General features: G+C 43.5%; 11 protein-coding genes, 1 long non-coding RNA gene and 1 pseudogene across 21 annotated transcripts; 5 read left to right on the top strand and 8 right to left on the bottom strand.

Annotated features, from left to right (window-relative positions):
* Positions 1 to 5268: 5268 nt before the first annotated feature.
* LOC108898235 (myosin-6) lies at positions 5269 to 16322 on the bottom strand. The gene is made up of 38 exons (XM_018698149.2): positions 16234 to 16322; positions 15736 to 15947; positions 15497 to 15640; positions 15252 to 15408; positions 15099 to 15126; positions 14908 to 15013; positions 14727 to 14819; positions 14584 to 14647; positions 14406 to 14504; positions 14221 to 14324; positions 13998 to 14136; positions 13813 to 13931; positions 13569 to 13718; positions 13295 to 13465; positions 12858 to 13167; positions 12682 to 12761; positions 12398 to 12603; positions 11479 to 11602; positions 11264 to 11400; positions 10929 to 11184; positions 10596 to 10838; positions 9858 to 10034; positions 9610 to 9755; positions 9145 to 9235; positions 8663 to 9052; positions 8422 to 8548; positions 8224 to 8342; positions 7935 to 8131; positions 7665 to 7848; positions 7411 to 7576; positions 7188 to 7312; positions 6782 to 7090; positions 6482 to 6685; positions 6106 to 6402; positions 5891 to 5995; positions 5706 to 5801; positions 5478 to 5612; positions 5269 to 5392 (listed from the first exon to the last, which is right to left on the bottom strand). Exons 2-38 carry the CDS (start codon positions 15937 to 15939, stop codon positions 5372 to 5374), a joined length of 5823 nt encoding a protein of 1940 aa, XP_018553665.1. The 5' UTR covers positions 15940 to 15947; positions 16234 to 16322; the 3' UTR covers positions 5269 to 5371.
* Positions 16323 to 23458: 7136 nt separating this feature from the next.
* LOC108898219 (myosin-7-like) lies at positions 23459 to 28188 on the bottom strand (annotated as a pseudogene).
* Positions 28189 to 30594: 2406 nt separating this feature from the next.
* Positions 30595 to 45127, bottom strand: slc22a17 (solute carrier family 22 member 17). Of its 2 annotated transcripts, XM_018698173.2 has the most exons (11): positions 43969 to 45126; positions 42512 to 43844; positions 41216 to 41740; positions 38597 to 38700; positions 37457 to 37611; positions 37098 to 37263; positions 36354 to 36478; positions 34551 to 34656; positions 34238 to 34461; positions 32534 to 32645; positions 30595 to 32244 (listed from the first exon to the last, which is right to left on the bottom strand). In XM_018698173.2, exons 3-11 carry the CDS (start codon positions 41690 to 41692, stop codon positions 31968 to 31970), a joined length of 1746 nt encoding a protein of 581 aa, XP_018553689.1. In that variant the 5' UTR covers positions 41693 to 41740; positions 42512 to 43844; positions 43969 to 45126; the 3' UTR covers positions 30595 to 31967. The 2 variants fall into 2 exon arrangements, with proteins under 2 accessions (XP_018553689.1, XP_050922968.1); XM_051067011.1 differs by having other exon boundaries at positions 42348 to 45127.
* A 316-nt stretch (positions 45128 to 45443) lies between these two features.
* cebp1 (CCAAT/enhancer binding protein (C/EBP) 1) lies at positions 45444 to 47456 on the bottom strand. Of its 2 annotated transcripts, none has more exons than XM_018698172.2 (3): positions 47343 to 47456; positions 46457 to 46741; positions 45444 to 46380 (listed from the first exon to the last, which is right to left on the bottom strand). In XM_018698172.2, the coding sequence occupies exons 1-3, from the start codon at positions 47343 to 47345 to the stop codon at positions 46075 to 46077; spliced, it is 594 nt and encodes a 197-aa protein (XP_018553688.1). In that variant the 5' UTR covers positions 47346 to 47456; the 3' UTR covers positions 45444 to 46074. The 2 variants fall into 2 exon arrangements, with proteins under 2 accessions (XP_018553688.1, XP_050922969.1); XM_051067012.1 differs by having other exon boundaries at positions 45444 to 46347.
* A 118-nt stretch (positions 47457 to 47574) lies between these two features.
* On the top strand, positions 47575 to 51087 carry ngdn (neuroguidin, EIF4E binding protein). Its single transcript, XM_018698168.2, has 11 exons — positions 47575 to 47786; positions 48038 to 48097; positions 48462 to 48533; positions 49008 to 49145; positions 49225 to 49309; positions 49637 to 49689; positions 49874 to 49988; positions 50087 to 50261; positions 50428 to 50581; positions 50706 to 50769; positions 50933 to 51087. The coding sequence occupies exons 1-11, from the start codon at positions 47766 to 47768 to the stop codon at positions 50950 to 50952; spliced, it is 957 nt and encodes a 318-aa protein (XP_018553684.1). The 5' UTR covers positions 47575 to 47765; the 3' UTR covers positions 50953 to 51087.
* A 736-nt stretch (positions 51088 to 51823) lies between these two features.
* Positions 51824 to 60729, bottom strand: pabpn1 (poly(A) binding protein, nuclear 1). 3 transcript variants are annotated; one of them, XM_018698164.2, is made up of 7 exons: positions 60249 to 60729; positions 58337 to 58445; positions 57243 to 57310; positions 56107 to 56213; positions 55849 to 55936; positions 55583 to 55734; positions 51824 to 52507 (listed from the first exon to the last, which is right to left on the bottom strand). In XM_018698164.2, exons 1-7 carry the CDS (start codon positions 60381 to 60383, stop codon positions 52312 to 52314), a joined length of 855 nt encoding a protein of 284 aa, XP_018553680.1. In that variant the 5' UTR covers positions 60384 to 60729; the 3' UTR covers positions 51824 to 52311. The 3 variants fall into 3 exon arrangements, with proteins under 3 accessions (XP_018553680.1, XP_018553683.1, XP_018553681.1); XM_018698167.2 differs by lacking the exon at positions 60249 to 60729 and adding an exon at positions 59824 to 60014; XM_018698165.2 differs by lacking the exon at positions 51824 to 52507 and adding an exon at positions 53306 to 53417 and having other exon boundaries at positions 60249 to 60728.
* Positions 60730 to 61659: 930 nt separating this feature from the next.
* Positions 61660 to 72571, bottom strand: zfhx2 (zinc finger homeobox 2). 3 transcript variants are annotated; one of them, XM_051066758.1, is made up of 5 exons: positions 72474 to 72571; positions 70410 to 70568; positions 69259 to 69319; positions 64850 to 69054; positions 61660 to 64417 (listed from the first exon to the last, which is right to left on the bottom strand). In XM_051066758.1, the coding sequence occupies exons 1-5, from the start codon at positions 72489 to 72491 to the stop codon at positions 63995 to 63997; spliced, it is 4866 nt and encodes a 1621-aa protein (XP_050922715.1). In that variant the 5' UTR covers positions 72492 to 72571; the 3' UTR covers positions 61660 to 63994. The 3 variants fall into 3 exon arrangements, with proteins under 3 accessions (XP_050922715.1, XP_050922716.1, XP_050922714.1); XM_051066759.1 differs by lacking the exon at positions 72474 to 72571 and adding an exon at positions 72270 to 72425; XM_051066757.1 differs by lacking the exon at positions 72474 to 72571 and adding an exon at positions 71936 to 72244.
* A 245-nt stretch (positions 72572 to 72816) lies between these two features.
* Positions 72817 to 74962, top strand: thtpa (thiamine triphosphatase). Of its 4 annotated transcripts, none has more exons than XM_018698141.2 (4): positions 72817 to 72951; positions 73404 to 73473; positions 73608 to 74087; positions 74177 to 74962. In XM_018698141.2, the coding sequence occupies exons 2-4, from the start codon at positions 73404 to 73406 to the stop codon at positions 74275 to 74277; spliced, it is 651 nt and encodes a 216-aa protein (XP_018553657.1). In that variant the 5' UTR covers positions 72817 to 72951; the 3' UTR covers positions 74278 to 74962. The 4 variants fall into 4 exon arrangements, with proteins under 4 accessions (XP_018553657.1, XP_018553654.1, XP_018553659.1 ...); XM_018698138.2 differs by having other exon boundaries at positions 73404 to 73508; XM_018698143.2 differs by having other exon boundaries at positions 72856 to 72951; positions 73367 to 73473.
* On the bottom strand, positions 74670 to 79636 carry LOC108898230 (uncharacterized). Its single transcript, XR_007809359.1, has 4 exons — positions 78264 to 79636; positions 75775 to 75912; positions 75540 to 75686; positions 74670 to 75449 (listed from the first exon to the last, which is right to left on the bottom strand). It is a non-coding gene; the product is annotated as an uncharacterized LOC108898230 (long non-coding RNA).
* dcaf11 (ddb1 and cul4 associated factor 11) lies at positions 77667 to 85572 on the top strand. Its single transcript, XM_018698135.2, has 15 exons — positions 77667 to 77893; positions 78064 to 78274; positions 79643 to 79770; positions 79900 to 80018; positions 80150 to 80214; positions 80359 to 80459; positions 80584 to 80730; positions 81478 to 81532; positions 81821 to 81889; positions 81969 to 82026; positions 82474 to 82659; positions 82762 to 82915; positions 83496 to 83648; positions 83727 to 83833; positions 84643 to 85572. The coding sequence occupies exons 2-15, from the start codon at positions 78078 to 78080 to the stop codon at positions 84718 to 84720; spliced, it is 1617 nt and encodes a 538-aa protein (XP_018553651.1). The 5' UTR covers positions 77667 to 77893; positions 78064 to 78077; the 3' UTR covers positions 84721 to 85572.
* A 109-nt stretch (positions 85573 to 85681) lies between these two features.
* On the top strand, positions 85682 to 88771 carry LOC108898227 (fat storage-inducing transmembrane protein 1). The gene is made up of 2 exons (XM_018698136.2): positions 85682 to 86910; positions 87973 to 88771. The coding sequence occupies exons 1-2, from the start codon at positions 86621 to 86623 to the stop codon at positions 88643 to 88645; spliced, it is 963 nt and encodes a 320-aa protein (XP_018553652.1). The 5' UTR covers positions 85682 to 86620; the 3' UTR covers positions 88646 to 88771.
* Position 88772: 1 nt separating this feature from the next.
* On the bottom strand, positions 88773 to 92065 carry psme1 (proteasome activator subunit 1). The gene is made up of 11 exons (XM_018698137.2): positions 91861 to 92065; positions 91571 to 91603; positions 91420 to 91482; positions 91192 to 91293; positions 90599 to 90656; positions 90405 to 90502; positions 90150 to 90218; positions 89997 to 90064; positions 89538 to 89592; positions 89355 to 89441; positions 88773 to 89006 (listed from the first exon to the last, which is right to left on the bottom strand). Exons 1-11 carry the CDS (start codon positions 91897 to 91899, stop codon positions 88926 to 88928), a joined length of 753 nt encoding a protein of 250 aa, XP_018553653.1. The 5' UTR covers positions 91900 to 92065; the 3' UTR covers positions 88773 to 88925.
* Positions 92066 to 99851: 7786 nt separating this feature from the next.
* On the top strand, positions 99852 to 108943 carry pck2 (phosphoenolpyruvate carboxykinase 2 (mitochondrial)). The gene is made up of 11 exons (XM_018698146.2): positions 99852 to 100206; positions 103278 to 103490; positions 103583 to 103767; positions 104263 to 104333; positions 104469 to 104604; positions 104695 to 104882; positions 105874 to 106036; positions 106131 to 106346; positions 106716 to 106853; positions 107196 to 107291; positions 107545 to 108943. The coding sequence occupies exons 1-11, from the start codon at positions 100175 to 100177 to the stop codon at positions 108018 to 108020; spliced, it is 1914 nt and encodes a 637-aa protein (XP_018553662.1). The 5' UTR covers positions 99852 to 100174; the 3' UTR covers positions 108021 to 108943.
* Positions 108944 to 111039: the final 2096 nt, after the last annotated feature.

Here is a 111039-nt window from a genome sequence, read left to right as displayed (position 1 = left end):
AGCACTACCTACTTCTCTGGGGATTTCTGGCTCTCCTCCCCCTCTTGTCCTTATTAACACTAGTATTTTACATGCAGTCACACATTTTTAAGTTTTACTGCTCTTGTGGGGTTATATCTTAAGTCTCCAGTCCCATCCCCAGCTGGGGTTTTGATAATACAACCAAATTTACCTGTTTCTCACTATGGGGATGATGGTAACATCCAGCCGCGGATCTACTGCCCTTCTATTTCTCCCTGTTATAGTTAATCCATCGGGGATTCCCAAAAATGGACGCAAAGGGATTGCGGCTGTTTTTGTTAGATGATTGCACAGGTGTTCCAACACTAATGTTAAAGTACGGGGGATCCACAATCTACATATCACTTTTTCCCACGGTATCAAAAGAAATTCTTCTTTTGTTTGGGCTAAGTTTATAATTTTAGTAATCTGCCGCAATTTTTGACAGATTTCTTGTTCAGTTTGCCAATGTTCTATGCCTTCTTTGTCATAGTATGTCCGTTCTAGCCAAAAATGTGTTCTGATGCCTTGAGTCTCTCTGTCTCCTTCCTTACTGCTCTCTTTTCCTTGTTCTTCCATTCACTCCTTGTCTTTTTATTTTATTTTATTTTGTGTATTTACAGTATTTATCCTTATTTATATATTTATCTATTTGTTTATTTCTTGCTTATTTAACTATCCCTATTCCATAGTCAAATCCTCAATTATTCTCCATAGAACTCCACCAAGGAACAAAAAAATCCTAGTAAGGTTAAGATGCCTAGGATTATATCTGTTGTCTTTTGGTTTGCTAATTGCTGTAACTTCTCAATTTTTGATCTCTTATCTGATCTTTTTACTGATTATACAGCCTCTTGATTATTGTAACCTTGTTCCTTGTTTTATTACCCTGCTCTATCTGATGGGTTGCATCAGATTATTATAGATCCTATATGAGGCTCACTTAGTTATCACTGCAAGGTTTCCATGAGCCAGAGTAGAACAGCCAGTCAGTTTGTATGGAATACACCGGAGCAACTGTCCCTTATGGCGTGCATGAGGCTTTTACCTGGCTCACCAGAGACACTGTTCGACTTGTGTGTATGTGAGACTTGGAACTCTCCACTTTTTTTCTTTTTCGGGCCAGTAATTCCTTTTTTCTCTAACGCATTTATCAACTCTTACCACCTCCTGAGCGATATTGTGCACTATTCCTTTATTCTCCTGGTGGCAGCTGTCTTTTCCTTAGGCAGAGTGCACTTTGTTTGGTTATCTACCCGTTCAGACCTCCTTGCACGGAGCAGTATCCATAGACGCCGACCTTCTTAACACAAAACATACATTAAAGACATCATGCCTTGTTTAACTTGGTACAGTATCATTACACAATGCTCCCTATTCCACACAATCCTTATTCTCATTGGTTAAGCTTTTCTTAAAATACACTTCCTCAACATTAAAGATTTTGCTCAACTTTTATCAGGGATTTTTTCTTTGTTGTTCTATTAGTTTTCCCTGTTTACTGCAAGCCAAAGCACAGACATAGACAGTTTAGACAAAACACATACAATCTGCCTTTTCACTCTTGACTCTCTCCCGTGATTTATGCTTTTTAATTTAGTGTGGGTTAGGCTCAGAAGAGGCGAGTCTCAAAATAGGAAGTCTTACCCCACTTACCCGGGTGGACACACCCAGCATTCAGACACCGTCAGAATTTGCAGAAAATAATGGCTCTGCTTACCTTTCAATTTTGGGGCCCACGGGTCTGACAAACAGGGTGTGACCGTCTCCAGGTCCTGGGCTCCTCCTGACTCTACACTCTCCTGGCATGGATCGCCAAAATGTTGTGACCTGAAACCAAGGTCCCAGATTGCAGGGGCCAAGATTTAGGTCTTTAGCTTTGTTCGGATGCTCAAAAAACTACTTGTAGGTCTTGAAAAATCATCAAGAGAAATCAGAGTTCAAGGCAGCAGAGTTTTTATTGCCGGCAAAGAGGACCCGAGAGCAGTTCACAGTGTGTTCATGCTACACCAGAAGTACTCTGAAGAACAGTAGTTTGTGTCCCTCTTATATACCTCTCAGGGCTATGGTTATGCCTATTTGATCATTTCATTGGCTTGCAACATCACACCATTAGAACATTGTTTAAGCTTATAGGCCATCATTGGTCATCTTATCAAATTACACCATCAGCTCTTCCCCAAAATGTTACTGTTGCTGGAAAGCCCCTAAAATCCCATCTGAACCAGCTTCAACTCCTCAGGGCAGGACTGGGCATGCCCTTCTTTTCTTAATAGTTTCACTCTATTTTACACCATTATTTTCCAAATCTTCCTGGAAGTATTTTTTAAAACTGAATTACATCTTACTTTTACACCATTATTTCTTAACTCTTCCTTGTAGTATTTTTTTAAAAATTATATGCTTTCCTTCACACATACTTATTCCATACATGATAAACGTTGCATGCAGTGCACACTAACTATTTCATACTATTGTCCTTCACACAGCATATTCTTAATTCTATTCATCTGCAACATTGCTCAGTTGTCAGAGGTTAATTCAATATATCTCCTCATCATTCTCTCTGTTCATCACACATCTGTTGAAAAATTATACTACAAGCCCTCAATGATGTGTTCCTCAAACCATAGAAAGCTTTAGAACTTCAGAACAACTTTGGGAAACCCTTTATAATGTTTTAGTCAGATAGTTACCAGCACTAACACCTTAACACAGCTACCTCAACAAGCAATTTTTTATTACTGAACTCAGGTAAAACTGAAATCATTGTACTTGGTCCTGAACACATCAGAAATGAATTTTCTAATGATGTAGTTCCATTAGATGGCATTGCCCTGGCTCCCAGCTCCACTGTAAAGAATCTGGGAATCATCTTTGATCAGGATATGTCCTTTAACTCACATATAAAACAAACTTCTAGGACTGTCTTCTTTCACCTGTGTAATATTGCTAAAATTAGACATTTTCTGTTTCAAAAGGATTCAGAAAAACTGGTCCATCCATTTGTTACTTCTAGGCTGGACTACTGTTATTCATTATTATCAGGCTGCCCCAACAAGTCTTTAAAGACTCTGCAGCTGATTCAAAATGCTGCAGCACGATTACTGACAGGAACTAGGAAAAGAGATCATATTTCTCCTGTGTTAGCTTCTCTACATTGGCTCCCTCCCAGAATCCTCAACAATGCATTGATCAACGCTCAAGACTTCTTCAGTAAAAACATGTAGCACAGAACATTGTGACTTTCAACACAGCAATTTCTAATTCATGGGTTGCCACACCAGAAGGAGCATTCAACTCTCAGATTTTAGTTTCAGTCTTTGACCTTTGGTTTAAGCTGTAGTATTGACCTATCTAATTTTAATTTATTTTGTTTTATTATTGTGGCTCATAGGCTCTGCTTAGAGTGACCTTCTCCTTTCTCCCTCTCCTTGTCTTTTTTTTCCCCTCACACACAGTCACACACACACACACACACACACACACACACTCAGTTGGCTTCCTTTCACTCCTGCTTCAGTCACACACACACATATTGGTGTTTGTGTATTTATTTTCCCTTCTGATTTTCCTTTTTTCACTAATAAGAGCTATACATTATCCAGAATTTGGTTAGCACAAGTTTTTATGACTCGGTTATTGGTTGTTTACACTATGTTATTTGTCTGTTTTATGTCGGTCTTATTATGAGATATTCTATTGGCATATTTTGTGATTTGTGCACAAATGTCCCTTACAAGTCTGATTTGACTCACACACAAGGGAGAATTCAACCTGACCCTTCAAGGCTCATTCTTAATTATCAGGGAAACTATGAGGAAAGCGGGTGTCAGCTCCAGCCCTAAGTAGGGAGATTTGGATAGACTTTTCTATCATAGTCCTTTCTTTCCCCTTATTGTATTATCTCCTTTATTGACTTCTAAGTTTTATAGTGGCTATAGTGTGTCAGTTTTGTAGCTTTTGTATGTAACAGCTGTAATATCTCTTTATTGACTGTTTAATGAGTATGTCTTAGCTATTGCTATTTCACTCCAATTAGCATAGACAGTTATGACTTAATATTATAATAATTAATCAGACCCACTCATAGAGGCTGCAATTATTTTCAGAGTTACACACCAATATTATGTAGCGAATTTGTTCGTTTTGTGTTCTACTTAGTGTGCTTCTCTTTGTCTAGTGAGTCACCTCACATATATCAACTATTAGATAAGTCCTTTATTCTTGCCCGTTCAGTCCTTCTGAGCTCTTAGAAGGGGTATCTGCAAGTTACTAGACTTACTATGAGCGAACAAGTTGCATTTACAAACCCAACACAATATGCAGCCTCGGTTTAGGCACAGAATGGTGTCTTATCCTTAACCCTCACCCTACCCTTGGGTTATGGGTTACTGCAGTACTTCTCTTGTCACTTGTACTCTCTGTGCACCAGACTTCTCTCAAATCTGCTTCAATGTAATACCTATTATGCTGTGGTAGGGGCTCTTCCCCTGCTTCAGACACTTTAGACACTATTGTATGCGGACATACAGACATACAGTACATGACAGACATACATCATTTGAATTCACATTCTTCTTGTATTTCTACTTAGTTCAAAATTTGATTCATTTTTGAAGAAAATTATACGTCACTCACTGCACTTAGGCCTGGGTGGAACTGAATAAATAATGGAAAAAAGCCTCTTACCTTATTTGTGCACAGTCAGTGTTGCCCAGAGCCCAGGTGCAGCCAGCAGATGCTTCTCTTTCTTTCCAGTCCTGTCGACAATGCCACTTTGTCATAGCAGACAACAATGGAGACTCAACTGGACTTATGGATTCGAGGGTTTATTTGCAAAGGAACCTCCTGACACACAGAACATTTCAGTACTTATACCATTGTGGATAACAGTGGATATCTGTCTCTGTACTGCATTCTTTGCTGCGTCATTAGTAATATGCCTGTCTGATAGTAATCTCTATCTACTTCTGCTTACATACCCAAGTACACATAGATCTTTCACATTGCTGTACAAGTACATATTGGCCTGCACACTTAACTGTACCCCATAATTCATTTCACCATACTAAAAGCACTCAAGAATGGCTGGAAAACATGAATAAAAATTCAGTTTTCATCTTGTGGTATGGAAACTGTTGTCAGGAGGCACTGCATGAGTTATTTTTTCTCTTTTTATTGAAGTGATTCAACTCCTAGACACTTCCTTAAGTCTTTTTGATCTCTCCTCCAGATTTTAATGTGAGAAACACAGAACAACAGTCGTGCATTCACAGCTCTTTTATTCTTTATTCCTCTCATGTTGCATGAAGAAGAAAGAAGCTAAAGCACTACAATCAAACTATTCTCGAAGATTCAGTCAGGGGCTTCACTCTTCATCATGTGATTTCTGCACAAGGAAAACTACAAGTTTACAAAAGATTTGGTAACATGGTTTTTAATTAAATGTAGTGTCTCTCTGCATCATCTCTGACCTTAGCACCAGAGTCACGGCTTTTTGCTCTCAGCTTGTTGACTTGAGACTCTGCGATGTCAGCCCTCTCCTCTGCTTCCTCCAGCTCATGCTGCAACTTGCGCAGCTTGCCCAGATTTGTATTGGACTGTTCTTCCTAAAAAGTCAAGATTAGCATGTGACATGTTGTTAAACTGAAGAGGCAACTGAACTAAATTAAATCAAACAGAGGTGTGGTGTTTTAGCTCACAGCCTCCTCTGCAGCACGCTTGTATGACTTGACTTTCAGTTGAAGTTTATCCACCAGGTTCTGCAGGCGATTCAGATTCTTTTTGTCTTCCTCTGTCTGTATAATTAATTCAGAAGACATATTTGATCATAATCTTGATCTTCTTTCTGAATTGTTATGACATAACTTGTGCATGTAGAGGATACCTGGTAAGTGAGCTCTTTGATGCGTCTTTCATATTTGCGAATACCTTTCACTGATTCACTGCTTTTCCTTTGCTCCATATCCACCTCATTTTCCAACTCTCTCACCTAGAAAATAACAGAAATTGATGTAGCTTTCATAATTTCATTTAATGTAGGAAATCCTGTATGGTACAGTAATATTGTAAGGCAGTATGATGGTAATGAGAGGTAGTCACCCTAGCCTCCAGTTTCTGGACCTGCTTCTTTCCACCTTTCATGGCTATCTGCTCAGCTTCATCCAAACGGTGCTGTAGGTCTTTGATGGTTTGCTCCATGTTCTTCTTCATACGCTCCAGGTGAGCACTGGTGTCCTGCTCCTTCTTCAGCTCCTCTGCCATCATGGCAGCATCAGTAATGGCCTTCTTTGCCTTCTCCTCAGCATTTCTGCACTCCTGCACAGCCTCCTCCACCTCATTCTGAAGCTGGATGGTGTCTCCCTCCAACTTCTTCTTCTGGTTCAGCAGGCTGGTATTCTGCGGGGACATTAGTATGCAATATTATAACCTAACACTGACAAACTATAATACAGTGATTATTAAACAGTTGACATACCTGGGAGTGCAGCAGCTGAACTCTCTCACTGACATCCAGTAGTTCCTGCTCAGTCAGTTTACGACCTCTCTCAGTCTGCTCCACCAGAGACCTCAGCTCATCCAGTTCAGCCTGCAGCAGGTTGTTGCGTCTCTCCACAATGGTAATGTTCTCCTTCAAATCATCATTAACACGGAGAGCATCATCCAACTGCAGCTGGGAGTCCTGTCAAGAGAGATAATCCAATTCTTTCTGTGATTAAAATGACAAAGAAAACAATCTGTGAACACATCCCATCACTGGTAGGACATGCAGACTTACCTTCAGATGAGCATGGACTCCCTTGAGCTGCTTCTGAGCCTCTGCTGCCTGCCTGTTGGCCTGGCTCAGCTGTATCTCCATCTCATTGAGATCTCCCTCCATCTTCTTCTTAATCCTGAGAGCCTCGTTTCTGCTGCGAGTCTCAGCCTCCAGGGAGGTCTGCAGAGTGTCCACCACTCTCTGATGGTTACGCTTGGCCTGTTCCATCTCCTCATCCTTCTCAGCCAGTTTACGCTCAATGTCAGCCTTCACCTGGTTGAACTCCAGCTGAGCTCGAAGGATCTTACCCTCCTCATGCTCCAGAGATCCCTGAAAGAACAGACTCTTCTGTTAATATGCATGTACTCTTCTGTTAATATGCATTAACAGTAAGAGGAGTGTTGCAATTAAAGGTATATTTGTGGACCTCCGCTTCTTCCAGAGCAGATTGTATCTCAGCCTTCTCCTGCTCCAGCTGTTTACGGATTTTCTCCAGCTCATGGATGCTCTTTCCTCCCTCACTAAGTTGTTCAGTCAGGTCAGAAATTTCCTCTGTTTTGGACATATTCATTTATTTATTTATTACTCTCTCGACCCCCCTCCTTTATTCTGCATATAAAACAAGTCATGTTTTCATTGTGTCTTCCTACCTTGGAGATTCTTGTTTTCTCTTTTCATGGTCTCCAGATGATCCAGAGATTCTTCATAAGAGTTCTTCAGTTTGAAGAGTTCAGTGCTGAGAGAACGAGCCTCTTTCTGGGCACTTTCCAGCTCAGTCTGGGACTCCTCGTACTTCTGCTTCCACTCAGCAAGGACCTGGTTAATCATATTCACTTTTAGATTACTCTGTATTGATTCATCCATTCATGATTACCTCAAATACCATTTTTCTTTCTCACATTACCTTGTCAAAGTTTCTTTGTTTCTTGTCCAGAGCTGCAGCAGCAGCATTTGATCTCTCCACATCCACCATGAGATCCTCAATTTCACCCTGGAGCCTGTGTTTGGTCTTTTCCAGGGAGGAACATTTAGCATTAACAGCCTCCACAGCCTCTTCTGCATCTTGCAGACGCTGGGCCAGTTTCTTCCTATTTGAGACAAGACATGTCTCAATCATTGTCAGACCTTCTCAAAATCATGTCTGTGCTGTCAAAGAGGACACAACTGTTCTTACTTTGCCTCTTCTAGCTCCTCTGTCTTCTGGATGGCATCAGTCTCATACTTGGTCCTCCACTGAGCCACCTCAGAGTTGGCCTTGGACATGCTGCGTTGCAGCTCGGCTTTGGCCTCCTGCTCCTCCTCAAACTGCTCCCTCAACAAATCACAGTCATGTCGAGCAGACTGCACTGCATGGGCAAGTGCATTCTTGGCCTGTAAGGTTATCGTTATAGCTGTGATAAACACAGTGTCAGATTCATGTTTCATGACTGTGTGGAAATTGTATTTAAGGTCATTTGAGATACCTTGACTTCCTCCTCTAAGTGTCTCTTGAGGTCTTCAATCTGTTGAGTGTAAGACTGTTTCCCCCTAGTCAGCTGAGAGACCAAGGAGTCCTTCTCCTCCAGCTGTCTGGCAAGCTCACCTGGTGTTAAGGAAGAAAATGATCCTCTTTTCTTGAATACTACGCATGCAGTTTCAAAGATTCAAAGCAACTGTCTTACCATTCTCAGTTTGAAGCTTTGCTTTCTGCATGGTGAAATCATTTATGATACGCTGGCCTTCATCACTTTTAGTCCTCAGTTCACTCATTTGATCTTCAAGAGTGCGACACATTTTCTCCAAGTTTGTCTGAAAATAAAACAAATTTTGTTTATGTAAGGAATTCTTTCAGTCAGACGTCTTTAACTATGGGATAAAACCATGGGCACCATGATTCTGGAGTCATTTATTGGTCATACTCACTTTGGACTTGACAATCTGCTCCATGTTGGAGACCACATCATCCAGCTCCAGTCTGAGCTCACTCTTCTCTTTCTCCAGCTTCTGTTTGACTCTTTGCAGGTTGTCAATCTGCTCTCCGAGGTCGGACACGCTGTCTGCATTCTTCTTCCTCAGTGCAGCAGCAGTGGCTTCATGCTGCAGAGTGGCCTCTTCAAGATCTCTGCGCATCTTCTGAAACTCGGCCTCTCTCTTCTTGTTCATCTCAATCTGGGCAGCAGTGGCTCCTCCAGCCTCCTCCAGCCTCTCACTGATTTCCTCCAGCTCTCTGGCCAAGTCGGCCCTCTGTTTCTCCACCTTGGCTCGGGCAGCTCGCTCTGCCTCCAGCTCTTCCTCCAACTCTTCAATGCGAGCCTAAGATGTACAGCCTCCATTAGGAATGCAGAGTAACTATATCTTTGGTCATTTAAATGAGCCAAATGAAGGCTGTGTTGATGTCAGCTGACCTGCAGCTCCTTCAGTTTCTTCTGAAGTTGGGCTGCTAGTGCTTGTTCATCTTCAATCTTGCCGAGAAGTTGGCTTATCTCAAAGTCCTTTCTGTTGAGAGAAAATATATATTCAGCGAGACACTTGTTCCTAAATGAGATCTTTGATTGGGCAACCCTACTGCCATACTAGAATGTCAGTATTGGATGAATCTAGAAAGCCCCAGATTAGCCACCCCCAGATATCCGATGACATTTTTTTTTTTTAATTCTTGCTTTCTATATCTGCCCATGGCAGCTATTGCATGATTAAGGTGATGGAAAGATTGTGGTTATGAGGAATAAACCATGGTCAAGGCAACAAAAAACATTGGTGAAAGAAACCTCCACCACCCCGGTCTTACCACTTCATCATCATACCACTTCCTGCACTGGTTCTGAATGTTGCCATTGGATGTAAATTGTGAGGTGGAAGAGGAAACCTACTTCTTCAGCTTCTCTTCAAGTTGCTGCTTGTCGTTCTCCAGGTCCATTATGCTCTCCTGGCTCAACTTCAGATCTCCTTCCAACTTCCTCTTTGCTCTCTCAAGGTCCATTCTGACCTTCTTCTCTTGTTCAAGAGAGCCTTCAAGCTATCTCAAAGCATAGAAAAACAGATTTACTATATAATAGTAAAAGAGCCATTAGAGTTATTGAATCTAGACTCTGATGAATTTATGTAAAGTTACACTTACATCATCCACTTGCTGCTCCAGCTTGGTTTTGGCCTTGGTCAGAGTGTTGACTTTGTCCTCCTCACTCTGCAGGTCATCCAGCGTTTGCTGATGAGCCTCCTGAAGAGCTTTCTTCTCTTTGGTCAGCTTGGCTATGATTTCATCCAAAGCTGCCATCTCTTCAGTCAGGTTTTTAACCTTGAAAAACAAATTACAAACTTGATCTTACATCTGAACTTTCTTCATAAATACTTGTTAGAGGTCTTCAGACCCACAATGACCACATGGGGGCAGCTGTAAACTTGTGTTTACTGATATGGTGAACTTGTTAGCAATCAGTTGCATATTTACACATCCAGGAGACAAAGAGTAACATTGGTATTCATTTCATGAGTCGTATCTCTGGCCACCTGATGAATGTAAACCCAATAATCAGTCACTCTGTTTTGGTCTTTACCAATTTCTGAGAAAAATGTCTGTCTGATTAGCTGCTGAACACTCCATTGTGTTCACTAGATAGTGTTTAAATGTCTCTGTCTGCTGTTTGGTGCAGGAAACCATACTATAAGAGCACTACGAGTGAATCAAAACAGCTAAGTTATGGACAGTAAAACCAAAACAATGAGCTGAAAGTTGTTAAAATCTCCTGTAGACCTGAGAGAAACTGCAGTGTTGGGTGATAATTCTGTGTGTCTCTATTCACATTAGACATAAACTGTTGTTCTCATAACAACATTATTTTGTTGCCACATTCATTACCTTGTTTTCAGTGGCATGCTTTTCCTTTTCCACTTTAGCCAAAGTCAGCTCCAGATCATCGATGTCCTTCTTGAGTTCTGAACACTCATCCTCCAGCTTCCTCTTCTTGGCAGTCAGCTCTGCATTTATCTCTTCCTCATCCTCCAGTCTCTCTGTCAGCTCTTTGGCTTTGGCCTCAAGCTGGATCTTGCTCTTTATCAGACCCTCACAGCGCTCCTCAGCATCTGCAAGATTGTCTTGTTCCTGCAGAAAATAGATTCATATTCAGATTATTCAGCAAATTCTTTTAGTAAATCTTTATAAGTTTTAGGTAAACTGAGTGACTGATCTTACAGATTGGACTTGGAGCTGCAGGTCGTTCTTCTCTTGGAGAAGGGTGACCATTTTTTCCTCGAGCTCCTTTTTGCGGGCTTCAGATTTAGCATAAGCTTCTTTGAGTTTCATGAACTCCTCCTTCATATTTGCCATCTCTTTCTCAGTCTCAGCTGATTTTAACAGTGGTTTGATCTTGAAGTACATCTTCATCCAGGGCCAATTCTTGACTCCCATGAAGGCACGTACGTTCCACTGGATCACCAGCAAAGCATCCCTGTTAGGGTTAGGATTAGGATGAATCCATTTCTGTGGTGCCTTTCTTTGTTTGTGAATCTGGGATGTTAAAAACCAACCTGCGCTCAACAATTTTCTGGAACTCAATCCTGGCAAGTATTCCTCTGGCTCTTGCTTGAATTCCAGTGATGATGAGAGCGAGACGGTCATCTCTCATCTCCTCAAGAACACCCAGCAGACCGGCTTTGAAGAACACCTGATATGAACAGATTACTGTTACTGTTCCCAACATTCAACTCTGCTCTTTTTAGTTAAGGTAGAGACAGACACCAACCTTTGTGTGTCCCAGTTTATACTGCGCATGGTCAATATCCAAAGAACCTAAAAGTTTTTCAGCTGCCTTCTTGTTGTCAATGAACTGTCCCTCAGGGATAGCATTAGGGTTAAGGATACGATATCTGAAATGATACAGCCATATCATAACAATTACTGAATGAATTGGAAATAAACTCTGTGCAAATCACTGCCCGAACCACGCCGGATCAAGTTCTTGATCTAGCTGGTTTATGATGTCCTCCCAGAGCCCAGCCTTGTCTGCTGTGGTCTGGCAGGAACAAACTTCACCATTTATACAGAGTTGCTATTTGAAGAATCTGAGGGAAGAGCACTAGCAGTTGCATACTGAGGGATTATAAACAGCACACAACTGCATCCAACAATTAAAACTGGTGTACCTGCTCCTTGCCATTGCTTCAGATCTCCAAAACACCAATGTAAGCAGTCCTGCTGGAACAGTCTCTATGCAGACCTAGCATTATATGCAAGTGATGCAGCTAAAGGTGTGGGTGCCCATCAAGGTTATTACTGTACCTGCCAAGGCCTCCATTTCTGGCCAAGGAACTTAATGACCCTGCATAGCAACTGTCCAATGAAACCTCTGCAGGTTCCTTAATGGTTGCACTTTGCTCACACTATCCTGAGCTCTAGCACATAGGACTGCACAGAGCCATTACTGATGCTGCAGAAAAAGCATCAAGATGTCGGTGGATCAAGAACAACCTGTGGACCATGCACATCACTTGGACAGAAGCTGGATCCTGATCAACCTTGGCTTGGTCACCCCGGAGAGGGTGTCTGATGTTAAAAGATCCAAAGCAACTGATAACCACTGGTTATATCACCTGTCCATCTATCTACCCATAAGCCTGGTCTGACTTCATCATCATGTTCTATTAAAGAAAACATTTTCTTGCCTTTGTTTGAAGTCACCATACTGGATCCTGTTGGGGAATCCCTTTCTGCAGATCCGGATGCCTTCCAGCACACCGTTACAGCGCAGCTGATGCATAACCAGAGGATTCTCCATCACCCCAGGAGTCTTGGTCTCGTTGGGGATGAGACAGCGTACAAAGTGAGGATGAGTTGACTTGAGGTTGGTCATCAGTTTGTTCAGGTTCTCCTGTAAATGTACACAGTAAATATCACTGGTGTACCAAACCAAGGTCATACAAGATACCAAACCTTGGACATAGTTTACCCTGTGTAGTGCAGACACAGTCTGGAAGGAAGAACCTTTCTTCTTTCCTCCCTTTCCTCCTTTGCCTCCTGCATCCTGGGCTGTGTGGAAGGAAGATATACAAGCCATCTCTTACTCACTGATATTCTGGAAATTTCATGGACAATAATAATCAGTATGGTAAAAAGTTCCCTTACCTGAGTCTGCTCCAGCATACCCAACAAACAGCATGGACAGTAGCTTCAGGGTAGACTTCTGATACAGTCCCACCACAGTCTCATTCAGTGGGTCCTTGTTCTTCTCCAGCCAGTTAGTGATGTTGTAATCAACAGTACCAGCATAATGCACCAGGGAGAAATGAGCCTCTGCTTTTCCCTTAACAACTCTGGGTTTCTGGAAGTTGGGACTTTTACCCAAATGGTTGTCATACAGTTTGGCTTTAAATGTTGCATCACTGGCTTTGGGGAACATGCACTCCTCTTCAAGGATGGACATGATGCCCATGGGCTGAAGGAGGGAATTGATCATAATTCACTATTTTGTGACACGTTGAGATAACTATGACCTGGATGAATGAGAATATTCACAGGCATTTTGTGACACGATTTTCTCTGATATCCAATTTAACACTGACCTTCTCAATGAGTTCAATGCAGGCTGCCAAGTCCATACCAAAGTCAATGAACTCCCACACGATCCCTTCTTTCTTGTACTCCTCTTGCTCCAACACAAACATGTGGTGGTTGAAGAACTGCTGCAGCTTCTCGTTAGTGTAGTTGATGCACAGCTGCTCGAAGGTGTTGAACTGTACGTTTAACAGAATATTTCAGAGACATGATAATAGTTTTCCTGTTTTGGTGGTCATTCTTTAAGAGAAACAGCATGGTCATGTAATCTCTGAAACTCACATCAAAGATCTCAAATCCAGCGATGTCCAGCACACCAATGAAGTACTGGCGAGGTTGTTTGGTATCCAGAGACTGGTTGATTCTCACAACCATCCACAAGAACATTTTCTCATACACTGACTTGGCCAATGCACCAATAGAGTAGTACACCTTGATAATTGCATACAAGTAATTAGATTAGCATTTGCATTCACTTAACCATCTAAATTTCCAAGAGAACTGAGTGTCTGCTTTTTCAGCTTACCTGCTGCACATTCTGACCTTTGGTGACCCACTCGTTGCCTACTTTCACTCTTGGATGACACAGGCCTTTGATGAGATCAGCAGAGTTCAGGCCCATGAGATATGCAGCTTTGTCAACATCTGAAAATAGAAAACTTGTTCAGAGAATGCATTTACTAAAAGACCAAAAGTGTCCTGGTCCTTTACCCTCAGTGCCATCAGGCTCTGCCTGCTCCTCCCTCTGCTTCTGTTTAAACTTCATGTTTCCATAATGCATGATGGCTCCAGTCAGCTTGTAGATGCCATTCTTTTCTTCTTGGGTGAAGCCCAGGACATCAAAAGCTTCCTTAAACAACAAAATCACATTTAAGTTAGTAGGAAAACATATGTGTGGAGTTTTTAACAAATGCTAAGTTTCACATATACACACATCAGTAGCCATCAGCTCTTCTGCATCATTGATGGAGGCCACGGTTGTCTCTCCTTGGGAGATGTAGGCATAGTCGTAGGGGTTGTTGGTGATCAACAGCATTTCTGTGATGCAAGAGTTTTCAGTCTGTGAGTATGTGATATTTTTGAGAGTCAAAAATATATTATGTTTCATTCAGCACTGACCCAGCAGTTCTGGTTTCTTCTGGGACAGAATCTGGTAGAATATGTGGTAATCTCTCTCAGCCTTCAGTTGATAAGTGACACGAGATTTCTCCAGAAGATCTGACAACATATAACATACTAGTATTGAGCTAAGGAACTCTTTACCTAACTTTCGATTAATTATGTTCCATGTACTCACAAGTTTCAATATCAGCTGAAGACAGTTTGCCACTGACTCCAAAATGAATTCGAATGAATTTACCCTGTAATCAGAAAATGTTGTTTAGATGTTGTGAACATAACACAGTCTGACAGATAAACTCCTTGAAAAGATCAAATTACAAATCTGGAGGAGTTGTCATTTCTGATGGTTTTGGCGTTTCCAAAAGCCTCCAGAGCAGGGTTGGCCTGGATGATTTGGTCCTCCAGGGTGCCCTGTGTATTCAGTCGATATAAAAATTTAGGCTCCAAAGTTCAAAACTTCATCCTTTATACTGATCATTATAAAAACAATGAAACCAACCTTCTTCTCCTGACCAGGGTCCTTCTTTCCAGAAACAGCTGCGATGCTGGCAAAGTACTGAATGACTCTCTTGGTGTTCACAGTCTTTCCTGCACCAGATTCTCCACTGAGGATAAAAAACACTCAATATGAAAACTGGACATTTTGTAAAAGCATAAACTCTACTCATGTAATGTCAAAGAGTGACTTACGTGATAAGGATAGACTGGTTCTCTCTGTCTGTAAGATTTAAAACAATGTTCAGTGTTAGGACAGTTTGAATGTTTAGTGGTATCAGAGAGGACTTTAGAGTTTCCTAAATCAGAGGGCTGCAGTAGAGCTGTTGTACAAAAAGCACAACAGACCTGACAGCATGTACTGGTAAGCATTGTCAGAGATGGAGTAGATGTGAGGAGGAGCTTCACTCCTCTTTTTTCCTCTGTAAGCAGTCACCACCGCCTGGTCGTACACTGGCAGCCACTTGTATGGGTTGACGGTTACACAGAACAGCCCTGAGTAGGTCTGTAGACCAAGATACACACAAGTCTTTTTGATTGGACTGAAGGTTTTGTACAGTGGAGAGACCTGCAGATTTGTGGACATTACTCACGTAGATCATCCAGGCTGCGTAACGCTCTTTGAGGTTAAACAGCACAGCAGGTTCATGGAGGAAGGTGAACATCGCCATGTCCTCAATTTTATCAAACTTTGGCGGGTTCTGAGGGTGGATATCTGCCTCCTTATGGGTTACAGTCTGAAAGGACAGATCCCAGTTTAAACTGTTGTAAAAGTTATCAAAGGTATAAGTTAATCATTGTATTTTTTGTGTCAGGCCTCTTTCTGACTTACTTTTCCAAACTCAGTTTCAGCAGTGACTTTGTCACCGTCTCTGCCAGTGATTGTAGCTTTAACATACTCCACTTCAGGGTCAGGCACAAAACACTCCCTCTTCATGTCAAAGGGTCGAGTCTGGGCCTCCAGACGCTCCTTCTCTGACTTTCTCAGGAAGGGAGCAGCTGACCCAAACTCTGCCATAATGGTGTCACTCGACATGGTGGTACCTGTGAACCAAGGACTTGTAGAACATATAAGGTCCTTTGTGGCAGGTTTATGATTTAATGCATTTCTACATAGAGGAACGAGCAACAGAACATTACAGACGGTGTTGTCGTTAAGTAATTTAAATAAGAAGAAAAGGTTTTGTAATAGCAGTTATCTATAAACCTAATGTACTTACACTTTACGCTACTGATGAAAGGCATTTACATATAATTCACAAAGGGATCAGAAGAGACTAGCAAGTAATAAAGTTAAGTTATTAATTGCATGCAGCATGGAGCCACCTACCTGTTTCCTCTTCCTCTCTTGTTTGTTATAGAATAGCCTGCTGGGTTTCTATGAAGAAATAACAAATTACATTTTATCTTCAGTATGTGATGTGATAGTTAAATAGTCAAAAAAAATGTGTGCACTTACCTGCCTGTGCTGTGTTGCTGTCCTTCCTCCCCTACCTGACCCCTCTTTATACACATCCAGGAGGCAGTGCTTCCACGCTCATCTACCCTAAAAGGAAGGAGGGAGAAAACAAAGGACGCTAATCAAAAAAGGAACATCTATATTTGGAAATAAAGGTATGGACAACTAACAGTGTCATCTAATGATTGGCCATTGAAGGTGAGGCTTGTGAGTTGGTCTTAGATCAGTATCTATTTTAGTGTTCTCCTTCTGAAAAGCCAGCAAAATCATAAAAATATATTCACTTTATTTTCATATAAGATGTCGAAATTATTCTGGCTATATGAAATATTTGGAATCAATTTCCAACATATGATGTAGTCAGAAATGTGTATGTAATAATAATAATAATATTTTATATGCATTTGAAAGTTTTGTTTCATGAAACATTTTCTAGTCATATTTTTTAATTTGGGATCCCTGCACCTGTTGGCCTGGTACTACAACAATAAGCTCTGTCTGAGTGTCTGCAGACTATAGCATTGTCTGTCTTCTGTTATCCTGGAGGACAAAGATAAACTTGTGAATTTTTTGACTTGGATTCCTTCTCCTGGTCCTTGTTTGCCTCCCAGTGGGCCTCAGCTGACCCTCTTCCATCTATAATAAAAGATGGGGTGTGACAGCTGCCTGCTTTCAAAGTTTCAGCACCCATACATAAATACCTTCAGGTCATACAGAGCACTTGCCTGCCTATACATATCATTAGTGACGACAGGTCTATGCCTGTAATAACTGACACGTTAACAAAGCAGATCCTTAAATCATGTGTCTATTGAGTGGATCACCTGAAGACCTCCTCAAGAAGCACACATGCCCTTTTGACTTTAACAACTTCACACTCCGGGCTTCAACATGACCTTGTAAGTCTCAACAGTTGGTTGTCTGCACCCAGCATACACACATCAAGAGCAGTGCTGAGGCTGTCATTCCCAGCTGTCTTGTGTCCTTCTGCAGTCAACACCTCTGCTGGTGCTTGATGAGCCTTCCTATATGCAGCAGGGGCCCTGGTCTAGTGTTATAGACATGTTACAGATATGGAAAGTGGTTAACGGCCATATTTCAGGTAACAGTTGTATTGTTTTGTGGATTACTCATTTTGCAGAGTTTAAAAGGATATATTAGAGCTGTGAAGTGTGAGGAGTTATTCCAGACTCTCCTGGTTCCTGTTAATTTCTCCCACAGAAAACAGCTTGCCTGGCTCTGTCCAAAGGCTCACTGATTGCAATGTTGTATCTCAAGTGTTTTATCCATTTCCAGTCTTTATGCTAAGCTAACTGGCTGCTGGGTGTAGCTTCATATTTACCATACAGACTGTGGTATCAGTCTTCTGGCTGTCTAATGGCTGTTGCTTTGAGGTAAAGTCAGGATCACACACAGGTCTCTCACAGATCCTCCAAGCCTTATGGAAGTTCAGTAGTAAATCTTTGAACATCCTTTGATAAAATGTACACAAAGCAAACTGATACTGCTAAGTAGTAAAGCTATACTTTATACACAGCAGCAGCCTTCTATTGTCTCTAATTCAATTACAGTCTGTGGTCATAACTTTTTGTAAGTTTACAAACCATTCGAAGTGTAATCTATTGATTTTTTGAGGACACAACTCTCAAACTGAAGCACTATGTCTACTAATGGATGCAGAGCTATAAGAAAGTGGGATTGGGTAGATGAAGAGCACAACTGTCACATGAGTGACCAGGTTCACATCCAGAGTCCCATCTGTGGTTCAGACAACTAAAGCTTTCTGGTCAAAAGTTAATAAAAGATGGTGGTTTTGGTTAAATTCAAATTACAACTACAAGTCCATATTTCACTGTCAAAAAATTGACAATTCCCGTCCAAGTAGGTTCAGTGAATCAGTATATGAAATATCACGACTATCTGACGAACTGTGGAGCTTAAAGTAATGTCCATGTTCAGGAAATCATACATTTTGTAAATAATGCACAACCTGCTGTGAGACTAGGTTGAAATTTAGATCAAATGCAGTTAAAATCAATGCTTTAATGTTTATATTTAATTTGTTAATGGTCATTTCCTTGTCAGGTTATTGTCAACATAAAACTGTATATTTAAAATTAACATTAGGCATTTGAAGTAAATACATCTGCTAATAACATGTTGAGGAAACTGCATTACTTTAACAGTTTAAATCAAATACATATTAACACTGTTTTCCTGCATCAATTTTTCTTCTATTTATGAAGTCTGAATGAAAGTCAGCCAAAAGATTCCCAAGCACAATGTCTTGAAAAGAGAGCACAGTGGGTTGAGAGGTGTTTATAGCACATTGTTTCCTTGCTCCTGTCCTTGAGTTCAGGGATAATCACATGACATTCATAAAGCCACTACAAATGTCTTTGGCACACAGAGGCAGATTGCACAGGCACAGTGACAAACTTCCCATCTCTGTCTCACAGTGAATATGAAACCACACCTTCACTGGATCTCTTACTCAGTAGAGCATCAGTTTCAGGCTGTGACTGTTGGAAAGGTCTGACCACTATGATGCACCGGAAAAGGGAGACAGAATCATTATTCTGCTAAAATGACCAAAAGACAGTGACCTTCCTTGTATGCTCAGACAACTGAACCATTTATTTATGAAAAATCTGAACCCCTGGAGATCATCTTTTTGTTTTGTTCTACTGGTTGAAACAGGGTAATGAGACTGGTCCCATGTGGTGTTTGTGAGTAAAAAAAACATTTACCCAGGACAGGGAGAATGGAGGACAATCCTTCATTAGATGAGTGAATCATGTTTATTTTTTTTAAGTTTTTTATCCTCCTCCTGTGCTGTTGAGAGGATATAATAATGAAAGTTGAGTGTGGACATCATCACAATTGCAGCTGTTGTTCAGTAAGGCCTTTAGCCTATATACTGGCACTAAGTGCTGCTGTAACTCCACACTCCACCTTGTTGGCCTGACATTGTTTCCTTCTATTTACCCTTGAGAACAAAGATAAACCTGTGAAATAGTTTCAGGATTCCTTCTGCTGAGCTTAACTGAAAGACAGCTATCCACACCATCACCTGTCTCTCTCAGCTCAGACCTGAGAATGTGTTTGTTATTAAATCCATCAAAAAAGTGCCACAGGGAAAGTGTTCAGACATCTCTGAGGTGATAATATGGGAGGGGGATTGTTTGGAAAGTGTGAACTCCTCCAAGACCTTTGTCCTGGTCAACAGAAGCATTTCAAGCCTGAGAATCCTCCAGTCTTCATTTAACCTCAGAGATGGAACAGCCTGTGTCACACCCCTGTTAGCAGCTCTGGGGTCAGCTTTTCCTGAGTTATTGCTGCTGTAAATTTGTGTTTTGTTCTTAAATTGAGACAGTTGGCTAAACTTCATGTGCTGCTGTCTTTTGACAATATAATCTAACATTATCATAATCATGTGCTTTCAGAGGACATGACTCATTATCCATTCTGTAAGTTAATCAATTCACAGAGCAGAGAGCACTGTGTGTAAGGTTAGCGTTTGACAGTGGTTGAGACAAATATACAAATATCATTTGACTGAATACTATTTCATCTTTGATTTGATTTTATTATTATTATTATTATTATTATTATTATTATTATTATTATTATTATTATTATTATTATTTATTTATTTATTTTTGTAAGTGAGGAAATTGTTTGAAAGTATTTGGACTTGACACAAGATTGCAGCTGTTTCTGCAGAGTGTAAGGTTGTCTGTGATAACTGGTCTCAGACACAGGCAGAGAAACAATCTCCTCCTCCAAGACCTCTGCATTGTTTAACTACAATCCTTCAACACTTCAGGTCCTGACCCAGTCTGGCAGTAGGTGTCCCTGTCTGTAGGTGTCCTGTCTGTAGTCAGCTGCTGTGTGGAGAGCAGGTTTTTGATTTGATTGGTCTGTCAGCTACATGTCAGCATCCTGTGACAGTTTTCAGACGTCCTCCTCTGATTGATTATAAATCTGAAGATCATACGTATCAACTAACTGAGACTGGACTGGACTGAGGTTGGACACATGCTGGAGCCTTTACCCCTCCTCTGTGTCCCCATGGCTTGCTAAAAAACATGGGAACAGAGCGGTGGGTGAGGAAGCAGTTGAGTCAGTGGAGAATGATGCTTTGACCTGCGGGTGGAGTTAGAGGAAAGGTCAGAGGATCACTGAAGTTATTAGTGCTTCTCTTCTGTGCATCATGGATAATTATGTATCCACATTTCACAGTAGTTTTCCAGTATTATTTGGTAAGTAATATTATAGACATTGACATCACACCATATTTCAGGACCTGTTGTGATGTAAATTCCACGGTGCTGAGCTCAGCAGTTCTTGGATTTATGAGTTAAAGGTAAGGATAACTGTTACAGTAATGTCTTTCAGGGAAAGTGTGCAGTCTCTCCACCAGGCGATAACATGCTCCTACAAGACTGGAGAAAGTATGACGACCTGTGTGCCACCTGACTCCTCATAACTCCGCTTTCACACCTTGTGTTCAGAGTGCCGCTCTACAACCTTGAGGCCATTGTTTTGTTACCAGGGTGGAACACACTAATCTGTGTTGAGGTTCTCAGTCAGCTGTCTTATATTTGTCACAATGTCTCAGACAATGACAGACTGGACCAGGTGATGTATAAAACTGAGTCTGACAGGTGCTTAGATGTGCAGGAGTACAAATCCTCCTCAGATATCACTTGGTGTGAAGCTGAGTTTCTATCACACTCTGTTTCTCACTCACATTCTATTGCTGTAATTATCCAGTTAAATTATAGTCTAAAATATCACCAAATTCCTGATCTACCTCAGACCTCATCATCTCTATGACTTTTTCTGACATGTTTTCTGTGATTCAGACATCACTTCATTAACCTTTCACCCCAGGACCTGGGATCAGGGCAGTGGACTGTTCTTTCAGGATGACCTCTGACCCTCCCTTGCTTTAGGAACCTTTGGACAATGACCATTTCTGTGCTGTACAGCTTGTTTTAATGAAGCCTGGTTTTGTCACTCAGGCAGTCATAGATTAGAAAGAAGAGAAAATGTCATATCACACCTGACTGTTGTTTCAGCTGTTACCGATGGTTTCTGTGGATCATCAGGTCAATGTCAGGGCTGTTTCTGGACATTTTGGTGCCCTAATGCCTACAAATGAATCATGGGAAAACAGCAGGTTATGGAGCATCCGCCCCCAGCAGAGTGTCCTTCTACAGTCTCTGTAGTCTCTTAGTATCAGCTAGTTAGTGCAGTGTGAGTCTGTGTTTTTAATAATTTAGAGGCTCACTGGACCTCAGTGACAGACTTTTAAAAGTTAATCAGGAGCCTCCTCTCCTCCTCATTGGTCCCTCTCCAACTGGTGGCATCCTCCAGCCAGGACCAGTCATCACTGTGTTAGTGTTCTCAGAATTTATAGTTCATGTTAAATTATCATCAGCTGCAGAGTTCAGTGATAATTCTGTTCCCATTGTGATGTTATGAATAATGCCTCATAAATACACCTGTTATTCATGTTACTGTGAGAGAGAACGGAAGCTCACAGGTGGTGCTCTGGTGTTGTGTCTCCATCTTGTGGCTTTAACAGGTACAGGTACATGTCTTGTTGATGTGACATCAGTACTGCTGTAAAACAGTGTATAACAACAATAATCATCATCATCATCATCATCATCATTGTCATGAAGGCCCCTCAGACTGTGAGAAACAAGATTCTCTGGTCTGATGAAACCAAGACTGAACTGGCCTCAGTTCTAATCATCAGGGTTAGAGGAAACCAACGACAAGATGTTTGGAACTGGTTGTCGCCCTGGAAGTTTCTCCATCTCAACACAGGAACTCTGGAGCTCAGCCAGAGTGACCATCAGGTTCTTGGTCGCCTCTGTTATCAAGGCCTTCTCCTCTGATTGCTCAGTTAGCCGGGCAGCCAGCTCTAGGAACAGTCCCGGTTGTTCCAAACTCACTGTGCACATGGGAACCTTCAGTGCAGCAGCAGTTTTTTGTAGCCTTCCCCAGATCTTTACCTTGACAATCCTGTCTCTGAACTCTGTAGCCAGTTCCTTTTTCCTCATGTCTTGGTTGTTGCTCTGATATGCATTGTCAGCTGTGAGACCTTATATAGACAGGTGTGTGCCTTTCCTAATCATGTCCAGTCAGCTGAATTTACCACAGGAGATGCACCGCACTGTGCAGTATTTTAAGAACATCTTATCTATTTATCTATATCACTTTTAAATGGCAACAGCTGAGGCTGATGGGAAGTATCAGGTCCTGAAACAAAGCAGTGAATAAATTGCTGCTAACATGACTGAGAACAGATGACTGCTTTCACTGAGTTTCACCTATACAGAAGAAGAACATGGAGACTCTACAGACAGTCCCTTTAAGAAATCAGTGTGAAGCTGAACATGAAAAGACTGAATACAAAGCAGAGATTTGGATTTTTGTAATGTTTCATTCTTTATTTAGTTTTAAGGCACTTTAATGCATAGTCTTTGAGGGTTCCAGCTGAGAGCTTCACTCTTCATTATGTCCCTTCTGTGCAAAAGAGAGTGAATGAAAATTATGTGTGCAATAATTTCATTAACATTATTCTTAGTGTAATTGACTATAAATTAAAGAATCTCTGTCTGGCAGAACTCAGCTGGGCACTATAGGTGTTGTGTTGTGCATTGAACATGCATGGACCACACAGATTTCTACGTTGCGACTTGACCAACACAGACCAAGCAATCAGCCCCTTTGAACAGGCACTGCACTAGTGTAGAAAACGCAATAGAAAGAATACTAATGTGGTACATGGTGTCCCCTATGTTGATCAATAGTAACACAGGAAGAAATATGTGTGAAACTGTGAGTCCTGTCAAGAGTCCTGTCAAGAGAGATAATCCAATTCTTTCTGTGATTAAAATTGCAAAGAAAACAATCTGTGAGCAATCTGTTGTCAGTTCCCTCAACAAATCACACCTCCATTAGGAATGCAGAGTAACAAGCAGAACAATGTCTTTGGTCATTTAAATGAGCAAAATGAAGGCTGTGTTGATGTCAGCTGACCTGCAGCTCCTTCAGTTTCTTCTGAAGTTCATCTTCAATCTTGTTGACTTCTCTCAAAGTCCTTTCTGTTGAGAGAAAATATATATTCAACAAGACACTTGTTCCTAAGTGAGATCTTTATTACCTTTGATTGGGCAACCCTACTGCCATACTAGAATGTCAGTATTGGATGGATCTGGACATGTTTTTTAAATTATGGCTTTCTATATCTGCCCATGGCAGCTATTGTATGATTAAGGTGATGGGAAAATTGTGGTTAGGAATAAACCACTGTCAAGGTAAGGCAACAAAAAACCTTGGTGAAAGAAACCTCCACCACCCCAATCTTGAGGGTCATACCACTTCCTGCACTGGTTCTGAATGTTGGCATTGGATATAAATTGTGAGGTAGAAGAGGAAACCTACTTCTTCAGCTTCTCCTTAAGTTGCTGCTTGTCATTCTCCAGGTCCATTATGCTCTCCTGGCTCAATTTCAGATCTCCTTCCAACTTCCTCTTAACTCTCTCAAGGTCCATTCTGACCTTCTCTTGTTCAAGAGAACCTTCAAGCTATCTCAAAGCACAGAAAAACAGATTTACTATATAATAGTAAAAGAGTCATTAGAGTTATTGAAAGTTATAGACTGATGAATTTATGTAAAGTTACACTTACATCCACTTGCTGCTCCAGCTTGGTTTGACCTTGGTCAGAGTGTTGACTTTGTCCTCCTCACTCTGCGGGTCATCCAGCATTTGCTGATGAGCCTCCTGAAGAGCTTTCTTCTCTTTGGTCAGCTTGGCTATGATTTCATCCAAAGCTGCCATCTCTTCAGTCAGGTTTTTAACCTTGAAAAACAAATTACAAAGTTGGTCTTACATCTGAAACTTTCTTCATAAATACTTTAGAGGTCTTCAGACCCGCAATGACTGATTTTCAGACCACATGGGGCAGCTGTAAACACAACACTGATATGGTGAACTTGTTAGCAATCAGTTGCAAATTTACACATCCAGGAGACAAAGAATAACATTGGTATTCATTTAGAGTTGTATCTCTGGCCACCTGATGAATGTAAACCCAATAATCAGTCACTCTGTGGTCTTTGGTCTTTTACCAATTTCTGAGAAGAATATCTGTCTGATTAGCTGCTGAACACTCCATTGTGTTCACTAGATAGTGTCAAAATATCTCTGTCTGCTGTTTGGTGCAGGAAACCATACTATGAGAGCACTACGAGTGAATCAAAACAGCTAAGTTATGGATAGTAAAACCAAAACAATGAGCTGAAAGTTGCTGTAGAGCTAAGAGGAATTGATAATTCTCTGTGGGTTAGTCTCTCTGAGAGACTAATTTCACATTAGACACAAACTGATTTTCTCATAACAGCATTGTTTATAGCCGCTTTAATTACCTTGTTTTCATTGGCATGCTTTTCTTTTTCCTTAGCCATAGTTAGCTAGATCATTGATGTCCTTCTTGAGTTCCAAACACTCATCCTCCAGCTTCCTCTTCTTGGCAGTCAGCACTGCATTCATCTCCTCCTCATCCTCTAGTCTCTTGGTCAACTCTTTGGCTTTGGCCTCAAGCTGGATCTTGTTCTTGATCGGACCCTCACAGTGCTCCTCAGCATCTGCAAGATTGTCTTGTTCCTGCAAACAACAGATTTGTAATTTATTCATCAAATTCTTTTCGTAAATCTTTGCAAGGTAAACTGAGTGACTGATCTTACAGATTGGACTTGGAGCTGCAGGTTGTTCTTCTCTTGGAGAAGGATGACCATTTTTTCCTCAAGCTCCTTTTTGCTGGCTTCAAGTTTAGCATAAGCTTCTTTGAGTTTCATGATCTCCTCCTTCATGTTTGCCATCTCTGTTGAATCTCATCTTCATCCAGGGCCAGTTCTTGACTCCCATGAAGGCATGTACATTCCACTGGGTTACCAGCAACAAAACCCTGTAGTTTACATCAGTAAGCATGAATCCGTTTTTTGTGGCACCTTTCCTTTTTTTACAGTAAATCTGGGAGGTTAAGAACCAACCTGTGCTCAACAATTTTCTGGAACTCAATTCTGGCGAGTAGTCCTCTGGCTCTTGCTTGAATTCCAGTGATGATGAGAGCAAGACTATCATCTCTCATCTCCTCAAGAACACCCAGCAGACCGGCTTAACCTAACACCTAACACCTAGTAAGGATCCAAGAAACATTAATCTAATTCCGTTTAAATAAGCCAGTTTTATTCTTTTAAAACTTAAATTAGTGTTTCACCTTTGTGTGTCCCAGTTTATACTGCTAATATACAAAAACCATAAGAACATTTTTGCAATGATTGAATCATTGACATAGAAAGTTGTTTTTTTTTTACTTTTGCATTTACAGTACCTTTGTTTGAAGTCTCCATACTGGATCCTGTCGGGGAATCCCTTTCTGCAGATCCGGATGCCTTCCAGCACACCATTACAGCAGCTGATGCGTAGCAGCAGCAGCGTACAAAGTGGGGATGAGTTGACTTGAGGTTGGTCATCAGTTTGTTCAGGTTCTCCTGTAAATGTACGCAGTAAATATCATTGGTGTACCAAACTGAGGTCAAACTGAGATACCAAACCTTGGACATAGTTTACCCTATGCAGTGCAGACACAGTCTGGAAGGAGAAATCTTTTTTCTTTCCTCCCTTTCCTCCTTTGCCTCCTGCTTCCTGGGCTGTAGAAAATGTTCAAAAGTGATCATTAATATTTACATATCCATACACATCAAGAGGTTTTACCGCATTTTAAATGTTTTAACATTACAAAAATGTTACTGTAGAAATTTACCTCTGCTCCAGCATAGCTGATTAAAAGATTTGACAACACCTTGAGGGTAGATTTCTGGAAGCGTCCCACCACAGTCTCATTCAATGGGTCCTTGCTCTTCTCCAGCCAGTTAGTGACGTTGTAATCAACAGTACCAGCATAATGAACCTGGGAGAGATGAGCCTCTGGTTTCCCCTTAACAATCCTGGGCTTCTGGAAGTTGGGACTTGTACCCAGATGTTGTAAAAAAGCTGGACTTGAAGGATGAATCAGTGGCTTTGGGGAACATGCACTCCAATTGATCACAATTTACTGAGTGTAAGTGTTTTATTTTGTGACATGACTTTCACCCCCTCTAATATCCAATTTAACACTGACCTTCTCAATGAGTTCAGTGCAGGCTGCCAAGTCCATACCAAAGTCAATGAACTCCCACATGATCCCTTCTTTCTTGTACTCCTCTTGCTCCAACACAAGATGGTGGTGGTTGAAGAACTGCTGCAGTTTCTCCTTAGTGTAGTTGATGCACAGCTGCTCTAAGGTGTTGAACTGTATGTTTAACAGAATATTTCAGAGACATGATAATAGTTTTCCTGTTTAATGATAGTTTTCCTAATTCCTGTTTAGTAATCGGTGGTCATTCTTTAAGAGAAACAGCTGGTCTTGATGAGTGCAATATGGTGGCACGCACAGACACAGCGGTTGAGAGATCTCGTGTGAGATATTGTTTGTTTATTGTTGTTCTGATTGTACTTCGGGACTTTCGCCCAGGTAGATCAAAAGTAATACAGTACAGTCGTGAATCACAGTAACAAATCGGGATCCCGCAACAAGAACTATATGTTACCATATGGGTCTCCACAAACATCTGAGCCTGTGGATTAAGGACTTTTTTTTACCAACTTCCCACAAACAGTGAGACTTGGTCCCCACACTTCCCCAGTCTTGACAGTGGCCTGCTCTATACTCCCTCTACACCTGTGACTGCACATCTACTCACCCCACAAACACAATCGTCCAGTTGGCAGACAATACAACCGTCGTAGGTCTCATCTCAAATGGCGATGAGACTGCCTACAGAGATGAAGTCTGCAGACTGACAGGATGGTGTGAGCTTAGAGGGCCCAGCAAAGACCACATTTCCTCAGGACACTAAGGAAAAACCACATCTCCGCTAGTTTGCTGAAGACTTCTTATCACTGCTCAATAAAGAGCGCACTGACCAACTCCATCCTGGCATGGTTTGGTAACTGCTCAGGGGCAGACAGGGCAGCTCTCCAGAGGGTGGTTGACACGGCACAAAAAATCATTGGACTGCCTCCACCTCCACCATCTTAATAGCCTTTGGACTTGTGTATGCAACGACTGGAATGCACATTTAATATCTTTATGCACTTTAATTATAGTTTTTATATAATTTTTAAAATTATTTTACTCTTTTATTTGTGTATGTGTGAGATGTGCGTGTGAGTGAGTCTAGCAGAGCTGTTTTAAATTTTGTTTTCAATGTAATGACAATAAAGACATTCTATTCTATTTCATACAGCATAGTCATCTAATATCTGACACTCACATCAAAGATCTCAAATCCAGCGATGTCCAGCACCCCAATGAAGTACTGGTGAGGCTGTTTAGTATCCAGAGACTGGTTGATTCTCACAACCATCCACAAGAACATTTTCTCATAGACTGACTTGAACAGTGCACCAATAGAGTAGTACATCTATTTTTATCAATTAAAACGGTGTGACCATCACACAGAACATCAAAGGTATAAGTTAATCATCTTATCGTCTTAATCATGTCTTTCTGACTTACTTTTCCAAACTCCGTTTCGCAGTGACTCGCCATCTCTGCTGGTGATTGTAGCTTTATCATACTCCACCTCAGGTTCAGGCACAAACATTCCCTCTTCATGTCAAAGGGTCGAGTCTGGGCATCCAGACGCTCCTTCTCTGACTTCCATAGAAGGGGAGCTGTGGACCTAAACTCTGCCATAATGGAGTTACTTGACATGGTGGTACCTGTGAACTAAGGAAGTGGTTTGAAACCATTTTGATTTCATGATCCACGGAGCAGCACTTGTAGAACATACAAGGTCCTCAATATGGTGTTTCCTGTGCAGTAAAACTGTATAATTACATGTGTACAACACCAGATTTATCTGTTAAACTAGTCAATTATTTGTCTTAATGAGGACAATTCACAGTTCCATCCATCCAATTTTGATGATAATATAGATTTAGATGAGATTCATTGTCACCATCACTTTACCTGTGTTTTCAGTCCTTAGGCAGGATGATTTTTTATATCTGTTGTAAATTATACAGAAAAAATACAATTTTGAAACTTCCAAACACATTGTCAGTATCTACAGTTAAACCAAGAAACTGTAATAAAAACTATAATCCTGTATTAGAAATCTCCTCCACAGCACTCAGCCTCAGGCTGTCTGGTAAGATGCAGTGTCCCCGGCCTCCAGCTGTCTTCATAAAGGATGAAGTCCAACCCTGTGAGGCAGAGAAATGAACTATTCAGACCATTTAGCTGATGATGTAGACTCTCTGACATGTAACCATTTGTTCTCACTTTCCCAATAAGGAGAACCTGCTGATGTGATGACATCAGGTCAGCAAATTTATTTCAGCCTTCTATTTTAGCCCATCTCATTATTTCTTATGGCATGAAAGGAACATCAATTAAACCTCTGGATTGTCCATGTGGATCTGTTTGTATCAAAACCTGAGAGACAGTGTAAAACATCCTTGATACTGACTGCATTCATGAAATAAAAACCTGACCTGGGTGTTTGGGGTAGGTAAACTTTAGTCTAGTCTCCTGACTTCTGTCTGGACTAACATTTGAAAAAAACATTGAACTGTTGAAATGTGACTTGAACTGATGTTATAACTTACTAAATTTTAAATTATAAAGTTTTCATGTTGCAGTTCCAGTGTAGAGTCAGATGAAAAGGCTGACATCACTGTCCTCTCTGTCTTTTAAATATGAAGACATGAAGCTACAGAGCCTACTGTTTCCCTGTGTTTCATGTATTTGTGCTGAGCTAAGCTAAATCATTGCTGGCTTCAGCTACAATGCTGAGGTATTCCTCTAAAGATGAGGATATAACTTAAATTAAAAAGATCACCTCTGTCAGACTAATACAGAAATATCTCTTGTAATGATTATGACTGGAATTACTTGTCAAATATTATATTGTATTTGAGGTATAGCTAGAGAAAGATAGTATTAGCTTATTTGTTTCATTGACTAACAGTAATGAAAATGAAACATTTGCTAAACAATTGTGGGATAATGGTAAATGTAAAATATAGAATAAGAATAGCTCAGGAGGAGATATTTGTAGTCAGAAAACAGTTTTCTGACATTATGTAACATTAGTTACTGGTCAAACCCCTGAATTTATCAAGTGAGTTTCCACTTTTTCATTTTCTCAATAAGAAGAATAAAGGGTAACCCCAGCCCTGACCTGTCTCTTCTTTCAAGTGTCTCTTGCAATGCACAGTATATACCTTTACAGTTATTTTCATGGTTATTCATGGTTATTTTCATGAGTATAACCATATAACCAGTAAACAACTCAGCTCTACCAGGGCTGGATTACCAACTGACCAAACAGATAACTGACCACAGAGCCTCAGGGGGCAAATAGTTTGGTTATTTGACTAAGACTTTAATTTCATTCTTATCTTTGTTATATCAATAAATATGGCGCTAATTATAGAGCCTACAGTGTGGGTTATTCCAGCCGTCAGCCCCGTCACAGATTTTTGCAGACTGAGATGCTTGAGGATACCTGTCTCCTGTGGGCCAGACTTCAGGTCATCAGGAGCCCCCTTAAGAGTCTGTCACTCTAAGACTTTCATCTCTGTTGTGTTTTTTATTTGTCAGGCTGGTTTAGAAACCACCTCTAATAGAAAGAGTAAATGTAGATGACTAGGTTGAACATACAACTCAATGTCTAGCTTTCTATTCTAGTGTTGTCTGAAGAACAATAAATGTGTACCTGTCCAAATACTTATGGCCGGACTATACATACAACAATGGAGTCAACCAGCAGGGTCAAAGATCAAAGGTGATATCATAGTGATAGTCTTTTCCAGCAGGTGGAATATCCAGAGTGATCACAGCAGCAGTTACTCAGACCTCTCTCAGCTGACCAGTGAATTTCAGATCCTGTCCAGACATGTCAAGAGCTGGTTAAAAAAACAGCATTCATCTCTGATATCCAGCCAGGAAACTCTCAAAATATCAAGAATTAGAAATAGAGTTTGGTCTGTTTGTTACAGCCACAGCACTTTATGCTCCAGAAGGAGAAGAGGATCAGGGGTAATATACACCATTAGGCTGTGTTTCATAGTCTTTAAAAATCTCCACATCTCATGAATTGAACCAGTTTTATTTGACATGAAATCAGGCTATAGAGTTAACAGCATCATACTCATTAGTGTCAGACATTATATGACTCGAGCCAAGTTAATCATAGTGATAGTAATAATCAGTGTATAAGTGTTAGGATTTGTTGAGGGCAACATACAGAGGAAATAAAAACTATCAAAGGCTGATAGAGGACGTGTCAGCAAAGAGTCCTTCATCAGTCCTGCAAGAACTCCACTTCATCAGATTCCACATCAAAACCCCAAGTCCTCCACACCCTCAAACACCATCCCATGCTTAGAGTGAGGAGGAAGACAGGGATCCTCTGGGACCAGGAGGAGTCGGGGGTCTGTCTGAAGCTCCAGTGCCCTCTTCATGGAGCATCGTCATCAGGCCCTTTCTCCAACATCAACAAAACATCCTGACAAAAATATATGAGCCTGGTTACACAGCTTGAGGTACCCGTCTGTTCAGTTAGAGCTGAGACTGGTCATCTAGAGAGGTATTAATAATTAGAAGCTTCTAAGGAAAGAGAGAGAACAAGCCCTTCAACACCTCTAGACATGCAGAGAGGGTTTACTCCATGCCATCTCATCTCAACCCAATTTAACTATATTCAGCTTAATACTTCAAAATGCCTCTGGATTTTTTACTGATTATGTTTCTTGACAACATAAATAAGATATAAATATAGCTGGCTCCAGGCCAGATTCAACAGCTTCCTGATTAAAGGCCTGTTTGTTCTGGTTTTACACTGATCCTGATCCTGATAACAGCTAATTAACTGTTGGTCAAATTAACCTTTGTCTCTAAAAATAATGTTTCAAAATGCTCCCCCACTGCATAGCATACTGTGTTTCAGCTTCAGGGTCTGCTTCTTTAACAAAATTCTGACACCCCCAGAAGTTAAAGAAAGTCTAGAGTATTTACACCCACGCTAAGTGTTATGACATATGTCAGAGAGCTGCACCCCTGGTTGGAGAGTCAGATAGTGAAGTTGTACATCACAGAAAAGTTTGCAAAATCCACCGTCATGTACTTCTGAGCAGGTTTTTGTGTTGTACACAGCAAACACAACAACAATAGACGCTAAGAAGACTTAAAGACGAATGTCCAAGCCTCGTCAGCAGGAAGCAGCTAACACCTCTACGACAGATACATGGGAGGACGGCGTACAGCAGAGTGTGCTGGTGCTGTCTGTCATGAAGAGATAAAGGTGTGTTCAGTCATGTCTGGATGGCAGGAAACAGATGAAGAAAGATGGCAGTTCAGGCCTGTGTGAGGAGTGATGATATATTAGGAAGCAGCAGCTGCTCTGTCCTCCTCTGCGGTGACACACTCTGACTGATCTCAGTCCAGCCCCCGTCTCTCTGGGTCTTTTAGGTCTCTGGGTTGGGCGTGGCGAGCAGCGGCACATTGTCCCTCCTCCTCCTGCCCAGTGGGGGGCGTCTGTACTGCTCGCCGTCGGCCAGTGTCTGCGGCAGGGGCTTCCTCTTGCTCTCGGGCAGCAGCAGAATGGACAGCACGGCCAGCAGGGCCAGGGATGAGTAGACCACATGGTGCAGGAAGTAGCCATAGTGGTTCCTGAGGTCCATGAGTGGCGAGCTGAGGCGGCCTACACAGCCCAGGGCGAGGACGGCACCCACACCACTGCCCCTGCACAGACACATCACATCTGAGTGTTAGCTTAGCATAAAGACTGGAAACACGGGGAAACAGTTAGTTAATTTTAGATTGTTTCATCTGTACAAAAACCAGAGTGTAGAAGTGAAATTTATCCCTTCATAATCCACGCTGTAATTTCAGACTGATACCAGTTACTGATGGAAACTCCCTCTCTGCTCTGTCCTGAGTCATTCCTGCAGCTCTGAATGCATGACAACACCTTCAACATGTGGACAGATGTTCCCTCCAGAGCAATGAGAGAAGACAGAGTCAGTCATACCTGATGATGGTGGGCATGATCTCTGCAGTGAAGAGGATGCAGAGGGAGGCAGTGGCCTGAGAGGAGAACAGACCCAGCACAGAGAAAACTGTGATGGCCGTTTCACTGAGATCTGCAGGGAAAAAAAGAGTGTGTGGGGGGATTATTATGCATCACCCTGATCAAGTGCAGTGTTTTTATTCTCCAGCCTCAGATATTGATACCTGCTGATTTGAAATGAATCAACCTGCTCAGGCCTCCTTCACTAACAACGGACACAGAAGAGGAGCTCCCAAACACCTCCTCCACCCCCCCAGTCTGTGATGCATGATTAAAGTAGAGCCTGACACAGCTTTGACTTTGCTGCCTCTGCAGTGTCCTACATTAAGTCAGTGTCAGGCTCAGTTCCAGCCACATGGAGGCAACAGTGTACCTACATCAGACTTTTCCATGAGCTGAACCCATCTGGTTGTAATCTATTACACAACAAGGTCAGCGTGAGCCTCAGGGTGAATGATCTGATCTGACCCAGGCCTAACTAACTACCAGGGCCTGGTTTTTCAAAAGTAATCCGCTCTGATTTTGGATAACGGATTGGATCAAATCTTGAAAATGGGCTTTTCAAAAGAAAAAACGGATTATGTAATCGGATTAGATCACGTAATCCAATCTTGGTTTTGATCCGGATCAAACCTTTAGTTTGGGTTTTTTAGAACTTTTTAGTAGGATTGGGATCACCACTTTGATCCAAAAACTCTGGATTAATTTGATCCCATCAGAAGGGTGGATTCAGCGTGGATTTCAGGCCCAAAATATAATGAAACTTTAGAATTGTATCAAATAATACTATATTTGGATCATGCAGTATAACCTACAAGATATCCTGTTTATTCATAAGGTTTTAATTTGATTTGTTCATCCATCAGGCTACAATGATTAGGTAAGCTATAAGGTATTCAGCCTTTCAGTATAGGTCTACAGCAAAGTAGAAAGAGTTTGGCCTCATAAAATAATCTCCCAAACAACTGTCAATATTGACCACAAATAATATATTAATTTCTGTCATTAATTAATGTGTATTCATCACAATCAAAGATATTTTTGTTTTGTTTTTAGATTATTTTTAGTGATGCATGTGATGATAAAACAGAATAACAAAGCAATGGCATCACTGGTTTTTGAAATCCAAAACAAATCCAAATCAGAAATAAGTGTCTAACTATTGTGTCCCTTGTTGCTCATTCTGGCAGAATGCAGGAGGTTGGTCAGGGTCTCCAAGGGGCTCAGGTGCATTATTGTCAGCACACAGAGGGACATTGCGCTTGGTAGCGATGTTGTGCAGGACAATACAGGCAAGGGTTATGTTGCAGGCTTTCTGAGGTTCCTACATTGTGATTTCCTATCCTATTTGAGTGCTGGTTATCCAGATTTGGTGATCCTGAAAAGTTTCTATCTGGATCAGATTGATCCAATCCGACGTTGCTTTGAAAAACCGGCTCAAAAGTCAAATGGATTACGTGATCATGGATAGCAAAAAAAAGGATTACCAAATCCGGATTAAACCTTTTGAAAAACTGAGCCCAGGACTTTGCTGCTGATACAGGCGTCACATACCAGTTCTCTGACAGCAGGGGGTGAGTTCTGAGGGAGGGGGGAAGGGGGAATATTTAATATCTCTCCTTATTTAACTTTACACGTCCTCAGAAAAAACAACATCATCCTTACACTCCATGAGTCCCAGGAGGATCAGAGAGGCAAGCCCCGTCATCGTCATGGAGAGGAGCAGGATGCCACGGCGACCGCACCTGTCCACAGTCACCCAGAGCAGCAGCCAGGCCCCACCCCCTGCACACACAGACAGCAGGTACATCCAATAGAAGCTGGGGGCAGTGCCTCTGACGTCACCTCTGAAGGAGCTGTAGCAGTGACTGATACCGTGAGAGATGAATCTGAGGATGGACAAAGAGAGAGAGAGGTTTAAATAGAGAGGTGGAGGAAACACTCTGCAGTAGCAGCAAGATGATGAGGGATGACTTACGAAGTGAAGCCCAGCACACACATGTTCTTCCAGATGTTCCTGCTGTGGAAGAGCTCGGGGAAGGACAGGTGGGGGTGTGAGAATAGGGCCGACTCTGAGTCCAGCTCTGCAGAAAACAACCAGGACAAAAACAGGATTCCTCTGATTAATTAACAGCAGAGAGAAGAAAGACCAAAGCTGCTGCCTCATGTTCAGACACTGGTCCACACTGGAACCTGGTTTATCACAGATAGGTACTACAGGAGCTCTGCAGCAGAGAAACTACAACTATTTAATATGTTTATTTCATTCATGTATTAATAAACACTTTTTGTCTCTCTGTGGCAAGTTAGAAAAATCCATCCACTGATGAAGGCAGCAAAATACAGCTGAAAGCTCTGCAGCAATTAATAATAAATAACCATCATGTGTCATTAACTGTGGCTGCAGCCATGTTACACTGTGACATCAATCAGTCTTTAGCTGTTAATACAACAGTCATAGAACTTAATATCTGCTCACAAAGTTGCAGTAAAATGTTTCTGATCCTTCATTATTATTATTATTAAGTCAGCAAGCTGTAGGGCCTTTTCCTATCAGGCCTCCTTCCTCTGAAACAACCTCCCTATTGACATTAGACAGGCTGAATCTGATGAGAACTTACAACTCATCTTTCCGTCTTAACTTTCAGTTAGCACCTTATTCTGTTTCTTATTTCTGGTTTCTACCTGTTGCCACTGTACCATCACTGGGTTGGGTCAGTCTCAATGCATCAATTAAACTCAGTATTCAGTATAATCCATGTTAGATTACTGTAAACTGTCTTAAAATCACTGCATCACTCAAACTGTTTGTTTTCTCCCTCAGGCGGTTTGTTTCTTTCTCTGTCCTCTCTCTTCATCCCTAACTTCTGCTTTTTCGTCTCTCTCTCCTCTTCTGTCTCTTTCTGCAGGTATTTCTGCCTCTGGAGCTGTAGAGTCTGATCTGTGATGACAAGCCTCCTGCTGCTCCTATAATCCCAATCAACACCTGCTGTTATATTTAGAAATTATTATAATTATTGCGGGCGGCATAGTGGTGCAGAGGTTAGCACTGTTGCCTCACAGCAAGAAGGTTCCAGGTTTGAGCCCGGGGCTTTTCTGTGTGGAGTTTGCATGTTCTTCCTGTGCCCGCGTGGGCTCTCCCCAGGTACTCTGGCTTCCTCCCACAGTCCAAAGACATGCACGTTAGGTTAATTGGTGACTTTAAATTGCCCGTAGGTGCGAATGTGAGTGTGAATGGTTGTTTGTCTCGATGTGTTGGCCCTGCGATGGACTGGCGATCCATACAGGGTGTACCCTGCCTCTTGCCCAATGTCAGCTGGGATAGGCTCCAGCCTCCCCGCGACCCTTAACGGATAATTGGTATAAATGATGGATGGATGGATGGATAGTCTTATTGCTATTACTGTTATTACTATTATAACTGTCATTATTATCATTACAAATATTATTCACATTTCTATATGAAATCTGTATTATGCTATACCCGCCAACATTCATCGTGATGTTGGACTGATGACAAGTTTGTTGGCTTTTCTGTCAGATCCAAACATATCATTGTGAGTCTGTTACAACAGGAGCGACCTCCTCAGATATGAACATGTGAACATCCAGCTCAGATCATCATCTTTTACGCAGGAACTTCAAGTCTTTAATAAATAATGAGTCCTAATTGAGCCTCATTACCTCCTCCTGGTGCATGATAGGTGCTCATGTAGTGAGATGCAGAACAATAAGGAACATATTTATAATTAAGAACTCAGCTCTCAGGAACGTGAGGCACCTGTGAAGCTCTCGTCATCCCTCACGTCTCTGTTGGAGTTTCTTCTCTCGCTGAATGAGTTCATGTCTGCAGATCGCTCTGACAGAAGGAGCCAGCGAGGGGACTCTGGAAACACCCCGGGAATCCTGCAGGAGAGACAAACACAAACTGCACTCACTCTCTGATCTGACCTTTACCAACACATGAAGGATCAGTGCTGTGATCCAGATTAACTGCCTCCATGTGGAAAATAACCAAGTTATTTCTTAATCCACTCATATTAAAACCTGAAATTCATTGGCAGTAATCTGTCTATAATCTGTGTTTGATTTATTTGATTTGATTTAGAAACTTCAGTGAAAGGCTTATCTCGTAACAGAAAGTGGTCTAATGTGGTCTGACGTGACCTGAAAGGCTCAGGGTGACAGGGAGTCTAGGAATCAATACAGTCCAACAAAGCTTTCAGCAAGTCAGTCGACATCAAGACACTTTATCTGAAGACCATCAGGTTCCTTCGCTTCGAAAAACAAATCTCAAAGAAAGTTTTAATCGAATCATCCAAGTTGGACCAGTCCCAGCCTGGTCATCTGCGAACACGAACTGATGAAGCCTCTTGGATGAGAGGTGAAATGTCTTCTAGACTACAACTAAGTCCAGTTGCTTATGATTAAACTTTCCTTGGGATAACTATGACCTGGATGAATGAGAATATTCACAGGCTTGTTCGAAAAAATGCTTCTGATTCACATCAATAGGAACTCATACCCGTAGCTGAGGAACAGGGTCAGCGGGGCAGCCCCGGCTCCAAGCAGGCCCCTCCAGGACTGACAGCCCAGAGCCACGGCCAGCAGCAGCAGCTCTCCAGCCACGGTCATCAGGCCAGCCAACATGGTGACCAGGAGCCTCAGAGAGGGTTCACACAGCTCCAGACCTGACGCACAAAGACAGCAGATCCCAAGCAGATGTCCAGACTCAGACAGACTGTCAGCTCACACATGTTTCTGAGATTTCACACACAGTAAAGTTACTGCAGCAGGAGGAAAAACATCAGATCATCTCCATCTATCTCACTCAAACCAACACAGTGTATGTAAAGGTCAAAGGTCAAAGGTTAGATTACTCACGGGTGATGTACAGGGTGAGGTAGACTCCAGCACTGGCTGCAGCCAGACAGAAACGCATGACAATGAAGATGGAGGGGTACGGAGAGACGCACACCAGCACCCCAAACACCACCGTCAGGGTCAGGGAGGTCAGCAGAGCCTTAGACCTGCCCAGCCTGCACGCACGCGCACACACACACACACACACACACACACTTACTTAATCATTTTACACTTAATGGAAAACGTCAACTACTGCACTTCAAGTGGATTTAATTAAATCACAGGGATGTTAATTAATCTTTAACATCATAAAAACACATGAACAAACTGATTAAAATGAAAACCCAGGAAAATACAACCACAGAAACAAGAAAGAACAAGTGACAGGAACAGAAATAAAAGCTGTATGTAGTATAAGTGATACGTTTCATGCAGGTGCAGCATTTTGTTTCCTGTGTGTTCCCAGGAGACGGCATTAATTCACTAGTCTTAACAAACAGATGCTATGCTCAGTCTGTTAGCAAATTAATGAAGGCTGTTAGCTGATTAAACCGGCATCATCTCCCTCACAATGCTCCCACAACTGCAGTTTCCCCTGTGTGATTTTCACTCCGACAACTCAGCCGACACACACTGGATACATTAGGTCAATTATCTGAGGGTGTATCTGCTGAAATCAAACTGAATACAGCTGATGTTCTTCAGCTATCATCTGTGTTTCAGTCACTGTTCTGTTAACTGGTCTATCTAATGTTCTTCAGAGAGGAGACACTACATCTGTTGACCACCAGCTAACTAACTGACAGAGGAAACACACAGAGTGAATCTATAACTCAATGATCTGAACATTAACTCAGATACTAACTCTAACATGTCTCTGTCACTCTGAGGGTTGAAACTCTTGAGTCAGGAACAAATAGCTGCAGACAGATGGACATGTTCACATCTTGCATCACAGAAAGTATTCAGACCCCTTCACTCTGTAGTGTTGGAGGATTAACTGTCAGTCTGTTATCTCAGTAACCCATGATGATAACTGAAAACATGAAAAACAAAAACAGAATTATTCAAAATAAAAACCTGAAATCTCTCAGTCACTGTGTGTGTGTGTGTGTGTGTGTGTGTGTTTTTTTTTTTTTTTTTTTGTTTTTTTTTAACCTGTCTGCAGCATAGCCCAGACCCAGACAGCCAGTCAGGACACCCAGGATGAAACACACCTCCTCCACTGGGACCAGCCAATACTGACCACACACCAGATCCCACTGGACACACAAGGGAGGGGGAAACACAAAAAAACAACAGGTAAACATCAGAGAAACAGCAGGTAAAGAACAGGCAGAATCAGTAAATACATTCATTCATTTGTTTCACTCATGGTAATGAGGAGAAACTGATTAATAATCGATATAAACTCTAATGACATTTAAAGCAGCAGAGAGAAGAAAAATCAAATTTCATATAATTTCAAATCAAGTTTCAATAAAAATGTTTTAATGAATCTACTATTTATTCTCCTGTTTTACCTGTGAACTGGTTATTATCATTAAACTCATGAAGGAAAGTAGAAACCCACAAAGCTTGCACACACTTTACAGCTGGCCGTGAACAATAATAATAATAATCATTATTATTATTATTAGTAGTAGTAGTAGTAATAGTAGTGGTGGTGGTGGTAGAAGTAGTAGTAGTGGTAGTAGTAGTATTTCAGGTGTTATGTGTCCAGATTTGAAGACAACAAAAATATACTGTTTCTTTCTAATCTTCTGTTTGAAGATTAATACCATTAAGATAAGATAAAATAAGATAATCCTTTATTAGCCCCACAATGGGGAAATTTACATTACTGAGACAAATTAAAACTGATCTATTTACTTACTTTGACTCAAGTTTATTTACATTACATTATATCTTAAAACCACTGTTGGTCCAAACTGCAGAAAAAAGTTTATCAAATAAAAACTGACTTTTTATTTCAGAAAATTACTTCTCAGAGAAAATCTGTTCCTGGTCAGTTGTGGATGTGGTTTAACTGTTGTAGTGGTTTTTCCATGAGGATCACTTCTGCTCAATAATTCTGGCTCAGATCTGAGAACTGTATGACTGAATGTGTACTCCTGACAGTCAGCTGTAACAGTGGTATTACTGTCTGGTCAGATGTTATAAAGCAGTGCAGCCTCATAGAAACAAAGAGAAACTGAGATATCTGCTCTCAGATCTGAGGTTTAATCACATTAAGTCGAGCCAGTGATTTACAGTAACAGCTAAGCTACTGTCACTGACTGCTGCTGCTGATAGCAAAACCATTTCACCATCTACAGGGAGAGGGGGCTGATATATATAGGCCTAGATAATCTGAGCCTGACACATTATATCAGCTGTAACCAGGTAAAGGGTTCATACAGGTGGAGTCATACAGGTAGAATGGTCTGATGACACAAAGAGGGAAAATGCACACAGACGAGTTTATCAGCTCCTCAGACCAGTTTGGTGACTGTGGCTCGAGCACAGGTCGGTGCCTACAGATATATTTAAACAGGAACTCTGCCTCTCTGGATGAACTGAGACTTCACAGGGACACCACAGGTTAAAGGACGGTGACAGAGAAAACTTTAATACCTGACTTCATTATATTGATGCAAAGATCCTATAAGAACAGGTAAATCAGCTGCTTATTGATTGGTCATATTTCCCTCCAGGGCCTGATACATCCATATATAAATAAGAGAGCTCTTCTGACAGGAGGAAGATGTATGATGTTTGTATCAGAGACAATCAGTGTACTGGTCCTAAAGTGACAAAGTGTTCATTGACTGAGGTGAAGCTGATGAGAAAACTTCCTGCTCCCTGCCTCCTGAGAAGCAGCTCTGGAGAAACTGACAGAGTCAAACACATCTGTGTCTGAGGGATGAAGAAGACTGTGAGCTTCCTCTTCCTCTACACAAATCAAATGTTTCCTGGCAGTGTGTCCTCAGCTGCAGTGGTATGAATGGATTACCAGAGAGCTACCCTGATACCACAGACCCAAGGACTGGGCGTGGTTTCTATGTCAGAGGGCAGAGGAATGAAAACACACAGAGACACCAGCTGCCCAGATCAGAGGTCTTATACTGAGATCCAGGTCTGAACTACAACTGATCTGAGGACCAGCAGTCTAACAGCTCCTGGGTACTTCACCCTCTAACAGTAGTGACTGTGGTTAAACCTCCCTGACTCTGTTGATACAGGTTCAGGTACAGGCTGATGTTTTCAGGAGACACAGCTCTGTTAAATATTAGTAAATATTAGCTTGAGTTTACCATCACACTACTGTCACAGAAAATCACTACATTACCCACAATTCAACTGGACCTCTGACAGTCAGGTGCTACACTGGGGTGTGTTTTCTTAGAAGATGCTAATGCATCAACAAGGAGGAGTTGTCACAACAATCCCCATCGCCACACAAGCACAACAAAACTATGGGACTTAAGGAAATTAGAAACTATGATGGATCACAGAGGATCCATGTCCCTGGATCGGTACAGCAGCAGTTTACAGTCAGTGGACTGAGATATAAAGACTGTGGTCTGGTCCTTCAAAGCCTCAGAGCCTCAGACATGTGCAGCTGTATCAGACACTGCAGACTGCACACTCAGCAACGCGATAAAAACAGAAACAGACTTCAGACCACAACAGAAAGCCAAAGAAAAGAAACAGTGAACCAGGACCAGACCCAGAGAGAACAGGAGGACCTGGGCCAAAAACAGACAGCTCAGGAGGACCCGGGTCGAACCATACCTCAGTGACGATGTTGTTCCTCAGCCCCTCAGTAACGTTGTAGTCCCAGCCAGACTCACAGTCCACCACAGCCGTCTGGCTCCCGTTCACGTATTGCTTACACTGGGACGGGCCCCCGCCCTCCCCCAGCCTCTCCCTCTTCTCCCAGGGGAGGGAGGTGTTCAATGCCTCTAGGGACAGCAGGGGCCCTGGCAGGTGGCAATGGTGGGGCGGGGACAGGGTGATGAGGGGGTCTGAGGAGAGCAGGAAGGCCAGGAACAGGTTGGGCAGGATGGAGAGAGCGATCAGCACCCGCTGCTTCTTCCTGCCCAGAGCCAGCACCATCACCTCCCCTGTGGGAGGCAGTGAGGGAGGGGCGGGGAGGGAGGAGGAGGACGGGGCCGGGGAGGAGGGCACAGGGGAGGAGGGGAGGGATGGAGGGGGAGCAGGGCATGGGGAGGGGGACACCACTGGGGGTGAGTCTGGGGATGTCATCATCGGGGGGTTGGAGGTGGAGGTGAGTGAGGGGGGAGATGGGGGAGGGCTCTGTGGGAGGAAAAAGAGGAACAGAATTATTCTACAGTTTAAAATGTTCAGACAGGACTGACATGGTTCAGGTCTGATGTGGTTCAGGTCTGTCCCAGGATACATTAACAGGACCTGGACTAAATTGTGTCTGTTTTCTCTTTGACTCTGATAACAGAGTGGAGTCAAAGGCCTAATCCAGTCTAACTAGGACTAATCCAGTCTAACTCTGTCCTTGCCCTGTTCTAGCCCTATCTAGCCTGGTCTATCCCAGTCTAAACCAGCCTGGTCCTGTCCTAGCCCTGTTCTAACCCTGTCCTGGCCTGGTCTAGTCCTGTTCTAACCTGTGCTAACCCTGTCCTAACCCTAATTAGTCCTGTCCTAACCTGTGCTAACCCTATCAAGTCCCATTCTAACCTGGTCAAGCCAAGTGTACCTGGTCCTGTTCTAACCCTGTTCTTGTGGACCTGGTCCTGTTCTAACCCTTTCCTGGTGGACCTAGTCCAATCCTGGTGGACCTGGTCCAGCAGCTAGTGTTCCTGTGTTTCCTGACACATGAAGTCTTAAAGAGGAATCCCAGAGAGTTATATAAGAGTTTTAACAGAGGGGTGTGGGGTGTAACACCCACCGGGGGCCGGCTGGCCTCAGTGGAGGAACCGAACAACAGAGGTGGTGTGAATGGAACAACGCGGTAATATACCGGGAGGAACTAACGCAGCTGGGCCAGCCGATCACACTTGCTCCGCCAGACCGCTCAGACACGGCTGTCGTTACAAGTACTCCGTTACTTACTCCGTTCAAACGTGATTAAATGTGTAACGTCGCCTTGTGCACACGTCCAAACATTGCGGGCTGAGGGGGGAGGCTCAGCGGACACTCTTCTCCGCAGTCACCGCGTCTCCTCCGCGCCTCCGTCCGTTACCGACATGTCCGTTCCGGAGAAGTGTCGTAGTCTTTGACAAACACAACAAATGGACACCGGACCGTCGTTAGTCTCGAGCACGGTGAACCCTCCGCTGCCTGGAGATGTGAGGATGTCCGCCGGTGGATGCGACGCCGCTGTCCTACCCTCTGCTACCGTCTCCGCCCGCCGACATTACCCTCGGTCATCACACCGTGTCCGACTTTACCTCAAAGGAAAACGCGCCGTGGCTCCGCCGGCGGAGGACAAAGAGCGGCTGGAAAACTGCACCAGGAGAAGGCTGTTTAAAGGGGCGAGAGGCTCCGGAACACCTCGACAAAACCCGGCTAAATCCGTCAGAGCGACGTCCCCTCGGCTCACTGCGGACAAAGATCGTTTATAAAGACGATTCATCACTCTGTACTCACTACACAGGCTGGAGTTACAGGGGCCGATCACTTGATTACACCGATCAAACACCTCCACACAATTCATGGCCGTCCAGACTACATACCATTGGATATGATGGTTTTTAAAGATAAGCGATGAAACCATTTGTTTTTATTTGTTTTGTCTGACTGTGAAATGTTGGTTTGGCAGAAACGACTATTAGAAACTTTAACAGTTTTTATTATTGTTTGACATTCAGATCAGAGAATTAATTACTTTTAAAAAATAGACAGTGTGTATTAATTTATAATAAGAATAATAATTAGTTTGAGGCCTATCAGCGATCAGTCTAATTGATTATTCAGTCTCTCACTGTGATCAGATTTGTTCATGCTATTTGAACAGATAACTTTGATAATGCCTCTCTGATCTGTTGATGCTTCATATTTAAGTTTTACACATTTTTGTCATTTATATAATTTATTTTTGCTACAGTTAAATAAAGTCTGCATAAAAGAAGCAGTGTGAACACTGTGACTTTTAAACCTCTTTGCTTTGAGCCTGTTTCAGACTGAACAGAAGACAGAACCAGTGTTTCTGAAAAATACAATGTACAGTAAATGTTTGGTTTTATTACAGTAATGAGTTTTCACACTTAGAGAAAGGGTAAAACATCAACAACAAACAACAACCTGGTGGTTGACAGGATCCGTGTCAGAGTGAGACCTCTGTCCTTAGTGTGCCGTCTGCTACAGGAGGACTACATCTGCCGTATGGTGGAGCCATAAATCAGACCAGGGACAGGTCCAGGTCTCTGCAACTCCACGGTACAGGCTGGTTTTCATCATCAGTATCAACGAGATAAGAAAGGAGATAAATGTTTCACACAGTTTATATTAGATATTTTTATTAATCTGCTGCAACTGAGTCTAACAGATTCACTGAGAAGCAAATTCACCTTCACTGCAGATCAACATGAGCCAGTTTATCCTCTCTGGTCCTGAAGAGGGAAACTAAAACTGGTTTGCTTCAGTGAAATAATAATAAATCAAGTTGAGTTGAATGAGCAGGAAAAAGAAACAGATTCTGGCTATTTAAGGTTTCCAGTCTTGTTACAGGACAATGTGCTTGTCACAGAGGAAACTGTAGCAGCTGCTTCACCTGCTATCATGATCTCCACTGGTTTCAGCTGAGCTACACAGTCTGTCCTCATGGAGGCAGCAGTTTGGTCATGGTTTGACACTGAGTCACAGAGGACGACTGAGACTGAGACTTGTTTTATTTTAACTGTCCAATGATGGCTGCCACGTCCATCTACACCCTGACCTGACAGATGACCTGTCTCCTGACACAGAGCATCTGTCACTGCAGGGCTCTGACTTATTGATTATGATTTAAACTGTGTGGTGGGAACTTGAAGCTCTGATCTCAGAGCTGTGAACATGTCTGAGAGTGGAAGTGATGAAACAGAGGAATAAAGTGAATGTTTCTGCTGTTTGGTTCTATTCTGTTTGGATCTGTGAGTGCCGCAGCTGTGAGAGCCTCAGTCCAGCAGGCTGTGGGGCTGTGGGGGGATTCAGTCGGAAGGGCTGTGGGGCTGTGGGGGAGTTCAAATTGGTGTGTTGAGTAACGTGGAAGAGATTAGGTGAAACACAGTCTTTCTTCACTCTGTGGAGATGTTGCAGTCCTGGGACCACAGATTGCCCCACACGACGCTGCAGGACATTTCAACAGACTCGGTCACAAACAAGTCATGATGAAGCTCAGAGGAGACGACGGTCTGTGACAGCCTTCATCTGTTAAAGTCTGATCGGAGCACTGTGCACACTGTCCTGTGTCCTAATCTGTAATCTAAAGAGAGATGTGTTGCCAGTGTTTTATTGTTTCTGAATAAAGACAACTTGTCGACCTGTGTCCATTCTGCTTCATCTGGTTTTTGTTCCTAATAAAACAGATCAGAGAACAGAGATTAGGTGGAGAAAAAAAAATCTGAATCTGAGTGAAAAAGGAAAAAGAAACTGAAGTGTTTCAGCCTGAACAGTTGTTCTGACACAAATGTTTAAATTATATGACTTTAGTTTTGGGTGAAAATAAATTAAAACTATGTCTTTCTTGTTGCCCCCCCTCCTGCCCATCCTGCCCCCCTCCTATCTCTGTGTCCCTTCAGTACCATCACAGCCACAGGAAGGCCCTGACAGCCCCAAACACTGATACTATCTCTGCTCCTCGTCTCCGTCCTCCACTGTGTCGAAATCTCGCCTATCCCACAAAGGGAAACCGCTGGTGAACAACGGTCCAGAGCCCGGCGTCCGTTTCTGTGGTCGACTGACTGCTCAGGCTAAATAACGTGGCAGGTGCACGACAAAGTACGATGATGGAGGATCACTGAGAAAACTCTGATAGATTCATAGTCAGGATCAGACCACAGCTTCATCAAGGTACACACTTTTATTGATTTATTTAAGAAAATATTTCACCATAAATTTATAAAACACATTCAACAACATTAGAGGTGAAATCTTTACAATCTGAGTCACAATCATTTCAAGTAATCTCACAGAGTTAGAGTCTTTGACAGAGAGAGACTTAGATTTCAGTGAATCCTCCACAAACCACAGGTTGTTGTGAAACTCTGTTGGGCAACAACACTTACAATCATCTCTGCCCCTGACAAGAAGTACCAGGTAGACGATCAGGAAATGTTTTTCAAATCAAATCAGAGAGTGGATTACACATGTAGGAGGACAATGCCTTCAGGAGCTCAGAAATATGAGTTACTCTGTGCTCCCTGAGTTTATTTGGAGCTCAGACCCACCAACAGTATATAACACAACACAAGCTCTAGGGTCATAGGTCAAATCTGACCCAGAGACATTTGATGTTTTAATATCTGAAAATGTGATTTCCCAATAGTAAAAGTTGTTTCTGTTCACTCTGATCTGTGATGAGTTGGAGGGCGGTGTCTTTAAGCTTCACTGAACCAAAGCATGACAGCAAAGTGTGGACAAACAGTTAAAGCTGAACATGTTTGACAATAAAAACTACAAACCACCAGGTTCTGGTCTCAGATACTGGACTCCCCAGCTGCTCCGTCCTCGGCTCCCTGCAGGTGTCGCTGTGACAGGATGTGTTTCAGAGTGTCCAGCTCCTGGGTCAGCTGTCCAATCCTCAGCTGCAGCTTCTGGTTCTCCTCCTGCAGCTGCAGGGCCCTCTGCTGGGTCAGCAGGATCCTCCTCCGGGCCTTGTCCCGGCTCTTCCTCACAGCGATGTTGTTCCTTTCCCGCCTCAGCCTGTACTCAGCGCTGTCCTTGCTGATGCTCCTCTTGGTGACAGGGGCCTTCAGGGTGGGCAGGAGAAAGGGGGAGAAGTCCTGGAGGTCAGAGACACCAGTTCAGGACCAGATCAAACAGTTTTCATCAGGCTCAGCTCAGACACCTAGGCCTCACCTGCTGAGAGCCACCGTGGCTCTGGTGGTGGGTGGAGCTCACTGAGTTGGAGGCATTCCCCAGACAGGAAGCGGAGTACGGCAGGTAGGACAGGCCCATCATCTGCTCGGCCAACCGGTCCTCGCCACCCCCCCTCATCATCCCCTGAGACTGGCTGTACGGGATCACATCCATCTGGGCCAGCTGAGCCGAGGACTGACCCGGGCCCACAGGGGTCAAGTGGGCCTGACCCGGGTACGAGCTCACCCACTCCTGGATGACAGAGGATGGCCTGGAATCAGACATCTGGACCGGATCAGGACCAGACGCATCAGAGTTTATATGAAGAGAAAATACTGTCATCAGCAAGATAAACGTTTTTTGACAGTAAATTAACAGTAAATAAAATCTGAAATTACTGGTAAATTAATCTTTTAGTCATGTACTTTTTGATAATTAATAATTGTATGTTTATGAGCAAAATAAAATTAGTGGTTCCAGCTCCACATGGCTAAATATTTCCTGGAAATGTCAACTATTGGAAACTGAGTTCCAGAAAACTTTTATAGACAGAAATAATGAATCAGTAAATTGATGAACTGATCAACAGATTAATGACAATAATAAAATAATTGTCAGATGCAGCTTCAACACAAAAGATACAACACAGAGAAAAATAATAAATCTAAATGTACATGATTGTTTCAGTTTCTTCCTCATCAGACAGAAATGCTCAGATCAACTCTGATTATTATCATTAATTATGTTATGTTCTGTTAACACAGAATTAAACAGTTTATTTTAAGCTGATTGATCTTTTTAAATTTATCATCCTGATTAACTTTATCAAGAGTTTAACAGTGTGTTAGTTTAAACAACAGTAGGACAAAGTAGTGATGAGACTCACCATGACTTCAGACTTCAGGATCCTGGACTCGGTCTGAGACTCAGAGTCAGAGGAGGCAGGTAGACTCTGATGGTGATGATGATGGTCGCTCCATCACTTCCTCTCTCTCTCTCTCTCTCTCTCTCTCTCTCTCTCTCACACACACACACACACACACACACACTGTAAATACAGGAAACAGAAAAAACAAAGACCGCTATATACAGGTTATTAATCAGATAATTGATAACATTATTTCTAATGCGAGTATTATTGATGATGTCACGGCAGCTGTATATTGTTTGTGAAATATAATTGAGCAGTAGGTTATTTACTGTCATGTAATTCGGACGAGACATTTTATTTTATACCCGGAACGATACGAGCTCTTACACTAGCTCCCTTCGACCTTCCGCGGCTTCCGTAGATCGGCGTGAACTTAAAATGGCTGCCCCTATTGACAACGTGAGTAAAGCTCGGTCCGCTGCTGATAACTAAAGAGTTTTATTAAGTCATTTAGTTTAAATTAAACACCGCAGTAAACTCTGATAGTTTACATTTCTGTTTGAAACCAGCTGTGTCCGGTTGGCTATCGTAGTTTAGATATTAAAGACGACGCTAACAAGTTCGCCACATGCTAACTGAGTTATCATTCATTTTTACAGTTTCTCAGTTTGTCTGTGTGTATCTTACTCTGTCTTTTATCTTTCTGACAGGATCTGGTTGACAATGATTTACCTAAAGCTGTTCAGCTGCTCAATAATCTCACAGAACAGGTATAACAACAACAATAATACCTTCAGGTTTATTAAGGTTGTTACAAAGGCATAAAATACGTACACATAATAACCTGGTTTTATGGTCTGTGCGAGAATGATACTGCATCGGCTCTTGACTCACGGGTCCTGGTCTGGCCCAGGCCATCATAGTACTACGCAGTTAACAGAATTACTTAAACTGTCCTGTTTACTGCTTTATCTTGGTTTGAGTCCATCATGATAACACACAGACTGTAGTTACGAGTCTTTGTATCTGTAGTTATGAGTCTTAGTATCTGAAGATATGAGGCTTTGCAGGCCTTTGTAGACATGAATCTTTGAGTTGTCACCACAGCTGAGTCTCTGTGTATTTTCTGTTCAGGTGACCGTAGTTACGAGTCATGTCCACGTGCTGCTGACAAAAGTCAAAGATGGGACATTTAAGACATCTCAGGTGAGCAGAGACTTCATCACACCTGTTAATACAGATCCTGATCAGAGACTCCAGGTATACCTCAGGTTTGCACAGTATCGGCTGAGGACTCCTCTGGTCCTGGATCAGGACCCCCAGAACGGAAAAGAAAAATTTGTAAAAATTAAAAAGATCATTTACATTTGCATTTCTCTCCCTGCTTCCTGTTCTCGTGCGTCTCCACATATGCATCCACACAATGTTAAGAATAAGAAAATCTCTGACAAGTGTTGTAAGTTTTTGTAAATCATAGATGGATAGACTCCGACCCTGAACATCTGAAAGTCAGACCAAATTATCAGCCTTTTATTACATGCGCTATCTGCCCACAGTAGCTTTGCTGGCAGGAAGGCTAGCCCTAGTCCTCTTCTCTGGTATCCCTATATAACTATGTAACTAACTAGATGTGTGACTGCTGAGTTTCTGCTGTCTTCTCTGTCTGTCTTTTCTCTACAGGGTTTGTCTTTCCTGGACCTTCGCTATCACCTGCTGCTCTTCTACCTGCAGGACCTCACTCACCTGATCAGCATTAAGACTGAAGGAGGGAGAATCAGAGACAGTGAAGCTTTGAACAGACTGGTCACTGTCAGGACGGTGAGGTGTTATAAAGATGAAGCTGTTCACTCTCAGATTACTCAGAGTTTCATCACTTCTTTACCTCTGTTTCTGTCAGGTCCTGGAGAAGATGCGACCTCTGGACCACAAACTGAAGTACCAGATTGATAAACTGGTGCGTACGGCGGTGACAGGCAGTTTAGGTAAGACTGCTAAGTTCAGACAGCAGAGATTTTATTTTTAATCTCATTTCTGTGAAGGATTTGATTTCACAAGTGTCTTTATGTAACAGCTGTGATGGAGTCTGAGATAAAGAAAATCACTTTGTTGTCTCTGTGGTTAAAAAACACAGGTTTCCTCTTTTCTCTGTACTTCACACTGTTCAGGTTCACACTGAGTGTGTATGTGGTTTGGAGACAGTGAACAGCACAAATACTTTTAGAATTAACTTAACAACAACACATGTTCAGTTAGTTTGACTGGAAACTGTAAAACTCAGATGTTAATAGCTGTGTCTTCTGTTAATGTAGCTGAAAACGATCCTCTGCAGCTTCGTCCTAATCCTGAAAACCTCATCAGCAAAGTAAGTCCTCAACACTCCACTCGTTCTGATTATCAATAATCATCTGTGTAGAGCCAATATACTGAAGAGAACAACTGTCAAAGTCATGTTTCCTGTGTGTGATTAAAGATATTTAAACTATAACTGATCTGATTAATTTTTTTTATCTCTGTTGCATGAATCAACTGATTGTTTGATCGATCAGCTCAATGAATCTGAGAAGTCTGAAGATGAAGCTGAGATGAAGGCGGCCTCAGAGAGAGCAGCTCAGTCTAATGTCAAGAAATATGTACCACCAAAGATCGCCCCAGTGCATTATGGTAACGTCTTTTTAACCAGCTTCATTTTGTTAAAGTTCATGTTTCTGAGAAAGTTAATCAGACTGACTGAAAGATTTATATTTGTGTTTTTCCTGCAGATGGAGACATGGCAGAGGCTGACAGGAAAAAGGCTCAGGTGGAGCGTCAGCGGCGAGCGGTTCTGAGGAGCTCTGTGATCCAAGAGCTGAGGCAGCAGTACAGCGACGCTCCCGAGGAGATCAGAGACCGACGAGACTTCCAGAGTGAACGGGAGAGTCGAGAGGAGACACACAGGTCGGTGGTTTTCCTTCATCTGTCTGAGAGGAGAGCAGATCAGAGATTCAGTCATTCATATCTGATGAGTTGAAGACATGGTCTGTGTGTGTCAAGTTTTCTTTGTTCACTGCCTCGTGTTTTCTAAATGTTTCTGAACAGTTCTTCTCTTTCTTCTTCTTTACAGGAGAAATTATGAAGAGTCGATGATGGTGCGTCTGAACATGCCGAAGAGTCAGAAGAACAGCAGGAAGAGAGGCATGATGTCCATGTCGGGTCAGCTGAGTGGCATCACACACTTCAGTGACATCACAGCACTGACGTGTGGCGAGGCCAGACAGGTGAGCTCTGTCACACTGACCATTAGGACACAGGTTAATGTGGGTCACAGTGAATGGGACATTTGTGTCTTGTCTTTATTTAGCCGATGTTCCTCATGAGGCTGTTTTGTTTCTATTGGTTCAGGATGGAGAGAACAGTCGTCCCAAGAAAAAGAAGAAACTCATGAAGAAGAAAACCAAGAGAAGAGGTGAGACAGAAACCAGGGTCTGACTCTGTGATTTTACCACTTTACCAATATTCTTATGATGAAAGTTCATTAGTTTTCACGTTTCAGATGAAAAACAGAAAAGAACAGGGTTTTATTTTGATTTAAATTGTGTTTCATGATGATAATTCTGATTTCTCTGCAGCTTTCAGGAAACACAGATAGACATGAATTGAGGCATCCAGTGAAGTTTGACTCTCTGATGGCGTGAAGACAAACAGTCATTAGACTATACTGTTCACTGTATCCTCACTGAGTCTGTTAAATACATTTATACAGTGAAATAAACCTTTACCATCAGCTGTGAGTCATGTTTTATTTTCCTCCATTAGAGGGCAGTCACATCCACCTTCACTTGGTTCTACACAGATGTTGATGTGAGGCCTCAGCTACAGAAACACTTCACCTGTGGCAGCATTAGTAAGACAGATGTCTGGATTTTTATTCAGGTTCTGGGTCTCTTTCTCAACCCAACTGGTTGAGGCAGATGGCCACCCACCCTGAATCTGGTTCTGCTCAAGGTTTCTGCTTCTTAAAAGGAAGTTTAGTGCTGTTCAATGGTGGAACTGTTGGATTTCTTTATTTATTGTAAATAAATCCATAAATCCTTTTTACTTAATGAGTGTTTGTGCTCTTTAGTGTGATGGTGATTCATTGTGAGTTAGTGTGAATATGTGATGCAGATAAACAGTGACAGTAATGTCAGACTGTTTCTGTTGCCAAAGCAGAGAGGAGAGTTAATGTGTGAGCTCCATCTGACTGAAATGTTCATTTATAAGCATGGGAAATATTCAAATGTGTGGATGAGAGCATCTTTGTTCTATCAGAATGAAGATCTGTCAGTATGTCATCTTTTAACTCATCCTAAAGACCAGTTAACCAGACTGTGGTTGTTAGGTTTAGTGAAGCCAGATAATCAAAAGATATCCTGGGTCTGTTGAACTTGCTTTGTAGTACAGGCCTCAGGATCATCACCGCCCATCCTCACCAACAACAAGGAGCAGACTTCTCTTCAGGACAAACTCACACAGACTCATTTCTCATTTTTACACAATGTCTTTATTTTTTTTTCCTAATTACAGACTCATGGGTTAAAAATAAAAATTAAAAAAAAGCAAAACATTTGTTGAAACCCACTCCCCCTTTTTCAAAAAGAAAAAACAAAAGAAAAAGTCTCCACCCCCCACCCCCCTACCCCCACCCCTAAAACAACAGCTCCGGCCCACTCCATTTATTAAATTAATAATCAATGCCATTAGCTCGTCAGCCTTCCTCAGACAAGCCGTGACTGCACTGCGCCAAGTCAGAAAGGGGGCGCTGTAAGGTCTGTACACCCTAAAAAAACACCCTGGTCTCTGGTCCTGCCCTCCTCACTCTCTCTGCCTCTGCTGCTGATCAGCTCAGATAGAAATCATGTAGGGTTGGCTGTTACAGGCCGTACTGCACTGTGTGTGTCTGTCTCTGTGTAGGTGTGTGTTGTCTATGTGTGTATCTGTGTTAGTGTGAAAAGGACTAAAAGCATCATCAGCGTTTGCTGTTGTAATAAATGCCCCCCGCCGCGGGCCTGTGGTCGCCCTGCCCCCCTCCCCCACCCCCCCACACGGACAAGATGGGGTGAGTGTGCATAGTGGGAGCAGAGAGAGAGAGAGACGCTGCAGAGACAGTGGGGGGGGCCGGCGCCACCTGGGGAGGGGTCGTCAGCCTCCACTGGTCCTGAAACCTGAAACGACAAGAAGTGGTCTAATATACAGAGAGAGGAGGGGGAGGGAGGGGGGAGGAGGAGGGAGGAGGAAGGGAGGTGCACAAAATAAAAACAGTGATGCCTTCAAAATAAAATGAGCTGTGGCCATGCCTGAGCTGGAGGAGGAGGGGGGAGCTCCATCAATGTCCAGAGGAAACACATGGTGTGATGAGTGAGGGGGGGCAGGTGTTGTAAAATGTAGAGAGAGAGGGGGTGGGTTGGGGGGGGGGGCAGAGAATGATGGGTACGGGGGAATGATCCAAACCACAAACTGAAAACACAACACTGTCTTGTGTCACACATGTACAGTAAAACTAAATGAACACCCCAACCCACCCCACCCGCCCCGCCGGCAGTCTGGTGGAGGTGGAGGGTGAGTGGGTGGGGCCGTGTCAGTGATGGTGTGATGGTCACAGCCAGACCAAAGGAAACACATCTGCAGCCTGAGATACCATCATCCTCTCTGTTTACCCCCCTCCCCCAGAACCAACAGAAACCAACACAGAGATCTGATTCCCCCCACCCCCACACATCCCCCACAGTGGCCACCTGATACCTTACCAGGGCCGAACACCAACCTGGGCACACGCACGCTCACACACACCCTCACACTGCGGCAGTCAGTCTCTGTCCACCACAGGTTTGATTCTCTCCTGGGGGGCTCTTCTTTTATTGTTGGGTGGGTGGGCTTAGTCATTGTGTGTGTGTTTTTAAATGGGAACAGAGAGGGGGAAGGGGTTGATAGTAAGGGAGTGTGTGTGTGTGTGTGTGTGTGTGGTGTGTGTGTGTGTGTGTGTGTGTGTGTGTGTGTGTGTGTGTGTGTGTGTGTGTGTGTGTCGAGGGGGGGGTTTAGTAAGGGGAATACCACGATGTTGTTCGCCCTCGGCCCCTGGAAAAGAGAGAGAGAAAAAGAGGGTGAGTTCGTTTCTGGTCCGATTAAAGAAGACGACACCGTCTGCTGGTGTAGAGTAATAGAGTAATGTAAAAGTAATGTAACGTTATATAATGTGTGAGAGAGTGTGGGTGGGTTTGGGGCTGTGTTGTGATCTGAGGGGGAGACACCATCTTAAAGGTGCTGTGTCTTTGCTACTGATCAATACACTACAGCTGATTATTACTGATCAATAATCTATAGCTGAATGATTTAAGGAGACATGATTAGTGTGTGTGTGTGTGTGTGTGTGTGTGTGTGTGAGGAGAACATGATTAGTGTTGGGGAGTGAGGATATGGCAAAGGCCCTCTCTCTCCCTCTTTCTCTCTCTCTGAGTCTCTCTGGGCGAGAGAAGCCTCTGGGGGGGAGGGGGGGAGTCGCTGTGGGGACAAACAGCAACACACATTAACCCAGCAAGACAGACAGGCGGACAGCGAACACACACACACACACACACACACACACACACACACACACACACACACACTGGACAACAGGACTCACACCTGAACCATTTCTACACTAACGCCTGACACACAGCCTGTGGCAGCACACTCCACACACACCGTCACAAACTCACACACACACACGCGCACACACACAGCAGAGTGGTAAACACACTGAATCAGTGTGTGTAGTTGAGGCTGAGGTCAGGCTGCAGTAATGAACCCTCGATTCTGGGAGTGAACAGTCAATCTGACCACAAAGAGTGTGTGCGTGTGTGTGAGAAAGTGAGAGAGTGAGTGAGAGTGAGTGAGTGAGTGAGTGAGTGAGAGAGAGAGAGAGAGAGTGAGAGAGAGTGAGTGAGTGTGTTTGGGTTAGTGTACATGCAGAGACACACTCCACACAATCACAGGGAAACACACACAAAGATTCTTCACAGTAAAATCTCACTGGGAAGATCAACCAGGACCTGTTCCTAACCAGGACCTGAGATGTTGGACCAATGAATCTGGATTAGACTTATAAACTATACTTCAGCCTGCTTACTAAAGACTGGTTCATCTTCTAAAATAAATTCTTGGACCAAACCCAGAATCAAAGTCCAGAACTGAAAACCTCCCAAGATCAAAACAGGCTGACCCAGAGATTTTTGACAGTTCACTGAGGACAAGTCCCCACCACAGGACCAGGTAACAGACAGGCCAGTTGTCAGGGTCAGATCAGGATCTGGTGTTAACACAGCTGATGATGAACACATGAACAAGTCTCAATCAGAAGTCAGAGAATGGTCTTCATTAGGACCCCCATCATACTAACTACCCAGATCAATCAGGACCCTGGAACAAGACCACAACACATACAGAACTTATTCAGAACCTTTAACTGGTCTTTGCAACCTTGAGGTAAGACTGGACCCAGGATGCAGGCTCTGTCCTCTTTGTTGAACATGAGGTTTTAAACAGGAGCCTGAGGGATCCAGATCAGGATCAGACCAGAACCTCTCAGGGTCACAGCTCAGACCCCACAGAGACAACAACATGGCTCTACACACAGAGCTCCACTGTGGGGCTCATATGGAGGGAGGGGCATACCCCCCACCCCACCCCACCCTCTCATCCCCCCTCACACCCTGTGACACCCCTTGACATCATCCGGTATTCAGGTCTGTGGTGACAAATCCCAGGTGACCCCACAACAGAGCTCTAGACTGAAGAAACCCCAACATGAGGAAACCCAGGATGAAGACTGCCTCCAGAATTACAGTACACAGCAGTCTGATCAGCACTGGACCAGGTCTGTGGTTGAGTCTGATCAGAACTGGACCAGGTGCACCAACAGTTTCTGTTACAGACCTGGTGAGGACAGACTGATGTGCACAGAGTCTGTTTGCCAGACAGAGTCTGTGAGATGGTTTAATGTGATGTGGCATGCAGTGACCCCCTCAGTCTCCTACAGTCCACTTCAGTCTCCTGCCTCAGTCGGTCGTACAGGTAAAACATCTACACCTGTCAGCTTCTTGTAAAACACAAGGACAGTTTTACCTCTGGTCTTTATCGTCTGGTCCTGTAAAAACCTGACAGTCAGAGTGTAAATTCTGATCTGTCCTGTCCCTGTCAGTACATGCAGGTGGTGGTGTGATCCCAGGTGTGACAGGTGAGACATCTCGGTGTCGGCTCACCTGAAGGCCCGTCCTCTGCCTCTGGGTGGCGTGTAGCCGCTATAGTAGCGTGCACGTGATGAGAAGCTCCCTCCCCGTGATCTGAAGCGAGCCCGTGGAAATCCGCGGTCTGTGGTGCTGATACCTGGTCTGTTTGTTCTCTTAGCGCCCACCTAAAGGGAAGAGGGTATGGGGGTGGGGTGGGGGTGTTACAGTGAATTTGGGAAAAAAAAAAAAAAAAAAGCTCTGAGCTGCAGGAGTCCAGAACACAGAGGAACAGGTCTCACCTTTATCTGCCTTCCTCTGAACAGAGACTCATCCAGAGCCATGGCCGTCCTCACAGACTCTTTGTCTGCAAACTCAATGTAGGCGAACCTGCAGAGATCCACAACAGAATCAAACACAGATGCACAACAGCTTCTTTAACCTGAACCCACAACATTTAACCCACAACACCTAACACCCCACAAAAAAAAAACAGATGATGATGACCTGTCCTCCACACCTTCACCTGCCACAGTCAGAGGTACAATGGAGGTGTTTACCCTTTGGGATGGCCTGTGTATTTGTCACATAGGATGGTGACTCTGTTGACTGAACCACAGCCATGAAAGTGAGCCTCCAGTTCCTCTGCTGTGGCTCCGTAGTCGACCTGTAGACAGGTCAAAGGTCACACATCAGCAACACTTCAGCACATGAGGAAAAACTAACTCTACAGAAACTGTGAAGAGGATTTAACAACATGTGAACAACAGTACATGTTGTGAAGATCAGGGTTTTCCACAAGTGCATACAATGTCCAGCTTTTACCGGGAGCAGATTTATTTTTGGGGGGTTTCAACTGCTTCAAAACAAATGGACCTAACAATTAAAACAGGAAAAAACACTGAATAAAATAGTGTCATGTTAAAAATCAGTGTTTATCTGGTGCCATTCAGTGGACACAGGACGTTAGTAAGGGGCTGACAGCTGTTAGCTTGTTTCTACATGTTCAGGTTGTTTTTATTGTGGGATTCCTTCAGTGTTCATCATTCAGATGGTTTGTACTGGGAGCGGAATTATCCATACAGGTCTCATCTTCAAAACAAACGGAACAAGAGATTAAAATCTGTTACAAAACACTGAATAATGCAGTTCATTGTCATAATCAGCGTTTCTCTGAGATGCTGTTGGGTGGACAGGATGTAGAAAGGGGCTGTGAGAGTGTTTTTGCTCACCTTGTTTCACTGATTACATAAGAACCAGACATCCAATGACAAAAACCTTCATCCCGTTCAAGATTATAGTCTAAATGTTATTTTAAAAAGTGACTGGTGATGGGATTTGTAACAGTAAGTAGTAGACTGAAAATGTTTTAATGGCTGATTTGTAATCATCATCACAGGTGTGTCTGGTGTTTTCAAAATCTGATTGTAATCAAGTTAAAAAACATCAAAACTCAGTCTGGAGACATAAGAAGTACACAGCTTCATGGCAGAGCAGACACACGGGAACCTAAACTTTGAAGTAACTTTAAAGAATACTTTAAAGTCCTGGATCAAGGACTGGGATCAGTTCTTAGACGTGAATGTCTAAGTTTATTCACTAAGCTGAGAGAAACTTCCTGCCATCATAAAGACAAATGAGACCTGAACAGCTTTAGTCTGAGACAACAGACAGACAGGCATACAGTTATACTCACGTTTCCGACATAAATAGATCTGCCATCTGCCTCCATCTTCTCCTCGATGGACATGATAACAGGGCCGACTGCACAGGAGAGAGGACACAAACTAATTGCTACCTGAGCAACAACACACAACATTCGCACATGCTGCTTCTTTCACTGTGTGTTCTTTAACCTCATCAGTCTACAGGACAGATGAAGAAGGAGCCTGGCTTCTTCTTTCTCTCAGTCTATTTTTGTCTTATTAACGTTTATGATAACAGAATTGTAAATTTAGCTCAATATCCACACCTGAATTTAGTCTAAAACATCCTGTAATATAAAACCTGATGTGCAGCTTCAATGTTAACTGACAGATGTTTTATTACTTCAGTGGGACAGTCCGGAACCAGTCATCTAACAGCACATCACAGTCTCTGGAAAGTTGTTTCTCTACTGTTAATGAATAAAATCATACTGTACAGACACTGTTTTTCTACTAACTCCAAACACTAAACTCATATATTTTATTTAACCTTTATTAGACCAGATAAAATCCTGCTGATGTCAGAACGGAAGACAACACAACATATAAACTGCAGCCAAACACTCATCTGTACTGTCAGTTTATTAGGAACACCCAGTTAAAACTAAGCCAGTCCAACATGTAATAAATTCTCCTTGATGAGGGTGATAACATTTTTACTGAGACTGTTTCAGAGACATGTTAACTCACCTGTGTGATCATTGTGGAGGCTGGTGAGCTTTACTGTGTTATACTGATAGTGTCTTTCTTACTTTAACCATTTATATCAATAAGTGTGGGCTAAATAACAATAATAATAATTATTGCTTTCTGTTGTATCAGTCAGCTTCAGGTAACACTGGCCATTTCTAACAAACTGACCACTGACTGCATAATTCAAAATCAGACCTGTTACTTTGGGATTACTGATTGGTTGATTGTTTTCTTAGTTTTACTCTGTAAATCAGATCCTTTTTTACTGTGATTTGATATCAAATAAATAACATTTTCTTTTACTGTGTGAGATCAGACTGAGGCAGTATGAGGTCAGAGACAGGCCATGTGGACAGGTGTGTAAAGGAGGAGGAGGTGGTGGTGTACAGACCTGGTGGGGGGCTGAGATTCATCTGCTTTTCCACCTCATTCTGCAGCTCCTTCAGCTTCTCTGCCTCTTCCTCCATCTCTCTGACCCGAGCTTTGATCGCCTCCAGCTCCTGCAGCACAAACACACACCATCAGTAACTGTCATTAACATTTAACAAGTGTTTCACTGCACTAACTGCTGACCAGCTCCAGTCTAAATCTATAGGTCTCCTAGAGCTGGAGTCAATCCTGAGGCCGTGAGATAAACCCTCTGGTCCAACCAAACAACCTCCATCACCAATCAAAACACAGTCGACAGTAATAACATGGATCAATTGTCACCTCTCAGTGATGATAAAGATCCAACACAGAATAAATTAACAACAAAACATCAGTAAAAGACACAAAATGCATTGCTCAGTGTTTTGGTTATTTAACCTGTGAAATTGAACAACAGAAATCCAAACGTGTTTATCGTTATAAACACAGTATATCTGACTGCTGGTTAGGTCATAAGTCATTTGAAGATCTGACCACAGGCGTGTAATGATGTTTTATGTTGAACAGATCTATAAATAATCCGTAAAAGCACTGATTTACTGATACAGCGCTGATACAGTTTAAATTAATTCCGTGTAGTAAACAGAGCTGTAGGTGTATTTGGGGCAGTGCAGAGCCTCACAACAATGAGAGCCAACAGATTATTGGTGTGGTGAACAGAGCCGGAGCCTCCTGTCTGACAGTGGTGCACTGCAGCACAGTGGGAGTCACTCCAGCTCCATCAGAGCCGCTGTCTCAGCTGAGGGTGGAGGGGGACAGACCACAGACTACACCTGCACAATGACAGGCTGCATGTGACGGAGCCATCCTGCGCCTGATAACCTGACGCATCAGATGTCAACAAGACGAGCAGAGATTGATTCACATTCACAGCAGGACCCGACACCGACCCGCTCTGGCTCCTGTTTTTTGTCGCATATTCAGTGCCAGTGCCAGCCCCCCACCCCCTCTAATCAAACAGTGCAGGATGCAGACCCAGCCCCTCAAATACCGCAGCCCGCTGCCTCTGCGTCGTCTGCCCGACACACAGCTCCGCCCTCCGTCCCACCTGGACCCACCGAGCCGCGGGTCCAAATCACACACAGGGCGACCGGCCCTGCCCGCGACACGGCGGAACTCAGGTCCGTCTGGTGCCCGACACCAGCCGTCGTCCAACATGACGACGGAGGTGGCCAGGTACATGCGAGCCGTCCCAGAGTCCCCGTACCTCCCGGTAAATGCGGTAGTTAGCAGGCTGACGGGCAGTTCAAGGTGCTTAAGCCTCATTTTGACTGTCGGCTGGAGATAATGGCCGACACGTCTCTAGTCATTTCAGCCGTAGCACTCGGTGCCTCGGTGGGCTAACGTTAGCCAGCTGTAGGGGTCATTTACACGAGCACACACCGCCGCTTCAGCCGCAGCTGCGGGCTGCACAATGGTGACGATTAACGAAATAAAACATTACATTACCGTGAGCAGGTCGCCCTCTCAAGCAGATGGACTCGCGCGGAGGCGGCTAACGGTGGCAGCCTGTCCTACCCTCGCCCCTGACGGTCTCCTGCTTCTCCGTCTCGCATTTTTTGCGACGAAGATCGCCCCCCCCCCCCAGCGACTCGAGCTGCTCCCTGGCGCAGAGAAACTGGCACCGCTGCTGCGCCAAAATGGCTGCCGACACCACGCATGTCACCACCCATTTCTACTGCACTGCGTGAACCACAATGGCGGTCAAAGTCGACCAGGCGGCAGCAGTAACGCACACGGCATGTGACCCCAGATTAGTGAGGGGGGGGGGCAAAACCAAATCCTGCCTGTTTTCACCGACCGATCCGATCTGACCACAGCGGGTCCCGGTCTCTATGTGGGCTCCCATGGTTCAGACAATGCCCTTCGCTTACCGGGTCTTCGATCGCGGCCTCTCCCTCTTCTAACCCTGGTTCTTCGTCACCGACTCCCGGGTCTTCCAGTTCGGGATGTCCGGGGTCTGAATCTAGTAGGGATTCCTCCGCCAGTCCGTTACCGAACTCCGCCATCGCCCTGATCCAGTTGTACAAACGCTCCTCGTGGCCAAGTCAACGCTGCAGGCCCGACTCTCACGCGGGAGGGGGGGGTTATAATGTTAGAGTGAGCGGGGCGGCGGAAGAGAAAAAACGGCGGAAAACGCCGCTCAGTAAAGTTAAAACGGGGAATAAACTGCGAGCTACAGTTCCAGGCAGTACTCAAACAGCACAGCACGATGATCAGGGGCTGCCGTCTGATCCGCTGCCTTCAGATACGGTTCCCGTTTCCCGGTTTATTTACTAAAATGTGTACACAGAAAAGCGAGGACGCGGATCCGTCCCTCCACTCCAGACATGGATGCCGGGGGCGGAGCCACGCGGCACTGCAGGCCGTTAAACTCTCGATCCTATACGTCAGCGCATGATTCGTCACCAACCTCGCCGACGTCTGCCGCGTTCCTATTGGACTATCCAGCAGGCCGTTCCGAGTCCCATATCGCACGCGCGCGTCTAATTGGATTAGGTTTCTGCCAATCAAACCCTGTCGGCCATAAGTCAACTGGCAAAGCCAATCATCGTTCATATCGATATCAAGCATGGATTTCACTCTGCCACAGACACCGCGCGACTACACCTGCGTTTAAACCACATACACTTTAGGCCAGTACTACGAAGCAAGAGTACTGGCTCATCGGGGTAATTTCAGGACTAACTTAATGACGTCGGGTCTAACCTCCCGATTAGCAGGAAGATGAGATGTAAGAACACGTAAAATATGTGATAATTTTTCGGATACTTGGATTACAGACGACACGCGGGTCACATGTCTGAAAATGACCTGTTACTCACTGTTAATGATGTTCTGCCTGGAACACTCAGGCTGTATATATATGAATGTAATGCCGTTATGTTCAGTATGAACTTCATGTTAACAGTATTTCAGCTGCAGCCTCAGTGGAAATCTGAACCTGGATCAAATAGAAACATTCTATAAAGTGCTACACATTTCATATTTCCCATCATTAATACTGCATGTTTTGGTATGTAGTCTACAATTACAACAGCCTGTCGCATTATATTGTCTTTCAGAACAATAACGCCCCCCACCCCCATTTAAAGGATTATTCAAATCGATAATATGCAACACTAGCAGACCTCGGGTAAAACCTAGCCACCTTTCGTAGTACATATTAATCAGGAAATTACACCCGACGTCACTAAGTTACTCCTGAAGTTACCCTGATAAGCCAGTAACCTCGCGTAGTACAGGCCTCAGAGCTGTCTCTGTAATCACAGATATCTCCTTCGATGTTGTTCAACTGATTTTATTTGTTTTTCTGTATATCAAAGAAAGCATAATGGAGACCAAACACAAAAAGGCAGGTACAAGTGAGAAGGAAAAATAAGCTTAATCAAAAATCTAACAATTCATAACAACACTGCCACTATTATTGTTCAATATTCAAAGGAATACCATACTCTTTCTGAGCAGAGAGGTGGCATTAAAACCATTATGGATCAATAATAATCAAAAACAGTGATGAGTAGTAATGATAAATCGTATAAGTAGTAGTACAGTTATAACAATAGTGATAATCAAAGTGACAAAACATAAGAGAATAAAAAGCAGATCTCCATAAAAACCTATCTAGTTTGGACAGTGCAACACCGTGAGTGTGTGTGTGTGTGTGTGTTTGTGTGAAATCCCAGTCTTGAGGTCCAATCACTGCCGTCCTTGGTTTACACACAAGATACACTTTTTCCACCAGTAGTCCAGGTTATTACTCATGACAGGACGTCTCAGAAACCACACCTCTGACTCTGAATGTCGATGGCTGTGTTCGCTTCAAATGTCTGTAGCTTGTGCAAAAAATAGTGGACTAGTGCAAGTGTCAAGCCATGGGATGTCCTTTACAGTTTGCATTGACGACTCCTCTCCTGCTCTCTGTCGACCTCAAGATTGCTTTTTGGTTTTTGAATGACAGAAAGCAAAGGGAGGGTTACTTTGGAATACCAGTTATTTTTAATATATTTCTTTACAAAAGTTCATGTTTTAGTTTTGCATTTTGTTAAAACTATCAATAGTAACATTAATATACAACTTAAATTGAAGGAAAACATCTTTAGTATGTTATGTGTCCTTCAACACAGCACCATCTTATTAGCTCTCAGTCAACACATTTAAAGTTTCCCAATTTGCCTCATAGTCTGAAGTATCCATTCATCCCTTTAGGATACTAAGTTCTCCCTGTCATGGTTTCCAGACGTCAGATCTCATTTCACAGCACGTTCATCACCAGATTTACTAATTCTGAAAATACAGGAAACAGCCCCTTCTCTAAGTATTTATAGAGGTTTGGTTTTGACCTAAATAAAAAATCTGTTACATCAGTTTTTATTTGCTTCTATAGTTGTTTGTATCAATATGGAAGTGAGACGTTAACGTTCCTGTCTGACGCACAGTATTCATGGCAAACTAAACTGTAAAGATGATGGAGTCTGAGCCTCAGCCCTAGGTGTGAATCAAACCTGGGGCTGAACCTGATTCACACCCCTAACACACTTATGTTTAGATTAAACAGGTGTGAAGAGCTGCGTCCCAACATGAGATACACACGTCTGGGTTAGGGTTAGACTTGTAGTAAAATCAGGAGAGTTAATTCTAGTCCTTGGCCACGAGGATGATGATGAAGAGAGCATTACAGATCAGAGATTTTCTCCCAGACGTGAATATAAAAACATTTTGGAACCGAGCTCTTCTCTGTTTGTTCCCACGTCTGCCTCCTCCACACCTACAGCATCTTCTATTAGCAAAAATCTATTTATTTCACGCGTTTCATATTAAGGCATCCAACATGCAGTACTGTATCTTTCCATAAAGACACTCGCAGCAGAATGCTTCAAAACATCTCAAACAAAGTAAAATGTGTCAAAGTGCGGTATGCCAGGATCGACCTCCTCAGCCTCTGTTTGGATTGTCGTGAAAACTGTGAACATGTAAATGGGAACAATTCAACAGCCCTGTTCTCTCTGAAGTACCTCTGTTTATATCCCAGGTGAGTAGACACAACACTCATCAGATCACACTCCCTTAGCAAATTAAAAGGTGGCAGTCAACACTCCCTCTCCCAAAGCTTCAGTTCAATCATGTCTTTGCTCTATAAGTGAAAAGAGGCATAAGAAAACATGTCCACAGGAGAAAACTGGGAGTTATTACTCTGAGCATCTTGTTATCCCAAACAGTGTTTCTGGGCCCCCCTCAGAGGATCACTTCAAAACTGGAAACACCTTAGCATCAGTCTCTGGGGAAGGACATTTCAAGCATGGCGAGCTGAGTAAGGTTTAATATAACCACAGGGTTGGGACCAAAACGTCTGTGAGGGTGGACATGTGATCGTCAGCTGATCGGATGAAGCAGCGTGGAGTCAGTCTGCTGTGGTGGTGGATCCAGGTGAACTCTACAGATTAACTGAGGTGGGGTTGGTAAAGTTTGAGTGAAGAATAGCGGGAGGAGGGGGAGCAGACTTCAAAAACTAAACCATGTTAGCTTTTGAGGATTAGTGCTCAAATCTGTTTATTAAAATCTGAGGAGCCAAAACGGGTCTGAGAGGAGTCAGTGTGCAGACCAATCCTGATCTGAGTCTTTAACTGTTGCTGGTGGCCATCGGTGGAGGCGACTCCATCACCATCTCCCCTCCAGGACAGGAAGTGGTCACCGGGGTGGACAGAGAGGCCTGTGAGCCCGGCACGGGTGTGCTGGTACCAGTGCCATTCTTGTTGACGAGCGTCGTTGGCTGGCCGAAGTTAGTGGTTCTCAGGGTCGCCAGGTGACGCGGGGAGAAGACGTGGGCCCTCGCCGCCGCTCGGGATTCAAAGGAGACATTACAGGCGTCACAGCGGCCCGTCAGGGTCTCCTTCGGCACTGGCTGGCCCGCCACTGGGGATGCTGAAGGTTCAGTGACCGTCAGCTGCACGGGTTTGGGCAGGATGGGACGATTGGCTTTGAGAGCGTTGTACTGCAGGTAGCTTCCTGAGCTCATATCCACCTTCCCACCTGACAGGGGAGACTGAGAGGGGGGAGAGAGTTTAATGTTGAATCTGTTCAAATTCAAGTCTGTTACAGGTTTGACTCAGACTCAATTTACAAATCCTCTTCTCTGATCTAGTATGTCTCCACTCTGTTTTTAATGTATTTGTTTAGTTCTCTGAATAAGAGAACTAAGCAAAACACAGACTTGAATAAAGTACAGCTGAAGATTGAATCAATTTCACATAAAACAGTCAAATTAATGTAAATAACTTTGTTATAGATTTTAATGAAAATGTGCTGAGAATTGCATGAAATCACAATAACTTTATCACAATTTGATTTAACTGAAAGTCAATATCTGATGTGAAATTAGAAAAAAGTCATGAACAGCCTGTGAATAATTCAGTTTCCTGGACTCAGTGACATTTCATTTAAATGATTTTAAACTAAAGACTTAAATTTCACCCACCATTTTCTCCTGCTGGAGCCTCCAGCGCTTTTCCTTGGCCCTGGTGTTCTGGAACCAGATCTGGACCACCTTGAGCGGCAGGTTGAGCTCAGTGCCGATGGCCTCACACTCCATGGCGTTGGGGTGGGCGCAGGTCTCGTAGCAGGACTGCAGGATGGACAGCTGCAGGCATGACAGGTGTGTGCGTGGCCTGCGGCTGGACGAGTGGGGCAGGAAGCTGCTCTCCGTGGGGCTGGATTTAGGCATGACCGGGGTGGTGGGGCTGGCCACTTTGGTGGAGCTGGGGGTGTTGGGGCTGACAGGGGCGATGCTGGGGGTGGGGGGTGGGGGGATGGTGCGGGGGGGTGTGTGCGTGGGCAGAGCCAGCTGTTCTCTGGATAGAGTGTTGATCTTTATGGGGACTTTGGGGGTCCAGTAGTTGAGCCCGTTCTGTTTTTGTGGCACCACAGTCGTAGCAGGAGGCCTGTTGTTGATGGGAGTAGTGGGCAGTTTGGGCACCATGCGGTTCGTGGTTCCGGGTCCAGGACCCATCTCGTTTTCATTGTCTCTCTCCTCATCGGTCTTCTCTTCCTCGCTCTCCTCCTCTAATTTTCGTTTCTGGGCCGGTCGGGGGGCGATGGGAATCGGGTCCTTGGGCGGAGCTAGAAGAACAGGGGTGGAGACTTTGGGTGTGACTTTGACCATAGTGACGCTGCTGGTGGTTTCAAGCTTGGTCTTTGGCACTGCAGAGGGGGCGCTGCCCACAGGAGAGGCCGCCGCAGAGGAAATGACCTCCTTAGGCTTGATGGGGACTGGGGTTATTTTCTTCACCACAGTTGGTTTTCCCAGTTCCTTCACAGACTCCCGCTCTGTTTTCATCAGGGTGCGCACTATTGGAGTGGTTGTGATGCAGCTGGTGTTGTTGGAAGTGGGCTTGTTGGAGAAGATGGGTTTGGACAGAGGCCAGGTGAATTTGATGAGAGGTTTGCCGACTGCTGCCAGGGTGCCGTCGCTGATAAATCTGACCTCGCCCTTTCGTTCCCTCGCCCTCATGTTCTGGAACCAGATCTGGACGACCTTCTTTGGAAGGTGGACCCACTCTGAAATCTGCTCAAACTCGTGTTTCCCAGGGTTCGGGTCTTTGAAGTAGCAGCCATACAAGATGTCGAGCTGCTCAGCTTGGATGATGGTCCTTGAGCGCCTCATGTCCCGGTACCGTTTTCCTTTGGACTTCCTCTGCTGTTGCTGCTGCTCCTGTTCTCTCTCCTTCTCCTTCTCCCTCTCCTTCTCTCGTTCCCTTTCCAGTAAGGTAGTATTCATCTTCTCTGCTGCCCTCATGTAGATATTGGACTTGGTCATGTTATTGCAGTTGACCAGACTCATGCTGCTGTTGGAGGAGGGCATGGCTGAGACAGTCTCAGGCTTCACCTGGACCACTACCAGACCTTTGGATGTGGGCCTCAGGCCCAGCCCATCTAGCAGCTGCCCCTTTTGAGCTGCAATTTTATCAGCCAGAGACGATGAGGAGGAGGACGAGGAGGCAGATTTAGAGCTGTTCTTGCCCATGCTGAGGTCCAAAGCGGCCTCACAGTCTCCACCATTGGACAAGTAGTGAGAGGTCTGGGAGGAGGACAGAGACTGAGAGAGCAAAGAGCTGGAGAAGCGCGTGATAGCTGGTGGATTAGGAAAGACTGGTACTTTGTTCCCGTCTCCGACCACTGACGGAGTCAGAGAGAGGACGTAGGGGCTGAGGAACGGAGTAGCGAAGTGGGTGAGGGATAAAGGCAGCGAGTGCAGAGCCCCGGCTGGGATCTCACGATGGTCCACTAAGTGGGACTGTGAACTGGGAGGATCTCCCTGAGCCTCCAACTCTAGATCCACATCTGGGTCCTGTCTCTCTTTCTTCACCTCCACCTCATCACGCTCAAACTCCCCCTTTCGTTTTTTCCTCCTTGCCCTCTCACCCCCCTCCTCCTCCTCTTCCTCATACTCATCCTCAGCATCAGACAGAAACACAGTGGTGGAGCGTAGGACCTTTCCTCCGGCCAAGCCCTTCTCCATGTGGACCTCCCTCTGAGCCTCCCCTTTTGCGGGACTCTCTGGACCCTCCCTCAGAGACCCGTTCTGACTCTCCTCATCAGACACAATCACAGAGGTGTACACCTCATTCTCTGAGTCAGAGGTAAGACAGGAATCTCCTTGACCCTCCCTTCCCAGATCTCTCTGCCTGCGTTTCCCTCTCGTGCTGGACAGATCTATGGCCTGACTCCCTGAGGCCTCGGCCTCATCCTCCCCCTCTGCTATAATCAGAGAGCTCTCCTCGTCATCATAGTCATTGTCTGAGCTCTGACCAGGCCTTGTAAATCCTGTCTTGTGGTATGAGTCTGTGGCTCTCTGCCTCTGTTTGGCGTGTCGGGCTCGGCTCAGCCACCGTCGTACCTCCTCCTCTGACAACCCCACCTCTCTGCCCAGAGCCTCACAGTCCTCATGAGGAGGACTTGCAGCATCAGCCTCACTACGAGACTCAAAGAAGGCCCAGAGGACCTCAGACTGGAACTCTGACAGCACTGGAAGGTCTGGATACATGGAGCCCATTGTGTTACAATGGGGTCGAGTTTGGTTGTTAGTTAAGGCATTTGTACTGGGGCTGGATTTGGGGGTGCCCAGAGAGCCACAGGGGCTTGACTGTGATTTCTGAGGAGTAGAGTCAGGGCTGAGTGTTAGATTTAGATTGACAGGGCTGAGGGTGGAGTTGCTGGGCACAGATGCAGAAGGAGAGAGGCTGTTATTGCGGAGGCTCTTCTCTGTGCCGGCCGGGGAGAGATTCAGGCTCGCTGCTTTATCACCTTCCAGGTCCAACTGATTAGTGGAGCAGTCTCCATCTGTTGTGATATCTCTTTGTGCCTTCCCTTTGTCTTCATTGTTCTCAGCCTTCACTTTGCTTTCTATATTAGGACACTGTGTGAAGTCTTTAGTGTCCTCTTCATGAAATTTCTCAGTTTTAATGTTCTCTGTCATCCAGTTCTCGCTGTCCTTGGTCTGAGCTGAGACCTTGTCCTCCTCCGCCTCCTCACCATCCTGCTTCTCCTGTTCTCTCTCAGTCTTTATAGTCTGTTTCTGCTCCTCAGGGCAGGGCTGGGTGTTTGTAGGGACTCCTACAGAGGGCCACTGGCTCTGTAAGCTGTTCAGTCTTTGGGTTAGGAGGGCTTGCTGGGCTGTGCTGAGACCTACAAATGGCACACACTGGGTGAGGAGCTGGCCCTGCTGGTTATCTTGGTGCTGCTGGGTTTGGGCTTGCAGCCCGTTCAAGATGAAGGGCATGACCATCTGAGGCTGAGGCACAAGCTGATGAGTGGTGGCACCAGGGGCAGCGCCGGCAGCAAACAGGGAGGGGAGGAGGGAGTGTGAGAGGGTACTGGGACTGGACGTAAGGAGGGTGAGGAAGGCCGAGACCGCCTGAGCTGAGGCCACGGGGGAGGTGAGGAGGGAGGGGGCCACCTGTGAAGTTGGAATCTGCTCCCCGTCTTTTGTAGTGGTCACCATCACAGGAGCAGCACAGGTGGTGGTGGTCGCTAACGGACTGGATCCACCTCCAGATGAGCTCACCACGGCATTTGGAGCAGGGGTCCCCCCTCCCATCCCAGCTGAACCCACCGTGTTGTTTGCAGCAGCAATGCCAGCGTTTCTGCTGCGGGTCTGGTGCAGGACAGACTTCATATGGCTCTCAAGGGTGATGGCGTGGTTGTAGGAGACTCGGCACACAGCACACTGGTAGGGTTTGTTGGAGATATATGGCCGAGACAGGATGGGGACCGAAGGGGTCTGGGGGTCGTTCTCCCCGCCTGGTTTGGCTGAGCCTGTGGTCATCCTCTGGATGTGGGAGGAAGAGTTGTAGTGAACGCTCAGGGCAGTTCTGCTGGGGAACATTTCCAGGCAGGCATTGCATTTGAAGGAGCGGGTGTTGTTTTCAGTTGGAGCACAGTTTTTACCAGCTGACCTCTCACCAGCGTCTGAGTTCTCTGTGTTTTCAGTTGCATTTTGCCGTTTGGCTCCTGTGAGTTGATTTCCCTCCTCCTCTGGCTCAGCTTCACCTCCCTCCTGCTCCATTAACCGCTCATCCTCCATCTCTTTGTCTGCAGGTGTCTGGGTAGCGTCTGAACTCTTGCTCGATTGGATTGGATCTGAACCAACGTCTTCAGGAGGCCTCAACTGTGACGATTCAGCATCTGATCAGAGGAACACACAGATTTAACTTCTCTCAGGGAATTATATAATTTCAAAATAAAACTAACTCTGTTTCATAAATATCCAGTCTAATAATCTAATTCACAGGGTGAATCAGTCATTACAGTAACAGCATAGAGACAGTGTGTCTGTTGTTGTGATGATCTTGTCATGACTTACACAACATAATGTATCTCTGCCCTCACCTGAAGACTTCTCAGCACCTTTATCCTCGTCTCCTCCTTTAGCGCCCTGTTTTAAATCGGCCTGTTCAGAGACAACATGGTGAGATGTCACAGCATTCACAGTAAACTTCACGCTGCAGCTGCTCTCAGATCAGCTTCACTCTGCAGCAGCTGTTCTGAGATCAGCTTCACTCTGCAGCAGCTGTTCTGAGATCAGCTTCACTCTGCAGCGTTCTGAGATCAGCTTCACTCTGCTCTCAGTCAGTTCACTCTCAGATCAGCTCGATGCTGTGTAGCTGTGGAGCAGCTCAACATCTGGGCTTGACTCGCCAATGTGTGGATAATATTATCCTTTAATTTGAAAATCATATTACATTGAAGCTGTCTGACCACTTCGTCCTCCAACAGGATTCTCTTTGCTTATAAACTGTGATGAACACATTATAAATCGTGTGTTCATGTGTCTACTCAGCTAATACTTTCGTACTACAATGAACATAGAGCTGAAAGCAAAAAATGCCCTCAGATGTCACAGACTAATAACTAATTTATTGAAAGATAAGCAGAAGTCCGACACACTGACAGTACGCTGTAAGCTAACAGGTCTGTTTTATTTAAATCGAACTGAATCATAACAGATGTTTTATCAGGGAACTTTTCATGGAGAGCAAGTTTCTCCTTATAACATTATTAACACCATGAAAAATATACTAATAACACTTTGTAGTACATATTATACAGTGTGGTCCACACCTGCTCTGACAGTGACCTGAGATAACCGGTGTTATCATAACCTAATGTATGACTGATGTTTATCACTGTGACCAAACTAATAAACTTATTGATCCATATATAAATAATCATGTCTAATTAACAGCAGAATAAACCCCAAACACAGTCATTAGAGTCATTAAAGGTATTTCTAATATCAGTGAGAGTTTACTGTTGACTGTTTTTTCTTTGCAGTTGTCCTATTTTTGGCTCATGTCACCATGATTTGTCATTATTCTGATTGTTCAGATTATTCTCTCTCTTTATGTTTGTTACTGATCAACATGAATCAACACTGAACTCACTGAACTTCAACATATCTGTATTTACTGCAGAGCTGCATGTTATGACATTTACCATCATCCATGTTACGTTGTGTGTCTGTACGTGTTGGTACTCACAATGTCCAGCAGTCTGTTGACACAGGATGGCAGTACGCTGTGTTGCTCAGTGAGATGCAGGGACAGTGAGGATCTGTTGGTCTGGACTTTCTGACAGAGGGGGCACAGCCACTCTGTCCCCCCATTTCTATCACTGCTCACCGGCTCTCCAGACTCCTCCTGACACAGAGACCAGACCATGTTAGAGACCTCATCCTGACACAGAGACCAGGACCACATTACAGGTAATGTAGATGAAACTGCAGTGTTCCTGTGTGACACCTGTCCAGGTGAGCTGCCCTCTGTGCTGCCCTCTCCGCTGTGTTTAACAGTCTGAGACCAGTTAAACTGATCCTGGATCAGGTTCTGATCATGCAGGTCTGTGAGGTTTTTAAACGTTAAACTGTGCAGTGAGATTCTCAACGTGTATTCTGAGGATCACATAGCACAATAATGCAGCTGTTTAAGTGACACCTGTGTGATGGTCTGACCAGGTTTGACTCTGACCCTGTAGGAACTTGGACTCCTTTCTAACTCTGAACACACTGATCTGAGATATTAAAAGCAGAACAGACTGGAGGAGAAGCAGCAAATCACAATGTGTCAATTTACTATCAGTATAAACCCCCAACCCCCACCCCAGTCAGAGCAGCATGTGGCCAGCATGTTAACTACAGGCTAAGCTGACTCTGTTTATAATAAATACAATTAATAAAACAGATCAAACAGCTGTGGTTTCTCTGTAAATATCTACAATACAGAATGCAGCCGGACATCAAACCCCCCACCCCCACCCCCCACCGCCTCACTTCCTCCTCATGCCAATTAGCAGGCTAGCAGGGTAAAATGACCACATCATGTTTCAGTATGTGTTTTACGCCCCCCAACCCCACCCCCACCCCCACAGCACGGCTCTCATAATTAACCGGTGGAGACAGCGGCGGACTGACGTCTCTGTTCCGGGATCATTAATCAGGCTAATTACACCACAGATGAATCAATTAGCTAGCAGGGCTAAAGCTGAGCAGCGGCTCAAACGTCGCATTACAGTGGTGCTGGTGGAGGAGCTGCTGGGTCTTAATCCTGCCGTGAGAGCCCCTCAGTCCTGGCTAGGTCCCGGCTGACAAGCTTGGTTCAGACCCGCCACCGTTTCTCCGTTAAACTCTCAAACCGTCGGTTCAAAAGTCGTGTGACTTTGCTAGCTAGCCTGTTAGCAGACACATAATTAACTGCGCCCCCCCCACCCCCCAAAAAAAGAACTCTGCCTGGTCCAGGTGGGAGCTGTAGTTCCAGCTCACCGCCCGCTTCCCCTGGATAAAAAAAACAGTCTCTCTCAAACCTCGGCCTCGACTGAGCTCCGTGCCCCGCTGGCTGCGGGTACGTCGCGCCGCTCCGCGCAGACCGAGGCCTACACCGACTACAGCCGTTTAATTAACGAGCGTGGCTCCGCTCACAGATGTGTTAGAGAGCAGTACCCCCCCCACCCCCACCCCCAACCCCCCGCCCAGCAGACCTCTTTAGATCCGTCCTAGCCCTGAAATCCGCACCTTAAACACTTCAGTGCAACACATGTCCATGTAAACTACCGTTTCTCCGCTCCAGCCGTAACTGGCGGAGAGCAGCTGTGAACCAGAGCGCAGCGCAGCGCCGCGGTCGGGTCGACGGTGGGGGTGGTGTCGGGAGAGCTGGCGGAGGAGCGAGAGGCAGAAAAAGTTTGGGTTTAATGTTGGATTTTTCCGCGGATCGGATTAACAACGGGCTCGGTCCGTCGTCTCTCGCTCCGCCGCCGGTCGCAGGCCACTCTCCCGCTCGCGGCGGCAACAATTAACCGATCGCGGCGACGTTTAATTAAGTTGAGAGCAATTAGCTAACGCGTTTTACCTGCATGGTCTCCGCTCCAACACGCACACACGCACACGCTTCCTCTGTGGCTCCTCAGAAGTGAAAAGTTTTCTTTCCTGCCCTCCCTCTCCTCCCTCTCTCTCCTGCTCTCCCCCTCCCTCCCCCTCCGTCTTCCCTGTAGTAAACAGACCACAGCTCCCCTCCAGGCTGGCTGCTGACATTCAGAGGGACGGGCACATATACCTTATGTAACCCGCTCATCTCTGTCAGTACACCTGATCAGAAAGTGATCAGAACGGTACGGGCTGATCGGGCTTCTTTGGGCCACAGTACCCCCCTGCCACACACACACACACACACACACACACACACACACACACACACACACACACACACACACATTAAAAGTGAATAAAGTCCTCAGTCCTCATCCTGCGCGCGGGCTCAGTGACGTATTGACCACAGCTGGATCACACACGTGGCCCCGCGTGCCTCCCATCAGTCTGTGGGGTAAATATTGATGAAGAAGGGCGGATTATACTGACGTCTAACTGCCCCTGCGCTCCTGGGGCAGGAGGTGATGCTCCTCAACACCCTCATAGGTGTCCCTGACAGCGCCTGTGCAGAATAAACTCTGCTGACGTGTAGGACCCGCTCCGGTGAATCCACTGCTCCGGTGATTAGGCCGAATATCTGGGACTGAAGGACCTGATCTGTGAAGGTGTGTGAGAGGCCTGGTCCCTGTGTGGAGCCGGTTATTAAACAGTCTGAGGTTTAGTTCGTGGATTTTAACTCGTAGTTCAGCGGGAGCTCAATGAGCCTGATTATAAACACACTTTACTCTGATTTATAACCGGATACACTCACAGTCACCGATGGTCCACTGTACCGACGGCGTACAGAGGAAATATCAACACAATAACCATTAAATTTAATCAAAGATAAATCAGCTCCGAGCTACAACCTGATTAGGTTATTTACAAGGTCTATTACCTGTTTTTAAAAGAGTCATATTAAGTAAACTACAGCAACACAGCTAGATTTAGTTATTATTATTGATGTGTAATTAGATTATTATTCATGTGTAGGCTCAATTTTAAATGGAGGAAATTTTACTTTTTATTTTTCCTGATGAGGTCAAAGTGACGTCAGCTGATCAAACTCTGGTTTTAGATGAGTGTGGAGGTGGAGAGAAAGTTTTTATGCAGCGAGGACACAGTGAGAACCCTGGAGGAGATTGGAGGTATGTGTTTCACCTGACCACACCTTTACTGACAGGTAAACGTACCTGAAGCTGAGATTTACTGACCAGTCACTGACAGACACTCACTGACAGTACCTGTTCATGTGGTTTAATGATCAGTCTCTCCTCCTCAGCTGTGTGTGTTGGTCAGCGTCAAATCCAGGACCGGTACTTTGACACCCCTCGGTTCGACCTGACTCTGAGAGACATGTGGCTGCGTAACCGTGGAGGATGCTGGGAGCTCAAGTGTCCGACAGTAGCCAGCGGATCAGAGGAGGCCGGCAGCAAGAAGAGTGAAATGGCAGCACTGTGTACTCACTACAGGGAGATCACCAGCCTGCCTGAAATCCAGCTGAAGGTGACAGAGGTCCTGGGACTCTCAGAGACCAGGTCCTGGCACCAGGACCAGTCCTGGCTGAGCAACATGAACCTAGTCTGCTTTGCAGAGTTTAAAACAGAACGGCGGTCGTTCACCTTAGAGGAGGGGGGGGTGCAGGTCGACCTGGACCAGACAGACTTTGGCTACCATGTTGGGGAGATCGAGGTGGTGGTGGCAGAGGGAGGAGACATCCAGGCTGCTCTGGAGAAGATCCAGAGGACAGCTCAGAGGCTGGGTGAGTCACACTGATCAGATATTTTCATGGTCATCAGGCTGGAGATTCATTCACCCCATCTTTAAAGTCATATATTTTCCTGTTCACAGGTCTGACTGCAGATCAGAAAGTTGAAGGAAAAATGCATGTTTACCTTCAGAGAAATCATCCTGAGCACTACGCCAGACTACTGAGTGAACACATCTTATAACAGACCAGTCTTCAACATCTGTATCCGTAAACTGGGATTTTATTTATTACAACCAGAGACCAGTCTTCACCCTGTTGAGTCTGTAAACGTGGGTATTATTTATTCAAACTGTAGAGACATTGTCAGTGGACCTGAACCTCTTCAGACAGAAGCATCAAACCATCCTCTCTACCTGAACTCTCCTGCGTCTGGTCATAACACTGAAAATAAATACTGTACTGATGATGATGATACAGCAGCAGATGAAGAGCTGTGTCTCCTCTCAGACTGAACTCAGGGTGTACCCCACCTCTTGCCCAATGTCAGCTGGGATTGGCTCCACCCCCCACCCCCCCTTGACCCTCACAGATGAACAGTATAGATAATGGATGGATAGATGGATGGATGTTCATCTGCTCTTACTCTCCTTTATTAAAAGAACAGACGTGTCAAACCTCAGTAATCTGTCAGTGAGAGTTGTGGCATTGAGTTAAAGCCACAAGACTCTCTTTCATATCAGTGACCTGATAGCATGAATGGTTAGGGTGTGTACCACATGGGCCTCAGTGTCCTGAGCAGCTGGTCCCTGGTTTGACTCCCGAACCGGTCGGACATTTACTGCATGTCATTCCCGTACTCTCTCTCCCCGATTCCTGTCTTCTCTTCACTGTCCTGTCAATAAAGGCATAAAAGCCCCAAAATAATATATATATATATAAAAAGACTCTCCTTCATATAGCACAGATAGAACAAGCTGCTCAGAGGATAAATAAAGAGTCTATTCTCATGACAGGTGTCACACTGAAGATAACTCAGATATAAAACATGAGAAAATCATCCTGTTGTAATCAAAAGCTTAGCCTGGTTAAAGAAGTTTGAGAATAATTAGAGAAGTGAGGGAGTGTTTGAATGTAATGATCAAATCTAAGTAAGTGTTTACTTCATCCTCCTGATGTACAACATGATATTAATGTGATTAGTCTGCAGACGCTCATCTGAACACTGTGGTTAATACAAACTGTTCTCATATAACTCACTGTGAAAAACTAGAAGGTAGAGTTCAAAACACAAAAGTTTTATCATCAGTAATCAGTAATTACAAGGAGAGCAGACTGTGCCATAAAGAATCAAACATCAGTTTACTGTCACCGTAAAGACTGATCCAAACATCCTGTCTTCTCACTGACTGTCTCCTGTATGAACCAGAGAAAAACCTAACATTTTTTGCTGTACTTAATGAAATTATTATTATTATGACAACATGACTGACAGGTGAGACACACCTGAGATAAACCTTAGTCTGATCATCTTCCTCTGTCTCAGGCTGGACCCAGGTGTCAGGTGGAGGTCTCTCTGAGGCTGAGGTGAACCTTCTGATGGACTGTCCCTCTGGTCTGGTCTGTCCTGATGTGGTCCTCCTATCTGGATCCCTGAGGTCCACAACACAACAACAGGTTACAGTCAAATGAGTGTTTTCACTCAGAGAGAAACCATTAGTGATCAGAGACTCACACAGACCTGTCCTGGATACAAATCTCTGCTCTGGCAGCTGGGTCCCCACAGTCCTGGTCCTGATCACACTGGTCTCCCACATCCTGTAGGACCACAGAGTCAGACTGACAGACCACATTCTGCTCTTGTGAGACATGACGACACCTGAAAGACAACAACAATCCTATATCTGTTCAAGGAGTAAAAACACAGAGAGCATTTGTTATTTTCAAACAGTTCTCTCACTTTAACCTTTATATCACTGCATATCTGATACTTTCCATGTGTTACCTGTTACTTGTTATAAATTCATTAATGTGGAGGATTCACAGTGTTTTTAAAACAGAGGGCAGATCTATTCCTATACAAGTTTTTACTGTGCCCACAGACAATCGGAGTCTGCATAAATAAATAAATAGGTGTTGTTGCAGGAGCGTGTTAATTAGCTCTGACGTCACGTCAGCTCTGCGTGCTGCGGCCTCTTTATATACAGTCTAGGCTGCGGCTCCAGGTGTAGAGTTACAGCAGGAGCGGGAACTCTCCGGCTGCTAATAGAGTCTGCCTGCAGGCCTCCACTGTGGAGTCCATCGATGTATTATGAGAGTTGGATACGGTGCCACAGCTCAGCCTTGCGGCCAATTTTCCAGTGGACACTCGTGGTACTGCAACGAAAAATCCCGTGGCGCCCAAAAACCATTTTCCCCATAGGCCACCATTGTAAAAGAGACGCCTGTAAAACTGCTGACAGGGCACCTCCAGCTATAAACATAATCAATTATGACTCTTTCTATTCTATATTTTAAAGCCAAGGACTTATAATCTTTGTAAAACATCTCAAAAGCCCAGAAAAGTCATGTTTCCCTGAGTGACGTCACGGCTGTGTGCGGGCTCTACGCGTGGACATGTTGGTTGAGACTCGGGAACGACGGAACAACAGCATTTATTTATTTATTCAAGGCTTAAACTGTGTGGTAAAGCTTATATTTGCCCATAAGTAAACAGTGAATATATGTTCCCATGTTGGACCAGCATACCAGCATGGGATGCTGGACCAATGTTGCAATAGGCCTAGACTGCCAGGAGATTCCCCATGACACATCAAGCTTTTCTCTCTCTCTGTTTCTCTCTGCTTAGTATGGATTCATATATGATATCATATATATATTCATGATATATGTTACTAACTCAGTATCTTCCCTTTCCTGTTGTTGTGCTCTTCCGTCTCTCTCTCTCTCTCACTTTCTGCAGGTGCTTCTGCCTCTGGATCTGTAGAGTCTGACCTGCAATGACAAGCCTCCTGCTTCTACAATCCCACTCAACTACTAGTTTTATTGCTACTTTTGCAATTAATTCTTTAATCATCACTACTATCATTACTACTACTGTATTACTGGTATCACTTTACATTTTTTACATGGAACCCGTGTTATGCTACGTTCTTCTCTTGCTATTTTTCAACATCAGAGTGATTGATTTGAGCAGGTAGAGGCTGCAATTTGACCTTTGACCTGTAGTTTTCTATTAGAGAAATGTCTCAGATGAGACTGTGTCACATGATCTACTGATCCAGGTGTGAACACCTGACCAGAGCACACAGAAACCCTGTAAAGTGACAGTGGAATTTATATTTTAATACTCATCAGTAAAAACACACTGAGACACTGACAGTTTCTGAAACTGAATCAAAGAAGATTTTAAAGTCTCTTTTATTAGTGGAGAATATGAAGTTATCTATATATACACTGTTCACTACATTTTTATTATTTATATTTATAATAATACTTTAATATATACTTATAATAAAAAAAAAATAGTGAACAAGATTAACCCCCTCAGTGAGTTAATGTTTCAGCCTGTAGTTAAACTGTGTTTCTTGACCTTTGGTTTTAAAACTAGGTGAGTGCAGGTGTGTCACATGACAGTAGGCGGGCACGCGCAGGGTTTTGTAAACAACATGACGGCCTTCGGACTGGCCCTGCTAACTGGCTGATCCGACACCGAACTGTCAACCTTCACATATCTCTGGACTCAGACCCGGTCTGACGGACCGAACGGGACTCTAACTGACCACACGCTGTTCGGTTCACACTGGAATTCACCGAGCTGGACCTACGAGCAGCCGAGAAGACCGTTTGACTCGCAAACGGTAATGATAAGTCGTTAGCATCGTTAGCTAGCTCTTCAGAACAGCCAGCGCAAGCTAACGGACAGACACGGGTCGACAGACCGGGTCCCGGTGTTTCGTGCAGTCTCTGTTATTAATCTAGATGTGTGTTGTAATGTGACGTTTCCGTTAACCTCCCCCTGTTCCCCCAGGCCCTCCACGGTCTATGGGCTCTCAGTCCAGTTCTGGGATGTCTGGAGGAAGGAGCTCTTCCAGCGAGAACCCAGCGGAGCCAGCGGAATCGAACAGGAGTAGCAGCGGCGGCCGGGGCCGAAGGACGGCAGACAGGCAGCAGACGGAACGACCGGTGGCGGCAGAGGAGGACGTCGATTTAGCTGAAGTGCTGGCTTACCTACTAAGGAGGTGGGGAACACCTGGATCAGAACCTGTCACAGACCTTATCCATACGCTGATTATAGAACCTGATTATAGACCCGGATCAGAACCTGAGGATGGCGTTCTGGGGTTAAAGTTAGGGCTGACTCCCACCCTGCTGTTGTCGTCGTCGTCGTTGTTGTTGTTGATGTGACACAAATGTGATACAAATGAGCTGCAGAACAATAGGAACCTCTGAGTGCGCAGTTTGAGTCAGGACAGATGATGATCATAAGTTCATTATTGTTGTAATTACTGTTAATTGATTTTATCTCAACAATGACGTTGGGGATATTCAGATACAGCTTTTCTGTTCAGCTTTGGCATTTTCCCACTCAAAGCAGTTTTCTAAAATATACAACAAATAATTTTCAATGCGAAAGAACAAGTTACAAGTCAGTGTCTAATGCTCACTGTTGCCTACTAAGGACTGTGCAGTTGAACACGAGGCAACTCTCTGCTTAACTTGATTCCGTGCACGTTCAAATGCTTCATCAAATTGGTCGGGTTGTCCACGACGTCCTTTTTGCAAATATTGCATCGCGCACTATTGGCATCAATCTTGCTAAAATGGAGACACACTTTTGACCTCGGTCGCATTTTTTTAACCGCTTCGATGCGCACACACTGTAACAACACAGATACAGGTCAACCTTGTCTGTGGGCCTAACCACGTAAGTTTTTTTCCCCTGCATGCCTCTACTGCATGTAACGTTACAACCAATCACGGCAGTATTATCAGATCTTGATCACGTGATTAACTTCCTCGTTATCGAAAATTGGCACTGAAAAACAAGGCATCTTTCGATACCTGGTAGTATCGAAGCATTTCGGTCGGTGCCTATAAAAGTTCGGTACCCAGCCCTACCTGCAGGTGACTGTTGGACCTGGTTTGTTAGATTCAGGTGGTCCAGAGAGAAGCTGTTTTTGAGAACTAATTGTTTTAACATCACATTTAGTTCCTGAGCTGCTGAAGCTCAGAGGAGATTGGAGTTTCCCTCCTCCAGTTTTAATGCAGTTAAAGTGTTTGTGAAGGTCTTGAAGGTCTTCAGTTCAGTTCTTCATTGTCATTGCACTGTTGTGCAACAAAAGTCAAAGTGCAACTTAAGTGCAAAATAACAATGACAGACACACACAGTTCAACATACAGATCAGCAGTGATTATATAAAAACTAAGTGAACAACAACTAATAAATTGTCAATTTATTGTCAATAAATAATTAAAAGAGTTGCAGCAGTAAAACTGGACTGTAGGACTGAGATTGGCCTGGTCTGTGTGTGTGACAGATCTTCAGGCGTTTTCTGTTGCTGGTTAACTGATGGGTTTCAGGTCTGATGTGGTTTTGGTGTGTACAGGGGCCAGGTCAGACTGGTCCACGGCAGTGGAGCCACCGGGCTGCAGCTGGTCCAGTCGTACTCTGACTCTGACGAGGACAGTGATGGAGCCTGGGAGGGTCGGCTGGGAGACCGCTACAACCCACCAGGTAACCAGCTGCTGACCCTGGTCCTGGTCCTAACCTGATCATCAGAATCATGTTGTGTATCTTAGTGAATCTGGATCAGGTTCAGTTTGTTATCAGATGTGAGCTGTGAGACTGTGTTTGTGTTGTCAGTGGACGCTCAACCCGACACACTCGAGGTGGACCGCAGTGAGATCAGAACCCAGATTCTGCTGGCCACAGCCTCATCCACCCTGAGAGGCAGACACAGCTTCACCCACATGCTGAGAGAGGTTGGAGCACTGACACACAACCAACACCCAGCACAGAAACACACACCAAACACAACACACTGAAACACAACAACAACAGAAACAAACTCTGCAGTTTGATGAAATAAAAAGTTTCTTCTCTCTATTTTCAGAGGGAGCAGGGCCGATGTCGAGGCTCCAGTTTTTCTCATGGGGAGTGCAGTCGTATCCGGACGCAGTAAGATGTTCAAACTCTACATGTGTTCCTCTATAAAAACTACCAGAGCCAGAACCAGTAATATGGATCAGAGTTTATCTAATGTATGTAATGTCTGTTTACCAGAGTCAGTCTGTTGATGTTTATCCTCGTATTCTTCCACAGTTTCCTGCCAAACTACGTCTCCCACAAAGACACGTACCAGCAGAAAGCTTTCTGTGGAGTTTACAGTGAGGATGGCAACATGTTTCTGTCTGCCTGCCAAGGTAAATGACTCCAGACCTGACCCACAGGAACTGATCCAGACCTGAGGGGTCACACATGTAGAGACCAGGTTTACAGTGATGTATGAGTGATTTAATGTCTTGTTTTTTCTGTTGCTGGCTGCAGACCAGAACATCCGCCTATATGACACCACCAGGGGTCGCTTTAACCTACGGCGGACGGTGAAGGCACGAGATGTGGGCTGGAGCGTTCTGGACGTCTGCTTCACCCCTGATGCTCACCATGTTCTGTACTCGAGCTGGTCCGACTACAGTAAGGCCAGGGTCCTGATCAGAGTCGTAGTTCAGACAGAACGTTTGTTTGAATTGTTTCTAACAGAAACATGATGGAAACTATTCCTTAATGTCCAAACTTGTCAAAACAAATCAGACCATTTATTGTCCTAGATGAATAATAACAATAAAAATAGTTTGTTGTGCTGAGGTCCAGCAGATCAGATCATTAAACAGGCCTTCGGCTGATGATTAATGAGCTGTGATTTATATCCACACATCTACAACATGACCAACTTTCCCTCGTTCAACAAGTTAGCTCCACGAAATCCATACCACACTGCGTAGATCTAAAATGGCTTTTAGGAAAATCTAACTGTAAAAATTTTTTAAAAAAAGCATGTAAAATAAACCAGATATTAAAGTTACGATGTGTTGGATTCTGTACCTGATATGAAGTGATTACTACACAAGCAGAATCTGTTGTCTATTGGTTCCCATTCAGTTTTTTTGTGGTTGCTTCAGCTCATTTTATGGCTGTTATCAGTTTCTGTCGTCTTTCAAGGTTTTGGGATACGTTTTAGAAATACAGCAGGCAGGGAAACAAGTTAGCTGCTAGCAGTGGTATGTCTGAACAGCAGCTTTCCTGCCAATATGGTGTTTAGATTTCCCCTGTTGCATGATGGAGCTCTGTGGATGAATGGTTTCAGTTACTGATGGATGCTTCAAAGCCACAGGTGTTGTACTGTTGCTGTATTCAGACATGTTGTTTGTGTTTTCTCCACAGTTCATTTGTGCAGTATAGATGGAGACAGTGAAAACCACACCGCCCTGGACCTCAAGTTAGTGTTTCCCTCATAATAACTTATAACATTATAGAGCAGGTAATCTATCATTCTCTCCATTCATCACCACCTGGATGAGTAATGTTGTCATGAGCCCTCCCGGTTCTATGTGTGTTTATCTCTCTTCAATGAATCACCTCCATTAAAATCACAGCCCTGACACCAGTATGGTTCAACAGCTGATGTGTGTCCTCCTCTGACAGTGTTTCTGTGGTTCACTGATAGTTCTGCTGCTGCATCAACCTGTGTGTGTGTGTGTGTGTGTGTGTGTGTATGTATGTATAGTCCAGATGAGAGGAGGTTCTGTGTGTTCTCCCTGGCTGCATCCTCAGATGGTAAAGAGATTCTGGGAGGGTGAGTTCACTTCCTGTTTCAGATCAGAGTAGAAACCTTCAGACTGAATGCACTCAGTGTTTCTCTCGTCTCCTCTCAGAGCCAACGATGGCTGCCTTTATGTCTTTGACCTGGATCAGAACAAGCGAACGCTGAAGGTGAGTTTCTGAGTCATGTCCTCCTCTGTTTCAAGGTGAGTCCAGCATCAGTCCACCTGACCCGGCTCAGATAAAGCGTTACATCAGCAGCAGACAGAGTCCAGCTCCACCTTTAACTCCTCCCTGGGACAGGGGAGTTAAACTCACCTCCCTCCTCCATCTGCTTTGATACCAGTTTACCTTCCCTCTCTGTACCTCTGCATCACTGGCTCTGATTTTCTTTAACTTTCTGGTGTATGAAGCTGGACTCGGATTTTCATGTTGAAAATAACACAACAGAGTCTGCAGCCATGACACTAACTCAGACACTAACATCACCGTGCTGATCTGTCAGTGACACCGTTAGCATGTTAAACATATGTTAGCTCATTAGCAGTAAACACAGCAGCTGCAGGTAAAGTCACTTGTACGTCCTCTTACTCTGTGTCTCGCGTGTCTCCTCATCAGATTGACGCTCACGAGGATGATGTGAATGCAGTTGCATTTGCCGACAGCTCATCCCAGCTGCTGTTCTCCGGCAGCGACGACGCTCTGTGTAAAGTGTGGGACAGACGGACGCTGCGGGAAGACAGACCTCAGCCGGTTGGACAGCTGGCTGGACACCGAGACGGCATTACCTTCATCCACAGCAAGGTGAGGAAGACCCTGCTGGTTTTAATCAGATTAATCATGAGCCAAAGTTATCCCAGAACACATGTATTCAGTCAGAGGCTCAGAGGTCTGTGGTGCTTTCAGGGTGATGCTCGTTATCTGATCAGCAACTCGAAGGACCAGTCCATCAAGCTCTGGGATGTCCGGAAGTTCTCACCCAAAGAGGGACTGGCAGCCTCCCGCCTGGCTGTCACCCAACAAAACTGGGACTACCGCTGGCAGCAGGTTCCCCAGAGAGGTGAGAAGGAGGAGGGGAGGAGAGAGGCAGAGGGAGGTGTTGGTGGTGGGGTGTTAAAAACCTGTGTGTGCAGTGAAAGTAATGACAGATTTATAATCACAAACTGGAGGGGAGGAGGGAGAGAGGAAGAGGAGAGAAAGATGATAGGAGGAGAGGAGCTTAAAAAAGATAAAAGGATAAAACGATGGAGCTGAGAGAGTGAGGAGAAGAAAGAAAATAAATTTAATTCAGGCACTTTGTTACTTGGTATTTCAGGACCAAACTGAGGTCAGTTCCATAACGACTAACAGAAAAAGGCAAAATTAAAAAATCCTTTTTCATGTTTTTCCTCCATCCAGACAACAGCGACCTGAGTGTGATGTCCTCAGGTCGTCCGTCTCCTCCTCTTGAACCTGATCTCTCTCACTAATCATGACAAACATTCACACATGTCTCGTGATAAAATAATGAAGTGGTGACATTTTATATCCAGAAGGTCAGAGGTCATTTATCATTCTCTGTAGAAACACTTGTCTGTTGTTCAGCACCACCAGTCAGGAGCAGTGAACTGTGAGCTGATTTACCTTCTGACTACTTTCAGCCCTGAAGAGACACAAGCTGACGGGCGACACCTCAGTGATGACGTACCGTGGTCACGGTGTCCTCCACACTCTCATCCGCTGCCGCTTCTCTCCAGAGTTCAGTACCGGCCAGAGGTTCATCTATTCTGGCTGCTCCACTGGAAAAATCATCAGTGAGTGTCTCCTGAGTGTGTGTGATATGTCAGTGATAGTGTGTTGATATACATCACACGTCTCATCTATATGTGCAGTTTATGATGTGCTGACGGGCAGCGTGGTCTCCAGACTGTCGGGCCACGACGCCTGTGTGAGGGATGTCAGCTGGCACCCGTATGAGGACAACATTGTCAGCAGCTCCGTGAGTAGACATCACTGTTCAGCTTGAGGCAGCTGCAAACTCTCCTCATCACAAGTTTAGATCTAAAGGAGGGCGAGTGTTTTTTATTCTCAGTATCTGAGAGAAGGTGAGGCCCTCACCCACAAGTTAGCAATGTCCACACAGACTTGTCCGTGTGCAGTCGGCTCACTACCTGTGAAAGACACATCTGTCCACATCTGTCTGTGTGCGTCTGTAAGGAAATTTAACAGAGGCCTAACTGAGTTCCCTCTGTAATATGGTGGAAACAAGAGAAGTCAAGCAGAATCAAATGGACCATACACAGGATTATATATCAGTGTATTTTTATCAATTTGTCTCTGAGCTGTGGAGGAAACCAGACTCTATATACATGGCTGGGAAAACATGAACGTTTCTTGATATCGTTGTCTACATTGACAAGAAATAAGAATGTTCTGATTATGGTGTCTATTAAATTCACGTTATAGCTGAAGCTAATGCAGAAAACCTTCCACTTAGTGTTATCCAAAGGCTTAAATGATTAAAAAATTGAACTTCATCTTTTTAACATCTGGTGTTGATTGAGTTTAATCTCTACTTCTGTTTTATTGATGATTTCGGTGGATAAAACTACATGAACAGCAGAATCTATGAGACATGAAGTTATTAGTGGCTGATCAAAGATGGAAGTTTAACTTCTTATCAACTAAAATAAATGACAGATTTCAGCTTTATCAAATCAAATCAGTTTCAACTTTAAGCCCAACTCTGTGGGCAGCCATTACAAGCATCAGAAGCTGTGATCCTGATCCTTTTCTGTTTTTCCACAGTGGGACGGAGCGGTGCGAATGTGGGAGCACAGACAAACCCATCCTCTGGAGGAGGAGAGGGAGCGGGACAGAGACTGATGACTGGAGAGAGAGAAGAAGAAAATAATGTCAGAGGAGGAGACATCAGTGCAGAATAGGCGAGACAAGCCCAGACAGAGGACAACAATGAGCTCAGAAGGACTGGGAGAGACTTAAATATCTTTTAAATTCAATGCTGGATATTAATGATCATAGCTGTACCGTGGTTGTGAAGTGTTGGGTAGGAAGGTGTTGCAGCCTGATGTCGTACAGGTTAAAGACACTGGGATGGCCTGCTTCTGTTCTTCTTTTTCACTGTCTTAAAAGAAACAGGCCAGAGATTTTTATTTGGCCTGAAACACTGCACTTAACACGTGCTAAAGCTCCAAACACCAAGCACTGCACATAGGTCATTGGCTGTTAAAGTGATGTGAGCTCGTTAATAAGAATCTATGTTGGATATTAGAGGGATGAGGTGGTTCTGTATAAATGTAAAGTATTTTAATGTGTGCTCAGAGAGTGTGTTTAGATGGCCATCAGTGTTGACTTCACATATTCAAAGACCAGATTGAGCACATCAAAAAAAACCCAGAACTTAATGGGTGGTTCCCTGACTTCCAGCATGCTGGGTCAGCACTCAGCTCTGTAAATACAAGCCCTGAGCCTGTTAAAGAAGCAATTCTATTGGCCAATATAAACCTGTGATTTGAATGCGATGTGTGTTAAAGTCAGGGACAGGGGATGTGTGTGTGTGTGTGTGTGTGTGTGTGTGTGTGTGTGTGTGTGTGTGTGGACAAATACTTACACACTCATCTGTTTATGCAATTTTCAGGTGTTTATATCAGAGCCCATGTTTCTCTCTCAGACTGTTGTTTAACAATAAAACCTTTCTCTAAACCTTCCACAAACAAACTACCGCTGATTGTTGAAGTCCTCATCCTGTTGCAGTGAACTACAGATGAATTAACTCTTCTCTACGATGTGAGAACATCAGATGAAACACTGAAACATGATTTAAACCTGAAAGACCAAACGACTGAACCCTCAGCTGCTGCAGGAACCAAAGTGGTGTGAAGGTCGATGTAATGGCAGTGATTATCTAAAATTAGACAGAGATTCTCTGGTTTCATTTACACTCACTGTTCACAACTTCTGACTCATTTGATTCATATTAAAACACAGTAATTTTAGAAAATGCTGGATCCACAAAGTTGCTGTTTTAAGCGTTTAAACAAAAGGAAAGTCAACATTATGTTAAAGCTAACAGTGGTCTACCCCCCGTCTGTAGAGTTGTATTGTCAGATGAACAGTCAAGCTACATGTGCACTGCAGCAGTGTCTGATCTCAGTTGAAATGGGACTGGATGTTTTACTGAGCATAAATCCCATGCAAAGACTAAATTTACTCCATTTGGCTCTGGGAGTTGAAGAGGCTCTGGAAATAAAAAGACTGAGAGAAATGCAGCTGTTCATGCCTTAAATGAACTCCAGCAGGTGATTCTACGAGAGGAGGAATAAAGCAGGCAGGAGGATTTTTCTGAGGAGCAGACCAGGTTCTTTACAAAGTTGTTACTTTAGGTCATCATGTAGAATTTAAATTAACTTCACAATTTTTGTATCATCAGCTGCCATCTTTTAGAAACACTTCAAAGCTTGGTGTCAGCTCAGTGTTGAGAAGAATGGGGTCAGGTCCTGCAGCCATTAGCATGTCTCCACTTTCAGCCTGTGCTGGGGAGGGGCCATGGGGGTTTGGAGGGTAAAGGGGACAGAGGGGCTGTATTTTTATAAATCATGTGCTCTGCTGCAGGACTGACAGTGATAAAGGAGAGAGACTGGTGAGCCTTTCACACAGGACAGACAGAGAGACTCCGGCCTGAGCTGGTATTGAAAAAGAGCAACACTTAATAAAAATTCTAAAAGGTTTCCTTAAGAAGACCAGAAGGCCAGGAGACCAGAAGACCATGGATCTGAAGACGGAAAACTCCTCCTCTAATGGCCTCTCACCAGACGTCAGCCTGGAGAAGTTACACAAGATGGCTGAAGATCTGATCCTGCCTGGGAGGTTTATCTTCAGGGTCCTGAACGCAGCACTAGAGTTTATAACAGACTTACTGGGCAGACTTTTAGGAAGCTGCCTGGTCAGACGACATTTCCACCTGGTGCTGTCTGGTCTGGTTCTGTTTGGACCCGTGCTCAGCCTCTGGGTGTCAAAATTCAGTATCTTTGCAAACAGCCACCATTTCCTGTACAGGTGAGATCTGTTTCTAATGAAAACCTTTAACCTGCTGCTGCACTGAGTTTCACCTGTCATTATCTTGCAGTTAAAGCTCTGATACTGTGGTTCAACAGCATCAGTCACTGATGAGTCTCTTCAGATCAGGGTCTTCATCAGTTATTGATCACTCACCACCTTATTAAAGGTAATTAATAGAGAATTACTCACTGTTTTACAGAGTGAAAGATTATGTTAATGTTGGTATTCTATCAACCTTCATCATTATTATCAAAACAAGACAGTTCAGGTCATTCAGAGGACTGACCTGGTCTGGTGTGACTAGTGGCTAATGCTGGCTAATGTTAGCTACTGTTAGCTAATTCTGGCTAACTCTGACTCCTCATATTATCAGACTCACCATCGTATAAATGTTCTAAGAAACAACACAATCATTTATGACTCAGTAATAAACAACATGAATCTGTGACATGTTAAATATTTAACCTGGCAATCCAAAAAGTGTATTCATTAATGAATGTCATGACAATAATCACTCAAAAGTAGCATACTCTGCCTTTAAAATATCTGTTAATACCAGTTAAACTGAATGTAGTGGTTATTCCTGGTCTATTGTTCTATTTGATAACCACTATGGTGGCTGAGCAAAAATGTCTTGACGGCTGCCAGGACTGCCAAGTGAGGTCAAAAAACTGTCTTCCTGCTCTAATCACACCCTTTAGCTAGCATCCTTGGCTTTTATCTGTCTCTATCCCTGGCTTCTGGCCACTAGATGGGATTAACTCAAAGAAAACAAGTATTAGAATTCATAAATTAAAACTTTGGCTCCAACACTGAAGTTAAATTGAAGTCGAACTGGGAGTTAAACTGATTCAGCCTTTGACTAATGTATCAGCAGCCCACGAACCATGATCCCTATGTCTGTTCATCACAACATGATCGGAACTAAATCCAACCCAAACCCTTTGTTGTTGTTTGTTAAATTATTTAAACGATGAACTGAAACAAGGTGGGATCAAACCTTATATTGATCTAATACTGATTATTATCACTGTGTTGTGATTGATCTCTCTGTCACAGGAAATTTCTAAAATCCACCTGGGGTTGGACCTGGGTCTTCAGCGGTTCCTTCATCATCCTCCTCTCATTCTCAGCTCAGCGTTCACTTTCTCTCTCTCTCCGACACCTCTCGCGGATAGGGGTTGTGGGGGTGCTCTGGTGGGGGAGTCGGTGCCTCTTGACCTTGCTGGAGGACGCAGCAGGGACCTGTTATGAACCCGTAACCCCCCCCCAGGACTCCCAGAGCCTGGCCTCCCCCAGACCGTCGCTACTGCTCCTGCACGAAGACCAGACCAAGGCCTCCTGCCTCAGAGCTAACATGGTGTGGAGGGGGTACGAAGTGTCCCAGGATGTCCTCATCCTCTGCATGTGCTGCCTGTTGCTGGTGGAGGAGCTGTCTGTCTTTGGCCCTTGTGTATTACATGCCAAGCCCCTGCAGAGGTCCCCAGGAACCCCCTTAAGATTCATCTTCCTCCTGTGTGCACTCCTACTGGTCTTGTGGATGTTTCTGCTGCTGTGTCTGCTGGCACACTTCCCCAGCTTCCCCTCCCAGCAGCTGGGGGGCGCTCTGGGCTACCTGGGCTGGAAAGCACTTTATCAGGGATGGTACAGACTCAGACAAAGCTGGGGCTGTCCTGGTTTACCAGGAGAAGGACTCATTATCTCCATGGACAAACAGCCTCATTACTGTTAAACTCTGAGGAGAAGACACTGAAAGGTCAAAGGGCTTCTCACTAGAGCTGTGAAGAGAATCTAAGACATGACGTGTATCTTTATAACACTAGAGAAGTCATTTGAATAAATAATGAGTTCAGGCAGAGTCAGAATCATATTGGTTTATTTTGTAATCTGAACCAAATGCATGCACAATAAGAAAAAGAAGGCATGTTGTCAGAGGAGGAGTTTGTTACTTGATGAGAGTGTCACACTAAACTAGTTGTATCTTGTTTAAAAGCTGTGAGTGTGCTGATGTTTCAGTAGATGAGAGCTTTCCCGTCTCCTCTGGGCTTCTTGATCTTGTCATAGTTCTTGTTTATAATGTCAAACAGCACAGCCTGCAGGAGGAAATAAAGATAGAATCAGACACAAAACACAGGAAAGAGACAGATTCAGATTTATGATCGTGTCAAACAGCTTCTTTCATCATCACCTGTTCATTCATTAACAGCATCAAACACAAAGACAGAGTAGACAAACTCCAGTCAGTCTGACACAGCCACACTTCATCAGTTTAATTACCCTTCTGTTAAGGAGTGGAGTTCATTTAATCCCTGCCCCTCCTGCTGGGACACAGCTGGAGTATTTTACAGATGTGTAGTGGTTTTATTCAGAGTACAATGTTTATCTGCACGTTACTGTCGTCAGTCAGTTTCAGACAGGATCAGAGAGTCTGTGTTTCTTACATATGTGTTGCGGAGGTCCAGGACCACAAGGCGGAGCTCGCAGTACTGATACTTGTCCAGCTCATGAACCAGCTGTCTGTAGTCTCCCTGCAGCACAGAGCAGTTTGTTTTATACACTAACAGAACAGACAGTGAATATCATCACACACAAACACTGAGATAAACTCACAACATGATACTGACCACATGGGGTTGTTTGGAGGCTTTGGCCACAGCATCTCCTCTCTCACTATAATATCTGACAAAGAACAGACAGAGGGTTTTCATCAGTCCTCAATGTTCTGATCAAACAAGCTTTAAAATCCCTCAGGAAATCTAAACCTCTAGTCCAGGTCTGAGTAAAGCTGAAAACACTCAAATATTCAGAGTTCATCAACTTTTGTTTTCTGAGAGGAAAGTTGTGTTATTTCATTTTTAAAACCGTAAATCGAGGTTTCACACTGAGAGGTTTTCTTCTGATGGTTGACATTGTCACCTGTTCACCTGTCATTCCAAACATGACCTGAGAAGAGCTGTGATTGGTTAAAACATGGACACCCCCTGTGTAGGTGGATGAGGGAGGATATCAGCCCGTTGTCATCTTTTTTATCATGTAAACTAAAAACACTGCTGTGAAGTAGCTGCTCTGATATGGGCTCTTACTTTGAAATCTGAGTCTGGAAACCCTCGATCTTGGTGCGTGTGTTGGTCAGAAGTTCAAACACTTTCTCCTGTTGGATAAAAACAAAGATTTGAAAGCATCCTGACTAAGATTCACCTCACAGATCAACAGATCAGCAGATTGTCAGCTCTGACCTGCACTGCCACTCCAAAGTTGTTTCCATCTTCAATTTTAGGGATCTGGAGTTGGACCCACATTGACACCTGCCAGGAAAAAATACATCTGAATATTAAGCTCTGGTTTGATATATGAGTCTGTCATAGTGTCAACACATTAAAAAGGCTGATTACTGATTACTAATGTGACCTCTGTTGACAGAGGAGATCTCCTGTCATCACATGAACTGTCTCTTTAAATGAACCTTGACACTCGTTTAGAGTCAGACTGACCGTGTTGAGCTTCTCCTTCAGAGTTTGGATCTGAGGCCTGACCTCCTGCAGGAGATTCTCCACCCGCTTGTTGATGCAGATGGGACCACAGGGAGGTCCTGGGGGAGAAAACAACATGACATGTGTCTCAGAGTTTCTACTCTGGGTTACCATTTCATTCACACTCAGTCATCTCTCTCTGTCGTCATATTCACCTGAATCCTCCTCCTCTTTATCGCTGTCCTTGTCTTTCTTCCCCTCCTTTACCTCTCTCTGCAACATAACAGAAGCTCCAGCTCAGACTGTTTCCACTGCTTCATCATCATCATAACAGGCTCTCTGGCTGAGACTGAATCAACATGTTAAATGTTTTTTTCTTTGCATATGAAACACAGGGTCTGAGGAGAAAACCCAAGACACTGTTCCACAGTCAATGTCTGCAAACCAACACCAACTGTAGAAATATATATAATATGACTAATACAATTAAAACACCTCAGTGATTCTTGTGTCCGCATGTTTAAGTTGTGCAGTTGTACTGCATAAAAATCAACCAACACTAAAACAGGTGACTGAGGACTCAGTATTTCAGTCTGATGAAATATTAAATCTAAATCTGTGTCTGAGGAGGTGAGACTCACAGTTCAGAGAAATAAACACTAAAATAACCTACTGTTAAAACCCCTGTCTTCTTTATTTAGCAGTTAATGAACTGATGTTTTAACCCTCAGACCAGCATATCTCCTTTATCTCAGACCACAGAGCCTGGACCCTGAGGAATGTGGGAACCTCAGCCTGTGGGACCTACCTCCTCCTTCTTCTTGCGTTTGGCCTCCTCTTTAGCCGGGTCAGGGATGGGGATGTCCAGTGGAGCCTTCAGGGACCCAAGATCGTCACAGATGAAAGACGTCTGCCACAAAACACAAACATGTTTTTTAGAGGAGGAGTCACTGAGATCCATGACTCCCTGTTAACCACCAGTGACCCCATCCGGACCCCTGACCACATTTTGTTTCACACAGAGTCAGGTTGATACCTTCAGCAGCATCTGCAGCTCTTCAATCTTCTGAGGGAAAAACTTTGACACCAGCTCTTCAGCCTGTGGTAAATAATAATAATAATAAAACTGATTATAACAGAGCTCAGATGATTTTAATGAAACATCTGTAGCATCTGGATTAACTCGCCTCTTTAGTGAGTTTCTGGCTGAAGTCATCCACCTGTAGAGAAGAGAGGAGAAGTGATTAGGATCGTTTTTCCTCCATTTAGACTCAGTCACCTTGGCCTGAACCCAGACCTGGTTAGACCGGACTGAGCAGCACAGGCCGAGACCTGAGGACGGACCACCTGTCCCGGGGTCTGTCTGCTCCTTAAGACTCACCTGGACACCGGCTTATCTGGCCCACCAGGTGTTTGACGGGAACAAAGCTTTTAAAATGTGAAATGTGAGTCGTGACCCGCATACTCTGGTGCTCACCTGTTTCTTCGACTCGAGGCGGATATCCAGAGAAGCCATGTCGACTGAGTAGACAAACTGAAGTTTAAATAAAGTTTATAACACTGTTGAAACTTCGGCTTCGCGCGGAGAGACAGAAATCAGCTCTTTATATGAAACTCAACACGGTGAAGTCCTCACAGTTACTCAGCATTAAAAGCGAAAATGAAAGTAAAGCGCAGACAGTTCCGCACTCCCCCACTTTAATATCAATGATCCCGTTGCATCATGGGATGTGTAGTTCTCAACAACTACAATGATTTATGTAATGAAAAAAGAAAAGAAAAAAGTATCAAAACTCTAAACTGATGTATTTTGACTTTGTTTTCTATCTGGTGTTGTTTATGTTTATAAATTAAATTTAACCTGTAACTGATTAGATTCAACGTGTTTTATGTAGAAACTGTAACTCATCAGGTCTGACTCAGTCCACCAGATGGAGCTGTAAAGCAAACTAAACTACAGGCTAACTACAGAGGAAACCTGTGTGCGCGCTTGTGTGTGTGTGTTTGTATCAGTATATTTTACAGAGTGAATGGATGTTTTCTCTGGTCATGTAATTAAAGTATATTTGGTTCAAACAGCTGAGAGTGAAGATAAATCTCCTCTGTCACTCACTCACAGAGACACTGCAGCTGATTATTGATCATATTAAAGTGTGTCTGCTCCCAGTGTTTAAGGGACCAGCTCTCCTCAGTCTGACGGCACATGGACTCTGATGAAGACCTGACCCCGTCGGGTTAGAGCCTAAAACAAATACAGGATCCAGAGAGTAAGTCAGAGCCTCCCAATGTAAACACAGTGCTGCTCAGGTCATTACACCAGACTGTTTACCAAGTAAAATCATCATGTTAGATCATCTTAGCTGATCATGTGGAGTCATAGATTTAATTACTGGCTGATAAACTGTGATATTTATTCTGCATTAAATCTATTGTCAGTCTCTGAGAGGATGGTCTGCCACAAGATCTGTCTGAACAGCTGTAGTATCTAGTCCCAGACTAATACTCAGGTGTGATCAGGTTGGACCAGAAGACAAAGGCTGCAGCTGTTTACAGAGCAGGTAGCATCAGTTATTGATTCTGTGTTTTGATTGAGTCATTGATTAAAACTCTCTGTGGTTTCACACCAGGTCGACAGTTGAGAAACAGTGAGGACAAAGATCATGTGTGTTCGGACACGTGGGGCGGGGGTGGGAGGGAGGGAGAGACAGAAAACAGACATTACATTAAACTACACCACACCCCCACCCTCCCCCAAAACTTCATTATTTTCAGAGCTAGAACTTTGTATATTGTACACTGTGGTATTGACTTTTACTTACAGATCAGAGTGGTTGTTCCTCCACTGGTGATATGTTTCATGTCCAGATGTGTCGGATATCCACAGTTAAAGTGTTGGTTCAGTCATCTCACTCTTAACTCAGAGTGATTCTTTATTTCTAACAGCTCACAGGAGAAACATTCATTTAGTCATTTCTCCGACAGTGAAGAAGTTTCATTAATGTTGTCTATCAAGACTTAAATAACTTCAGAAAGTGACTGACTGACTTTGAAACCAGCAGCTTGCATCGTTATTTTATTTCATCGTGTGAACATGTGTTGTGTTTCTGTCTGATGCTCCTGACACCCCATATATTTCTATTATATCAGAACCATATGTTTTGAAATCAGATGTCTATTTATTCAATTGAAAACTAATTTACATTTAGCAGCTCGGTGGCTTCATGGATCAGTGGATTGAGAAAACAAAGATTCTGAATTCTTTATTTTTATTTATTTTTATTTTTTTGTCAATTTGAACATTGAGATCTGTGGGATCATTAAAACACATTGAACAACATTGAAGTCACCACTAATAAACTCCAGTCTACATTTAGATTGTTTTAGAAAATAAAGACAGCATGAAACATCGGATGATCAGTCACTATGACCTTTAACTAAGATTTCTAAACCAAAGAACAAGAGTCAAATGATCAGAGTGTTTGGCAGCTGCTGAGTGAATGAATGTGGCCTTTCATAACTCTGGACTACAGTCATGGCTGTTTAGCACGTCTGCATTCACTCACTGTGTGTGTGTGTGTGTGTGTGTGTGTGTGTGTGTGTGTGTGTGTGTGTGTGTGTGTGTGTGTGTGTGTGCTGGCTGCTTACTCTGCAGGTCTGTCAGAGACCAGGAGACAGGAGGGCTGAAGTTTAACCAACACATTGTAACTCTCTTTATCTCATATCTACAGTAGATCCTTCGGTCCAACACCCCCACCCACCCACCCCCCTCAGTGTGAGACCCCTCCCTCCATTTGCACAGAGAAAAATTAACAGGAAGTTCACTGTTTAAAAACCAGGCAAAGACACACTTGGTTGGTCTGTCAGAGGAAAATGAAGTCTCTTGTTGGTTCAGGTCTGAGACTCATCAGAACTGTTTCATCAGGTTTATCAGAAAACTGATCATTACAACAAAATTCACCTGGAAGACTGGAGCTATAAACCAGGAGAAGGGCAGCACTGCTGCCTCCAAGACCCTAACCTTTAACTCTAACCCAGGTCCTAACCTAAACCTAAGAGCGAACCGCTGAGCTCAATAATCATCAGATGACATCAGAAATCTTACAGTCCCAGATTCAATCTCTTGTTGTCTTCTGAAGGTGGTGAAGATTTCCAGAGATAGATAAAGACAAAATTCAGCCCACTGTTTTGAAGTTTTCACTGTTGAAGATTTACTTTTGTTCTTATGGTGAGACAGAGCAGATTAATCATTAATCAAGAAAATAATCAGAAGGTTAATGGATGATGGAAATAATCTTCAGCCCTGAAACAACAGTTAAAGTGACTATAAAAGGTCTTCACATCCCTGCTAAATGCCAGGTTTCTGTGATGTAAAATAATGAGACAAAAATAAATTATTAACCTTTAACCATTAAAAGTAAAATAATGTAGCATGCACACTCTTTTAACTGGGGATGTGGCTGTGTTCAGAATTAACCAATCACATTCAAACAATTAAAGTGACTCTTAAAACCAAAACCAAGAGCTTGGGAGACATCCTCACAGTCTGACAGATCTGGAGCTTTTACAATGAAGAGTCCAGATGAACTCCTACACAAAAAGACTGAATACTGTCATAAAATCGAAGGGTGCTTCAACAGGGTCTTAGTTTAAGAGTGTGAATATTTATACAACCATGTTATTGTGAGTTTCTTGTTTTGATTTTTCCCTCCCTACACTCAAAAAATTGTTGGATGAACATAATTTCATTATGCCATTTCATTGATAGTGTTACAAACATAAATCTTATTGTTTCAATTAGTGTTGTCTACATAGATAGTACCCTTAAGCATTCATTAAAAATAAATGACCAAAGTTCCACTAAACTACAGAACAAAAGAGCATCCAAAACATCTTAACATTTTATTTAATATTTTGCTTTAACACACATACTCATTTTTAACATCTCATGCCATACATTCCTTCAGTTCAGTTAGCACTGACACACACAGGCCTCAGTTTTCAGCAATGTCCCCTAAGAATGCACACCAACATGTAACTTCACTGTTCTGAAGGGTGGATGAACAATCTCAGCACCATCACATACAAGTCACGGAAAAGATAAGAAAAAAGGCATTAGGCAATGATAAAAGGTATCAACCTAATAAATTTTAACAACAACATTTAACAAAAAACATTGCATTTCAGCTAATTCATTAAACCTCAATGATCCAAATACACATCTGTACATGTGATAAACAATGATAATGATAAACTTACCATGTAGTGGAAGGGTGGGCGGGGAGTGCACAAAAATCTGAAAACATGGGGACACTGCGTTAGTTTGTGATGTATTTCTGGGAAGAAGAAAAGGGAAAAAATGTTTTAAAATGGTTCAATGGAAGTAATATTTATCTTGTTACATAAATAAATATTACAATAACTACAATTACATTCACTAAGCATATGACTGTTCCACAACTGGAATGTAGCATGATCCAAGAGCAGAAACACAACATGCAATATTCCACCTAATTAAAAAGATTGTGATTTCAAAGAAGGACCTGAACAATTAAGGCCAAATACTTATAAGATCCTAAAAAAAATTACTGATGTGATGCTACAGTGGCAGGGAAAAGTACTTGCTACAATTTTACACAACAGTTTTATCTTGCCTCTTTGTAATACAGTGCATACCAGTCTGCAGTAAATTAGAAAAGCTAATTTAGTTTGCTTGTCTCAATCAAGATAACATAGCTGCTTAACTGTTTTCATAGCATCATATTTTCCTATAATATTTCGTTTATTGGTCTATGATGTTTTGTACATGTGGAGAAAGTCAAGTCTGCGAGGCAGAAAGTTTTTCAGTCTTTTGCTAGTCTCTTCAGAATTGCAGCTCCGACCTAGCAGCTTCAGCGATCTTGTACCAGAAGTTGATAGACCACTGTCATAAAATCATTGTTTTGCTTCATACCAGGTTAATAATTCATCCTGGTTTCATTATTTTACATAACAAAACCCCATGTACATAAATCATCTATCTGTGCAAAGCATGGACTGATTCAATGTAAAATTAAAGCTGCAACAAGCGTTGAACGGGCCCTCGCACCCCGCGCCCATCGGGGGACCAGCGGCTGCGGGGTCCCCGCAGGTCGTACGACATGGTTCTGTGACTGTGTGAGTGCCACACACAGAATGAATGAGTCAGAAGTCCCTTAATGCCCCCATCAGGTGGCACTATGACTATACCTGAATATTGGCATGTAGATGTTTACAGGCCATGACAGCAAGAAAATGTGAAGTTTGGGGCTGACTGGACAGTGCATGCAGGAGTTACAACGACTTCCTCTTTAATGGCGAAGCATCAAAATTCGCCATGGCAACACAGCAAGGGCATCCCATGAAGACTCACAGTTTTCACAATATAGCACTATTATGATTTTAATGCTTGTCTGACCACCTTTGATGTGAATCACATGAACCTACTTCGATAAAACACATCATTTCCTGTTTCCAATAGGTGGTGCTATGATTATATCTGTATCTTTGAATGTAAAAGTATGCATGATAGGGATGCACTGATACCACATTTTTCAATCCAATTACAAGTACTTACAGTTGAGTACTGAATACTGAATACCAATATGAGTACTTATTGGTGTTATTACACTTCACTTCACTTTACTTGAAAACGTGTTTTATTTTCATCAGATATTGTTTAGTTCTCTGGCTGTAAGAAATTGCTGTGACTGACCCTAACCCTCTTTGAATTCGGCGTTGTGTTGGTTTTTTAGATGTTTTATCAAAGTGCATGTGTTGAAAGTACTCGCTTTCGTCCCTCCTTTTGACAACTTTGCAGAACATAATTTACAGTCCACTTTACTTTTGTCGCCATCATCCATTTTGAAATACCTCCACACCACCGACATTGCTCCTCCTTGCTCTCAATTAGCCCCTGACTGCCCAACTGAATGTCACACTGCCGTAAAGTGGTATCGGGTGTTGTGGTATCGGGACACTTTTATGAATACGAATACAGGAACAGGGTATCGGACAGATACTGTTGCTGATGCTGGTATCGGTATCGGTGTATCCCTAATGCATGACTTACATCAACTTCCTGCTTAATGGCAAGGCATCGAAATTCACCACGGCGCAACAGACACCCCCTGTAACGGAACATCAGAATTTTCACAGTAAGGCATCATGAAGTCCTTAAGGCTATCTTGACCAAGTCTAAAGTGGATCACATTAACGGGCTAGTAACAGGACGTCAAAGTCTAAAACATGTAATTTCCTGTGTCCAGTAGGTGGCGCTATAATTTTTTGTGAATATTGACATGTGGGTGTGTTCATGTCAGGACCCTCATCATCACTCTTAAAATCGGGGCTGATTGAACAAAGCATATCCGAGTTACAGCAACTTAAACGCAACTCCCTGTTTCATGGCGAGGCATTGAAATTTGAGGTGCCGCCATGGCCACATCCATTCAACATGAGCAAAATCTTTTGATAACCTTTAATCACAAAGGCCTTGAGAGTATCCTGACCAAGTCTGAGGTCGATATGATAAAATCTGTACAAGAAGTTCGATCAAATACAATGTCCCCAAATGGCGAAAAATAATGAAAATTTGTGCAATAAAGTCAAAATGGCCAACTTCCTGTAGGTTTGAGGCCATGATGTCAAGAGATGTTTTGGTGCGTCTCGGCATTTTACATATTATGAAACTTCGCTGCACCACCACAGACACGCCCTTCAACGGAACATCAAAATCTTCACAATAAGGCACCATGAAGGCTTTCCTGACCAAGTCTGAAGTGGATTACATCAACCTGCTAGTAGCAGAACGTGTAAGTCTAAAACATGTCATTTCCTGTGGCCAATAGGTGGCGCTATAACTTTTTGTGAATATTGACATGTGGGTGTGTTCATGTCAGGACCCTCACCATCACTATGAAATTTGGGACTGTTTGAATAAAGTATGGCTGAATTACAGCAACTGAAACACAATTTCCTGTTTCATGGCGAGGCAAGGCCTCAAGAGTATCCTGACCAAGTCTGAGGTCGATATGATAAAATCTGTAAGAGGAGTTCAAATACATCGTCCCCAAATTCCAAAAATGGCGAAAAATGAGCAAAATTTTCAAATTAAAACCAAAATGGCCAACTTCCTGTAGGTTTGAGGCCATGATGTCAAGAGACTTTTGGTGTGTCTCGGATTGTTACATCATGCCTCCGAATTTCGTTCACCTCGGACAAACTAAACCCAATAGCAAGGGGGGTCTAAAAATTTCCGGGGGGCGCTATGGCAATGAAGGAGACCCCTATCAAATGTAAATTTTCACCAGTTCTGATGCGTGTGCAAAGTTTCGTGAGTTTTTGAACATGTTTAGGCCCTCAAAAAGACGATTGTATCGTCACGAGAATAATAATAATAATAATAACCGCTACGATTACACGCTAGTGCTCGGGCCCTAATAATACACCCCACCCACGTTACAAAAGTAGGCTCTCAAAAACATACAAAGATGTGGATCCAATATGTGACAGGTGTCACCATGCACTAGCTGGCCATGCCCATGTGTTCTGGTCCTGTCCCACTCTACAAGGCTACTGGGAGGAAAGTTTCCGATCATTGTCAAAGATTACAGGCAAATTGATTGAGCCTAATGCCATAACTTCATTGTTTGGTGTAATTCCACGTACAATATCTCTTTGTTCCGTGGAGACAGCGTTTATAGCCTTTGTTACCCTTATCGCTGGACGGTTGATACTGCTCAGGTGGAAATCTACAACTCCCCCCACACATCCACTGTGGATAAAAGTTGTTCTTAGTCTTACTAAACTAGAAAGAATTAGGTACAAAATCAAAGGCTTGTTGAGGAAATTTAGAAAGATATGGGACCCTTTCTTTAAGCATGTACAAGAGCTAGATCTCCAGGAGAGCCCTGACTAATGCGAGAATAGGATATGACATGCCACAGACCGACCAAATATTATTATTGTTTCTATTCTTTTTATTTATTGAATTATTTATTTATTCATTCTTCGATTTTGTAATTATTCTGTCTTGATTTTCCCTTGGTTTTGCTTTGTTTATTTTTTTTCTGCCCAGTTCTTTCTTTATTATCATTGTAGTGGTTGAACTGTATTGTTACTTGTTTCTTTTAATTTGATTGTTGTTTTTGCTTATTGTCTAAAAAAAAGTTGAAAATATTATTAAACAGACTTGGGAAAAGACTTGTAGACTTTTTATACCCACTGTACATTGTGGAGGATTTACAGAACATCGTAGTATTTTAATAATAATCTGCTGATAAAACCAAATGGTGAAGTATGGTAAAGTACAGGGAAAGTTGTCCGTGAGGAAAGAGAAAAATCTCCAAACAAAATAAATGTAACTTGTCATCCAGCTGTGTGCAGGAGCTGGAGGTTGGGGGGTTCGTGTGAACTCCGGGTCTTGATCCGCTTCCGTTTGCTCGTATTTCCGGGTTGTGGCTCCACGGTGGTTTTCGTTGTGTTTGTGCACCGGTGGTGAAACTTGCATCAGCCGGTGGCTCCATGATCTGGAGGAACGAATACACCAGTATGGACAGAAGCTGACCGTTAGACCCGGAGGACGGTGGATCAGGATTCTGTCAGACCCGGTGGTCAGCGGAGGTGTTCAGGTGTTTGAGAGGGAACAAAGTACAAGGTCCGGTCTGATATGAGCTGTGAGCGGCTGTAGACTCAGCACCTCACTCCACCTCCTCACATCCACTACACGAGCCTGTGAGTCTCTCAGAGTTTGTCAGTGTGATTTTCCTCTGAAGATGTCGTGTCTGTTACTGGCAGTCGTCCGGAGGTGAGTTTTAATTCAATCCGCGTTGTAGCTTCGTCAACATTTAACATGGTTCGATGCCTAAAGTAAACAGGGTGAAATTTTTTTCCTTTCGTGTAACATCTGACAGTCAGGTTTGTCTGTTTCGCTGGCACTAAGAGAGTAAATATATGTTGTAAACTCACAGAAGTGTACTGTGGCCATTCAAGATCAACCGTACAGTGATGTTATTTGAAACCTGTTTTCTGAAGAGGAAACACTTTGTCAGGCCCAGTTAGCACTTTATGTGTCGATACAGTTAGAATGAGATGTGACCTGAGGCGTCAGTTAATATTCTTTTATTGTCAGTGATTTGAAGCAACAGTTGCTACAGAAGGTCTGTTGTTATGAAATCCTTGTCAGCAGCAGCGAAACTTGTCGGACTTGATCTCAGACTGACCTCAGATCAGATCACACTGTCCATGTCTTTATATGTTAAATAGCTCATAACAGTAGTATGTGATTTTAAAGATCGGTGACCCCCAATCCTCACCCATCACCCACCCATCACACAGGGACCGTGGAGAAAAAGCTCTCTCTCTCTCTCTCTCTCTCTCTCTCTCTCTCTCTCTCTCTCATACACACACACACACACACACACACACACACACACACACACACACAAACATATAGTAAGTGAGGCAGTGAGTTTGTGTCAGCAGGTCCATGTTCCTCTGCACCATGTTTGCATTTCTGCTTCACAGATTGTTAATGACTGGAGTCATCACTGCTCTGTTTACCTGACTTTCCTGGAGTATGTTCTGTGTGTACTCACTGTTCCCTGTGTGAGGCTGATGTATGCAGCACGTGTGCAGTTCTAAGTGATATTTCAGCTTGTCTCTGCTCTGTAGAGACTGTAGACTCTGCACATTGTGGACTCTGTAGACTCTGCCCTACAGAGGCTGTTGACCAGGAATGGGGCCGTATGGGGGAAGTGTAGGCGTGTCGGTGCTTGAGGATTGGCTCGTTGATTTGGAGGTGTGTTTGGAGGACAACTTGTTCAACTGGAAGTTAGAGACAGCCTGGGGAATGGAGACCATTTCAGGCTTATCTGTTTCCTGACATTCCTCGCTGATCTGGATAATGTCCCTCATTTTAAAATGAACTTCTTAAGCAGCGAGCAATGTTCTCTGTGTCAGGTTTCTGTAAAGCTGATGTCTCAGTTAGTTGCTGCTACATGAGTGAAGTGGAGGCATGCCCGTGTTGATCAGGTGTGGGGGATGGGGTGAGGAATGGCGAGGCAGAGACAAAAGCATGGGGGATGAATGACTGTGGGAGAAACTGGGAGCAAAGGTCATCAGAGTCTGTTCAGGATCTCTGAAAGATTCAGCTTTTTTAATGCAAAGAAGGAACAGAGGAGCTAATCACCTCCGCCTGCTTCTCTCTTCAGCACATGAACAAACCTTCTGTTAATTAATGTCAAATTGAATCCAGTTTATCTCCTTCCCTAATCCTAATCACACTGCAGATAATGTTCAGCACCAGTCGAATGGTTAGAATAATCAGTGTCATGACAGAGTGGATGATCAGGAACTAATTGATTTAGTGTGAGCAGGGACTATGGAGCTTATTGAAGGAGACTGGCTCATGTCACACAGTGTCTTTATTTTCTGGTGTTGTCTGAGCAGCTGTGATAGGACAGCTCTGTTAGTTCTTCTTCAGCTGATTATTTTACAGAATATTCCCTGTGAACAGAAATGTTTCTTTAAACCACTGAAGACACATCTGAATTTCCCTCCAGTTCCATCATGTGGCTGACGTTTGTTGTTTTGAGTAAAACGTATCGATGAATGTTAGATGGGCTGTGATCAGACCTTCATGCTCCTCTCAGGATGAACTGTGACAATCTCGGTGACCCTCTTTTCCTCCAGCTCCACCCTCAGGTCACATTTTAATGTGGCCAGTAGTCTGCTTTATGAACAAATACCTGGAGCTCTAATGAGTTACATCTGGTGTACTCTGTTTACTGATAATAATAAAATGTTAGTGTTGCTAACACACAAAACTCATGGTGAACATTGTCTGTCTGAGTCCTGTCGTCCAGTAAAAGACCAACATCTGAAACTGGTGTACATATCAGAAACTCTCTGTGTGTGAAAATCCAAATCACATGTCACTTTGGTCCAGACAGACAGTTTTTATTATATATATTTATATATTAGGATCAGATTTATTGGTGCTTCTTCCTAAACTACTGCCATCAACAAAGTGTTTGGGAAATCCAAATTAAATAATCCAAAGATTATAAAATAAATTCAGCTGGTGTCTGTGACTGTGCGTCGACTTGGCCTTTTCAGAACAGCAGGACTGTTTATGATAAATTGCTCTTGCATCATTGGTTAAACACGTGATCACCTGTGCAGAGGACGTTTGAACCTGATCTCAGCTCTTTATCTCTGTCAAGTTACCTCTTATCTTCTCTCACTTGCTGCTGCTTGTGCCCTTTGTATGAGATGATCAGGTGTGTGTGTGTGTCTGTGTGTTGGGAGCTGTGAGTCTGCACATCACGTCTGCCTCTCTGTCTTTGAATCAACAGTCAAAGCAGAAGAGTGTGATTTGTCAAATAAGTATCTGATTTCTGACTGGAGGGAGAACGTGAGTCAGTTTATTGTTGAAACTAGTTTTAGAGCAGTTCAGTTAAAATGTGTATTTACAATTCCTCTAGGCTCTGCCCTAAACCAGAACCCATAACCCCAACCTAGAGGTTTTGTCAGACAGAAAAAAACCCAAAAAACCAAAACAAAGCACACAGAAATACACACATCTTTTTCCTTTTGTCAGACCAGGACACACACAGACACAGGCCTTTTACCAGGTTGTGTGGCTGCATTCCTCTCAGCGGCTCATATGTGTGAATATCATGCTGCTAATAAACAATAGGCCCGCCCGTCTGCATTTCCTGACTGTGGGAATGTCAGCATCAGAAGTGATGGAGGGAGACCAGGCAGCAGCTTACTTATTCTCCTGTTTGGATGTTTCTCTTACCAGAGTCATGATCCATCCAGTAATGTGTAGCTGTGAAGCGACTAACAGTGTCAGATTCCTGTCTCTTACAGACACAGTGGTGTTGGGGCGAGTGTTGGGGTTCGATCCCTGGCCTCCATCCCCTTGCTGCCTCCGGCCGTGGCTGAGTTTGTGAAGGGAGCGGTCGAGGAGTGTAAGCCCTCCGGTGTACATGTGGTCACGGGGACGCCGGAGGAAACAGCCAACATCCTGGCAGGTCTGGAGAAGGAGGGGATGGTCAAGAAGCTTCCCCAATATGACAACTGGTAAAAACAATGCATACAAATACTTATATGCATGCATTCTGTGCTGTTTCACTCTTTTTCTGCATCACACTGATTTTTTTCTCTGTTGGCAGTTGGTTGGCTCGTACAGACCCAAAGGATGTAGCCCGGGTGGAGAGCAAGACCGTGATTGTGACCAAGAACCAGAGGGACACCATCCCCATCCCTGCTGGAGGGGTAAAGAGCCAGCTGGGCAGCTGGATGAGTGAGTCTGACTGGCAGAAAGCCAGAGAGGAGCGTTTCCCTGGCTGCATGGCAGGTATGTCCCTGGATGGAAATAAAATGTATCTCCCTTGTTGTCAGGAGATCAATGTCTTTTACTTCCCTCTGTAAAAATGAAGGAGAATAAAATAGATGCTTTAAAGACTAACTTCAGTTCAGGCTGCTTGGACGCAGCCTGGACTGAAGTTAGTCCAGGCCATAAGTGTTTGAGTCACCACAAATTTCACAGAACTCTGTTGAACTTCTGCTGAGTTTTCTTTCAGACAGACAAAAGTTATATTTCCTGTGAGAAGACTTTGTGTGAATCCCTGAAATCAAACAAAAGTCTTCACCGGCTTTGTTGTTGTATTGCTGCACTTTACATGAAACACATCAGGAACATGTATCATCTGTGTCTTCAATCAGGGATCTATCCAAGCTTCATGATGCTACTATGGTCAAATATTCCACCAAGACCCCTCCAGCCTAATATCAACTAATTTCTTGCCTGTAGTGGAAATATACTGTGCATTAAAGTGTCTTTACTGTGCAGGTCGAACCATGTATGTGATTCCCTTCAGTATGGGTCCTGTAGGCTCCACTCTGAGTAAATATGGTGTCCAGGTACAGACTCTGCTCCTCTCAATCCATGATACACAGAAATAAGCATATAGCACAGCAGTAAGCCTTCTGTGTTGTACCTAGCATTGCTTTGTCTCGCTTTAATTTGTCATGCTAAATGTTTTGCTGTCCTTCCAGGTGACGGACTCTCCATACGTTGTGGCCAGTATGGGGATCATGACTCGTATGGGGACCCCTGTCCTGAAGAAACTGGCTGAAGGAGTGGAGTTTGTCCGCTGTCAGCACTCATTGGGACGACCTTTACCACTCAAAGGTTCAGATTTCAAGAGCTGGACACAAATTCACTGTTTTCTGTTAATTTTAGATGATTTTACAGATTCCTTTTCCTCCTGTTACTCTCCAGCTCCTCTGGTCAACTCATGGCCATGTAACCCAGACAAGGTGCTGATATCTCACCTGCCGGACACCAGGCAGATTCTGTCCTTTGGCAGTGGCTATGGAGGAAACTCTCTCCTGGGGAAGAAGTGCTTCGCCCTGCGTATCGCCTCCCGCATTGCCAAGGACGAGGGCTGGCTGGCAGAGCACATGCTGGTGAGGATGAAGGATGTCATGTTGAGAATATCTTACATTCACGGATGTATATGATGTTTATATGTATTATGTATTATGTGTTTTTATTTTTATTTTTTCTTATTATAGGTTATGACATAATTGTTGTCTTGTCATGAAGACACTGAAGCAAATTCCTAACAACTAAGTTGTATGGCAATAAAGTATTGAATCTTGAATCTTCAGTCTTAAGGCTGGGCTGATTCACTTAGCTGTAGCCTGCTGTTTAATTCTGATGCTGTAAAACATGTTTATCAGTTATGGTTTTAAAAACAGAACTGACTTAAATGTTTTAGTTTTGATGACTTGTGTTTAAATAATGATTAAAATTATATGTCTGTGTTGTAGCAGTTTATGTTGTCATAAAATAATTGGTCCTTATGAGATAATTTATGGAAATGAATATAAAAATTCAAGTCCTCAGTGGAAATTACTCTATGTACCAGCCAAGAATTTTCAAATGTTAACATAAATCCTGGGATGGGATTTTGGTTTAGATCATACTCAGATCTTTGTCTGCAGTATTCAAATGTGACTGAAGTTACGTTTTCTGATGGACCAACAGGATTCCAGTGGTTTCACAGTGTCGGGTTGAGTCTCAGATGCCAGGGGATCTGAGATGAAAATTAGCTATTGACAAAGTACCTTCTCAAAAACATCTCAAATAGCAAATAATGAGGCAGGGGAAAACCGGGTCAAAAGTAACACGGGACAAAAGTAACAACTCAATTTTCTCTGAGCCCAAACAAGTGTGAAATGTCTGACTGTGTCAACACAAGACTTACTAGGAAATGCAAAGTGTCTTTTACAATGACGTTTATCTGAAGTGTTACTTTCGACCCGGTTCTCCCCTATTGTATCTTACTACCATGATGTTCTTTTAGTGCCTGTGTGATGGCTATGCACAACAGGTTGAGTAACAATTATAGCATGATTTGTCCTTTGATTGATTTTGATTGACTCTTCTTCTCAGATCCTAGGTATCACCAACCCTCAGGGAGTGAAGCGTTACGTCGCAGCCGCCTTCCCCAGTGCCTGTGGTAAAACCAACTTGGCCATGATGAAACCAGCTCTGCCAGGCTGGAAGGTAGAGTGTGTGGGAGACGACATTGCGTGGATGAAGTTTGACAGCCAAGGTGAGAAGGAAGAGCTCAAGTGCAAAGACTCGCTCTGTTTCTCCAGTGACCTAGTAAATGTTTAATGTCAACTCCATGACATATCTGTCTGTAGGTAAACTGAGGGCAATCAACCCAGAGAACGGTTTCTTTGGCGTGGCTCCAGGCACCTCAAACAGGACCAACCCCTACGCCATGGCCACCATTGCCAAAAACACCATGTTCACCAACGTCGGTGAGACCAGTGATGGAGGAGTGTGGTGGGAAGGACTTGACCCCCCTGCAGCCAGCGTCACCCTCACAGACTGGCACGGCAAAACCTGGAAGCCAGGTAACAGAGTGAATCAAGCCTCAGTGTCCTGCTCGTATCAGTTTTACTGATGTCAGTGATGTCAGTGGTGGCTTGAATCATGTGTTTGTGTCAAAGAGATCACCCCACCAGTTCAGATTATTGACAGATTATCTGCAGACCAAAGAAACTCACTGTGATATCACACAGAGCAGATATGGTTCAACTCTACAGCCATTGTGTAAACAGTGTCATCTAGTGGTTTGCCAAAGAAACATCATGTTTAAAAGTGGAGTGACCTAAAGATCAGACTCAGTTTGCACCATGATATTCAGATGTTTACAAAGTTCTTGACCAAATTACTGTGTCATTAAATAACACAAATAACAATGAAGATGTCTTTGTAAACAGGAAGCTCGACTCCTTGTGCCCACCCCAACTCCCGCTTCTGTGCCCCGGCAGCTCAGTGTCCCATCATTGACTCCCAGTGGGAGAGCGAGGAGGGGGTTCCCATCGATGCCATTATCTTTGGTGGAAGAAGGCCAGAGGGTTGGTTCCACTTTTAAATAACATTTTAACATTGAGATTTTTTGATTTTTGCCTTTATTTCATAGAGATACAGACAGGGTACACGTGGGGTGCAGGGGATGGGAGGTGGATATTCTGGGTGCTTAACTTAACCACCAGGCCAGCAAGCTACCTTAACAGTCACAGTGTTTATTAGCCCTCTGTGGTGTGACTGACACAGGAGTAAGTACACTGAACAAAAATTTAAATGGCAACCAGTAATTAAGCAGTGCTGAGGTCACAGGATTTCAATTAGCTGCATATGACAGTAAGTAAAACACAAGTAGCTGTGCATTAAATATGATAAAATGTTGGTGTTATCAGGAGTCCCTCTGGTCTACGAGTCTTTCAACTGGCAACATGGAGTCTTTGTTGGAGCAGCAATGAGGTCTGAGGCCACAGCAGCTGCTGAGCATAAAGGTACAGGGACATGTGATATTCCTCTGGTTTGAGCTCTTGTAAATGTAAATTTATTCATACTGATTTACAGCTCTGAGAAAAGACTGCTGTGTTTTAGGGTTGACTGTCTTTTTATAATGACTAATTTTTAAAAATTGTGTCATGACCTGTAATATATCAGACTTTACAGAGTTATGATAATTTGATTATGAGGAAGTTGATTCTTACCATTACTAAACCAATTTAAACCAAAGTGTTTAATGTTGTCCTTCAGGTAAGGTGATTATGCACGATCCCTTCGCCATGCGGCCGTTCTTTGGCTATAACTTTGGCGACTACCTTGCTCACTGGCTGAGCATGGAGAGCCGAAAGGCCCCCACTCAGCTGCCCAAGATCTTCCACGTCAACTGGTTCAGAAAGGACGCCACCACCGGTGCCTTCCTCTGGCCTGGCTTTGGTGAAAACGCCCGTGTGCTGGAGTGGATCTTTAAGCGCTGCAGCCGGGAGAGGGAGGATGAGGCAGCCAAAAAGAGCATTATCGGCTGGCTGCCAGAAGATGGCACTATCAACACTAAAGGCCTCAGTGGCAAGGTGGACATGGGTGCCTTATTTGACGTGCCCACAACTTTCTGGCAGAAGGAGACCAAAGAGTTGAGAGCCTATTTCACTCAGCAAGTTGGAGGTGATCTGCCTGCTCAGGTGGAGGCTGAGCTGAAGGCTTTGGAGAACAGAGTGCACAATCCTTACTGACCTCATGAAGGTGGTGGTAGTCCCTAATGACACAGGATCAGATCATTAGGGTGCAGTCAGAGTCACTGACCAGGTGTACATACACAGAGATTATTAACATATAAACATAGTGTGGGTCACATCACTGTGGCAGAGAAACATCCTACTTGTCCTTTACTTTTTTCAACACAGGATATTTACTGAAATACAAAAACAAAAAAAAAAATATATGTTGGTAGTTTGTAAAAGACAGAATGTTATTATTATAGTATTATATTGAGATACTTCTTTTAAAAAAAGCAATATTCAGGCCAATGTTTAAATTTCTCTGTGCATGAAAACACAGTCAGTGACTCTGTCATCAGTTAGGAATGAAACTTAAGAGAATTCAGGGAGAAGTTAATCTACAATACATTACCTACCTGTTGGACGTCACACTAATGCTGCAACACTGACAGATTGGTGCTGGGTTAGTGGTGCCAGGGAGGTTTGATTCAACATGAAGATTAGATTTCTGTAAAGCTAATCTAATGCAACTCTCTCCACTCACCAAACCTGTCATGTAGCACAATCATTGTGGCCTTATAGTGCCTTTTGAGACAATTAACAATACAGTCCAGGCTGCTAATGTTTACAGGCTGAAGCACAAAGATCATTTTAGACAAAACTAGTAGATAAAGTTTTAACATTTTTACTTATCAGGAGATTTTAATATACTTTAGTCTCATGAAATGTGCTTTATTTTAAATTCAACTTGATGTTAAGATAAAACTTTTATTCCATTAACTTCTCACACACTGTAAGAGATTTCCAGTGGGTCTGAGGATTAATATGGATCTTTCATCTTGCGTTTTGTAATGTTTGTGATGAAATTCTTTGATTTCAGGTGATGTTTACACACAGTATGTGAAATGTTGGCCCAATAAATGCGACTGAGATCATTAGCCCTCTGTGGCATGAATTTTTATTTTCAGTTTAGCAACTTAATTAGGTCAATTCAGTAAAATGAGAAAAACCACAGGCCTCTGGACACAGATATGGAAACTATAGTCAGAAAATAAGGTCAAAGATGATAATCGGGTTCATGAACTTTATTACAGGATAGTACTGTGATAAAATCAACTTCAAACATTAAAACGTAAGGCTTAAGGGCAATAGTTTGAGTCACAGACTTCTACTAAATATAAATATTATCACCATGTAGTGACTCCAAACATAGAAACCTGTCAGAGCTGCTGAAAATGATCCGAGTCATGATTCCTTTTATTCTTGAAAAACAATGAACACGTCATCTTTAAATTAAAACATAACTGATCCAGTTTTTTAATTGTAATAATGAGCTTTATGAAACTACATAGAAACTCCATAGTGTAGAGCTTCTGTTGTAAAACACTCCATGGTGAGTGAGTAGCTTATCTGAAACCAGACTTTCTAACCACTGAAACCTTTGAAGTCTGCAGTATGTGTAGGTGAGAAATGAGGCTGAATAAAGTGTATGAGTATGCTATTAACCAGTGATGCTGCTTCTTCCGTAGAGGGACAGGGACATTGAGATAAACAGTGCAGTGCTGTGTATTATAAACATCTGCAGTGACAATTGTTATCTTTAGCTTTTGAGACCTTTTTTTGAAAAAGTCATTGATGTATCCACTCTGGTGGACAGCATACATTCAATTTTGAGTAATGACTAATAATAAAAAAATAATTGTTTATTATTATTCTTACTGTATTATTAAGACTTATCAAATGAGACCTGTTTTACAGCAGAGTTTACAGGCACAAACTAAAATATAAAAACTTAAAATGCAAAGAAAACCCTGTTTTCAAGCCTGCTTTTGTAGATCATTTAATACTTCATACTTTAAAGTAGTGGTTGTGATGCAACTCCACCAGTAAAATGCTGCATATACAAGAAAATGGCTTTTGAGTAGCTGTTCACAGTCGTGATCACTGAAGGCCTTTGACAAGCTGTTTCCACTGATCTGTGTCTGCAAAATCTAAGAAAATAAGCCAAAAGCTCAAGTTCACCCTCAGTGCCTTGAGGTAATGTGTGTGACATACAAATACACTAGTGTGATGTTCTGCTCACAGCATTTCTGGGAAATCAGTCTGATTCTCCTCTGCAATCCAAGGACTCCCTTTTATTTGATAAACAAGATGAGAGGGGAGCTCCAACTCTCCAAAATAACAGCAAACTTACAGAGGAGAATCAGACAGATTTCCCAGAAATGATGTGACCAGAACATCACACTCTTGAGATTATATAAATGTGAGACAGGATATAAAATCTGAAACCTGTACAGCAGCCTCAGCTGAACACAGACCTTCTAACTGCAAGTATTCTGTTGCTGTTTTTATTTTGTTATTTATTTTTCTTTCCAAGTCAGCCAAAATCGATCTGGAACACATCTAATGTTGCAGACAAGTTACAGCAAGCCTACAATAAACTGTAAAATATTCCTGTTTAACCAAAATTACCTAGAATACAAAACAATCTATGGTGGTTTACTGTAAAGAAGAAATGTGGTATTGTGCTATAGCTTTTCTGCTAAAACTACAGCAAAGTTTTAGAGGTCAGATGATTTTTTCACTGGCTCCACCATGCTTAACTCATGGTATTAAGCACATTGCATCTTTTCATTTGTTCTGCGGCCACAAATGTTCTTCTGTTTGATCTGAAGACCTCAAACTTGGACTCATCTGTCCACAACACCTTCTTCTAGTCTTCCAGTGTCCAATGTCTGTGCTCTTTTGCCTATTTTAGTCTTTTCTTTTTATTGGCCAGTCTGAGATATGGCTTTTTCTTGGCAATTATGCCATGAAGTCCTGCATCCTGAAGTTGCCCTCTCACTGTTGATGCTGACACTGGTGTTTGACCAGTACTGTTTAGTGCAGCTGCCAGTTGACAACCTGTGAGCTGTCTTTGTCTTAAACTGCACACTCTCAGATATTCTGTATGTTCTGTATAATGATCTTTTTGATGAATTATAAATTTTTAATGCAGGATTTTTATTCTGTGGTATAGCTATTTTTACCAAAG

This window comes from Lates calcarifer, linkage group LG24 (assembly GCF_001640805.2).
Source record: "Lates calcarifer isolate ASB-BC8 linkage group LG24, TLL_Latcal_v3, whole genome shotgun sequence".
In the NCBI taxonomy this organism is placed as follows: domain Eukaryota; kingdom Metazoa; phylum Chordata; class Actinopteri; family Centropomidae; genus Lates; species Lates calcarifer.
This window is presented reverse-complemented; position numbering and strand designations above follow the sequence as displayed.

Excerpts from the sequence above, each read along its gene's own strand:
- LOC108898235 (XM_018698149.2), bottom strand. The coding sequence starts at position 15,939 with ATGTCGAGTGACACCATTATGGCAGAGTTTGGGTCAGCTGCTCCCTTC. Across the intron at positions 15,127-15,251 it reads TTACCAGTACATGCTGTCAG|ACAGAGAGAACCAGTCTATC; the intron begins GTCTGTTGTGCT and ends TAAATCTTACAG. Across the intron at positions 6,403-6,481 it reads TTCAGCTGCTGCACTCCCAG|AATACCAGCCTGCTGAACCA; the intron begins GTATGTCAACTG and ends ATGTCCCCGCAG.
- slc22a17 (XM_051067011.1), bottom strand. The coding sequence starts at position 41,692 with ATGATGACATCCCCAGACTCACCCCCAGTGGTGTCCCCCTCCCCATGC. Across the intron at positions 38,701-41,215 it reads GGAACAACATCGTCACTGAG|TGGGATCTGGTGTGTGGTCA; the intron begins GTATGGTTCGAC and ends TTGTGTGTCCAG. Across the intron at positions 32,646-34,237 it reads CCTCCTGGGACTCATGGAGT|ATCTCAGTGAAACGGCCATC; the intron begins GTAAGGATGATG and ends TTTTCCCTGCAG.
- cebp1 (XM_018698172.2), bottom strand. Across the intron at positions 46,381-46,456 it reads GCCACGGTGGCTCTCAGCAG|GACTTCTCCCCCTTTCTCCT; the intron begins GTGAGGCCTAGG and ends TCTGACCTCCAG.
- ngdn (XM_018698168.2), top strand. The coding sequence starts at position 47,766 with ATGGCTGCCCCTATTGACAAC. Across the intron at positions 47,787-48,037 it reads TGGCTGCCCCTATTGACAAC|GATCTGGTTGACAATGATTT; the intron begins GTGAGTAAAGCT and ends TCTTTCTGACAG. Across the intron at positions 50,262-50,427 it reads AGTCGAGAGGAGACACACAG|GAGAAATTATGAAGAGTCGA; the intron begins GTCGGTGGTTTT and ends TCTTCTTTACAG.
- pabpn1 (XM_018698164.2), bottom strand. The coding sequence starts at position 60,383 with ATGGCGGAGTTCGGTAACGGACTGGCGGAGGAATCCCTACTAGATTCA. Across the intron at positions 55,937-56,106 it reads TACACAGGCCATCCCAAAGG|GTTCGCCTACATTGAGTTTG; the intron begins GTAAACACCTCC and ends GGATCTCTGCAG. Across the intron at positions 52,508-55,582 it reads GGCAGAGGACGGGCCTTCAG|GTTTCAGGACCAGTGGAGGC; the intron begins GTGAGCCGACAC and ends TTGTCGTTTCAG.
- zfhx2 (XM_051066757.1), bottom strand. The coding sequence starts at position 71,965 with ATGGACATGTGTTGCACTGAAGTGTTTAAG. Across the intron at positions 70,569-71,935 it reads GTTGCACTGAAGTGTTTAAG|GAGGAGTCTGGAGAGCCGGT; the intron begins GTGCGGATTTCA and ends TCTCTGTGTCAG. Across the intron at positions 64,418-64,849 it reads GGCTCCAGCAGGAGAAAATG|TCTCCCCTGTCAGGTGGGAA; the intron begins GTGGGTGAAATT and ends CCCCCCTCTCAG.
- thtpa (XM_018698138.2), top strand. The coding sequence starts at position 73,433 with ATGCAGCGAGGACACAGTGAGAACCCTGGAGGAGATTGGAGGTATGTG. Across the intron at positions 73,509-73,607 it reads GACCACACCTTTACTGACAG|CTGTGTGTGTTGGTCAGCGT; the intron begins GTAAACGTACCT and ends TCTCCTCCTCAG. Across the intron at positions 74,088-74,176 it reads GAGGACAGCTCAGAGGCTGG|GTCTGACTGCAGATCAGAAA; the intron begins GTGAGTCACACT and ends TCCTGTTCACAG.
- dcaf11 (XM_018698135.2), top strand. The coding sequence starts at position 78,078 with ATGGGCTCTCAGTCCAGTTCTGGGATGTCTGGAGGAAGGAGCTCTTCC. Across the intron at positions 80,731-81,477 it reads CTCGAGCTGGTCCGACTACA|TTCATTTGTGCAGTATAGAT; the intron begins GTAAGGCCAGGG and ends TTTTCTCCACAG. Across the intron at positions 82,916-83,495 it reads GCAGCAGGTTCCCCAGAGAG|CCCTGAAGAGACACAAGCTG; the intron begins GTGAGAAGGAGG and ends GACTACTTTCAG.
- LOC108898227 (XM_018698136.2), top strand. The coding sequence starts at position 86,621 with ATGGATCTGAAGACGGAAAACTCCTCCTCTAATGGCCTCTCACCAGAC. Across the intron at positions 86,911-87,972 it reads AGCCACCATTTCCTGTACAG|GAAATTTCTAAAATCCACCT; the intron begins GTGAGATCTGTT and ends TCTCTGTCACAG.
- psme1 (XM_018698137.2), bottom strand. The coding sequence starts at position 91,899 with ATGGCTTCTCTGGATATCCGCCTCGAGTCGAAGAAACAG. Across the intron at positions 89,593-89,996 it reads TTCCAGACTCAGATTTCAAA|ATATTATAGTGAGAGAGGAG; the intron begins GTAAGAGCCCAT and ends GTTCTTTGTCAG. Across the intron at positions 89,007-89,354 it reads TGGACCTCCGCAACACATAT|GCTGTGCTGTTTGACATTAT; the intron begins GTAAGAAACACA and ends TTCCTCCTGCAG.
- pck2 (XM_018698146.2), top strand. The coding sequence starts at position 100,175 with ATGTCGTGTCTGTTACTGGCAGTCGTCCGGAG. Across the intron at positions 104,605-104,694 it reads ACGACCTTTACCACTCAAAG|CTCCTCTGGTCAACTCATGG; the intron begins GTTCAGATTTCA and ends GTTACTCTCCAG. Across the intron at positions 106,037-106,130 it reads GATGAAGTTTGACAGCCAAG|GTAAACTGAGGGCAATCAAC; the intron begins GTGAGAAGGAAG and ends ATCTGTCTGTAG.